The sequence below is a fragment of the Cryptomeria japonica genome, chromosome 10 (genome assembly GCF_030272615.1).
Source record: "Cryptomeria japonica chromosome 10, Sugi_1.0, whole genome shotgun sequence".
Taxonomy (NCBI): Eukaryota; Viridiplantae; Streptophyta; class Pinopsida; order Cupressales; family Cupressaceae; genus Cryptomeria; species Cryptomeria japonica.
The window spans coordinates 919,000,849-919,145,027 of record NC_081414.1 but is presented as its reverse complement, the minus strand read 5'-3'; the positions used below and the strand labels follow the sequence as shown (position 1 = coordinate 919,145,027).

The window sequence follows — 144,179 nt, the reverse complement described above, 5'->3', positions numbered from 1 at the left end:
AATAGTGTAGCTTGTGGAATCAACATGTATCGGTCTATCTTCTTTAATAGCACTAAACATAACTTCATCTCCTTCTGATTCTTCATCTATAACACCTTCATCAACAACATAATAATAGTTATTCTGATGCTTATACTTCTGGTTAGGCTTGTAGGGATTGTCATACTTCTCATGCTTCTCATATCTATCATTCATATCATACTTATCATATTTAGACATTCTCTCTAGGCATCTAGAAGCAAAATGTCGTATCTTATTGCAAGAGAAACATTTCAGATGCAATTTTCCATCATACTTATCAGCTCCCTTAGGCAATCTCTGGGCAATCAATACTTCAAGCTCCTCTATTTCTCTTTCTTTCTCTTCCATCTCTTTTCTCTCTCTTTCATATCTAGATATTCTACATTCTCCAGGATCATACTTTTTCTTTCCAGATATAGATGCTCTAAATGTTGTCTCAGAATTTCCATGTGATTCATCGAAATTGTTCAGTTCAAATGCAGCAATCTTTCCAACCAGCATATATCTTGTCACAATAGTCACACTCTGGATCTCATCAATAGTAGCTACCTTATGTTTGTAAGCAGGAGGCAATGATCTCAGCACCTTAGCAACAATTTCATCTTCTTCAAGGATTCCACCAACACATCTAATACCTAGGACAAGTTCATTCACCTTAACCATAAAGGAATTTATTTTCTCATCTTATCCCATCCTCAACATCTCATACTTCCCTTTCAAACTTTACAACTTATCAACTTTGACTTGTTTATCTCCTTCATACAAGGTCTCAAGTTTCTCTTAGATCTCATGTGCAATCTGAAGTCCCATTACATTAGTCATCTTAGAATCAGTTAGGGTACTCAACAATGCTTCCTTTGCTCTAATGTTATTTTCAGCTTCCTTGATCTCATCAGCAATAATCGGTCCATTTGGAGGAACAGAATAAGCATTCTTAGTAATCTTCTAGTAATCTTCTCCAAGATATCTCAAGTGCACCTCCATCTCGTTCTTCCATATAGCATAGTTACTTCCATCAAATCTCAAACTCTCCTTCTTAAAGATAACACCTCCAGTTTCCATCCCGGATCTCCCCAAGCGGTTAAGCTTCTTCCAAAGGATCTAGCTCTGATACCAATTGTTGGCAACAACAATGAAGGAAAATTAAGAGCGGGGTAGGTGAATCAGTTTTCACCAAAATAAAAAACTTAACCACAATCACAAATCTGATAAACTGTAGTAACAACAAGGATAAGAAAATTAACAACACAACACACAACACCAAGATTTTGACGTGGAAAACCCAGTTAAGAGAAAAACCATGGTGGGAACCTACCCACAGTAAAATGATACTCTGCAATAGTATGTGTAAATATTAATGGGGAATGCACCTGCATTCAAGCTCACTACCTAGAGCTCCTTGCTCAAATATAATAACCCAGAAGGCTACAACCCTCAGGGAAGGTTCACTACCTTACATGGAAGTCTCACTGACTTGCAAAATATTCGTACAACAATCCATAATCAAATGAACTGCAATAATAGCATCTGATAATGCCTGATGACAGTCCCAGTTAAGCACATATGTCTTCTCTGGAACCCACCAAGAATCTTCTCAATCACATCAAAGGATACATTCCTTTGTTCGCACATACATCATTCTCTGATAATGTAGAAACAACCTTGATACACAAATTACGTGACTTTATCACCTATTTATACAGTTTCATCAACCTTGACAACAAGGTTGACTAAACCCTCAACACCTAATTACAAAATTACATTACACGATACAAAGATCGACCAATAGACCAATATAATGATATGCATGACATAACATGGACCTAAATCAAATCTCCAAATACGCAACACCACCGAAAATCTCGCCAAGATCAACCACAACACGCTACACCACCGAGAATACCGCATAAAACAAAGAACATCAATGGATCATGAAAACCACCAAAAACTTACACAACGATCAATACGGATCATCAAAATAAATAGGACATAAATATGAATCACTAGCAAGAATGTTAGTACCATCAGTAATAGTTTACCAACACCACTCATTAAATCTTCATCGAACAACATTTGAACATCAAGAATACTCAAACAGTATCAAGTGTCACAAAGAAAGATAACCTACGAAGTACAAAATCATGAACCATCTTAAATGAAGATACACAAGAGCATCCCAAACAATCTCCCAAAATCACATCTTGAGATCTGATCACACTAGAATATACCAGAGGAAGTACTGAACTCTATAAAGCACTGATCAGAAAAACCAAACTGCAAATCGGATCATATGATATGATCAATTAAGCTTCCTGGATCACGGAAACCAATACAAAAAGATGTATTGACACTAGAAAAACTCCATAAAATGAATCATGATCCCAATAAACCAATCTACAATCACAGGAATATGTTGACATCAATGATAACAACATATCCTAGCAGCGGTGATGTCCAATACTTTTATCTCACCACACATTATAAAATTGGGCCCTTCACCCTAAGTGTGGCCCCTTTTATTTTATCCTTTCAATTTATTCATTCATTAAAATCCCTAATTAAGTCCTATTTCAACCTTCAAGGCCCTATTTCGCATATCTAAACATCTTAAATCACCGCACCAACATGAAAATCACCTTATAATCACGATATCTTGCATCCCTAAAAATTTGGGAAAATTTTGGTCGAACCGATGTGAATTGTGAATCGGTCCCTACATTTTTCCCCCAAATTTTGGAATCATATTTTTGTGATATTATAACGTTTAAATCTAGATTTTTGCAAAAAAATATCAATTCTAGGTTGACCTCTCATCAAAAACAAAGTTAGGATTTCATATATGTAGCCTTTTCTTTCCTCATTTGAGGATCCATTCTATAGAAATTGAAGAGCCTCTTGTGAAGTGAAATTACAAATTATGTGAAGTCTTCAACTAGAAAATCAAATATTCATCAAGTCTACATCACCCATTTCATCATCTGTTGAAGCTTTGAAGATATTAAATAATAATAGGAGATCACCGACTGTTGATTAGCTTGTACCTCTCCCTTAGGGTTTGGTATGGTTTCATGTTATTTTTGTATCTTTATATTAGTTTCACAACACTTTTTTTCATATCTACATCATTTCTTTAGATCCATTATTGCATTTGTGATTTGAAGCATTTACATTTACATCGTGTTGATTTAGGGTTTGTACTCAAAGCATAGGGTAGAACTCTAATTCTTGCATTTTAGCTCATTTAGGATCTTGTAAGCACATAAGATTCTATCACACACACATTTCAATATATTACTAGCTATTTGTGGAGGTGGAAATCACAAAAACAAGGGGTTTGACTAAGGAAAAACCCTATATAGCCACCCAAACACCATTTTCCAAGTTGCAGGTGCAAGTACAAGAATCTGACGAATGCACAATCTTTTGGGAAGACAAAGCGCACAGTGCAGATCTAGATTTTGAAGCAGGTCTCAGTCTTTTGGGACCAAGGCACCTAGCACCCAAGTCCTCTGATTTTTATGGCTTTCTATGACAATTCATCAAATCAAAGTCTCAATTTGAAGTTTTTAGAAGTACAGCTCAGTTCAACAACATGGACGAAGGCGCCCAACACCCTGATCCTGCTCAATCAGGCTCAATATTTAGTGACAGCTGCACATCTGAGTTTTATTTTTAATTTTGTACTTTATACCTTAGTTTCAGTTCTGCATTTTTCTATATTTCAGCTTATATCAGCATTTTTAGTCATCTCCCCAGCTTAGTTGATCACACCATCACATTTTGCACATCTCCTCTCTGTAGCAGCAAAGGAATAGAAACCGCAAAGATATTCCTTGACCTCTCTTGCAAGAAGTGGTCAAAGTGAATCATCTCCTTAGGCTCTTTCATATTCCAATGTGTGAATAAGAATGGGATTAGGTCTTAGTTTGCCTGATTCCATTTTCATCCTACACATCCTTTCCTTCATTTCTTTTATCCTAGAAACCCTTAGGTTTCTCCTTAATTTTTTACATTTTTCAACTTCTCCCATACTGCATTATTCATTGGGGTCTTCAATACTTCATTCACTTCACTTGGTGTGAAGTAAATGTCATTAATACTATGAGATTTTGCCAAGATCAAGGGCACAATGAAAAGTATAAAAGAGAGACAAAAGAATGACAAGAACAAACTGTATTCTCATCAATATGCAAAATGATCAACTAAATTTTTATAGAAATGGCCTCTCGGACGCAATGGTGAGGTCGAAAACGCTCTAAGATGCCTCCAAAAAATGTTGTCCCCCAGATCCAAAAATAGAAGCCTTCCAAGATGTCTCCCAAAACCAATCAAGGAAGCCCCAATAGCTCTGATACCATGTGAGATTTTGCCAAGATCTAGAGGCAATGGAAAGCACAAATAAGAGAGAACAAAATAGATGATAGGAATAAACTGTATTCTATCAAGATGAAAAATATGACCAACTGGATCATTACAAGATGTTCAATGATCTCCCGTACAAACAATGTAGATGAGCCTACTTATATAGACAAGACTATATGGATATGTGAGCACACAAACATGACATGTGGCTCAATAAGAAACAAGGGTAGGTATGAAATAGGAGTGGTAGGTAGGAGAAACAATAAAATATTCCACATGAGGTGGATCACCCATCAAAGGTGGAATTGTCACTCCATAGTAAGTGGATATGATAAAGTAATAACAAGATCAACACCATAAAAGGTGGAAATTCTCCTACACACACTATCCCAATGTGGCACAAACACCCAAGTGTCTCATACCCAAACTACTATGAAATGCATTTCCTAAGTAAACTTAAGTAAAGTGTAATAATATCAAAGATGAATAATTATTTACACCAATAAATACCTTTCAAACTCTCTCAATCATGACTTCCCAATTCAAATAACAAAAATAGCATTAATCATCATCTCTCTCTCTCTCTCACACACATTCTTTTTACAAAAGATGAGATATATACATAGAGTATTATTTATATATAAATATATGTATGTATATATTCAAATATCAAACATTTTCTCTATTGTAATAAGTTGTATATTTAAACACAATATATGCATATATGTTAGCATTTTTCATAATGAAATATCAGGCAATATTGAAAAATCTTATCGATCTTAGAGTATTTTGACTAGAAAATATGCAAGATGAGAAGTCAAATTAACTTATCAAGGAAAATAGCCAAAACTAAAATGATGTTACAATGCAAGGTACAATTTAACCCACTATTTATGGTGAACATCCAAAATAATATATGCAACAAGACATCATTTAATGTGTGTTTGTATATAAGTTTTTGGGGGATATTTAATGCTACTTTATCCCAAGTTAACTAATTATTTGCACTAATTTTAAATATAGTTATTACAAAATTTTAAATAATTTAGAATATGTAATATTATAAAAATCGATATAAATAATTAATGTAAACTAAATATGGAATAATTTAGTAACAAATATAAAAGAATAATTATCTTAGTAAATTAATAGCACAATCAAATTGATAACTTACCTTTAATCAAAAACTAATTGTTTGCAACAGTTTCAAATATAGACTACATTATATATATATATATATATATATATATATATATATATATATATATATATATATATAATTACTATAAACTAAACATGGAACAATTTGGTAATAAATATAAAATAAATAATTAGCTTAGTAAATTGAATAGAAAAATCAAATTAACATCAAGATCAAATATCTTCCAACGGTCCTCCCGCTCTTACTCGTTCAAACTTATATGTTGATGCCTCTGTGTCTGATGTCCCTGCATCTTCTATGGTGGTCCTTGGTAGGTCAAGGGTCGTGGATACTCCTTCCAGTGCAAATACCCTTGATGCAGATCCTCGCATGGCTTCCACTAGCACCATTGTGTCAAATGCAATGACTCTGCATGATTGTTCTCGTTCTAATGCAAATAATCATGCCTGCAAAGTGGCCAATGATGGCTCTGCATTCCCATGTCCTACTTCTCTCTCAGATGTTTTTGCCACTGGGGCTTTGCCCTTGACAATGGGTGAATTGAGTCTCTTTGTGCTTGCCAATAGTGCTCATGTTGTTGAATCTTTGGCTCATGGGGCTACCTCTCAATATGTTAATGTTGCTATTGTTGGTGACCCTAATGTGGGTGCTAATTCCTCACTCATACCTCCTCTCATTGATAAACGAAGCTTTTCTCGTGTGGTCGGGTCTGTTGCCCAACCCTCCAGGGGGTTCACCCGCTTCCCTATGCCAAGTCCTCCCCTATGGTGGTATGTGGATGGGATGTTGTGGATAACATTGGGTTCTACCAACACCTTGCCTTGGTGTGAAAATTCTTTGGATTATAGCCTTCGCTACCAAATCTTTGTCGCTGGGTATGGGTATTTGCATCAACCAAAAATATTTCCTTTTAGTTTTGTTCTTTTTTAGTTCTTTGTGTAGTTTTCTATGTTCTTAATGGTCGGTACCGATAGTTGCTTGTTCTTCATGGTAGATCTTATTTTTTATTTCCAGATGGTTTCATGTGCTTGATTCCAGATTTTCAATTCATTTGGGTTTTTTTCCAATCAGTTATCGCTTTTGGTTGACTATTTATGGGTTCCGAGACAGTTCTTGTGCTTACTGGTTGGTTTTCCTTCTTTACCAACACAATTCTTGGCATGTGGATCCATCTTTGGTCTTGTCCGATGTTCTTTGGTGTGTGGTCAACCTTCCTACTGAACCACATCACTTGGTTGTTATTTTTTGGAAAGATTTATTAAATCTTAGGGCCGACCTAATTACACGTTTCATTTTCCTGCATTGATGAATGTAATCTTATGAGGTTGACCCAGATATGTTCTGGTGGGTATAAATATGATGTTATGTAATCATTTGTAGGATCAGAGGAAGTAGAACTCAGAATAAGGATTGAGATTCTCTTGTTGTGATCTGGTTGATTCTTAGAGTCCTTGTTGGATTGTATCTGGCTTGAAGTCTACATGTAACCAGTTAATTACCAGATGTTCTTTGATGATAATAATGATGATTACCAGATGACAGTCAGAATTTCTAAGGCTTTAATATGATTGGTTTATGTGAACTTGTTATGTTTTCTTGTTGCTTTCATTGTGTCTCTCTTGATGCATAAGTTGATTGACTCTTTTGAGGGCTTTTACCAGTTATGGCTGCATCAAGTGGTATCAGAGTTGGTTATGGACTGGTTGATGGAAGAATCATTTGTGAACATTGAGGCATTCCTTGGGGTGGATAGATCGCTAATTGGAGGCAGGTTGCGCACGTGTTCAATAGATCACCGAGGGGAGGCAATTGAAACCGGTAGTCAGATCGTCAAGTTGAGGCAGTTCATCGGAGTGGAAGAAGAGATGTCGCCAAGGAGGACAAACCCTCTGAGGGTAGAGCAGATGATGGAAGACTTCAAGAATGAAGTAAGGAATGAAATCTGAAATGCTCTGGTTGGCTTGTGAAGAAACCTTGATTCTGAGGATGAATATGAGGAAGTCGATGAAGAGCTTGTGAAAGTTGAAGGACCAGAAGATGAAAGAGAGGAAACATTCCTAAGAGCACTGGCACAAGTGAGAAAAGTTCATAAAGTTGAGGTTTCCAACTTTTTTGGAATGCTGAACCCGAAGGATCTAATCGGTTCGATCAGAGAGTTGGAAGACTAATTTGAATTTGAGGATGTCAAGGACTCATAGAGAATCTGGTTGGCACAGACCAAGTTGAAAGGGCATGTTGCTTTGTGGTGGAAAGAATTGCAGAAAGACAGAGTGGAGAATGGTGAATTGAAGATCACCTGGTGGAGACAGATGGTTGCAAGATTGAAGGCCAAGTTCATACCGGGAGACTATGAATTGGAATTGTTCAAGAAGTTGCAAAACCTAAAATAGAGAAACATGATTGTGAAGGAATATACTGAGGAATTCTACAAGGTGGTGATCAGATCTGGACATAGAGAGATGGATAGAGAAAAGGTTGCAAGGTACATTAATGGACTTTCTTTTAGCATTCAAGATGAGATGAGTATGTTGAAGGTTTCAACTATTGAAAAATATTACCAGTATGCTTTGAAGGTTAAGGAGGAGGTGAGAAGAAGACAACTGAATAAGGGAAAGGAGAAATTCAAGATGAATGATAGTATGAAGAAGCTGGTTGAAGAAAAGAAGTCAAAACCTAAGTGGAGTAAAGAACCAGAACATAAGACATTGAGGAAAGGTAGCAGTGGTACCGATAGAGAATTTCCTCAAAAATGTTTCAAGTATGGAAAAACCGAACATAGATTCTATGAATGTAATAAAGGAATGGCAAGAAGTTGTGTGGCAAGTGAGGAACTGGAAGGCGATGGTACCAGATCTGACTATGCATCAGAGCAAGGATAATTCCTTATATTCAGAAGAAAGGATACTAGATCTACTCAAAGGAATAGTCTTTTTTCGGACTGTATGCAAATCAGGTGGTAAGTGTTGCAAGGTCATTGTAGATACTGATAATTCGGTATCTGAGGAGATGGTTGTGAAGCTTGGGTTGAAGAGGCTTAAGCATCCTTGTCCTTATGAGGTAAGTTGGTTACAAGATGATCAGAAGATATAGATAAAGGAGCAATGTTTGGTGAATTTCAACATTGGGCCTTTTAGAGATGAGGTTTTATGTGATGTTATATCTATGAGTGTTTGTCATGTCTTGTTGGGAAAACCTTGGCAGTATGATAGAGGAGCTATTTATGACTGCAAAAGAAACCTAGTTACTATTGAAAAGGATGGGCAGAAGTTCCCATTGATTTCTTTGAAGGAGAAAGAGAAGGAGGTGAATAATCTGAGTCTTGAGAAAAGTTGCAATGCTGAGAAATAGGTGGCAGAGGTTATACCGGAAGCTTTGATAGAACCAGTTGCAAAAGTCATACCAGAGGTTTTGAAGAAAGATTTGATAGAACCTGTTGTAGAGGTTATATGAGAAGGTGACATGAGTTTGCAAAAGGATCTAACAGATGAGTTTGATGGATAGATGGAACCGGATGACAGAGAGTTGATGGTGACAAACCGAATGAATTCTTGTGGAAGAACCAAATCAGAGTTACAGAAACAAAGACAATGTGCAAATATGAGGCAAATATAGAGAAACAAAGGGAGTCAGAGGTTAGAGAAGTCAATTGAGGCACCAGAGGAACTAAAGAAGAGGTTGGCAGATAAAGAAGATGTTTGGATCAAAAATGAGCATGGGATCTTCATTCTGGATCCTTTTAGATGTCCATGAGTTGCCTCTTATGGAACATCTTTTTCTACTTGGGTTGTCTGATGCGGGAGTATCCCCGGTCGATGAGAAATCTTGCATCAACCAAAAATATTTCCTTTCAATTTTGTTCTTGTTTAGTTCTTTGTGCAGTTTTATGTGTTCTTACTAGTAGTTGCTTCTTCTTGGTGGTAGATCTTATTTTCGGTTTCCAGACAGTTTCATGTGCTTAATTCCATATTTTCAATTTGTTTTGGTTTTTTTTCGATCAGTTATCACTTTTGGTTGACTGTTTCTGGGATCCGAGACAGTTCTTGTGCTTACTAGTTGGTTTTCCTTCTTTACCGGTGTTGGTTAACGAATTAGATTTCTCAAAATTTACAAATAAATACCCCTGTTGCCCAAATAGAAAACCAATGATAACTAGCAGTTGGGTAAATAATTATTGTTCTTACCCTCTGTATTAAGGTACAGCTCCCTATATGATATTCAATGAATTTTGAATAATTTTCTCTCTATGTGATTCACTTTTAACTAGAAAGTAAACAAAAGGCTTCAACATTCATTAGTCAACACAATATGAATGCTTAAGGATGGATAATAAAATTCATAATAAGACGTTTGATCTCAAATGCAAATTAACTCTCAGGATGATTAAGAATGTTTGAATTCTGATTGATACTCACTCATGTCTCACAGGACAAGAGGAATCAGAATATTCAAAAGCTTACAACTAGTTTCATTTACCAAATTGATTCGCAGACTTCAAATGAAAAATCAGAGAAAATAAATTGATACACGAACACATCATCATTCCAACAGAAATTTTATGCATTCAAAACACACAGATTTCTCAAGTTGTATCATATATTTCATTCCATTCAAAGATGGGTACTTCATTGAAATTACAAGTGAAATTAGTCTAGTCCTTCAAGTTTTTCACCAAAAAAAATTATCGCACAAATACATCCTTCCAAATATATATAGCCGTCAAGCTTAATTGTCTTTTTAAATAAAATGCAAATATGAAATTCCAGAAACAACCGCCTATAACTGAAACTTAACTAAATGGCTACAAGCCGTAAATAGAGCCATAACTAAAAGAACAGAAAATGGCCTAAATTGTCTCTGAAGTGTGCGTGGTGCCACGTATATTTCACCACTCCATGTGAGTCATAGAGAAATTATGAACTACTTGGTAATGTGGGAGACCAATGTACAGGATGCGTTGCTTCCAGACTTCTTTATCCATACCCACCTGCGTGACTTTAGCTTTATGCACCTCTAAATGATCCGAACAGACAACCAACATGGATTCAATGCGGGCCACTCTGGTGAAGTCATCGCGGGTAAAGGATTTTGATTCTTTAACAAAATTGATTTTCCTTTTGAAATTCTGCACCATATCTACTACCTATTCAATGGTCTGTCCATCTTCCTTCAGAAGTTGCACATCGATGCACTTCAAGTCTTTCTGCATCATGGCAATGAGTTCTTTCAATTCTTTTAGCAACTTAATGGACTCTTCATGACCTTGTTTTATGATTGAATTTCTCCATTCAATGTTTTCCTTGGCCACATGTAGTACCTTGTCATCTAAATCATTTACTACCTTTTCTGCAAGGAAGTTCATGATGCCATACTTTTGTACATCTCTCATTTGAACCAGTACTGCAGCCCATTTTTTCCTCTCCATTTCCCACGTCAACACCTCTGTTTCCAGCTCTTGGGTCACAGTCACAGCATCCTCGTACGCCTTTACCAGATTAGCAATGCACTATGTTCCTTGCTGAGTTATGAACTCAAGCCACTCTTCAAAGGTTTCTCTCTTCAAAGGTTTCTACCAGGACATGATTTCTCTGAACCTTATCCAATAAATTCTGGTTCACAAGAGATCTAGGATCAAAAATTTTAGGAACCTGTGATAGGGGTTGTGGGCTGGGATGATGAATGGCGTTAATATACTCTGCCATCTGCTTCACAGTCTATTTCAATTCTCATTTGTCTTTCTCATCCTTCCATGTTCTGGACAACATTCATTTAGCAGAGGACTCTAAGTGTTTTGCATCAGCAGCCCTTGAAGCGGCTCCTAAATCAAGCTTTTCAACAACAAAATCCTGCTCTGTTGCATTTTCTGGATCTTTGTCAGAAATAGGCCTAGCCACTTTAGCTACCCAATGCCTTGTATTCTCGTCCACCTCCAGCATAGTTTTTGTTTTTAGCTTTTTGGACTTAGGTGTTTTTCTGAGGCATTTGCTCACCATATCTTCCATGGGTACACTGATAGGGACTACATTGCGTTTCTTACTTATTGATGCTCCTAACCACCTTGAAACATTTGAGGATATCTTAGCTGACGGCGTTTGACATGCAGATGAATCCATGGTCACCAAAGTAGTCACTTGATCGGGGCCTTCCCCAGACTGCTCCTTTTCTTTACCTGCATCTTGAGCTGCAGGAATGTCTGTTTCTAGTTCACCCATCCTCAGTTGCACGTTTTCAGTATCAATAACTATGATGGTTTCTTTTCCTATGATGTCTGCACCTTTCCTTTTACTTCTAGAATGGGTGACCCGAACCGTTGAGGGGCCAAACAGTGGTTCTTTAAGTCTTCTGGTTTGAACCTTTTCACTTCGAGTACCAGTGACACCTGCAATATCAACAACAATGTTAGAAAAATAAATTGGTACAGCAACATGAGATTGCTCAACCGATTTCTCGACTGAGCCAACAGCAAATTTTATTCCAGGCCTACGCTCTCTTAACCATTTCTTCGTTCTCCTTATTACATTAAAGGTTCTTGACTAAATATTTTCTTCTTCTTTCCTATCCCAATCAATTTCAGGAATAGGTTGCACATGAACTCTTTTATTGAACTCTGGGTCCAATACATCTTCATCTTTCGCTTCTTGTAGTCCTACAATGTTCATGGGCAATTTCAAAGTAATAATTTTCTATACATTGAATCTTGACCATAATCTTCTCCAAACTTCAAATTCATCACGGCAATCCTCCCAATAATCTTCCAATTGGGGTATATGTGTGAAGTTCACATCAACATTCAGTTGCTTCATTGCATATTCTTTGTTGTCGAACCCCTACCGAGCAACATATGGCGGCAAATTCATCTTCTTGAGTTCCAATTCTAAGTTCAATGCATCAGAAATAGTTTGGCAACTATAATGTCCAAGTTCAATTGGGAAAATTGCTTCAGATTCACTTTTCATCCCAAATTTCTTATCCACATGAGCTAGTTGTTTGCTAACTTCTAAAAGTACATAGCTGTCGAGAGCATATCTGGGTAATTTCAAAGGTTCATCTTCAAAGCCTCTGATTCGGATATAAGTGAATCTAGGAAATTGAATGAAACAACTCCCATAAGTGGTGACCAACTTCAATGCCTCAGGTGACATCCTATTATTCAAATTTCCCAGCAATTCAAAAGTCAATCTTCCCACAAAGACATCATTCCATCTCAATAAATTTTCAGTGTATCTCTATATTTGCAAATGTGGATAGCACTCATAGACCTTCATTCCATTAACCCAGGGTTCTTGATGCAATCCCGGCCATTCCCTGATACATGCTAAAATATAGAACAAGTATGAAGTCATGTGAAAATTAGTTGTTCCAACAAAGTTACTCAACCCTTCATGCAATCTCTCAGCAATTACTTGCACCCAGTCCAAGTATTTCTCACTAGCTAATAATACCTGAATGTAAAAATACATCCAGTCCTCCCAATAGAAGGCATGTGAATTCCCTTTAAGCTTGTTCAAAAGAACCACAATATCCCTAACTTCTGTGATGAAATGTTCTCTTGTTAAGGGTTTGGGAAACCTAGAACCTCCCTTTTGTATTTTAAGGAGCCAGTTCCTAGCTATGACGTTCCAATAAACACTTCTCTTCTCAGAGAAAAATGCGTATGAGGTTCCTATTGACCAATCTTCATACGGCTCTTTGTGAGGAATTCCAATTGCGGCCATTACAGTTTCTCTGTCAGTTAGCACTAGCATGTCTCCATTATTGGCTCTAATGCACCTATTACCAGCATCATATCTGTTCATACATGCATACACTAATTCTAGGCAAGGAGCAGCAATTGGGAATGCAACGGCCTCAACAAGACCACTATGAACTATCTTTTCCATCATGGAATTAGTTGTCGGGTTCTTGGCCCTCTCTAAAAAGTTATCTAACTCATCCTAAATGAAGGCTGTATCATCTAACTCCGGAAGGGCACTAACCAGACATGATGTTCGACCCAATTTGGGCAGAATCGGTCTCATTTTTGCTTTAAATTGTGTCAATCAAATAGCGTTCAATTCTGAAGCAAAGAATTACACTTTCCAATTTTCAGAACTAAATAGAGCAAGGGAAAATAAGCAATTGAACTCACCTGTCTTCAACATCAAACTGTGAAACCCTCGGAAGAACTGAGCTAAATTACCTTCTGCATCTCCACTCTTCACCAATGACAACAATAATTACCTTACCTGAGATGCCCCATATTTAAAGACGGAAAAAACTGAAATGAACCAACACACACTTCGGCTCAGCTTATTCTCCGTGTGAAACCACTTGTGATTTGATATAATTTTGACATGCTTATTAATTAGAAATCAACTCCACATAGTCGACATGCCTTCTCATGATTCTTTCCATATTTACAATTTGAAAACACAGAAACCAAGGAAAATTCTATTTTGATTGCGCCGCCTTTTTTATGACGCCATCGGGCTGAGTTGAAAACATCACTTTGAACCTTGAACTCATTTTTAAAGAAGTTCATTGGTTCAAAGTTCAATGACAACAAGTCACATTTGCGAACAAGTAGAAAGAGACAAAAGGAACATTCAAAAGCACAGGAATGAACCTTGAACCTTGAACCGTTTGAAAACAAAAGTTCAATGGTTCAAGTTCAAGGCGAACACAAGACAAGCACTGAAAAGACAACCGCAAAACACAAGACAAAAGACCGATTGAACCTTGAACCTTGAACCGTAAAGGTTCAAAGTTCAAGTTCAATGACTATGCTAATGACAAGTTGGAACTTTATGGAACGCATTTCCCTTGAACTCAAATTGTGAACTTTATTAAAGGTTCAACGAATGAGTATGAAGCTTGTTTAATGAATACTTAAGTCCTAGAAAATAATTACCCTCTTTTTTAATAGGCTATAATCGAAAAATTAAAAAAAGGGGCAACAACCGGCACGATTCTTGGCGTGTGGATCCATCTTCAGTCTCATCTGATGTTCTTTGGCATGTGGCCTACCTTCCTATTGAACCACATCACTTTATTGTTATATTCTAGAAAGATTTATTAAATCTTAGGGGTGACCTAATTACACGTTTCATTTTTTTGCATTGATGAATGTAATCTTATGAGGTTGACCTGGATATGTTCTAGTGGCTATAAATATGATGTTATGTAATCATTTGTAGGGGTAGAGGAAGTAGAACTTAGAATAAGGATTGAGATTTGCTTGTTGTGATCCGGTTGATTCTTAGAGTCCCAGTTAGATTGTATCTATCTTGACGCTTGCATGTAACAGGTTAATTACCGAATGTTCTCTTGATGATAATATGATGATTGTCGGAAGATCTAAGGCTTAAATATGATCGGTTTATGTGAACTTGTTATGTTTTCTTGTTGCTTTCATTGTGTCTCTCTTGTTGCATAAACCAGTTGACTCTTTTGAGGGTTTTTACTGGTTATGGTTGCATCATATTCATTCAAACTTTTATGTCAATGCATCTATGTCTGATGTCCCTGCATCTTCTATGGTGGTCATTGGTAGGTCAAGGGTCGTGGATACTCCTTTTGATGCTAATATCATTGATGCAGGTCCTCACATGGATTCCGTTGGCACTGTTGTGTCAAATGCAGTGACTTTGCATGCTCATTATGGTTCTAATGCAAAGACTCATGCATGCAAAGTGGCTAGCTATGGCTCTGCACGCCCATGCCCTACTTCTCTCTCAAACATTTTTTCCATTTGGGCTTTGCCCTTGACAATGGGTGACTTGATTTCCTTTGTGCTTGCCAATAGTGCTCCTATTATTGAATCTTTGGCTCATGGGGCTACCTCTCAATCTATTAATGTTTCTATTTTTGGTGACCCTAATGTGGGTGCTAATGCCTCACTCAGACCTCCTCTCGTTGATAAATGAAGCTTTGCACGTGTGGCTAGATCTATTGCCCAACCCTCCAGGGGGTTCGCCCACTTCCATGTGCCAAGTCCTCCCCCATGGTGGTCTATAGATGGGATGTTGTAGATAATATTGGTTTCTACCAACACCTTGCCTTGGTTTGTAGATTCTTCGGATTCTGGCCTTCACTACCAAATCTCCATCGTTGGGTATGTGATTCTTGGAAGCCTTTGATTTCTCATAGTATTGATCTCTTTCCTTGTGCTAAAGGCTTTTTCATTGCTTCTTTCACATCTTTGAATGATTAGGATTTGATTTTGGACAAGTTGTGGGCTTGGGGACTTTATTCTCTCTGTTAAGACTTGGAAAAATTATTTTAACCCTCTTACTAAGCCACTTAATGTGCGTCCTGTTTGGGTTTGCCTTCTGAATCTTCCCCTTCATTTCTGTGAGCACTCTTGCTACAAAGACATTGGTAACTCTATTGGTTGTTTCTTGAAAGTTGATGATGTTGTTAGATAGTTCAAATAAACAGAAGACAACTGAGAGGGTGGGGTGAATCAATTGTCACATATTACCAAAACATTTAGCAATTAAAACTTTAATACCAGAACCCAAACATTAATACCGGAATGCTTAAACCAAATACCAGAATAGAAGTTAAACCAATTAATCATAAATAATAATCAAATAATAAATACCATCCACATGACACCAAGATTTATACGTGGAAAACCTGGTAAAGGGAAAAACCACAGTGGGAAGCCTACCCACATTTAGACAATACTGTTGCATTAATTATGTGAATTACAATTGAGGGGCCTGCACTTGCAGGAAGGCCAACAACCTAGAGCGCACTGCTCATCACAAAAGGAGTCTCACTGACTACATAGAAATCTAGACTACAATCCGGAAGAATGACTGAACTGCAAAGATACCATCTCCTATGCCTGAGTATAGTTCCAGTTAAGCTCAATACTAAAGGACTAAATCCTCTTACATAAACCCAATTCGATCTCCAATGATTGACCAAATCCTTTGCTTGAATGATATTAAATTATTCATACATTGCACATCCATATCCCATACCCTAACCATATATTCTACAATGAGATCTTACATCATATATATACAAACCCTCGACCATAAACAATCAGGTCAGCCACCAGACAATAAACCAATTACATAATTACAAAACATGTCGGCCTTAGACCAAACAAATAATATTCAACACATAAAACATCCCAGAAACACATCGAGAGGTCCAATCCACACATTACATTAAGTCAGTCCATAACCTAGATAACATCAAGACCCAATATAGGTCCACACGCTAAAGAAATGATCTTCATCTGCCAGGTCTCGAACATGATCACCATAAACATCGTAAATCCATACCAAAATCTACACCAACACCATTTATGCATATCATCAAAGATCTTCATCAAATCTTTGTCGGTGAAACCCTCGCTGAAACCACAAGCCAAGCCTCCAAGCAAACAGGATAGCCTATGATTACCAGACCAAAACCAACTTACTGAATATGAACATGAGTATCATGAATAATACAATTCCATAACCAAACCATACTGGAGCATATCGGATCCAATCCAACCAGAAACCATACATCCTACCGAGACCAGAAGGGTGTCAGTAAAGCATCCCAAACGGCTAGTGTTGACATCAATGACAAAACATCAATGCAACACATAATCAATTCCTTCAAATGGCCAATAGATGACACATCATCAATGGGCCATTCCACATTTTCTCACATCTTAGTCGATATCGGCATCTCTTTGCCTCTTTCGGGGGATGTGGTTCTCATGGTGGGGGATAGGCCTTGGATACAGCCATTAGATTTTGAGGATCTCCTAGTTCGTTGTCAGAAATGCTTCTCTATGAGTCACCTAGCTTCATATTTATCTATTTTGCATCACAAAGGTGTTGCTACTTGGTGGAAAGATACTACTACTAATCACTTGACTATCGATGCTTCTGACTCTGATTCAGTTGGCTCCTCTCAGGATGATGAGGAGCCTCTTATTGTTTAGCCTCTTTTTTTTTTTGGTACTAATGTTGATGCCATTGTTGTGGCTCCTTCTATCCTTGAAGATTCAACTCTTGTTTCCCTTGTTGTGTAGCTCTGCCCTACTCATGTTGATTCTACTCCTAATGTTGTTCCTCTGCAATAGATTGTTGTTGTTTTGTAGTAGCACGCTACTAGCGCTATTGATTGTAACCCTGCGAGGTCCCTCACGAATGATCTCTCACTCAATGATATTAATGACAGTATCGCCTAGACTGTGGTTTGTTACAAGCAAAAGGGGAAGTCATCCTCCCCCCCCCCCAAACTCTTCCTTGTCTCCTTCAGTTGGGTTTGGGTTGTTGGCTCGATAGGGTTTTTTCTTTTCACTTGTTAGTTTACCATGGACGTGTCGTTATGGCTTGTCTTTGTGTTGCTATTCCTAGTTTGCAATCAATGTGATGTTAATGTGTTGCTATTGGCTTCTGATAACTCAATGATGAACCACTAATACCAAACCGGTACTGAGAGGGGGGGGTGAATCAGTACAGACACAAATACAGTCCAAAAACTGGTTTGACAGCAAACACTCACAATGACTGATAAACAGAAATACTGGTAAAACAAAGTGCAACCAATAGCATCCAGAATAACTCAATCAGTCATGAACCGGTCACTTACTAAGCTTTTCACTTAGCTCAATACCACATTATCATAATATTCTCATGCATGAACTAGTACACCTAACCATCAAATCTTCACAACAGTGAGTTCAATATGTTTTATAGACAGGCATAAAACATAGAAACTTCATGTGCATAACAGATAAAACAAAGCATCACAAGACAAAAGCATTTCTCATGACACACATATTTTTCATGTGGAAACCCAATTGGGAAAAACCACGGTGGGGATGAATACCCACAAGCTATTTTTGAACTCTTTAGAAGTCCGCTCTGTTAGGAGCCTTGTCTGGTTAAGAACATTACAATAGGTTCTGGTAGGAAGCGATCCTGTTAGGGATCACCCGGTTAAGGGATACCCGGTTAAGGGTTAAACCTGGTAGGGTCACCTTGTTAGAGGATTTTAAGAACTCAATAGCTGAAAGGATCTCCTAAGCTTCTCGAGCTTCTCAGAACTCATTAGCTTTGAGTTACCCGGTTAAGGGATTTACAGCAAGCCGATTAAGACCACCTGATTTAAGGGATTTTGAATCAAGCCAGTTAAGGCTACCTTGTTAGGGGATTTTGCAACTGTTGAAGTGGTTAGAGATCAACAGGTATTACAATGATCTATTAACAATACTTAATACTAATATAGATCTATTTAGGCTCCTCTTTTTCTTCTGCACATACACTTTGCAGGTATCTCTTTTCTCCTATGGTCTGGCAAGAATCTTGTATCACTTTCATTGGATACACACTCACAACTTTTTTGCCAACAACTTTAGACAGAAACCTAACATCGACCTTATAGGGAACATACAGGTCGGTAGCAAAAACCTTACACCCTAAACCTGTTAGGTTGAGCAATTCAAATGGTTTGATCCTGACCGTTGAAACATACTGCATTGAATGCACCAGTCTTGAGTCGATCTCAAGAAATTCTCCATCATCCATTATCCACTATTTTCATGGCGGCTGATAACCCATCACGCGTTATCACTATTTGACAGACTTCGCACATTCCTGAGGTAGATAGGAATAGTCTTCTTCATGCAAGATCCTTCACGCACACAGAGCTTACATGGCAACACGATCTGTCCTCCATCATACTACTCACTCATCACACAAAGATGACCAATTGAGTCACACAGACTTGAGATACTCCAACCGGAAACCCCAAAGTGGAAGCTGCCTTACCAACCGGTAGTCATATAGTGCTTCCATGTGTCGGTTCCCATAACTGCATGCCGGTTCACTTTGAACAAATGTGTCGCTTCACTTTGCATATACTAGTTCACACATATGTCGATATCTCTTTCTTCACTTATCTCATGTGTCGGTTCATACTATGTCTCATATTGATATCAATGACAACATACAATATCATTATGTCTTCATGCCAGTTTACATAAGGCTCATGTCAGTTCACATAATGCCAACAATCTCCCCCTTTGGCATTGATGGCAATATACAAAAGATATCTTCTCTACTTCACATCTTCTCCCTATTTGTTGTAGATATCTTTTCGCTTCACTTCTTCTCCCCCTTTGACAACAATGCCAAAGTGGAGGTACAATCACCACTGTTTCCTTATGTTGCTTCCCCTAAGGAGTAGCATCCTTAAACACACCAATCAACCAAATATTTGTCTATCCAGTACCTAACTGATGTGGAACAACCACTTTTAGTTCACCTCATGAAGGGGAAATACCCCTAATTCACCTCTTAAATGCACAAATGGTGTCTTTGGGAGAGGCTTGGTGAATATGTCTGCTAACTGCTCCTTACTAGACACATGCTCTAGTGCAATCTCTTTATTCTGAACCTTTTCCCTCAAGAAATGATACTTAAGCTCAAAATGCTTGGTTCTAGAATGTAAAACCGGATTCTTCGATATATTGATAGCACTTGTGTTATCACAGAATATACTTACCAGTTTAGGTATAGGGATCTTTAAGCCTTCCAGTACATGCTTCATCCAGATTGTCTGAGTATAGTTCATGAAAGCTGCAACATACTCCGCTTCCGCTGTAGACTGAGAGATGCAACTTTGCTTTTTACTCATCCATGAGACTAGTCTACCACCGAGAAAGAATGCACCACCGGTGGTGCTCTTTCGGTCATCCACATTACCTGCCCAATCAGCATCTGTGAATACTTTCAGATTGAAATTATTGCTATATGGGTACCACAATCCATAGTCAATTGTCCCCTTCAGATACCTAAGAATTCGCTTGACTGCACTCAAGTGAGATTCTCTTGGACTCTTCTGGAACCTTGCAGTGATGCTAACTGCATGTGCAATATGTGGTCTGCTATGCACTACATAGTGCAACTTACCAATCATTGATCTGTATTCCTTCTCATCAACCAGTGTAGAATCATCTTCCTTTGTTAATTTGCAACCGGTCACCATCGATGTACCAATCGGTTTGCTATCTTCCATGCCAAAAGTCTTCAACACCTCTTTGACATATTTGGACTGAGTGATGAAGATTCCATCTTTCATCTGTTGGATCTGCAGTCCAATGAAGAACTTAATCTCCCCTATGAGTGGCATTTCAAACTCTTTCTTCATCTCATCAACAAACTCATGACTCATCTTGTCATCTCCAGCAAAGATGATTTCATCAACAAAGACTTCACAGATCAGGATCTGATCTTCTTCAGACTTCAAGTAGCTATTAGTATCTTCACTTGTTCTCTCAAATCCAATCTTCACAAGATGGGAATGTAGGCGCTCATACCATGCCCTAGGTGCTTGCTTTAGACCATATAATGCTTTGTGTAGCCTACATACCATGTCACTGTCTTCAGATAGGGTAAACCCATCTGGTTGCTCAATATATACTTCCTCTTCAAGTACACCATTTAGGAATGCAGATTTTACATCCATTTGATACACCTTGAATCTCTTAAAAGCTTCATATGCAAGAAGCATACGAACTCCTTCCAATCTGGCTACAGGAGCAAAGGTTTCCCCATAGTCTTCACCTTCTTCTTGAGTATATCCTTTGCATACCAGTCTGGCTTTATTCCTAATCACTATGCCATCCTCATTCAACTTATTTCTAAACACCCATTTGGTGCCAATGACATTATTATGCTCTGGTCTGGGTACCAAGGACCATGTACCATTTTTCTCTATCTGGTCAAGTTCTTCTTCCATTGCCTTGATCCAGTCTTCATCATTATGAGCCTCTTTGAATGATTTAGGCTCAAATTCAGAGATCATGCATAAGTTTTCTCTGATCTTTCTTCTGTTAAGGATTCCTGCATCCTTATCACCTATGATCTACTTGGGATCATGATTCAACTTGACATACCGAGGAATGGTCTTAATTGGTTCTTCTTGCTTTTCTTCTTCATCCTTATCTTCATCAGTATCAACATTCACTGGTTCAGGAACACTCTTATTGGTGCTCACTTGACTGACAACCGGTTCCTAGAAGGTTGCAACTAATTCATTTACAACTTGCTCACTGCCGATTTTCTCAGTCTTCTCAGAGGATTCATCAACTCTTGCATTGATGCTTTCCATAATTCTCTGAGTCCTATTGTTGTAGAACTTGAAAGCTTTACTCTTGGTGGAATATCCTAGAAATATTCCTTCATCACATTTAGCTCCAAATTTGCCCTGATATTCACTCCTCTTGATGTAACATTTTCTACCAAAGACCTTAAAATAATTTACCACAGGGGTCTTACAGGTCCAATACTCATAAGGAGTTTTATCCTTGCCCTTTTTGATGAGTACCCAGTTCATAGTGTAAACTGCAGTGCTCACCGCTTCTCTCCAAAAGGTGTGAGCAACCTTTCCTTGGATCAACATAGTTCTAGCTGCTACAACCATAGTCCGGTTATTTCTCTCTGCTAGGCCATTCTACTATGGAGTCCGGGGGGTAGATAGTTGTCTCTTGATGCCAAATTCTTTACAGTACTTGTTGAATTCACTGGAAGTGAATTCCCCTCCTTGATCAGTTCTGAGACACTTGATCCTTTTACCACTTTCCTTTTCCACTAATGCTCTGAAAGCTTTAAATTTCCCAAAAGCTTCAAACTTGTCTTTCAATAATGTGACCCACATCATTCTTGAGCAATCATCAGTGAGAATCATGAAGTACCTATCACCCTGCACACTTCTAGTTTTCATAGGACCACATAAATCAATATGCACAAGATCAAGAAAGTTGTCAGCAGTGAAAGTTTTACCTTTAAAAGTTGAGGAAGACATTTTCCCCAATTGACATTCTCTACACAAGGTATTATCCGGTTTGCTCAGCACCGGCAACCCTCTAACTGCCTTGATCTTACTAGCCTTCACAATGTTGTCAAAGTTCACATGGCAGAATCTTCTATGCCATATCCAGCTATCATCAAGCTTAGCCATAAGACATGTACTTATATTAGCATTTAGATGAAATAGGTTACCTTTAGTTTGCATGTCGGTGGCTACCAATTTACCATCTTTACCTTTGATTCTGCAAACTCCATTCTTGAATTGCAGAGCGAGTCCACTGTCATTTAACTGGGCAACACTTAGAAGGTTGTGTCTGAGACCATCAACCCAATACACATTGCCAGCACTACTCTTTCCATTCAAGGAGATGGACCCTCTACCTTTGACCATGCATGGTGCATCACTGCCAAAGCGAACCACACCACCATCATACTCTTCTAATGATAGAAACTTGCTCCGATCACCAGTCATATGGTGAGAGCAGCCACTATCAATGATCCACTCATTGGAATCATCAAATCGGGAGACAAGAGCCTTCTTATCTGTCACATCTTCCTTTACAGCAATGAACACAATGTCTTCATTTTCTTCATCTTCAGATTCCTCATCTATGACACCTTCATCAACTGCCACAAAACAATTTCTCCGGTTCCCTCCTTTGAATTTCTTGAACCTTTCCGGTTTGTCCTTGTTGTCACTATTAGGACAGTTCATAGTAATATGTCCTATCCGGTTGCAGGAGAAACATTTCAAAGGTAGTTTACCTTTGTATTTACCAGTTCCTTTTGGGAATCTCCTGGCCAAAAGAGCTTCAAATTCCATCAAAAACTCTTCATCCTTCATCTCTCTGTTCTGACTAGGTACCCCATTAGTGCTAGCCTCTTTTCCTTTTCTGGATGGTATAGCAGAAGCTTTAAAAGCTGATTCTGACTTTTGAACACTACCATCAAAGCTATTTAGCTCATAGGCTGTCAACTTGACTATGATGGAGTCCAAGGATGCCTTAGACTTGTCTATTGATCTCAGCTCCTGAATAGCAGCAACCCTTATTGCATAGACAGGCAACAGGGATCTCAGGACTTTACAGACCACAGTGGAATCTTCTATTTTGCCACCTGCACTTTTTATTTCTCCAACAACTGTTTTGATTCTTATTCCATACTGCTGAATGGTCTCTCCTTCAACCATTCTCATGTCTTCAAACTTTCCTCTCAAGCTCTCTTCCTTAGCCCATTTTACATGCTCATCACCACCATAGATATTTTCAAGAGCATCCCATACTTCTTTGGGATTTGCCTTGTCCTGAACATCAATAAACTCAATGTCAGATAGACTACTAATGAGGGCTTCCATGACTTGCCCATTTTCTTGTATCTCTCTCTTTTGGTCATCGGTGAGAGTACCGGTAGGAACAACATATACATTTTCAGCATAACTCCAGTGTTGAAGACCCATACTTTTTATGAATATCTTCATCCTGTCTTTCCATATACCAAAGTTTTCCCTGTTAAACTTTGGACCTTCCCTCTTCATCATTTGGCTAGGATCTTTTCCTCAAGCTGTTAAGCCTACAACACAGAGGACATGGTGGGCTTTGATACCAATTTATAACTCAATGATGAACCACTAGTACCAAACTGGTACTGAGAGGGGGGGGTGAATCAGTATAGACACAAATACAGTCCAAAAACCAGTTTGACAGCAAACACTCACAATGACGGATAAACAGAAATACCGGTAAAACAAAGTGCAACCGGTAGCATCCAGAATAACTCAATCAGTCATGAACCGGTCACTTACTAAGCTTTTCACTTAGCTCAATACCACATTATCATAATATTCTCATGCATGAACTAGTAGACCTAACCATCAAGTTTTCAGAACAGTGAGTTCAATATGTTTTATAGACAGGCATAAAACATAGAAACTTCATGTGCATAACAAATAAAACAAAGCATCACAAGACAAAAGCATTTCTCATGACACACATATTTTTCACGTGGAAACCCAACTGGGAAAAACCACGATGGGGATGAATACCCACAAGCTATTTTTGAACTCTTTAGAAGTCCACTCTATTAGGAGCCTTGTCCGGTTAAGAACATTACAATAGGTTCTAGTAGGAACCGATCCTATTAGGGATCACCCGGTTAAGGGATACTCGGTTAAGGGTTAAACCTGGTAGGGTCACCTTATTAGAGGATTTTAAGAACTCAATAGCTGAAAGGATCTCCTAAGCTTCTCTAGCTTCTCAGAACTCATTAGCTTTGAGTTACCCGGTTAAGGGATTTACAGCAAGCCAGTTAAGACCACCCAATTTAAGGGATTTTGAATCAAGCCAGTTAAGGCTACCCTGTTAGGGGATTTTGCAACTGTTGAAGTGGTTAGAGATCAATAGGTATTACAATGATCTGTTAATAGTACTTAATACTAATACAGATCCGTTTAGGCTCCTCTTTTTCTTCTGCACATACACTTTGCAGGTATCTCTTTTCTCCTATGGTCTAGCAAGAATCTTGTATCACTTTCATTGGATACACACTCACAACTTTTTTGCCAACAACTTTAGACAGAAACCTAACATTGACCTTATAGGGAACATACAGGTCGGTAGCAAAAACCTTAAACCCTAAACCTGTTAGGTTGAGAAATTCAAACGGTTTGATCCTGACCGTTGAAACATACTGCATTGAATGCACTAGTCTTGAGTCGATCTCAAGACATTCTCCATCGTCCATTATTCACCATTTTCATGGCGGCTGATAACCCATCACGCATTATCACTATTTGACAGACTTTGCACATTCCCGAGGTAGATAGGAATAGTCTTCTTCATGCAAGATCCTTCACGCACACAGAGCTTACATGGCAACACAATCTGTCCTCCATCATACTACTCACTCATCACACAAAGATCACTAATTGAGTCACATAGACTTGAGATACTCCAACTGGAAACCCCGAAGTGGAAGCTGTCTTATCAACCGGTAGTCATACAGTGCTTCCATGTGTCGGTTCCCATAACTGGATGCCAGTTTACTTTGAACAAATGTGCCGCTTCACTTTGGCATATACCGGTTCACACATATGCCAGTATCTCTTTCTTCACTTATCTCATGTGCTAGTTCACACTATGTCTCATATTGACATCAATGACAACATACAATATCATTATGTCTTCATGCTAGTTTACATAAGGCTCATGCCGGTTCACATAATGCCAATAGCTTTTGGTTGTATATATGCCCTCTGGGTTGTTGTATTTGGGGACAACACCCTTATTTTACTACTTTTAATATCAAAATCATCAAAGATCAAATATATAATATTTTTAATATCTTATGTCATTAATTTGATTTTTAATACTTATTTAAATTAGAGCACTCATAAAGGCCATTTACTTTAGTAATATTTTTGTGGTATTGGCTCTCATACCTATAACACACTCCAAAGTACTTGTGTAAAAAATACTTGCATTGTGTCTACTTGCACCAAATACTTAGCCAAGATAATACTAGATGTATTTTGTACTAAAAATTTTAATTCATGTCAAAGGTAAGAAAAGAATATTGTCATTTCATGTCACAAGGATTTGTTTATAGTGGAAAGAAAAGTTAGTGCATACAAAGATACAAATATAGTTACAACATAAACATGTTCTTTTAGGCCACCAAAGCCAAAGACAAAGCATAAGGTTGACATTGATATGGTTGAAATTGTTCTTCATTCCATTACTCAAAAGATGAAAATATCTTGATATTTAAGGATGAGAATTTAAAGCAGAAATATAGCAAACTCAGAACAAACATTTTAAGGGAATTGAACAAATTTTGTAAAGACCTTATGATCAAATTTTTGAATATTTGTTGAGAAGATTTAAATTAGAATTGACAAAAAATTTGTGAGTCGGTTTATATTTTGAGTTTAGAGAATACCTTGTGTAGTCGTCCCGGTCATCTTTGGAGCAGACCTTGTTGCAATTATGGAGCAATCATTATACCCAAGTTGGAGCAAACAAAATAGCACCCTTGGTGTATCTTTGAAGCACATAATTAGAGCATATTATTGAAGCATGTTTGAAGTAGATTTATGAGCATAATTGTAGTAGAAAAAAATTACTCACCATGGATGGTTAGATAATGATCTTATAAGAAGGAATTCTACAATAGGAAAATATATACACTTAGCTTCAAGAAATCTATAAGGACATCCTTTCCTAATGCATAGAAGTATTCTATAAGTTTATTACAAAATTTTGTTAGACTCAACAAGATAAGAGAGGATATCATAAGGATATGACATTATTTCAAATAGAGATGATGTTAGCAAAATATAATCAAAATCAATAACAAAGAAACATTCACTTACCACATAGATGTTTAACTAGATTTGAAGCCAACATATAGTTCAAAACACACCATTTACTTATACTTGGGGGTATGGGTAAAGTTACCAGAAATATATAAAGAGAGAAGGAATGATAATGGGAAAGCAAACAAGGAAGAAAAAGGGATGGAATAAGAAAAGAACATTGGAAAAAAAATGATGAGAATATTAAAAAAAAAATCTATTTAATAAGATAGGTGGCAGACTACATGTAGATAAGAAAGTACTACCGTTGATGTTGTGTCATTTAAATGTAATATATAATTGGTAGTGTGTGTGATGCTATAAATTGGTTGGACTCATGTATACTGTGTAATATATTTTTATGATTGTTAATAACTTTAATTTAGCATGTGTGTGTGTGTGTGTGTGTGTGTGTGTGTGTGTGAGAGAGAGAGAGAGAGAGAGAGAGAGAGATTTCCTATTATGTAAACTCATGTAACTTAAAAAACATTCACTTTGATTCTCTTCCTATCTCTAACACTAGGGTATAAATGTAGCACTTTGATTATCTAGGTATAAAATATCTAATCAACTCCCTTACTTGTGAACAATTTTGTTAACCTTAAGATCCATGGATTTATAATCCCCACTAATTATAATACATGTTTTCTTATTGTTTGAACAAGATTCCTATAAGCATTATTCTTTCCAACAAAATCAATCCACTAATCATCATGTAATTATTCTTATTAAATACTACCTACAAACCTATGTCATTTATCTTGTTAATCAAAATTAGGTGTAGAAAAACTAAGAATGTGTAAAACACTATGAATGATTTTAATACTTTTTTGTCTTTGAACTTGAAATAGACTCTTTTTTGAGATATAGTCTTATTGTTGAGATGTATCCTAAGAAGACTCCACCTCCATTGCTATTAATCATATTTATTTAACTACTCCTTATTGAGAGTCATATAAAAAGAGACACTCAAGTCTATCAACTATGAATCATGGAATTCATGTGAACATGAAGAGAACAATAATATATACCAATTCTTTACCAAATTTATTTATTTCTATAAAAGAACCATCTTAAAATTACATACGAATGTTTTTAAATTTACAATTTCTTTTATAATGCCTCATTTTATCAGAGCCATAAATTTACCTCTAAATTTCGATGTAGTGTCCTATTACCTCATTTTATTTATCTCTAGGGGATGTCCACTCACAAACAATGCATAAAGACATTGCACTAGATTTTATCTATGAAATCCCTTTTGAGTAAAAATGCCTACACAATATCAATATGAGTTTTGGCACTTAAACTAAAACATTTCATACTCATTCTTTTGTTTGGGACATAGAGAGATAGTATTACTTGTGTGAAAATCATTTTGTAAGGGTTCGGTTATGTTATAATATTTATATTTCATGTTCTTTTTGGATATGTGGGCATAGGAGATAGGGTTTTTCAATTGCAAAGGTTGCATGAAAGGTCTGCAAAATTTTCAAAGTACTAGAGGAAGATTGATAAACCATATTAGCATATTAAGACTTACTATGATGATTTACCTAATCATATGAGGAAACCTTGGGCCCCTGCTAAGGGAATGTCTTGCCTTTTATGATGATTGTACTATTTTCATTTCTAATATTGATAATGCATGTACATTTTGAGAGCATCATTTTGGGGTGTTTATAAACATTATTTAGAAGGCTAATTAGTTGAGTTAACATATCGATATGTGTTATTAATAATTTGTAGATGTTTGAGTATTCATGCTGGATGACAAGGAGGATGTTGTATTACCATGATTTTATACTTGATGAGAAAGATGGCATTATGTTAGACAAGAAGGAGAGGTAGACTAAGTATGACAAGCATGAGACATTTTTTATGAGGCTAAAAGGGCAACATTAAGTACGGCTAATTAAGTTTCAAAGGAATATATGGACAAGATAATACTTTATTGGATTAGCCCAATATTTTGGGGGCCTAATTCTTCTAGTTTGGGGATATGCTTTGAAAATAATTAAGTCACTTAATATCTGGATTAGTAAACTTCTTACTTTTCTCAAGAAAGTTGTCACAACTACAAGACTCTTTTCATCACAAAATAATTAATTTTGAATACATGAAAAATGTATGGAATGGATTCAATCATAGAAGTGATGGTTCTAAACATCATTATGACCTTTTATTTAAGTTGCATAGTTCAACACTAGGAAAAAATATGAAAAATGTCACCTCATATAAGTTAAAAATTTATCATTTATTGCATTGAATGGAGATAATACTATAATTGGTTAGATTGTGAAGCATTACAATCACTAAAATATCATAACAACCTCATAAATTATCCAATTGAATGTAACTTTTATAATTTTGGAAAAAGTGATAATTTCATTTGTGTATGATATTGAGAGTGAAAGACAAAGGGTTTTGGCACTAAAACTAAATCATTTCATATTCATTCTTCTATTTGGAACAATAGAAGAAAAGAGAGATAGTATAATTGTGTGAAAATCATTTTGTTAGGGTTGAATTATGTTACCTAGCCTTTACATTTCAAGTTCTTTGTGGATTTGCAAGTATAAGAAATATTGTTTTTCAATTGCAAGAGTTGAATGATAGGTGTGAAGAAGTTTCAAAGTACCATAAGAACTCTAATGAATCGTATTAGCATTTCAACACTTATTTTGATGATTGTGGTGAGTAAACCTTAGGCCCTCTTTAGTCTGTCTTGTGTTTATCTTGATCATATGTATTTCCTTGCATTTTCTTGCCTATTCTTATGATTCCCAGTTATGTTTCCAATATTGATAATATGAACATACATGTTGATAGTATCATTTTTGGGTGTTTAAATATTTCTTTGGAACGTTAATTAATAGAGAAAACTGTTAGCGAATAGATTTTATCTTTCTTTAAATTGAATTGATTCTAAGCTCTGTTACCCCTTTGAAAGATAAAAGTTCAACTAAATAGTTGGGCAAGTGTGACATACATCACTTCCCTCTAAATTTTAGATAGGTACAGCTCCCTCCATTAGTTATTCAGGGAATAATCTAACTAAATAAACTGATATGCTTTTAACCTGAAAGCATGTAAGGCAGCCTACTCCATTCTTTGATGAGAAGCCAGGTAATATGTTAAATATTTAAGGATAACTTTGTAAAAAATGCTTCAGCACGGATCATTAGAAGAAATTAAAGCAAAGTTTAATAACACTGATTTCTCACTTCTTAAAAATGAACAAGAGAAGCGAAGTCCCTTTTCAGCTAAATATCTTGTTAAACAACACAGAAAGAAGCGCCAGATTGATAACAACATCTACCATCAGAAAGATAATCACAGGCATTTTGATTAGATTAATATTTGTAAAGAAATACCACTTCACGGATTCAAACTCAAAGATTTTCCACCTCAAAATGTGTATGATATATATATATATATATATATATATATATATATATATATATATATATATATATATATATATATATATATATATATATATATATATATATATATATATTTCATGCAACAAAGACATAACAATACACGCATAAATTATTTCCAAGTTCTAATTCTAAAAAACTTGATCACTTCCTTCCGGCCAAAAACAAAAACAAAAACTTCTTTTTAAAAAAATCTACCTATATCATTCTAACCCTTTCTCTATCTATCCTAATCTAATTTATAGTAGTCTTTAAAGAACAGAGGGGGTCTCCCGCAAAACTCGACCTCCTCTGATGCAGTTATAGAAACCAACACAGTATTTAGGGGACAGATGTCCTGAAGTCATTGCAAGATTATGAAAAGCATAAAAAATAAAAACAAAGCATTAGCATCATGCTATGCCTCTCCTCCATCGTCATCCTCTCCTCCACTTTTCTGGGCATCGTGGGCAGTTCCAAGCTCCTGAATTATAGACTGACTCAGATTTTTCATGGCATTGATCTTTGCTTTTGTGACTTCCTTGTCCCACCTGTGTTTCACCATTTTCTCGGCATGCTTAGGTCACTGATCATTTCCAATGAACATCATGGACTCTATTCGGGTGATTTGTGTTATATCTTCGGGAGTAAAGATGCCCTTGGCCTTAACTTTCTCCATGTGCAACCTAAATGCCTTTACAACGTCCAGTGTGTTCAGCCCACAAAGTCCCAATTGCCAATCATGGTCTGGGTTAACCACTCTATTATCATTGACCAAGCTACACTAAAGTTCTTGAAGCTCATAAATAGAGGCCCTGGCATCAGAAATCATAGACTTGAATGTAATTACCCGCCATGCTATAGTTTTCTTTAATAAGAAAAGTTGGCACTTATGAGTTACCAATTTGATTGAATTTTCTGCTAAAAAATTTGTACCTTCGTATTCCTCTATCTTGGAGAGCATGGGTAATACATTTTCCCATTTATGCTCTTCTTTTTCCCATGGCACAATTTGATTCTGAATCTCCGTAGTGAGGTTTTGCATCTCATCGCATAGCTTCCTGGAGCTTGTAATATATTTTTCACCATCTCTAATCACTCCTTCAATCCATTTCTCTATGGCCCCTATGATGCTCTTGGCTCGCTGAACTTGATTCATCAGTTTCTTGTTCTCTGGTGAAGTGGGGTCAAAATTTTCTGAAGCATGCGATATGGGATGTGCTCCAAAACAGCCTATGCTATCAATGAACTAAGCTAGAATCTTGATATGTCATTTCAGTTCTCTTTTCTCCTGTCCATCTTTTTCTGACCTGGTGAGCATCTTCTTAGCCGATACTTGGAAAAGGTGATTATCAGAATCCCTGCTCATGTTCCCAAGATCCACTTTGGTGACCTCAAAATCCTCTGCATTTACTTCCTTATTCTCATCTTTGGGCTTATAGGAAGCAATTTCGGTAGCCCACCTCCCAGTCTTTTCATCAGCATCCAATCTAGTAGTTGTTTTGAACTTCTTCTGTTTGGGACCCTTTTCCATGTATTTAACCACCATATCTTGAATTGGGATGGACACTGGGGGTGTCATGGCTACAGTGATTGCATGATAATCAATGGTGTTGACAATGTCACTGTTAAGGTCCTCAACCTCAAAAATATGAGTATCAAGGATTTTATCTTTTACCTCTATGTCTTTGACCTAGTCCATTTTCATCTGTGCAACACTCTGTGATCTTGTATATTGAGGAGCAAGAAAGTTCAAGGGAGGATTAGGCTCGTGCTTGGTGTGAGGTGACTTCTTATTTTTACCTGCATGAACAGGCACAAAAGTGGGTTTAGAAAAATGTTTTGGAGAACGTAGAGAAACCACATTATCTCGTGGGATCAACCTTGACGCCTGATTTCATTGCTCTTTTCCCATTAACCCAATCTGCGATTCTTTGCAAGACTCTCTTTGTTCTAAGTTGTATATCATCCTCTTCTTCCACATCCCAATTAATGCAGGATGTTTCGGGTTTAGTTTGATCTAGATATCCAGGTTCAAAAAGCTCTAGATAATCCTCTTCGATCCCACTTATATCAAGTTTCACTTGCAGTGAAACTACCTGTTCCAGAACCATTCTCATATTTTCTCTTTTGAACACTTCAAGCTCATCACCGCAATCTTCCCAAAAGTCCTCCAAGTGTGGGATTGGAAGATGCGGTATCAAACCAAGACTCTGTGAGAAACCTTTGTTATCAAAACCCTTCCTCTCATGATATAGTGGAAACTTGGAATTCTTCAAATCAACTCCTATGCTCAACACATTTGACATTGAACTGCAAGATAAAGTGCCCAATTGAATAGGAAAATGATCCTCCCATTTATCTCTGGGTTGAGATTTCTTAATTATGGTAGACAACTGCCTACAGATCTCAGCAAGGACAAAACAATCTAAACAAAAACAAGGAAGTCTGAAAGGCTCTTCTTCAAAACCACCTACCCTTATATAACAGAAACGAGAAAACTGAATAAAGAAACTACCATATCTTTTCAATAATGCCTGGGCATCTTCAAACATCCTCTTAGTTTTCATGATCTTTAACTCATAGCACAAATCTCCCAGGAAAGCATTATGTACTATCCTAAAATCTTGCAATGCATTATCTTTTTTCAACATGGGGTAAAGGTCATACACAAAAATATCTCCCTCAACAAGCTGCCTAGGTATCCCCATTATTTTATTGACACATGCCAAGCAATATATCAAATATGAGGACATAAAGAAATTTTTCTTAAACTTCTTCGCCATGCTCAATTGTTCCCTCATGGAATCGGCAATAAGCTTTGCCTAGTCAAGATACTTCTTTCCTTCCAACACCAGTTGCACATAACAGTAAATCCAATCATCAAAGTTGTAAGCCTCAGCTGAACCTCTAACTCGGTGTAATAGTAACATAACATCATAGATGTGGGGAAGCATTTGATTCTTGTTGGGATACTTAGGTAACCTGGAGCCACCCCTTTGAGGAACTTTCAACCAATGTTTCGCTATATTATTTAGGTGTCCAGTTTTATCTGCATTGAACTCAGTGACTGATTGGGCGGGAGAAAAATTTGAGAACTTATAATTAGGCAACTTGAAAATAGAGGAAATGACTTCCCTATTAATCACGAGGAGGGTTTCACCATTATCTCTCTTGATAGTTTCATAAATAGGATCATACCTCGCAGTGCACTCCTTAAATAATTTTGGGCAAGGGATAGCAAGAGGAAAGGTTGTCGCTTGTATGAGACCACTACTTAGAATTTCTAAACCAAATGAACCATCAATTCCTTTAAACACCCTTTCCCTCAAAACTTCCAAATTTTCTCCTTTCAGGTTTGTATCACTGACAATGGGTTTTGTGCAAGTAAGACTGAAAATATTTCCGAAAAGGTGCAGAGTGGACTTCATAATTCATAAATAACAACCCTTATCTCCCCCAGCAAATTTTATTACGAGAGAGAAAAACAGCTAAAAATCACTAGGAGAAGATAAGAATCAAAACTCACCTTCACAGTTGAAACCAATCGAATGATTACCAGCAGACAAACCTTCTATCAAACACTCCGCAGCAATGAAGAACAAGTTTCAGAAATTAATCACTTCATACCTTATAGCAAATAAAGTGATAAAAGCTCATTCAGTGCATTAATTTTGGCCATCAACTCAAATGTGTCGAGCATTGGGATTTGACATCACACACGTGCATTGAATGCATGGTGGCATTTTTGGAGTAACCGCCAATTCCCAAAAATGATTACTTGCCTTCAAAAATTGACCAGTTGACGTCACCTGAGATATGGTTCAATCTTCATCCTACTTAGCAATAAATACACCATCATGTCATTTAGTCCATGGGACCCACTCAATTTGAACATGCACGAACAATTTGAACTAACTTCATGAAGGTTCAAGTAGTTCAAAACGTACGTTGTGCCTAGGAAGTTTTACTTTGAAAAGATAAACTTTGTTAACTATTGTTGGCCTTTTGAACTTTACCAAACATGTTGAACATCACTAAAATGTTTGAACTAGGTTCAAATGGTTCACGATCTGGAGAAAGAGGATATAAAACATCATACGTGACCATGAAATAGAACTGCTGCAAAACACTTGAGTGAACGTTAGCATGAAAACTTTTTAGACAACTTAGAACCTTCGGTACCTAAATGAACATTATGAACTCTTTTCAAAATGGTTCAAGGGGTTCATGAGGTTCATACAGACCATTGAAACTTAACGCTATGGATTAAGAGACAATTTACAAGTGAATTAAGGATTGAACCAAGGAATTTCTAAGAAGATAAAGACTCAAATAAAATTTTGGTAAGGTGACTTCCTCTTGTTATGAGGGATGAATGACAGGATAACATTGGCTCTAACTAGGGATTGTATTTTGTGAAAAATGCAAACAATTCTTAATCTCTGGTTTCGCACAACAAAAATAGAAAGGGGACAAAAAGAACGCATACCCAAAAGACACGAAACAAACAACTAACCTACTATGTACAGGAACTCTTGATCATAGATTTCATGTTTATAGAGCTTGAGGTCCTGCCCATTATAGGTATAGGGCATAATTGTTCCATCAGAATAATTCAATCTGAATGCATTTGGTCCCACTACTTCGTGGATCTTGAACGGACCTTTCCACAATGAATCAAATTTTCCATGGGCGCCCTTTGGTTCTCTTCTCTTGTCCCACAATAGTACTTCATCTCCTTTTAGGAAACCTCTTGGTCGAGCTCTCATACCAAAGATTTTCTTCACCATGTTCCGATGCTCAGTAATTCTATCCACTAACATCTCTCTTTCCTCTTCCAACTTCATCAAATACATGACTCTCTTCTCCAAAGCATTTTGGAAGAAGGAGTCCTCAATTACAATTTGAAGTCTCGCCACTACCAATTCCAGAGGTAAAGAAACCTTCATGCCAATCCCATACACCAGTTCATAAGGTGCCATTCCAATTGCTCTTTTAGGAGTAATTCTATCCGCCCATAAGGCTTCATATACCTTTTTATGCTAGTTCCGAGCATTATCATCAACTAACTTCTTCATGATGGCTACCACGTTCTTGTTGCTTGATTCTGCTAACCCATTACCTTGCGGAAAGTAATCAGAGGAATGTGAAAGAGAAATTTGATGCTCATAACAGAACATAGTCAATTATTCTGAAGAGAAATATGATGCATTATCTGCAACAATCTTCTGAGGGACCCCAAAACGGACAAAAATGCAATCTTTGAGAAAATTACATACTACTTCTGAGTTCGCCTTCTTAGTGGGGACAACCTCCACCCACTTAGTAAAATAGTTTGTTGTTGTCAGAATATACCTATGACCAGCACTGGAATGAGTATTTATTGGACCAATGAAATCAATACCCCATTGTTTGAAGGGTTCATCCACTATCACGGGCCTTAAAGGTAGAGCAGCTAAATGTGGTTTTCCATAAAAGAGTTGACATTTTTCACATCCCTTAACATAACTATATGCATCACGAAACATACCAAGCCAATAAAAACAATTTCTTAAAATCTTAAAAGCGGTTACTAAGGATGAGAAATGTCCACCGCAGGCTTCATCATGATAAACTTCCAGAAGCTTTTATTGTTGAGGCTTATCTACACACCTCAAATAGGTACCATCCAAGCCTTTTTTGTACAAAATATCTTTCCAAATAACATACTTAGTTGCTTTCAATTTGAGATTCCTTTGTTCTTTAGTTGACAAATGACTCGGGCAACTACCATAGGTCAAATAATAAGCTACAACAAAAAACCATGTATCTTGCAACCCAATGAAAAGAGTTAATGGTAGCTCTTTTTTTGTCTCCATCTTATTTTCTGCTATTAATTTGCATAAGCCTTGTCCTTTAACCGTCTTTTTAGGACGAATATCCAGATCATATTCCTAAATTTTGGTTACCCATGTCACTCTTTTATTGAGTCCAACTTCCTGCTGAGTCAGAATACTTTTTACTGCAGAATCTAGAACAAACACCATAGAGTGGGAATGCAGAATATAATACATGAATTGTTTAACTTCTTTAACCACGGCAAAGGCTTGTTTCTCTGAGAGTGAATACTTAAGTTCATGTTTCTTAAGAGGGACACTCATGAATGCTATAGGTGCTTCAGTCTCAGATTCATCTACCTGTAACAATATTCCTAACATTGTATGTTCTGAGACATAACAGTATATGACAAAATTATTTTTAAAATATGGGTTGATGAGGGTTGGCGCATTGGCAACTGAGTTCTTGATCTTTTCAAAGGCTTATTTGTCCTCATCAGTCCATTTAAAAGGATACTTCTCACTCAACAAGTTGATGATGTGCTTAGTAGTTTCTGCAAATTTGGGTACAAACCTTCTCAAGAAGTTTACTTGGCCAAAAAATGACCTTACTCTAGTCTGATTTGAAGGCAAGTTGAGGTGTTGGATTGCATTGACTCTTTCTGGATAAATCTTGACACCTTCTTTTGAAACAATGTGCCCCAATAATTTTCCCTCAGTTACACAGAAAACTAACTTTTTTGGATTCAAGGAGATACCATGTTCTCGACAACGTTGTAGAACTGCCCTCAGATCTTTGAGATGATTTTTCCTATCTTTAAAAAACACGGTCAAGTCATCTAGGTAAACAACAATAATTATGTCATGGAAATCCCTAAAAGAAGAATCCATGGCCCTTTGAAAAGTCACTCTGGCATCAATCAAACCAAAAGGCATACGATTATATGCAAACGTTCCCCAAGGAGTGATGAATGTTGTCTTGTGGTGTTCATTTTTTGCAACACCAATTTGATTGTAACCAGAAAAAACATCTAACATTGACATCATTTCCGATCTAGCTACTGTCTGTAGAATATGGTCCATATTGGGTAAAGCATAGTTATCCTTAAGACTTGTCTGGTTCAAATTGCGAAAATCTACACAAATCTGAATTTCCCCATTTTTCTTCCTCACAGGTACTATGTTAGCCACCCAAGTAGAGTGATGAATTGGATATATAATTCTAGCTTTTAGCATTTTATCTACCTCCTTGAAAATTGCGTCTGCCACCATGGGATTGAAATTTCTTAGTTTTTGTCTAAAAGGAGAAACACCAAGCTTCAATGGAATTTGCTGTTGAAACTAACCATTCCTAAATTCCTTCAAATCATCATAAGACCAAGCGAACACATCAATGTACTCTTGCAGTAACTCATTGAGCATTCGTTTCTCCTCAGGAGAACAACATTTGTTGATTGTTACCATTTTGGGGTTAGACTCATCACCCAAATTGATCTTTTCACAACCCACCTTACATCATTACGGGTGAAAAACCTCTCTAGATTCACCAAACCTTTTGGGATTTTGTTTCCCTTAAGCTGAATGAAACTCTTATCAGAATCAATACCAGGATCTGGGCAAAATTCTTTACATATATCTTCAGAACCCTCAAAATATGATTGGACAAAGGAATGGGTACACTCCATGAATTCTTTAATCTGAGCATCTATATCAAATACTTGCTAATGATTCACATTATCTAGGACACTAGGCCTATAAACCATTTCAACCCTATAAGAATCGTTCTTAAAGTCTGGGTGTGGTAACAAGAGAGAAGCAGAAACGGCCAATGAATCTACCCTAGTGTTCTGCTCTCTTGGTATGGCCTCAATTGAGAAAGCATCAAAAAACTCTATCTCATCCCAAACTATGTATCTATAATGTTTTAGTCTATCATTTTTAACAGAATAAACACTTCTTACCTGTTTAACAATCAGCTCCGCATCACCTTTCACCCTAAGAAATTTTATGCCATTATATTTAGCTGCATTCAACCCTAAAAGTAATGCATCATATTCCACAGTGTTATTTGTATTCTTGAAATCTAATTTAAAGGAAAAAGGGAAAACATTACCATTAGGGGAAAGCAGAACTACGCCTGCTCCTGAACCAGAGTTGGCACAACTTCCATCAAATTCCATTTTCCACAATTTGTCTTGTTTATCAACTGCTTCTTCTAATTCTTCTTTATCAGGTGCAAGAATGAGATATTTCCCAAATTCACACTCTTAGAATAGAATCTGAGCTTTGGGATTATCGGAAGGAAAGATTGTATATTTGTTTTTCGGCTCAGGTTCAAGTTTGATCTTCTATTTTTCTAGAGGAATGATAGCTTCTAACCAATCCATCTTGATTTCACCTCCAAGATCTTTGCAGAAATTCCTACTTAAAAGCATCCCATAACTTGTAGGAATGTCAGCAACCAAAATAGTCAATTTCACCCTTTTATCAGGACATGTTGCAGGCACTGCTTGAACATCTTTTACCTACCCAATGAGAGGGACCTTCTTTCCATCCATCGAGTAACATCTCCCAAATGTTTTAGTAAGTGTTAAACCTAAAGCTCTGGCAACAGATGATGGCATTATGTTATCTGATGCCCCTGAATCTATAATACAATTGCTGAGCTTTTGACCGTTCAGGAGGAGAGAGATATAAAAAGGTTTGGGCTTCAGAACTTCAGTGTCAAGCTTATCTTTAGCATTGTGAAAGGCGCAAGGATTAATCGAATCAGTGGGATGGCAAGAAGCAGATGTAGATTTTTCAACAACAAACAAATCATTATCAACCCCACACTTATGCACTGAGGACTCTGAGGTAAGATCTCCTTTTACATATTTGACCAACTTGTCTAATTCCCTCGGGTTCAGTTTCAAATATTCGACGGTGGAAAGTTGAACAGTTGAAGCTTTGCAAAATTCAATTATGTCAAAGGGAGGAGAAAGAGAAGAATTATTTTTACTTTCAATATTACTTTGTAAAATCTTAACTTCAGAAGTCTTTGCATGAAAGGAAGAATCATTCCCTGTAGGATCCTTACCCTTGAAACTAGTTCCAGTAGAGTTTGCAAAAGGAGCGGGTTGGGGGGTTCGTTGATTCCTTGTAAGGATTTCACATGCAGGGTCTTCAAGAGTTACCAAAATATTTCCACCTCTTTCTGAATCTGATTCATATTCAAGGTAAAAGGATCCAAAGTCGCTAGGTACTTCTTGAATCATCTCTGCTCCAACGAATTCTCTGAGTTCATCCTTAGAACTTCCCATTTGGACATGCCTTATCATATCAGACAAGAATTCCCATCATGAACTAAGGTAAGGTGAAAAGAGCACATAGCACCTTTATCAGGAGGAGCCTCTATTTACAATCTTTGCAGGGCAGCGGGAAGTTGCAAAGTCCACCCATAATTATACTGGTGTGGTTGGTTTCTACTTGTATCTTGATATGGTTGTGGGTAAGAACCTCCAGTTTTCAGAATTTGCCTTTTCAAGGCAATCATATCGTTGACTAATCTTTGGACAACTGGATCAGTCGAAGAAGTGGAAGCTTGAGATTGACCTTGAGAAATTTGCACGTCTTTTCTCCACTTCCCTATTGTTATTAGATCATCTTCAAGCTCTATAGCCTGGTTTTGTGCAATATCAAGATCAGCTGGCCTATTCCTTCGGAGATGGAAACTAACATTAGGAGGCATAGAGTTGATGAAGAAACATTGTTGGTTATCAGCAGTTGGTCTTTTAGCTTGGGGAATTTTATGAATAATCTTATTATATCTAGCTACATAATCTCTCATTGGCTCATGGCTCTCTTTCTTCATTTGTGTGAGCTGAGCCAAAAGTGAGTTCTCATCATCAGCACTCTTGAAACGTTTCTGAAAAGCAGTTTTCATTGTTTGCCAATCAGTTACTGATCCTGTCTGCAGATGACTAAACCAATCTGCTGCTCCCTTGGTAAGAGTTTGAGTGAAAATCCTGACAGCCACATCCTCATGTTGCACTGCCAGTATCCTAGTACCTACATTAAAGGAATTCAAATTTTCTTCAATCGAGATTTTCCCATCTCCATTGAACTTAGGTAAAACATCTCTAGCCCCTTTTGAAAAAGAATTATGAGCACCGAGAGCAAGAGGCCCAACTGTGGCACCCCATGGTTGGGCCATGATGAAAATAGGGTAAATAGTTACAAGAGGAGGAGCTTGAATTCCAGAAAGCATTAATGCTTGCCAGTGGCTAGAAGAGAGGTACTTTGGGACTAGTTTTAGTAGGGGAAGAAGGTTTGATTTTAACGTTCCTCTTGGGAGTGAAATTTGTGGAAAAAGATAACCCCTGCAATTCTTCAAAACAATTATCAACAACTCCCTCTCTCCTTTGTGATCTGGTATAAGGACGAGAATCCAGTGCTATTCATTGTAGGGTCTCTAAATGACTCTTTCAACCACAGCAACGTTCTTGGGTTATGTGAATTTCTCTCAACCATTCACCTTTTTTTAAAACAAAGCAATCTTGTTGATACTGTTGGTTATGAGTTTCAGTTCTAACACATATGTAACATTCTGATCTATTGAATGTTGATGTTTCCCCAGCAGAGTCGCCAAAAATCTGTTAGCGAACAGATTTTGTCTTTCTTTAAATTAAATTAATTCTAAGCTCTGTTACCCATTTGAAAGACAAAAGTTCAACTAAACAGTTGGGTAAGTGTCACATACATCACTTCCCTCTAAATTTTAGATAGGTCTAGCTCCCTCCATTAGTTATTTAGGGAAAAATCTAACTAAATAAACTGATATGCTTTTAACCTGAAAGCACGTAAGGCAGCCTACTTCATTCTTTGATGAGAAGCCAGGTAATATGTTAAATATTTCAGGATAACTTTGTACAAAATGCTTCACCACGGATCATCAGAAGAAATTAAAGAAAAGTTTAATAACATTGATTTCTCACTTCTTAAAAATGAACAAGAGAAGCGAAGTCCCTTTTCAGCTAAATATCTTGTTAAACAACACAGAAAGAAGAGCCAGATTGATAACAACATCTACCATCAGAAAGATAATCACAAACATTTTGATTAGATTAATATTTGCAAAGAAATACCACGTCACGGATTCAAACTCAAAGATTTTCCACCTCAAAATGCATATGATCTTTATATATATATTTCATGCAACAAAGACATAACAATACACGCATAAATTCTTTCCAAGTTCCAATTCTGAAAAACTTGATCACTTCCTTTCGGCCAAAAACAAAAACAAAAAATTCTAAAAAAAATCTAACTTTATCATTCTAACCCTTTCTCTATCTATCCTAATCTAATTTATAGTACTCCTTAAAGAATAGAGGAGGTCTCCCGCAAAACTCGACCTTCTCTGATGCAGTTATAGAAACCAACAGAGTATTTAGGGGACAGATGTCCCGAAGTCATTGCAAGATTATGAAAGGAAAAATAAATAAAAACAAAGCATTAGCATCATGCTATGCCTCTCCTCCATCGTCATCCTATCCTCCACTTTTCTAGGCATCATGGGTGGTTGCAAGCTCCTGAATTATAGACTGACTCAGATTTTTCATGGCATTGATCTTTGCTTTTGCGACTTCCTTGTCCCACCTGTGTTTCACCATTTTCTTGGCATGCTTAGGTAACTGATCGTTACCAATGAACATCATGGACTCTATTCGAGCGATTTGTGTTATATCTTCAGGAGTAAAGTTGCCCTTGGCCTTAACTTTCTCCATGTGCAGCCAAAATGCCTTTACCGCGTCCTGTGTGTTCAGCCCACAAAGTCCCAGTTGCCAATCATGGTCTGGGTTAACCACTTTATTATCATTGACCAAGCTACACTAAAGTTCTTGAAGCTCATAAATAGAGGCCTTGGCATCAAAAATCATAGACTTGAATGTAATTACCCGCCATGCTATAGTTTTCTTTAATACAAAAAGTTGGCACTCATCAATTACCAATTTGATTGAATTTTCTGCTAAAAACCTTGTAGCTCTGTATTCCTCTATCTTGGTGAGCATGGGTAATACATTTTCCCATTTATGCTCTTCTTTTTCCCATGGCACAATCTAATTCTGAATCTCTACAGTGAGGTTTTGCATCTCATCGCATAGCTTCCTGGAGCTTGTAATATATCTTTCACCATCTCTAATCACTCTTTCAATCCATTTCTCTACGGCCCCTGCGATGCTCTTGGCTCGTGGAACTTGATTCATCAGTTTCTTGTTCTCTGGTGAAGTGGGGTCAAAATTTTCTGAAGCATGCGATATGGGAAGTGCTCCAAAATAGCTTATGCTACCAATGAACTGAGCTAGAATCTTGATATGTCGTTTCAGTTCTCTTTTCTCTTGTCCATCTTTTATTCTGATCTAGTGAGCATCTTCTTAGTTGATACTTGGAAAAGGTGATTATCAGAATCCCTGCTCATGTTCCTGAGATTCACTTTGGTGACCTCAAAATCCTCTGCATTTACTTCCTTATTCTCATCTTTGGGCTTATAGGAAGCAATTTTGGCAACCCACCTCCCAGCTTTTCATCAGCATCCAATCTGGCAGTTGTTTTGAACTTCTTCTGTTTGGCACCATTTTCCATGTATTTAACCACCATGTCTTGAATTGGGATGGACACTGGGATGAAACTCCGTTTCTTGCTTACTGAAGTGGTTAGCCATTTAGGAGTTGCACTTGAACTAGCTTTTCCTTTGGTTACTTTCGATGGGGGTGTCATGGCTACAATGATTGCATCAAAATCGATGGTGTTGACAATGTCACTATCAAGGTCCTCAACCTCAAAAATCTGAGTATCAAGGATTTTATCTTTTACCTTTGTGTCTTTGACCTGGTCCATTTTCCTTTGTGCAACACTCAGTGATCTTGTATATCGAGGGGCAAGAAACTTCAAAGCAGGATTAGGCTCGTGCTTGGTGTGAGGTGACTTCTTATTTTTACCTGCATGAATAGGCACATAAGTGGGGTTAGAAAAACATTTTGGGGAATGTAGAGAAACCACATTATCTCTTGCAGGATCAATCTTGACGCCTAATTTCATTTCTCTTTTCCTATTAACCCAATTTGTGGTTCTTTCCAAGACTCTCTTTGTTCTAAGTTGTATATCATCCTCTTCTTCCGCATCCCAATTAATGTAGGATGTTTCAGATTTAGCTTGGTCTAGATATCCAGGTTCAAAAAGCTCTAGATAATCCTCTTTGATCCCACTTATATCAAGTTTCACTTGCAGTGAAACTACTTATTCCAAAACCATTCTCATATTTTCTCTTTTGAACACTTCAAGCTCATCACCGCAATCTTCCCAAAAGTCCTCCAAGTGTGTGATTGGAAGATACAGCATCAAACAAAGACTCTGTGAGAAACCTTTATTATCAAAACCCTTCCTTTCATGATACAGTGGAAAATTGAAATTCTTCAAGTTAGCTCCTATGCTCAACGCATCTGACATTGAACTGTAAGATAAAATGCCCAATTGAATAGGAAAATGATCCTCCCATTTATCTTTGGGTTGAGCTTTCTTAATTACAATAAACAACTGCCTACAGATCTTAGCAAGGACAAAACAATCTAGACAAAAATGAGGAAGTCTAAAAGGCTCTTCTTCAAAACCACCTACCCTTATATAACAGAAACGAGAAAACTAAACAAAGAAACTACCATATCTTTTCACTAATGTCTGGGCATCTTCAAACATCCTCTTAGTTTTCATGTTTTTTAACTCATAGCACAAATCTCCCAGGAAAGCATTATGTACTCTCCTAAAATCTTGCAATAAATTATCTTTTTGCAACATGGGGTAAAAGTCATACACAGAAACATCTCCCTTAGCAAGCTGCCTAGGTATCCCCATTATTTCTTTAACACATGCCAGGCAATATATCAAATACGAGGACATAAATAAATTTTGCTTGAACTTCTTCACCATACTCAGTTGTTCCCTCATGGAGTCAGAAATAAGCTCTGCCCAGTCAAGATATTGCTTCCCTTCCAACACCAGTTGCACATAACAGTAAATCCAATCATCGAAGTTGTAGGCCTCAGCTGAACCTCTAACTCGGTGTAACAGTAACATAACATCATGGATGTGGGGAAGCATGTGATTCTTGTTGGGATGCTTAGGTAACCTGGAGCCACCCCTTTGAGGAACTTTCAACCAATGCTTCGCTATATTATTCCGGTGTCCAGTTTTATCTGCATTGAACTTAGTGACTAATTGGGCGGGAGAAAAATTTGAGAACTTATAATCAGGCAACTTGAAAACAGAGGAAATGACTTCCCTGTTAATCGCAAGGAGGGTTTCACCATTATCTCTCTTGATAGTTTCAGAAATGGGATCATACCTCGCAATGCACTCCCTAACTAATTATGGGCAAGGGATAGCAGGAGGAAAGGTTGTCGCTTCTACGAGACCACTACTTAGAATTTCTAAACCAAATGAACCGTCAATTCCTTTAAACACCCTTTCCTTCAAAACTTCCAAATTTTCTCCTTTCAGGTCTGTATCACTGACAATGGGTTCTGTGCAAGCAAGATTGAAAATATTTCCGAAAAGGTGCAGAGTGGACTTCATAATTCATAAATAACAACCCTTATCTCCCCCAACAAATTTTATTAAGAGAGAGAAAAACAACTAAAAATCACTTGGAGAAGATAGGAATCAAAACTCACCTTCACAGTTGAAAACAATCGAACGATTACCAACAGACAAACCTTCTATCAAACACTCCGCAGCAATGAAGAACAAGTTTCAGAAATTAATCACTTCATACCTTATAGCAAATAAAGTGATCAAAGATCATTTAGTGCATTAATTTTGGTTGTCAACTCAAATGTGCCGAGCATTGGGATTTGACATCACACGCGTGCATTGAATGCATGGTGGCATTTTTGGAGTAACCGCCAATTCCCAAAAATGATTACTTGCCTTCAAAAATCGGCCAGTTGACGTCACCCGAGATATGGTTCAATCTTCATCCTACTTAGCAATAAATACACCATCATGTCATTTAGTCCATGGGACCCACCCAATTTGAACATGCACAAACAATTTGAACTGACTTCATGAGGGTTCAAGTAGTTCAAAACGTACGTTGTGCCCAGGAAGTTTTACTTTGAAAAGATCAACTTTGTTAACTGTTGTTGGCCTGTTGAACTTTACCGAACATGTTGAACATCACTGAAATGTTTGAACTAGGTTCAAATGGTTCATGATCTGGAGAAAGAGGATATAAAACATCATATGCGACCATAAAATAGAACTACTGCAAAACACTTGAGTGAACGTTAGCATGAAAACTTTTTAGACAACTTAGAACCTACGATACCTAAATGAACATTATGAACTCTTTTCAAAATGGTTCAAGGGGTTCATGAGGTTCAAACAGACCATTGAAACTTAATGCTACGGATTAAGAGACAATTTACAAGTGAATTAAGGATTGAACCAAGGAATTTCTAAAAAGATAAAGACTCAAATAAAATTTTGGTAAGGCTGCTTCCTCTTGTTATGAGGGATGAATGACAGGATAACAAAAACGTATCTATATTTGTTGTTGCTCAGCACAAGATGACATAACCTCTATGTTTAATACATCATAATTTACTAGGGTGGATGTCTTTCACTACTACCTTATTATTTGATTTGCATAACAAAAATTTTACATCAATGAGGAGAATGTATAAAAAACATGATTTCATAAAACTAAGTGTTGACATTTCATTGCTAGATTATCATACTCATTTTTTATATTATTACATAGACTACATACAAAACTTCATTTGCTAAAACCATATCTCATATTGAATTAATAAAATAAAAAAATTAACAATCTTGTTTTTATTAACTAAAATTTGCTAAAAGATCTCTTAAGAAAAGATTTAAAATTCTAATTAACAATTTTACAATTAATATTACACCCAACTACTCAAATACATTACCAGAACATCCATTAGCAGTGGGTATCTGAGCAAATGGGTATCCAAATATAGCATTAAAAGTTTCTCTAACAATTTAGAGTTAAGACTGATTGTGAAATTACAGTATAGCAGTGAAATATATATCTTCTGCAACTCCTACAGATAACTGGATAAATTAAAGAAAGCAGTGGCCCCCACCATGGAAGGTCTGTGAAAAATCACAAACTGGAAACCTTAAAAAAAGATTTTTTTTTTTGGTTTGAATTGTGCTGCTGCATATGAAGAATATTTTATATTTCCAATGGGTCAGAGATTATAGTTTAGGATTTATTTTTTACTAAATGGTAGCAGTAAGCACAGGGAATTTAAGATTTTTAATATTACTTAAGTTTGAAAATATGATAAAATTGATTAAATTCCAAAATCTTTCTAAAAAACTTCCCTCACTTTTGGGGATCTTCAAAGTTTATACCTCATCTTGCAATTTGCAATCAAGGTCAAAATCATATACATTTATAATGTAGTTTTTTATGTATTGATTAGTGTGTAAAATGGTATATTGTTTAAAATAAGTTATAAATGATAGTATTATAATTTCATTTCATATTTTTAAGTTTCTAGAGTATTCTATTATATCCACTATCCAACACTTGGTTAAGATTTGTGAATGTAATATTGAATGCTAAATTTTTAATTTAAAATTTAAATTTAGATTCATATTGTTCTTTCCCACTAATCATTATGAGCTAAGTAAAGCAAAGTTTATTTCAAATCACACACTAGAGTGATGTATTTAAGGATTAGAAAGAGTTTGTTGTCATCACGAAAGATCTAAATTGAGGAGCATAGAGAATCCTAAGTGCATTATCAACTTGCACGATCATCTTAGGTATATTGCATTCTTTTAGGATATCTTTGACTATTGTTTAAAGTCATTGAACTTGTTCATTTAGGAGATTAACTAAGGAGAACATGGCTCTCACTTAGCAAGATCCCATTTGATGTCTAAAAACACCACCGCTTTACATACATGAGCATGGTGAATTGAAGTGCATCAAACTTAATTGTTGATTCCCTACTAGCTCATTTCCTCCAAATTCAATTATGTGCACTAGATTATTTCTACTCTCACAAAGATTAGTGCAATAGACATGACTCTAAACCAAAACAAAACACAAATGATTTATAAAGTTTAAGGTGTTTGTCTAGAGTACCATTACATAATTTTATTTGTAGGAATCCTTGTCTCTAAAGAATGCACACCAATAGGTTCTCATAAAGTGCAACCAATGGAAGGGGATGCAACACATTTTTGTTGTACATTACAATTGTAAAAATGAAGATTTTATGAATCTCTTCATTGCAAGAATGGAAAAATGTTGCATTGAATTGTGCATGAATCTATCTAAATAGTGGTAGCAAACATCATAGTTCATCTAACCATCTTGCATCCTCTGCTCGAAAAAATAGCATGCATGCTTGATTCATTGAATTAACTTATAGAAAGTAAGTTTTACACCAAACCAATGATATACAATTCACCATTGATCACCTTCATTGTTCATCAATGAATCAAATCAAGACTCTTTGATAAAGAACAATTTTCAAATAAATATCATCTCCAAGGTGCACCTACCCACCATTATATTTCATATTCTGTAAACTAATCCCTATGTGAGGTCATGAAAAAGGTGTCACCATAATCTTGAGAGGACTTCTCATACTCATCATTAAAATTTCTCTTTTTTTCTTTTTCCCTTTTCCCTTTCTCCTTCCCCCTCCCCTTCCCCTTCTCCTTCTCCTTCTCCTTCTCCTTCTCCTTCTCCTTCTCCCTTTCCTTTTCCTTTTTCTTTTTCTTCCTTAAATTTATTCTAAAATCATTAGTCTTGTCAAACTTCCAACTTTTTTTCCTTTTAACTTACCAACAGATTTAGATATCCCACGAGATTTAAATCAAGGCTTGTTTTACTTATTGTCCTTCCTCTTGCCTTTTTCTTTTTATCTATCATGAATAGCTAAGGCCTCCTTAGCAAATTCGGAAGCCTTTATTTGTATCTCATCAAAAACCATTCAAAAATGTGATGCCCAAATATCTAGTGAGAAAACTCACACCCAAATCCCAAGATGAGTTCACAAGCTAAATATGGCATATTCCTTCCACCTATCATAAATGTGTCATAATTAACTCACCAACTCTAGCATTTCCTTTTGGCTTCAATATCTCCACTCAAAGATGCCTTATGATGTTTCATAACTTGGTCAACAAGTATAACTCTCTTACATCTATTTTTTACATTATGTATGTTTTTTTACATTTTCAATGTAGGAGGCCTAAGTTTCAAAAGCCATAATTTATTATCTAAAAGACAATTAGGACCACTATTTTTAAATTGTAGAGCTCAAAACATCTAGGCCTAACTTTTAGAGGCCATAATTTATTATCCAAAAGACAATTAGGACCACTACTTTTAAATTGTAGAGCGAAAAAAATCTATGCAACAAGCATTTAGAAACATAATCAAACAACCCAAAACACTATTTTTTCCAAAGATAAATTTTATAAACCTAAAAATTGAGGTTTTATGTTTTATAGTCCAAAACTTCTATGCTTAACATTAGGAGCAAGATTCAAACACCTTTCCTAATATAAGGAAGCCAATGCTACAAACAATAACACCAAAACTATTTTTGACAAGTGTTCATTACCATTTATGCTAACAATGACAAGGATCATTCTATTAGTAAACCTTGAGAAAGGGAAGTTCAGGTTGAAGAAAAATAATATTGATTGTGTTATTATAAATACAATTCAATAAAGTAGCTACATTGTTAAGCTTTGTGGATAGGAATTGGAATTTTCTACAAGGCTTGTTGAAACATGTCATGATAAGAGAAAAGTCATATAGATATTTTGGCCTATGCAGCTTGTAATTGTTGAATGAGGTGTATTATTTTCTGCTTATGATAGAAAGATGAGGAACTAGAGCTAGAATAGGATTTGATGGAGGGGAGGAAATAGGAGACAAGGTTAACCTATTTGTGTCTCCGTGTTATATGTATGTTCTACCAAATGGAAGTTAGTAAGCAAAAGCACGTTACATGATATAGAATGAGCTACATGAATATAGAAATTAGACCAAGGGTACTAGAGAATACCCTAAATAGTGATTATAGGATGAAAAAGAAGAGGTCAATCAAGCAATCCATATACAATATTTTTTGCTGTTTGAACTTCATTTTCAAAACTAGACATAAATATATTGTTAACATCATTAAAAAGGGAAGAATGCGAAGATGTAGTACTAGAAATAATTTTATAGTATTTTTGTCATTTAAAAGCAGCAAGAGTGAAATGCTCTAAGCCTTTATCTAGCATGTTCAAGTCATCCTTAGAAGAGACACTATTTAAAGTATTGAATGTTAAGTGAAGAAAGCCGAAATTTTCAAAAAAATGTGAATGTTGCAAGTTCATCAAAATGTGTATGTGATTTATGTTGTTAGGGTTCAAATATTTCAACCTACTTAACCACTGCTCAATGAGCAATACTAGTTTTTTGAGAAAATACCTATTATTGATCTATAATAGAAGGAAACAATTGCTAGCTAGTGATATTGAAATTTAAAGAAATGGGAATACTTAAAAAACAAAAATAGCAAAAAAGCAAGAAACAAGGAGCCTCTTGACCAAGCAAAGAGCTCATTGTCCAAAATATTAGCACAATGCAGTGCCAACCTTTCTTTTGTGTGCAATCATCTAGAATAAATTGTAACATGAAAGTATGTCTTCAAAACATGTAGATAAGAAATATACCAAAATACACAAACCTTGTGCAAGATGATCCTCAATAAATTGTAGCTTAAAATTATGTGGTGACTGCGTAGGACCTTCCAAAGAAAGCCCCTACTTTGTTCTTTCAACTTCCACATACAATTCAAATATAAGAATGGAATTAATGTGCTTAGCTTGCGTGTGTTTAGGTCTAAGAATAACATTGTTTGAAACAAAAATATAAGTATTAAATCCTTGGTCTACAAAGAGTAACACTTTAATGTGTCTATTGATCATACAAGTGATGCTAACCCCAAAGAGAATTATCAAGAGAAATGTAGAAGATGAAAATGATAAAGAAAAAACAGCAATACTATTGAAACAAGAATAAGAACTTGTTTAAACAATATTACCAATCAGATGGAGGGAGTGAGAACTTGGAGACATGTATAGTAATTCAACAGTCTCTGTTAATGTTAAGAGAGTCGACCCTTGGAGAAGGGCTCCATCGGAGGGTATAAAGGGAGATTATATTCCCCTTCCTTTGCAATATATTCAATTCATCTATCAGCAGTAATATAACCGTCTACAAGCAGATCGAACCTACACAAAAGCAAATCTGCATCTCCCTTCAGCAGTTCAAATTATATAAGTAGATCGTGTTCTTCAGTATTCTTCAGCACATCGAGTTATCAACAAGCAGATTGCAATTACATATACACAGCAGATCGAACCTATCATCTACAGTTCGTTGTTGAAGATCGGACTGTGCAATCTATTATTGATTTTGCTTCAAGAAGTGAAAGCAAATATATTGTAAAGGCATCTTGTGCATTAATAAATATAATAAAGAACTTTGTTGCTAGGTTTTTTACCTTCAAGAGGAAGGTTTCCCCAACGTATATTATGTGCAATTGTGTTTGAATTACTGACTACCTAATCTGATCATAAAAATTAACATGGTATCAAAGCCATGATGAAGTAGATCACGATCAGATTTTGTATAGCAGCAAAGTTTTTCTTTCATCTGTCACCTTCAAGAAGCAATATCAAAACATCAAAAATGGTGTTCGGGTTGAAGGTTGAAGATAGGCTTGAAGGTACATCAAACTTCACCTCGTGGAAGTTTAGAGTGCTTATTGCACTTGAAGAAAATGGTCTTCTTCAGCTTGTGGAGGAGAAAGACTTAACTGATCTAGGAGATCAAGAGCAGAAACTTCAATTCAAGAAGAATGTTGTCAAAGCAAAGAAGATATTGATTGACTCCATGAAGGATCACTTAGTGACCATCATTTCCAAGATGTCAAATGCAAGAGACATGTTGACAACTTTGGAAGGGATGTATGAGATCAACAACACAAGTAGGGCACTTACATTGAGGCAAAAACTTCATCAAGTCAAGATGGCGAAGGGAGAATCAGTCATATCCTTCTTCATGAAGATTTCAAAATTGAGAGATCAGCTAAGCGCCATTGGAGATGAGGTTGTGGACAAGGATCTTGTCATGCTAGCATTGAATGACCTTCCTCATTCTTGGGAGCCATTTATTCAAGGTATAAGTGGGAGATCAAAATTCCCTAAGTTCGATCATCTTTGTGTTGATTGCATCCAAGAAGATTCAAGCTTGGCTGCAAGGGGAAGTGTCAAAATTTCTCAAAATGAAGAAACTCATGTTCTTGCGACCCATTCTACCAAGAAAGGAAGAAATTTGAAGAAGGGAAACTTCAAAAGGAGTAGAGATCAAAGATCGGATTCTGCTCCTGATTCAAAGAAGAAGAAAAAGAAATATCTCTCTTGCATTCAGTGCTTTAGGTGTGACAAGTTTGGTCTCTATGCATGGGATTGTTTTACAAGGCCTAAGCAACAAATGGTGAATGTTAATGAAGTCTCAACTCAAAAGGAAGCAGAAGACAAATCCAATGGATTCCTATTCATATATGTCTTATCAATTAATGTTCCCACAGATAGGGATTCTTGGCTAATTGACAGTGGAGCTTATCGATACATCACATGACATCAATATCATCTTTTAGACCTGGTGGAAAGGGGTTATAATCTCCAAGTGATCATTGGAGATGATGCATGCTATTTAGTGAAAGGATTTGGTGCTACATCACTCAACCTAGAATTTGGAATCTCTCTTCATCTAAGTGATGTTTTATTCATGTGGGGAATCAAGAGAAATCTTGTGTCTATTTCAACCTTGGAGGATAAGGGTTATCAAATTGCATTTTCAGAAGGAAGAGTTCTTGCATGGCCAAAGAACTCTAGCATCGAGACTGCTCGTGTGATCGAGAATCGACATGAGAGTTTATATAAACTCTCCACTCATCCAGTTCAATCTCTTCTACATGATTCTTCCAGTTCATGCGAACTATGGCATAGAAGACTTGGGCATCTAAATTTCAAGGCTCTTACATCATTGGAGAAGATGGTTAAAGGTATTCCTAAACTTAGTCATGTACATGATGGTACTTGTAAAGGTTGTGCTATGGGTAAAAATATTAAAAGTCCATTTCATAGCAGTGAGAGTAGGTCAAAAGAAATCTTAGAACTTGTATGTTTTGATTTATGTGGTCGAATGTCAATTCCATCCTTAAGTGGATTTTTGTATTATGTGAATTTCATAGATGACTACTCTAGGAAGACTTGGATTTATTTCTTAAGGTCTAAAGAGTCTGATGAAGTCCTAGGTAGATTTAAAGAGTTTAAGGCTCAAGTAGAAAATTTATCTGGAAAGAAAATTAAAGTTTTAAGGTTCAATAATGGAGGTGAATACACCTATAGTAACTTTCGTGATTTTTGTATTGGGGCAGGGATCAAGGGGGAGTTTTGTGTCCCTTACAACCCACAAAAAAATAAGGTTGCAGATAAAAAGAATAGATCCATTGTTGAAGCTACAAAATCCAAGATCCATGATCAAGACCTTCAAACCTTTCTTTGGGCATAAGCTTCTAGAACAGTAGTGTACATTCAAAACAGATGTCCTAACCAAATATCGCAAAATATGACTCCAGAAGAAGCCTTTTCAGGGATTAATCTTGATGTCAATCACTTGAGGATCTTTGGTTGTCCAGTGTATGTTCATATACCCAAAAACAAAAGAACCAAGTTGGAACCTTCTGGCAAGAGAGGAATATTTGTGGGCTACAATGAAACCTCTACAACCTATTGAATTTACATTCCTGGTCAGAAGCAAATAGAAGTAAGCAGAGATGTTACATTTGAGGAATACTTTGCAATCAGAAAGTATAAGGGTTCATGCATGGAGATAGATGATGAAAATCATGAAGACATGGTCATTGATCATACTTCTGAGATTCAGATGGAGTCCATTGAACCTATAGAAGATGATGATCCAATTGAATCTTTGGATTCTACTGATGGGCCTAAAGATATTGTTGTGAATCAAAAGAGACCTCTTTGGGCAAGCAACACTATGCAAGAGGCAGAAAAGTTTGTGGCTCCTAGAGGAACATTCATAGAAAGTAAAAGACCACAGAGATTCTCTAGCTATGTTGCATTGATGTGTAATCTTATTGAGACTGAACCTTCCAATGTTGAGGAAGCCTCAAAACAACAAGTATGGAAAGTGTTAGGCCCAATATGGAAAGCTAATGTACTAAGAGGGGAGGGGTGAATCAGTACTCCAAAACTTTTCTTTAATAATAACCTTACTGTTATGCATAAACAGAATAGTGCAGTAACATAAAATAAAGTTAAAACAAATAGATAACAATCATACATGATTCACTCCATAACACATATATTTTGGTTACGCAAAAACTCTTGGTTAGAGAGAAAAACTGCAGTGAGGATGGCACCCACAACTTCACTACTGCAATAATAAAGAATGCTCGGTTAGAGCTACATTTAGCTATTTCTGATAGCTTACCCTATTAGGAGTAACAAGATCTATTAGATCTACCTTGCTAAAGGATTTTACAACATTTATTCTGAATGCTGCACCTGGTTAGAGGCTTTACAATTTATAGACTTGGTTAGAGTCTTTTACCCTGTTAAAGGTTTCTCTTTCAACTTCACAGTATTACAATAAAATCATTACAAACATCTGCAACTTTACATCTGAAATGTTATAGCAGATTCTATGTGCTCGGGATAAGATTACCTTGCTTATAGCATACCTTGGTAACCCATATAGTAACTCGATAAACCCTTTTGTTTACTCTGTTCTTCGACTGTTCTCTGAAAACCTTCTCGGTGACCTATGTGCCTCTGTAACAGTCTTCCTTTATACATATATGCACACCTTGCTCTTAATTCATACTGTTTAAATAGATCTCTTAAAATGGTGATCCAATTCATTGCTTCGATCTTACAAACAAGATTCCTTGAATGAATAACTAAACAAAATATTTCATTGGTTGGATTGACCTCGCAATCATACACAATCTTCTAGTGCAATTTCCAATGTAATAACGGTTAGATGTGCCTCGATCTTGTAACACGTTTTCATATGCATGTCCAGGTTCAATGTATCTGGTAACACGTTTCACTCGGTGAATATCAACTCGGTGTGTTAACTTTACTGCTCGGTAGTCTCAAAAAGATACTCGGTAGACAGCTTCGGTGTATATTGTGTTCTGTGATTGCTTTCTTCTGTAACCGACTAGACTGTACATATCGACTTCTCTATTTATACCGACTACATGATTCAGTAGTGCTAACCGACTAGAATATATAGTATGACTTTGAATATAAAAACTAATGGCAACTTGATAAGTAGTAACAATCTCCCCTTTTGACATTAGTTCAGATGTTTGACAAAAACTACTTTCAAAGTCATAACTCAAAAATCTATATACTTTGCAAAATGACTACACTTGACAATATATACAATAGTCAATGAAATAGTATATGCAGATATACTCCCCTTATCATTATTTTGTATATTACTTGGATTTTGCATGCTCGGTTCTATTATGTGCTTGAGTGCTCTACTAGCTTTGCATGCTCTGCTCGGTATACTCCCATGTATACAATACTCAAAACTGTATTACCAGAACTATATCACTCTCCAAATATAGTATATTACTCCCCTTATGTAGTATCCTTATGTAGTATTACTCCCCTTTTTTGACAAACATCAAAAACTTAATTTCCATCTGAGGGCAGTAACTGATCAAAAATAGATTTATACTTGTTCCGGGCGTCGGTGAGTGCGACTGAGAGTGCATCCTTTACACTTTCCATTAAAGAATTTTGTGCTTGAATATCAGCCAATAGTGATATTAAGCCATCAAGAGTGCTTCCCTCTTGTGTAGTAGATAGGCATGTAGCTTGGTTAATGTGCTCTTGAACTGATGAGAGATGAGGAAGGAATAATGTCTGGAGGGTCATTATATCCATCCTGATCTTATGCTCTTCATTTCTGAGTTCTAACTATTGAACCATGAGCTGTTGAAGCTTGGTATAAAAATTCTGAACTGAATTAGGCTCGGTGGTCAACTTAGTTGAGAGATCGGTGATCTCTTTCTCAATTGCATCAGTTTTATTCTTGATATCTTTAATGAATAAGGAAAATGTACAAAGTTTCTGAAATAAATAAAGAATATGCTTGAGTTGAGGGGACAACTCAGCAATGAATTTGACAAGCTTTACTTTTCCTATAGCGAGAGCTTTTTGTACCTCTTCTATCATCTTTGCAGTAAGCTCTTTATCTTTTAGCTTGCTCATGTACTCAGATGCATCAACTCCAGATGTTTCTATTTGAGTAAGGAGTTCATCCAGTTGAATGTGGATGGCTGCATCGGTTGACATTGTTGTTGAAGGTAGCATATCTATTAGTAGTGTCTTCACCTTCTATAGTACTTTATTCTTCTTTTGAATGGCCAATTGTTTTTCTTGTTCGGCCTTTGCTTTTCATAGTTCACCGAGATCAATAAGTGCTTGCCCTTTTAATTTTGAGATATCCACATTGGGCAACACTATCGGTTTAGTTAAATCAACTTTGAAATTATGCTTTCTCACCTTCTTCTCTTTACCTTTGATTGGTTGTACTAAGACAAGTGCTTGTGAGGCTTGCTGACCCTCAATAGGTTGCTCGGTAGATGCAACACTTTGGTCGGTTCCTGTAGCCGTTGTGGTGTCCTTGGGTGTCTCGGTACTAGGGGTCTCAGCTATAACATTTTCAATGCTTGACGGTGCTTGAGACGTCTGATCTTTAGTCGTATCTTCTGCTGCTTCAGACTTGTGACCATTGGTGCCTTGTTCTGTATCCTTAGGAGCTTTGGTAGAGACAGGTGGCTTGACCGGCGGATAAGGCTGAACTTGTTCTAGGACAGATTCACTAGATACAATTTTTGCATAGGTAGTGCCTTCTATCATTTCCTGCTCCGATGCTTCTGCATCCATGATATCTTCATCAATTTGAATAGTGTCAGCTGGGTCTTGCTTGGTAGCATCAGGACCTTGCTCGGTGACATCAGGATCGTGCTCGATGACATCAACAATTTCAATTTGAGATTGTTCACCGACATCCTTTATTTTGAAGATATCCTACCATTTGGCTTTTGTCTCATTTTTGACATCAATGTATAGCCCATTCATCAATTTTAAGGCTCTCTGTATGACAAGAAATTTAGAATTGTATGTTGTCAAATGTTCTTTAATTTCTGCTACAGACATATCAGGAAATAGATGGACTGGACTTATTTCTCTAATTTGTTTCTCTGAGCCCATTGCATATTTCCATCTGTTATCAATATGTAAGTATAATTCACTTGGAAGTGACTTTACTAGTTCTAATGGAGCTAGCCGAAACTTTAGAAGTGTGCAAATGACAGCTTCTTCAATTTGTTGCTTCTCATCATTATTCCTAGTCTCATACTTGACATATCTAAATCCTGCAAATCCACCATATTCTTTAAGATTGGCACAAAAGTTTTCAACACTATGAATATTTACCTTCTTGCTTTTTACAATCTGAAATTTGTTTGCATCATCGGATTCTGTATCACTAGACTCTTTTGCCAAAATGAGTCTCCAAGAAGATTTCTTGTAGGTCTTGGTTACCTTGGGAACAGTAACACTCTTTTGTTTCTTACTCGGTGATGCAGCCAATGCTCTAGTGTTGGGTCTCTTTGTTGGTGGAGTCGGTAGGGCCTTTGAAATGTCTTGTTTCTTTCTTTTCAAAACTTTACCCTTAGGCAACTCGGTACTTAATGTTATTGCTGCCTCTTGAGCTTCTGATTCCTCTTCGGTAATGGCAAGAGTGCCTTTGACAGGTGTAGAGGAGGATTCTTCTCCGAATTTCTCAAATAAAACCTTTATCATCTTTGTAGCCTTTCTTGTAGATTTAGGTACTACAATGCTTATTTTCACCTTTTCTTTAACTTCTTCATAAGTTCCATATCTCAGTTCAGTAGCATGCCTTGGCAATGAAAGATAGGCATCAATTTGTTGTTGTGTAATATCATAGTCAATCTCACAACCCATTGGTGGCAAAGATTGATTCCTTGGTTTAACAGCATTCATATAAAAATAATCGGTGTCTACCTCAAAACATATATCATCCTTATATTTCTCTACCAGCTATGGTGGTATCCAGTACCTGTTGTGCATCTTCTCTTGAAATTTGTTGAAATAGTCATCCATGATATCATTAAAATTATCTCCCAATTTCTTGATAAAATCATTGATTTGATGGGTGATAGGTTGGAGTAGCTCCCAAACTACTTTACCAACTGAGGGAAAGAACTTCTCAAAGTAGAAAAACATGCGTACAAGAAGTGAACCAAACTTCAATGTATTTGCCGAGTTGTTCTTCTTCGGCTTCCTTATTGTGTTCAGGTTCTCAAACAAGTTCTTCAGTAGCACTTCACATAAGTCTACTTTCATTCCCTTTTTCACTATTTTATAGGCTAAGTCAACTGTGGCACATGGTACACTATTTTCCCTTGTTGATTGGAAGAAACAGTAACCAATTACTCTAATTGCAAACTTAAGTTCTGCATCAGTGACATTGTTCAATTTCAGTCCTCGGTAATCAAATTCTACTCCAATTGGACTGATTAACTCCTTATGTGATATCATTTTTTGTGCTCGTGCATGATCATAGATAGGATACCCGGTGATCACATGAATGATTTCCTTAGTGATTTTGAATGGTTGCTCCTCTAGCCACATAAAATCATCATGAACTCTGCTTAAAACAAACTTAACCCACTGGGGTTTGAACACACGGGGATAGGCTAGGGCTTCAATTAATCCCTTGATTTTGATATGCTCGTACTTGCTATCCTTTTTGCCATCGGTACAAAGTTCATCATATGTGTCACTAATCTCAACATGACCGAGTTCTTCAACACAGCATTTTGTGAAGAATCTAACATCTTCGACTAACAAGACTCGATCAGGGATGAGTGAAAATGCAGTTTTGTCATCCGGTTCAGAGGCGACTTTAGGAGTCAAAGAGTACTTCAGCGAGGGCTTCTCCACATTATTGACAACTATGAGATCTTGGATCTTGGGCGCCATTGTAGATTTTAGGTAAAAACTTAGCAAACTATCCTTAGTGTTTGACGGTTTACAAACGACTGATGCTTCACACTTGGTAGATAATAGCAATTTGACAAGATAGGAAACCAGCTTAACAGTGTGATGAGATTTGACGTAAATACCTTGAAATTCGCTCTGAATGAAGTTTGATCGCCTTGATTTGCTCTACTCTGCTCTCTTGAAAACTTTGGTGAATGAAAATGATTTTCAAAAATACCTTTAAGTACACAAAATACTTAATCGGGCTCCGTGCAAGTTAGGTCAAAACGTTAAATGCACTCGGTTTACCTTTAGCCAATTTACTCCTTTTTTTCATTTTAACCGAGTAACCAAATTTCCTTCATTTACTGACTTGACAGGCTTCCTGTATACACCGATTTGACAGGTTTCCTGTAAAGTACTTTTGATAGAATTTCAAACTTACTAATGCATCTTAACTATGCAGATTTTGAAGTTTGTACATAATAAAATGGGAACTGTTATGATTTAACCTTTAGAGAATGCATTCCCTTCATACTTTTTCTGATTAATTTGGAATAGGTGCACCTAACTCGGTAGGTAAGGTTCTTTCTTCATCTAACATGATTTCCTTCTTTTTCCAAATCATCTTAAATTTTTCTTTTATCTCTTCAGTGTCTCTTCTAGGTTGATCTCTACAATCTCCAGCTAAATGTCCAGCTTTGTGACAATGAAAACATGCCATACTAGGATTTCTCCATGATCTTTGGTTGTTCATTCTAAACCTTATAAAACAGTTGGCACTAATATGTCCATATCTTCCACAACATTCACACCATATCCTTGTATTGTAATCCCATGGTACTGCTACATATTGTCGGTAAGGATCTGTGTGAGTTCGGCAACCTCTAGTGTTTGCTCGGTGTGCAGACCACATGTGATTCTTTTGCTTAAACCAGCATTTCTCGATACTATGTCCATATCTATTGCAGTTTTTACAAAACCCTTTGAATTTTGCCTTCTGATAGTTGTTAACAGACTTTGTCCTACATTGATTAGATGTGTGACCATATTTATTGCGATTGTAACAATATCCATTGGACTTAGTGATATTCGGTTGCTTACCTTTTCTAATCTAGCATATGTTGGCAGTATGACCTTGATTTCCACAGTAGTAGCAAATAGGCTTCTTCTTTTTGATGTTATTCCTATTTCCAGCTTGCTTTGATGATTCTCCTCTCTCGGTAGAATGAATTCCTTTCTTGGTTGATTCTTTTCCTTTGTAACCGAGTCCTGCATCTTTGTTGGGTCTTCTTGTATTCTGTTGTTCATCCAACATCTTTGATGCATCATAACTCTTCTTCAATGTTTCTTTGGATTTCTTCTTTGTTTCAAGTTCATTAGTCAACCTTCATATTTCAAGTTTTAATGTTTGATTTTCATCATTCTTTAGAATTACTTCATGATGTGCATAACCTAGTTGATCTATCATATTTTGTTGAATCCCAGTTAACCTTATGATTTCATGATTATTATCAGATACTAAGACTTCAAGTTGTTGTTTATCTCTTTGTAGATCTCTTGCTTTATCCTCTGCAGTCCTCAATGCATCTAGATTTTCAGTCATATGTGTACTGAAATGTTCATGTTCTCTTTTCATTGCTTTTAGTTGATCAGCCAATGCTTTGTTCTTTTCTTTCAATACTCCAATCATTTCTTCAATCTCTTGAGATATACTATTCTCAGATGATGTCTCAATTTGTTCCACTAACTCTTGAGAATCCTGCAACTCATCAGATAATCTTCTTCTTACTTTCAGAGATTTTTGCATTTGCCTTTGCATGTCTGCAATCACTTGATTTGCATGATCCAGCTCTTCTTGTAGATACATAATCCTCCGAGATTGTTTATAGCCTTCCATTGATAAGATCTTTCTCTTTAGGTAGTTAAAACCTTTTCCAAGATTCAAGCTCTGATACCAATTGTTAGGCCCAATATGGAAAGCTAATGTACAAAGAGGGGAGGGGTTAATCAGTACTCCAAAACTTTTCTTTAATAATAACCTTCCTGTTATGCATAAACAGAATAGTGCAGTAACATAAAATAAAGTTAAAACAAACAAATAACAATCATACATGATTTGCTCCATAACACATTTATTTTGGTTACGCAGAAACTCTTGGTTAGAGAGAAAAACTGTTGTGGGGATGGCACCCACAACTTCACTACTACAATAATAAAGAATGCTCGGTTAGAGCTACATTTAGCTATTTCTGATAGCTTACCCTGTTAGGAGTAACAAGATCTATTAGATCTACCTTGCTAAAGGATTTTACAGTATTTATTTTGAATGTTGCACCTGGTTAGAGGCTTTACAATTTATAGACTTGGTTAGAGTCTTTTACCCTGCAAAAGGTTTTTCTTTCAACTTCACAATATTATAATAAAATCATTACAAACATCTGCAACTTTACATCTGAAATGTTATAGCAGATTCTATGTGCTCAGGATAAGATTACCTTGCTTATAGCATACCTCGGTAACCCATATAGTAACTCGGTAAACCCTTCTGTTTACTCTGTTCTTCGATTGTTCTCTGAAAACCTTCTCGGTGACCTCTGTGTCTCTGTAACAGTCTTCCTTTATACATATATGCACACCTTGCTCTTAATTCATGTTGTTTAAATAGATCTCTTAAAATGATGATCCAATTCATTGCTTCGATCTTACAAACAAGATTCCTCGAATGAATAGCTAAACAAAATATTTCATTGGTTGGATTGACCTCGCAATCATACACAATCTTCTAGTGCAATTTCCAATGTAATAACGGTTAGACGTGCCTCGATCTTGTAACATGTTTTCATATGCATGTCCAGGTTCAATGTATCTGGTAACACGTTTCACTCAGTGAATATCAACTCGGTGTGTTAACTTTACTGCTCGGTAGTCTCAAAAAGATACTTGGTAGACAGCTTCGGTGTATACTATGTTCTGTGACTACTTTCTTATGTAACCAACTAGACTGTACATACCGACTTCTCTGTTTATACCGACTGCATGATTCGGTAGTGCTAACCGCCTAGAATATATAGTATGACTTTGAATATAAAAAATAATGGCAACTTGATAAGTAGTAACAGAAAGATGTTATGGATGAAGAGTATCAATCCATCATTAAGAATGACGTTTGGGATATTGTTCCTAGACCTGAGGGGAAGTCAGTTGTATCTTCCAAGTGGCTATACAAGATTAAGAATGTAGCTGATGGAAGCATTGAAAAGTACAAGGCTAGATTTGTGGCTCATGGTTTCTCTCAAAAAGAAAGAATAGACTATGAAGAAACATTTTCTCCTATTGCTCATTATGCTTCAATCAGGACCATCATTACCATTGGAGCAACTAAGGGATTTAAGCTACATCAAATGGATGTGAAGACAACTTTTCTCAATGGTGTGATTGAGGAAGAGGTCTACATTGAGCAACTGGAGGATTTCGTGATTCAAGGGAAAGAGTCCCATGTATGCAATTTGAAAAAATATTTATATGATCCTAAGCAGGCTCCTCGTGCATGGTATGAAAGAATTGACAAATACTTGGTGGGTTTGGGGTTCTGCAAGAATGATGCTAATCTAAATCTTTACTTCAAGGTATTCAATGGTGAACTTCTAATCTTGGTGCTATATGTTGATGACTTATTTGTTACTAGGGAAGATCATCTCATCCTTAGATGCAAGAAGGAGTTGACTTCAGAATTTGAGATGAAGGTCTTAGGACTCATGCATTTCTTTCTAGGTTTGGAAGTATGGCAGAGGCCTAATGAGATTATCCTGAGTCAAGGAAAATACGCCATTGACATCTTGAAGAAATCTAGAATGTTAGATTGCAAGTCTATGTCTACACTGATGGAAACTAACTTGAAGAAATTGAGGGAATTTGCAGCTAGTTCAGATCTTGTGGATCCTACTATCTACATGCAGTTGATTGGATACTTGATGTATCTAGTTAAGACTAGACCAGATATTTGCTATACAGTGAGTGCACTTAGTCAGTTCATGTGTGAACCAAGGAAGATACATCTAGTTGCAGCCAAACATATCTTGAGATACTTGGATGGCACGGTTGGGTGTGGCTTGAAATATTCTTATAGTGTGAACCTGAATATAGAAGGTTGTTTTGATTCTGATTGGGCAGAGAGTGTAATTGATCGGAAGAGCACCTCTGCTTGTTGCTTCAGTTTGGGATCCGCTATGATTTCCACTGCAACAAGAGAATTTCTTCTACCTCCTCCTTTATACTTTCTAAACCTCTCTAGTTTATCCTTATTGTCATTGTTAGGACAGTTAACAGCTATATGTCCTATCTTATTGCAGGAAAAACATTTTAAAGGAAGCTTACCTCTATATTTTTCAGTGCCTTTTGGAAGTCTCTCGGCAAGAAGAGCTTCAAACTCCATCAGAATCTCTTCATCATCCATATCTCTGCATTGTCAGGATTCATAACTGGTACTTACTTCTTTACCTTTTATGGTTGGTGCAGCAAATGCTCTAAAGGTTGACTCAATCTTCTAAACACTGCCATCATAGCTATTCAACTCATATGCAGTCAACTTTGCAATGACAGAGTGTAAGGATACCTTGGTTTTGTTGATAGACCTTAGCTCCTGGATAGCAGCAACTCTGTTTGGATAGACCGATAACAATGATCTCAAAACTTTACTAACAATGGTGGCATCATCAATTGTTCCACCAATGTTCTTGATATCTCCAACCATAGTCTTGATCCTTATGCCATATTGTTGAATGGTCTCTCCTTCAACCATCCTCGTGTCTTCAAATTTTCCTCTAAGGCTTTCGTCCTTAGATTTCTTGACATAGATATTTTGGCCTATGCAGCTTGTAATTGTTGAACGAGGTGTATTATTTTGTGCTTATGAGAGAAAGATGAGGAACTAGAGCTAGAATATGATTTGATGGAAGGAAGGAAATAGGAATAGAGACAAGGTTAACCTATTTGTGTCTTCATGTTACATGTATGTTCTACCAAATGGAAGTTAGTAAGAAAAAGCATATTAAATGATATATAATGAGATACATGAATATAGAAATTAGACCAAGGGTACTAGAGAATACCCTAAATAGTGATTATAGGATGAAAAAGAAGAGGTCAATCAAGCACTCCACATACAAAAAATTTTGGTGTTTGAACTATATTTTCAAAACTAGATATAAATATATTGTTAATGATGAATAATGATGAACAACAAATACCCTAATCGCTACTAAGGGGGGGGGTTAATCAGTACATACAAAAACTTCTCAACAACTTATCAAGTTAAAACAATGCTAACCGGTTGTCTTCATCACTGAACTTAACCATGGCAATACCGGTTAAACATAGTAAGACTTCAGACAGCAAAACCAATAAAACTGAATACTTCAAATAACATTCAACACTTGATAACTACTTCACCAATATACTTATGCATGTGTTGTATCAGTAATACCACAACCATTAGCTTTGCATGCATATTCACCTAAACAAAGACTACTCAATCATCACATGAAAAATGCACAACTCATGACACAAATTTTTCACGTGGAAACCCAAATGGGAAAAACCACGGTGGGGATGAATACCCACAAGCTTGTTTTTAAACTCTTTTGAAGCTCTCTCTGTTAGGAGCCTAGTCCGGTTAAAGACTTTACAATAAGGTTCTGTTAGGAACCGATCCTTTTAAAGATCACCTGGTTAAGCGATGGCTATATACCCTGTTAAAGGCTGAAACCTTGTTAAAGGTTACCTTGCTAGAGGATTTGAAGAACTCAATGATCTTGAGTCACCTAGTTAGAGGATTTACAATAAGCCTATTAAAGCTACCCAGCAAAGGGATTTTCCTACTGTTGAAATGGTTAGAAGACAACAGGTAAAGCTCTGATCTGATAACAGCACTATATGCTAAGGCAGATCCTTTTCAGCTCCTCTACTCTACAATCACACTTTGCAATTTTCCACTCACTGGTCTGGCAAGTAGCTCATCACTCGGATACAAAACACAAAATTTGCCAACACAAACAATAACAAACATCATCAGGCTTATAGATAACAATTAGGTCAGTAGCATAAACCCTAAACATTTTAGGTTTACAATTACAAGCGGTCCAATCCTGACCGTTCAATCACTTTGCATGGAATAAAACAATCTCAAACAGATCACAAGTCATTTTGCATCGTCCATTCTTCACCATATATGGAAATCAATAACCCACCATGCTCTCTTCACATACCGCTAAGAAGAATGTTCATTCCCGAGGTAGACATTTAATGCAATCGATCTTCACATGCAAGATCCTCAAGGAAATCTTTCACGTGCACAAAACTGACGTGGCATCTCGATCTCATCCTTATCTCTTAGCTAACTCATCATAGAATGTCACTAGTTGCATCACACAAGCTAGTTGCATCACACAAGCTAGATTGCCAAACCGGAAACCCTGGAGCTGAGACTACCAACCAGTAGTCACACTTAGTGAAACCCCGACACCGGTCCACTTCATCTCTTCATACCGGTTCTCCTACTTGAACATCAATAACAACTTCTTCCAATATTCATATCAGTTAACCTGCACTTATTGACATCAATGACAACATACATTATCATCCTATCATCATATGCCAACAATCTCCCCCTTTGGTATTGATGGCAATACTCAGTGTAGTATTGCAATTATAAACATCCTAGACCAGTGCAAGTATAACATATATCTTCATCATCAGATATCTTCTCCCATATCATACATAAGATATCTTCTCCCCCATACATCAGATATATTCTCCCCCTTTGACAGCAATGCCAAAGTGGAGGCACAAGCTTCCATTCTCCACTATGTTGCTCCCACTATGGAGTAGCATCCAACAACACATCAATCCAAAAATATTTGACATTGTAGTACCTGAGTGATGTGGAGCACAAAACTTTAATTTACTTCATGAAGGGGCAGTACCCCTAATTCAGCTCTCAAATAGGTAAATGTGGTCTTCGGTAAGGGCTTAGTGAATATGTTTGCTAGCTACTCCTTACTGGAAACATGTTCTAATACAACCTCTCTGTTTTGAACCTTTTCTATCATGAAATGATACTTGAGCTCAATGTGCTTTGTCCTAGCATGCAATACCGGATTTTTGGAAATATTTATTACACTTGTGTTGTCACAAAATATACTCACCGTTTCAGATATAGGTACTTTGAAACCATCCAATACATGTTTCATTCAAATTGCTTGAGTGCAGTTCATAAATGTTGCCACATACTTTGCTTCAGCTGTAGACTGGGAAATACAGCTATGCTTCTTACCCGTCCATGAGACTAGTCTTCCACCAAGCAAGATTGCCCCACCATTTGTGCTCTTCCAGTCCTCCACATTACCTTCCCAATCTGCATTGGTAAATACTTTGAGATTAAAATCACCATTGTATGGATACCACAATCCATAATCAAATGTCCCTTTCAGGTATCTAAGAATCCTCTTGACTGCTACCAAGTGGGATTCTCTTGGACTTTTCTGATAACGAGCCACAATAATCACTACATGAGCAATATCTGGTCTATTGTGTACCACATAGTGCATCTTACCGATCATTGACCGGTACTCCTTCTCATTCACCAATGTTGAATCATCTTCCTTAGTCAATTTGCATCTGGTCACCATCAGTGTACCAATTGGGCAGAGAATGTTACTGATCGGAAGAGCACATCTGCTTGTTGCTTTAGTTTGGGATCCGCTATGATTTCCTGGTGTAGCAGGCAGAAGTCTTCAATGGCACTGAGCATTGTAGAGGCAGAATACATTGTAGCATGTGTGGCAACTCGCGAAGCAGTGTGGCTTTAGAAGCTCCTTGCGGGATTGTTTGGACAATCATTGGAGCCTACTATTATTCATTGTTATAACCAAAGTAGTGTGAAGCTATCAGTTAATCTAGTGTTCCATGACAGAACAAAACACGTTGAGATCTAGTACCACTACATCAGAGATATGGTACAAAGCAATGTTGCTCAATTGAGATACATTTGTACTAAGGAATAGATGGCTGACATTCTCACCAAGCCCCTTGCCAAAGTGAAGTTTGTGCATTTTCGAGACAAGCTTGGAGTTGTGGAGAATGAAGCCATTGCTGAGAGGGAGTCTCAGCATCAGTGATTTCTTGAGATGTATTATATTTCATTCTTCTATGTGAGAGAAGTTTGAGGTGCAAGCCCTTTCTTAATGCATTCTTCTCTATGAGAGAAGTTTGAGGTGAAATCTCTTGTTCCACCCTTTGGGAGTAGCCATGGTGGATGTCATATGAAAGACTCCATGACTTAGCACTTGTGTTTATTCACCCTCTAGGACTAGCCATGGTGAACGTCATGATGCGATGATGACATCACATTGAATGATTCCATGATGAGAACTTTTGTTCATTTGCATTTCCATTCATGATGGACCCACCCTCTGGGAGCAGCCATGGTGGATGTCACTATGTGACTTAGATATCGAGAAGGATTCCCCCCTAGCTAAGAGGAAGTGTTATTGTTAATAGCTAAGGTCGAGCTCCTTTAGAACTGACACAAATAACTTGATTGTCTAATTGGCCTATCGGCCTTAGACAATTACATATACTGATTTAATAGAGGCAATTAAAATTGTTTAAGAAAATACGATATGCTTGTGTAATGCAAATAATACAATTAATATAATCATCACTAATTGAGCCAACTTGAATGTTAGTCATCCTTAGTGAATGTATTTGACGCACAATGAGAAGACGTGTTCTTTCTTGAAGAGAGTCAACCCTTGGAGAAGGGCTCCATCGGCAGGTAAAAAGGGAGAATATATCTCCCTTTGCAATATATGCAATTCATCTATTAGCAATAATATAACCGTCTACAAGCATATCGAACATACATACAAGCGAATATACATCTCCCTTCAGCAATTCAAATTATATAAGCAGATCGTATTCTTCAGTATTCTTCAACACATCGAATCATCGGCCAGCAAATTGCAATTACATATACACAGTAGATCGAACCTATCATCTATAGTTTGTGGTTGAAGATCGGACTGTGCAATCTATTATTGATTTTGCTTCAAGAAGTGAAGTAAATATATTGCAAAGGCATCTTGTGCATTAATAAATATAATAAAGAACTTTGTTGTTGGGTTTTTCACCTTCAAGAGGAAGGTTTTCTTAGGGTATATTCTATGCAATTGTGTTTGAATGATTGACTACCTAATCTGATCATAAAACTTAACAGTCTCTAGCCTTGTACCAACTTCTACAATAGAGTTGTGATTAGCAATGTGCAACGTTATAGAGACAAGTTGTGTATGTCTAGCATATTTTCTAACATATAGTTTTCATGCAAAGAAAGGAAGGAAAGGAGTCAAATTTGAGTATAAACCCATTTAATTGGATGTAAAGGCATTACAACGACAATATATAAGCAACTCAAAAAGGAAGACCAATACATAATGTTTATGGCAAAAATAGAAACAACAATATTGAAAGACTAAATGAATTCAACCACAAAACCCTAGCCCAACAACAACAAAGATCCACCATAACATATGAAGATTACCTAAGACAATGCAAATCAAATGAAATCACAAAGATTATACCATCACATGTCCAATAGGGTTTGGATCTCCATTCTTCCTATCTCATTAATATTGCTTGATATATTTGCTCTCAGATTTTATGTGTGCACAAGAGCTCAACAAAGAAAGGAAATGTGGTGGCAAGTAGGCTTGATCGCATATGAAAGTTCGAATGTTAGAATGCCTGAAGGATCGATTAGTAGGAGGATTGATAATGAAGGAAGCATCTCCTTATATAGAAGACACTATAAGAAATGGAGGGATAAGATTGAGACGTGTAAAAGATAGATGGTCAGCTAGGATTAGAGGGTAGGTAGAAGAAATAAGAAAATAATGAGGGTAGGTAGTGTAGGAATTAAGAGATGAATGACATGTGTCATGGGTAGAAAAGGATAATGAATTAATTAAATAAATAGATATTTATTTAATTAATAGAAGAAGTGGGATCAATTAAATAAATAAAAATATTTATTTAATTTAGGAAAAGGACAATTTAAATAAATAAAAATATTTATTTAAATGAGAAATAAGGCTAGAAAAGGATAAATGAATTAATTAAATAAATAAATATTTATTCAATTAATAGAAGAATTAGGCTTAAATAATTTTAAGTGTCTACATTTTGCCCCTCTTTGAGAGAATGCAGCTTGTCGCGTTGTTTCAAAGAAGATAAAATGAACCGATACAAAGTTGCCCCAAGATGGGAATGATATACCCCCTCGAGAGATTGGATAAAAATGTCTGAAAAGATCGCAGACAATCTCTCGATAAGAAAGAAAGGTTAGAAAGGACTGACAACATAGAGTGATAGAGTCACGGGATAAAGACGACTGGCTCGGGAAATGAGGGCTAGGGTAGTCTATAAGCTAGACTACGAGGGAAAATGTCCTCATTGTCATCCACACATCTAAGAGATCAGAGTGCAGAGTGGGCAGAGAGCAGTCAGTAGCGATGGCATTGATTCACAAATTTGATCGCGTTCACCGATATCAGAGGCCAGCTGATGCAGAAGAGCCAGTGAGTACCTCAAAACCTCCTTGTACCTTGCTGCATTAATTGTTGTCATAAAAGCATGATAAGTAGGGCAATAAATGTGTGTTAGTTAGGTTGCAAAAAATGTCAAGCAGGGTAAAAGAAATGCTAAGGTGCGTCTGCGTTGCTGCCAAGCGCATTTGGGTAGGATAGGCGTGTCTACGTAGAATGTAACCACGTCTATGATTGCAAAAGCGTCTGTCAGATGCGAGCGCGTTTGCGAAGTGCAAGCACGACTATGTAGGGTAGGCGCATCTGTGTGTTTCACAAGCATCTGTGAAATGCAGAAATGTTTGTGAAGTATGCAAGCATGTTTGTGTCATGAATACATATTTATGTCTTCAAGGTCGAATCGGCAGTTATGTGATAAACATACGTTGTCGATTCAATAAGTTGCTGAGAGGATACACTCAAGCAAGTCCTCTAGGGAAGACTAGGATGGTAGATAGGGCTAAGATTGACAATTCTGTGATAGAACATGCACTGTCAATCAGGAAACTACTCAAGAAGATACACTCAAACAGAGGTCCTAGGATAAGATAGAGCGAGGCACTTTGTGATGAACAAGGAGTACCATAGAAATTGACAATTTTGTGATAGAACATACGTTGTCAATTGGATTAGGCTGAAATTGACAATTATGTGATAGAACATACGTTGTCAATTGGATTAGGCTCGAATTGACAATTTTGTGATAGAACATACGTTGTCAATTGGATAATCTACACAAGAGGATACACTCAAGGAGGTTCCCTAAAAGATAGGATAAAAGCAGCACTTTGTGATGAACAGCGAATGCTACTAGGATAGAGTGTCATATGAGAAATATAAGCACTAGGATAAAAAGAAGCACTTTGTGATGAACAGGGAGTACCACTAGGATTGACACAGTTGATTTGCTTAACTACAGGAGGACTTACCTATGATGGAGTCACGGGAGAGATTCCCTACGACCAGAGCTGACATTTAAGGATAGAGCAGTAGTTGAGGCTATGAGATTGCGATATATTATGTATGTGCCTGAGTTTTGGGTGAACATGAGTTTACTGACTACATTAGCTGAGAGATGGCACTCAGAGCAATGCACTTTTTATTTGTTGATGGGTGAGATGGCAGTCACCTTGGAGGATGTATATAGGATACTGAGGATATCGATCGTTGGGGAGTTAGTTCCTTACGATCGAGAGGGAGACAAGGATGCACTAAGACGAGTGTTTCAGGATCCAGGACTGGAGATGAGTGCAGGACATGTGGCTTGGGATACCATGACAGCGACAAGATTGTGCTTCTTGTGCTATTATCATCATTGAGTTTTATTATGGCAAATAGGTTCTGACAATCGAGGTATATGTTTGACCCAAAAAGTCATTGTACCTGTTTGCATGGAGATCAGATAGTTGCAAACAAGGAATGCCCCAATTCATACTAGACTCACAATGTCCTCATATCCTTGGACAAATCATAGCATTACTAAGAGACAATCCATAGACAACAAAGAAAAATAGGTGACAATACCCCATCCTCACCTTTCTAGTCAAAAACATCCTGGAGATAGAATCTCTAGTCAAAGACATCCCGGAAAAGCTAAAAGGCATGTCACATAAAGATAAAATCAAAATAAAACCAAGACTCGACACCAACATTCACTGTAGTCCTCAAGTTTAGTGTCTCTTGTCACTTGTATAATCCCTTTTTGATTGTGGTCACAATGTTTTCGTTCACAAAAAGATAGATAGCACTAAACCATAATGTTGTCTGAGTCTGCTGGAAGATTTGATTTGTTGAAGCTCATTGTTGCTTGTGTCTCATCTGAAACTGACTGAATCCATGAAACTGATACTTTATTGCGGAGAAGATGAAACTTTACTGTGGATCTGTGATGCAAGTGTTGATTTATTGTGAATTATGTGCAGATAGATTGGAGAAAACTGGAAGAAACTGTAGTCATCGGAATGTGTGATGCTCTTAGTTCCACACCCATCACTAGACGCAGGATTTGCCTTAGCCACATATAGGAGCTGATTTATTATGGATGGAAAGGGGGGAAAAGGAAGGATCATTATGAATGGCTAACCAATCTTAGGTAGATCAATAACAAGCCATGATGGGAATGGGTAAGTTTATTATGGATGGATAGGATGTGAGTGTGTGCAAAGTGAAAGAATGAGATTGATTCCTGAAGGAGGGAGGAGTAATTTCTCTACACATGGTGTCAGTAACCCGGTTTTTACCATGGTCCTTACCCAGGGCGCCATCGAAGTGGTTTTCACTATTGGAAATAGATGTGTGCAACAAGTGGATGAGGAATGAAGGCTTATGATTGCAAAAAGAAGTGAAAGTATCATGACATGATGGAGACTTAGGATCAACAAGTATTCTTTTTGGCTTGAAATTGTAGAACTTTTGCCCCCAGTTATTTTGATATTAGGGGAGATCAACTCTTGTTCTTTTTTCTTTATAGGAGTTTTATCCTTGACTTTGATTTTTGCAGAGTCCAGTAGCTTTTGATTTTGATTTGGAGTAAAGGACTTCTCTTTATTTTTGACTATTAGATTTTTCCTTTCAAAGCTTGATTTTTGATCCCCAATGAGTAAGAGATTTTGTAATTCTTGTTGATCCAAGTCTAGGAGAGGAGTGGAAATGGAATAAGTGGATGAAATGGTAAGGCTATATGAGTTCTCAAGAGGGTTGGAGATATGCTCAAGAGATTATTTGCTAGAACCACTCTTAGGACTATTGATATCAAGAGTTCCTTGCACCACTAGAGGAGATTTGCATTCAGACTTAGTAACCACAATACTAGGTGGTTCACACCCAATTCCTTGAAAATTGTTTATAGATTGTTCTTGTCGACCGAATACCTTAGGAGATGATGGGAGTTGACCAACATGAAAGATATACTCACCACATCCCATGTTTTTAACATTGAATTTTTCTTTGATCTTTGTTTGCTTTGATGTAGAAGATTTCAATGATTCGGGATCAACATATGTTGAAGATGGAACAACCTCTCGATTGACTGGGATTGTTATTTTTGATCTAGGTCGCAAATTGTTGCAATATATGAATGGGTTTGGATCCGCTTTGACGGTCACTTCAACTCCATTGTGTGGAAACTTTATACATCGATTATATGTTGAAGGAACAACTCTCATTTCATGAATCCATAGACGTCCCAAGAGTATATTGTATGTGAGATCTAAATCAAGGACTTGACAAACCACATCCTTCGTAACTGGCCCAACTCTGAGAGGTAAAGTGATTGTGCCCTTAGATGAGCGTTCTTCGTCATCATATGCCTTAATGGTGATTCCATGTGTAGAATTCACAACTTTTTTAGAATATCCCAATTGCTTAGGAGTATTCAATGTACATATATTGAGACTAGCTCCTCCATCTATCAGGACTCATTTGATTCGATGTTTGTGTAGGAAGGCTTCAATGTGTAAAGGTGCATTATGTGGTTGTCTTACGGATGCGTCATCAACTTTGGTGAATGTAGGAGAATGTGGAACGGAAATATATCCCACCACGGCTTGAAACTGGTCCACATTCAGATCAATGAGTATAGAGGTTTCTCTCAATACTTTGTCAAGTATAGCTTTATGCGAACGAGAGATACGCAACAGTTATAGGATTGAGATAAGCGCGGGTGTCTTCCCTAACTGTTCTACTAGGTTGTACACTCAGGTTTGACTGATGAAGAAGCGATGGTATTAGCTGGAGCACCTTGCAAGGTGACTTTACCTTTTCGAGTTGTGACATTACATTCAGAGATAGATTCAGAAGAAGTTACAATGCCTTTTAGGACAACTTTGGCTCTTTGAGTAGAACATAGTTGTCCATCAAAATGTGATTAACAGTTGAATCATAGTTATAGGATGCTTTGATATAGTTGGCTTGCTCATCTGTGGCTTTGGCTTTTCCCTTGTCATGTTTAGGGAATGGTTTCTTAAACATCTCATGTTCTTGATTAGATGAATGCCCTTTGATCTCAATGTCACCTCTATCAATAAGATCATGTATGATGTTCTTCAAGTGATGACAATTTCCTGTTTTATGTCCCTTTCTTTTGTGATACTCACGGTACTCATCATCATTCCACCAATTTGGTTTGACTTTTGGCTCATATGGAGGATTGTTTGGAATTGTTATTATCTTGTTTGCCACTAGCTTCTTGAAAGCTGATTCAAGTGGTTCTCCCAATGGGGTGCATTTCCTTCGTGGTTTTGAAGTTGTTTGAGTAATCACTTGGTTATTTGTAGAACTTGATCTAGAAAGAATGATTTTGGGTCTCACTCTATTAGCATCAACGACACCATCATTTACTGTGTTCGTGTTCTTGTTCCAAAATCTTGGCTTGTCTTTTCCCTTAATGTCCTCTTTGTTTTCTTTGAATATCTTAATTACTCCTTGTTCAATTAAGACCTTCTTTTTTGCTAAGCCTTTCTCAATGACATCCTTGAAGGTGGACAAACAAGTTTTTCTTAAGTCATAACCAATTTCTTTATTGACATTATGTGTAAACATCTCTACCATTTGTTTTTATGGAATTTCACAAGAGCATCTACTGGCTAAATTCCTCCATCTTTGTAGGAATGATGAAAATGACTCCCCATCCTTTTACTTGGTGTTGCACAAAGTGGTAACTAATATATCAGACTCTATGTTATATGAGAAATGGTGTATGAAATCTTCTGCTAGATCACCCCATGACTTAATTCCAGGTGAAAGTTGGGAGAACCATTCCATAGCTTGATCACCTAAGCTTTGTGGGAACAATCTTATCAAGTATGTTTCTTCTGCAGCTACCTCAATGCAAGTTGTGAAAAATTGTCTTATATGTGCCTTAGGGTCTCCTTTTCCTCTGTATTTATTAAACTTTGGTGTCACAAAGTGTGTAGGAAATGGAGGCATTGGAACACTTTTATCAAATGGATAGGGACATATATCTCTCATTGTGTAAGATGGCTTTGGTGTGTTTATGTCCTCCATTTTCTTTTGTAAGTCTTTTCTTTGCTGTTCCAAATTGTTCTTAGGTGGAGACCGACTTCTTGGACCATATCTCATGCTTAAGCCACTAGGTGGAGGAAGAGGATACTGCATATATGGATGGTATTGATCATAAATATGTTCATAAGGAGGAGGTATATAATGATACTATGTATGAGAACCACCTAGTATAGAGTCATAATGAGGAATGGAATATCTGCTTTGTCCATGCATATCATATTCTATAGGCATGTCATAAGTTTGTTCTTGTGTAGTGCCCCCAAATTTGACACGGGGTTTTCTTGTATCCAAATTTTGAGCATGCCTCTAGATATCCAATTGTTTTGGAGGTTGGTCCTTAGCATTGGTATGCAATTGAGTGTATTTATCTGCGCATAAGACTTCCATAATGGTCTGCGTAGACGGAGTTGTTCATGAGATGCTCTTTCATGAGTATCATAAGCTTGACCATGTGTATTTGGGACCTCAAATTTTTTAAACAAGGATGATGGTAACTCAGGCACAAAACGTGGTCCTCTACTACCTCCACTATTAGGTCTCATTTGATCCATATTGACTTGACTTTCTTGCATAGGTTGATTTTCCACTATTTGAGACATGTCAAAATCATGAGGTATCTTGGCTCCACTTTGTGCCATCACTTGTAGGAAATATTGTCTATCTCTTCTCATGATTTCTTCAACCAGACTATTAAAATGGGGATCCATAATAGAGTCTTCCACTTCTGTTGAATGTAAGGAAAAGTTGTCCATATCGTCATTGTGTGTATCATTGTTGTTTGTATTATCCATGTGCTCAACATTTTGATTGTTTTTGTAAGGGTCCATGTCGGGTCATGTGATATTATCATAATTGAAGAATATATCATTGTCATACTCATAAGCACTCATGTTTGCAGACTCTTGAGCCTCTTTAGCTTCTCTCCTAGAAGCTTGCAACGGGTTTCAACCATGAACTAGGTCTTGACCAAGATGTGTGAAACTAGAAGAAAATGGAAATAGTTTGGAAGACCAAGAGTTGGATGGAATGTAAATGAATATAGATGTACTTGCAATGTCCAAAGTGTAAGACCAAGTATGTATGTAGTAGAGTAGGTGTGGCTTCCAAAGAGATGATAGTTTATCTTGATGAGGTAAGTTGACCTTGACTCTAAGTAAGACCAAATAAAACCCAAAGGTGATAGACCTTGATGAGGGACCACTTAGCAAAATGTTGTTGTATGTAGTGTGTTGACGAAGTAAGATGAGGACAAGCAAGTGACCTTTTGACTCAAGTTTAGACAAATATGAATGTAATGCAAGATGTAAAGCAATGATGGACTTTGTGAGACCCAGAAATAGGTTGAATGCTAGATGAAAACCCAGAGAGATAACCTAGGAAGCTCAATAAGTCTGAAACTGACTGTTCTTATTTGTTGGACTGTAAGTTTTTTTTTCAATTCTAAACACAGACGTGCTTGTATACTTCACAGACACAGTTTCCGGACACAGATGTGTTTGAACACTGCACAGACGCGTTTCTGAGATATTGTGAATGTAGTTTTTCTTTTGATGACACAGACGTGTTTCTGTCCTACACAGACATAGTTAAATGACACACACGTTTTTTAACACTACACAGATGCGTTTCCAAAATCTGAGTGCTATTTTTCCAATGTGTAAAATTGTTGTGACCAAATCTGGATTTTTGACTATTTTTCTGTGACAAGAGGACACAATGTTGATGAGGACTCAATGTTTGCAAGTGTTTGGACTCAAAATGACTCAAAAGAAAGTGTGTTGTTTGATATAAAAATGTTTTGCATACACTTGAACACACAAAAGACACAATGTTTTGATATTTGATCTTGAATGTTTGAATGTTCAAAAGAAGATAAGCACAATTCTTATGGTTGGTCAGGACAATAGTTGTTGATCCCACATGGGGTTTCCCCCGAAGCTACGCTATTCAGAGTGGATACTTAGATGCTTGACCCCTTTGGCTCCACCCTCGACACTCACTTCTCTGGGGCAGCCAAGCATCAATTTCCACAAAAACTCCCCATAGCAAACTTTGTATCTCTACTAAGAACTGTATGTATGTGGGCCGCTCCAAAGGTCCGACCTCCTACCCCAACAATTAGAAAGATTTTGGCTTTTTAAAACAAAAAGGTGCTAGTAAGGGCATCTGCTCGTTTGGCCATACATGTGGCACTTTCAGCTCTGTAAATACAGAAGGCTCCTAGCCAGTAGGGGTTATGCCCTACTACTGATCAGATAAATTTGATCAAATGGGTTTATGGGGAGACAGTGTCGATATAAACTAATCAGCACACGTTACCCATGGCTTTCACCATGGATACAATTATTTATAGTGGTTCGGAAGAGGTGGGTTTTCCTCGCTACCATTTGGGTCGTTCTCTCCTCACTAGTAGTCCTAATGAGCATACGGGGAGACAGACCCTCTAAAAATAAACACAAAAAAGCCTATTGCCCAAGACACAAAAGACACTGATTCAATTTTAGTGTACCAATTGAAGTGTTTGTTAATCTATGAAAAGGCACACAATGAAGATCAAAAGAAAACCCTTGCCAAAATTCTGCAACAAAGATTTGTTAGTAGTTTTGTAATAATACCCCTCCTGCAAGCACACAAGTTAAGTAAATTTTAGATCCAAAAGACACTGTGAAATAGGGGCCTTCGACAGGACGTTTTTTTTATAGATTCAAAGATCTGATTTTTCATGAGTTATTTTGCATCATAAAAAATATACCACCTGTAAAATTTCAAAACATTTCCAGAAATGTAAGAAAATCCAAAAAAGTTTCTAATTTGCTCCAAAAATTATTTTTTTATGAAAAATCATAGAAAATACAAAATTGATCCAAAAAATCTGAATTTTTTACTAGAAACTCCTGATAGCATTCCAAACCTGCATACAAAAATTCCTACAAAAATTTCACGTCGTTTGTGAGATATGAGCAAAATAATGCAAAACCCTAACGTTTAAAGATCCGATATTTTAAGAGTTATTTTGCATCAAAATTAAAATCACAAAGAATCGATCATGTGTATAATTCTGAGAGCTTTCCAAAAATGTAACAAACTCTGAAAAAATCGCTAATTTGCTCTCAAAATTAATTTTTTATGAAAATGCATAAAAAATTATTTTTTTATGAATTCAAATATGATCCAAAAAATCTGATTTTTTAACTGAGAATTTATGATACTATTCTTGACTTGCAACAAAAATTAGATGGAAAAATTCAAAGCAGTTTGTGAGATGTGATCAAAATAATGAAAAACCTTAATTTTTAAAAATCTGATTTTTTAGGAAATATTTTGCATCCAAATTAAAATCACAAAGAACAGATCATGTGTATAAATTGGAGAGATTTCCAAAAAAATAAGAAAACCTGAAAAATTCGTTCATTTATCTCAAAGTTATTTTTTATGAAAATTCATTCAAAATTCATAGAAAATACAAATATGCTCCGAAAATTCTAAATTTTGGATTGAGATCTCTTGATATTGTCTTCAACTTGCCAACAAACTTTGGTGCAAAATTTTCAAGACGCTTGTGAAATAGGATCAAATCTCTCCAAGATCTTAATTTTGTGTCCAAAACCCTAGCTACACAAAGTTATTCTCCAAATTGTTTGACAAAACAGCAATTTAGGTTAGAAAAATCTACAAAAAACATAGATCTAACAAAAATCCATGTCCCACAAAACCCTAGCCCAACAACAACAAAGATCCACCGTAACATATGAAGATTACCTAAGACAATGCAAATCAAATGAAATCACAAAGATTATACCATCACATGTCCAATAGGGTTTGGATCTCCATTCTTCCTATCTTCATTAATCTTGTTTGATATATTTGCTCTCAGATTTTATGTGTGCACAAGAGCTCAACAAAGAACGGAAATGTGGTTTCAAGTAGGCTTGATCGCATATTAAAGTTCGAATGGTAGAATGTCTGAAGGATCGATTAGTAGGGGGATTGATGATGAAGGAAGTATCTCCTTATATAGAAGACACTATAAGAAATGAAGGGATAAGATTGAGAGGTGTAAAAGATAGATGGTCGACTAGGATTAGAGGGTAGGTAGAGGAAATAAGAAAATAATGAGAGGGTAGGTAGTGTAGGAATTAAGAGATGAATGACATGTGTCATGGGTAGAAAAGGATAATGAATTAATTAAATAAATAGATATTTATTTAATTAATAAAAGAAGTGGGATCATTTAATATTTATTTAATTTAGAAAAATGACAATTTAAATAAATAAAAATATTTATTTAAATGAGAAATAAGGCTAGAAAAGGATAAATGAATTAATTATATAAATAAAGATTTGTTCAATTAATAGAAGAATTAGGCTTAAATAATTAGATAGGACAATTTTAAGTGTCTACACATAATATTTAAACATTCATTATACACTGGTGTATTGTGCAAATGTCCACACATCACACTAGGGTGCTAATAAAAGCTCAAATTTAGGATAGCAACTTAAAAGGCATAGAGAAGCGTCAAAATCCATGTGATGCTCCCAAAATTTAGATAGTTGTTCAAGGGTAGAAAGAAGTATCCAAATGTGATGTAGAATATAAGCAATTTGGGGAGGAAAAAGGTCAAGGAAAAGGGCTCAATGCACCCTAAAACATGTTAGAAGAGTGGACACTGATGTGAGTGTGAAACGATGTATGACAAGTGCAAAGCATGCAACTTCTATGTTTACAACAAGAGGGTGAGACATAACCTACGAGCAAAACATAGAAAGAAACCACAACTGATCTTGCCAATTGTTTCTCTATGACAACCCAATATTGTATTTGTAAAACTACAAAAAAACTTTGCTCCTACAACTTTGATTAATGAAATGTTTATATTTTGGACTACGTCATGCAAAAATATAAAAACAAAATGGTGAAGTTGCTTTAAAAAGGTCAAACTATCATACTGTAAATAAAATAATCAAGGAATGATTTGCGTGAATTAAGTATAGTGTGCATGCAAAGAAAAAGACCTCGGAAAAAAAGTTTTGATTACAAAAAAAGAACAAGATTGCCTTGAAAAATCGAAAAATTTCTTGCATGCATAAAAAAATTATGCATGCAAAGCAAGATTGAAAAGAGGAGTGTTGATTATAAAAAGAAAACAAGCATGCCTTTAAAAATCAAGGAATAACTTAAATGCATTAAGAAACACGGATGCAAAACAAAAGGTTATGAGGGGATCAAAAACAGTGATCTGAGTTGAGTGGCATGCAATTCAAAAATTAAAATGCTTACTTACATCCATACATTGACAATAGATTGTTTGTGTTTGTCAATTGTCATGTATTCAGTAATGTTAATATTCCTCATGTAAATTGCAAATGTATTTTATTATAAGCAGCCTTAACATAACCAAAGACTATCAACATTACAAAAATCGCAGACAAGGGTGTAGACCCTTAAAAACATAGCCCAAAGGCGGTAAAAGAAACAAAAGCAGGGGTAAGAACCCCAATGGAACCAAGGTCACCCGAGGAACCAATGTCAAACCTGCAACATCCCAAAACCCAGCTCAAAGATGGGGAAAATCATCCGAGCCAAGGCAAAATTGGGGGAGGGGAGAAGATTTTCCCTTTCGCCTACGACGAACCACGGTCCAGGCAATGCTTTCATTAAGACCATCAAAGTAAGGATTGGGCGGAGAGGGCCCTGCAAAGTTACAGTCAGCATCGGCAACAGACTGCTGCAATAGAATGGCAGCAGGCTGCTGTAGCAAAACATCACCATGAGTTGATTTGTCAGGAGTGGATCCATGGTGTAGAACAAGGGTAGCAATCATAAGGCCAGAGGAGGCCAAGTCAGTAACACCGAGGGGTTCAACAGGGGCTTCAACAGCAGTAAGAGGCACAGCCTCATCCCAAGAGGAGTCGTCATCCCCCTTAGAGGAGTCATCAGTATCTACAGCATTGACCATCAAATGACCAACAGTAGCATCCTTCCACCAAATAGCAGACCCTTCGTGTCAAGAGAGAACAATTCGAAGCCAAGCGACTTGTAAAAAAGCACCTTCGACAGAGAAAGGGAAGGCCCTCATTGTCCAATGATTGAGTCCAAAGCTTGTCCCCAACCATAAGAACTACATCCCCAGAGAGAGCCTTGGAAATGTCAATGTCAATTAAAATACGGGCAAAAGTAGAATGGCCCATAGAGGACGTTGCATCACCAACCTTCAAGAATTGACCAATAAAGTTACCAATGGCCTCATAACGAAAGTGCTCCCAAAAATGAAGACGAAGATTAGGTAGGTGAACCCAAACCGGACGCACATTGAATAGTTCGGTAAGGGAGTGAAAAGAAGTTGTCCAAGGTTTGGTAGAGAAAAAGTGACCTCCCCAAACCCACAACTTGCCCAACACTAAATCGTGTTCAAGGGAAGAAGCAAAAGCAACAATGAAAAAGCCTTTAGCACAAGGGAAAAGCTCAATGCTACAAGCAACCAAAGGTTTCCAAGAAACACTCACCCAATGATGGAGATTCAAGAGAGAAGACCACAAACTCATAAATTTGCATACCAATAATATGCGTTGGTAGTAATCAATATTCTTAGCAACTTCCAGACCACAGACCACCACAGGAGAGGTCTTGGCACAAGGAAAAGGGCAGATCAGGATGAGCAACAGCAGATCTAGCCACGCAAGCAAAGCTACGCCCACCTGCAAAAGGTCTCAAAACTTTAGGACCCGCAACATTGGCAGCATCAGCTCTACCAAACAAAGCAGCTCCAGAACCCACGACAAGCTCCTCAACAAAATGAGAGGGGGCACGCAAGCCATCCAAAGAACTCCATCTCCAACAGACGGTAGGGTAAAAGTGGCAACAGTAGCACCAAACACATCCCCTGGGAAAGTTGTCGCCACACCCCCAGGAAGAACAGTCGCAGCATTGTTGACGGGCACAGAGGCGGCACCGTGGCCAGCAGCAAGAAGGGAGCTGTTGCAAACGGATGTGGGGGAGGCAATTTTCAAATTTGCTCATCGAGGAGGAGAAGCAGGAGAAGCGTCGGTCATCGTGAAACTTCTAAATTTGATGCAATGCTTGAAGACGTTTTTACCCTTTCAAATTATTAAATTGCGAATATGTTTTATGGTAATGTCAAATTTCTTTTTTATTATATAATTTCAACCATCATCAAAATATAAATATAACGAGTATAAATTGATAACACACACCATTCGTCAATTGTACACATTAAAAACCATCCTTAACATTTTCTGATGCTCATTTTATTACATTATTAACATATTACACAAAAGTGATATTTTAGTCCTTATATTGACTTGCACACGAGCTTACATTTTCATGTGTGCTTCATTCATACAGAAGTTCTGGGCTTAGACACCTTTGTAGTGATGTCCCACCCTACATTTTTAACAGCTTCTTCCACGAGTGATTTTCCACTTTCAATAGATCACTATTTCAATATTGCTCTGGTCACTTGTCTTTCCCTGATTGCCCCAAGATGAGGAGCAAGGAGAATCAAATTCTTTCTGCTTGATAAAAAATTAAATGGGTTTAAAACTTGAAATGGCAAAATTAACTAGAAAAAGGGTTCTCGCAAAAGTTGTTATCTGAAAGCTTCCAGCCCCAAATCACACTTGTTCCCACTCTTCCAATACAAATTTTCTTTCTATATTATTCTTTGGTCGTCTATATGTTTGTAAGTAACAATTTTGAAAACCTTCATAGTGATGTTCCACATCACATTTGTCCCAGATTCTTTCACAACTGATTTGTCACTCTTTCCATATTGCTCTTGGCCATATAATCTCCCCAAATTTCATATTGAAAGTGTTGCCCTTTGTGTTTCATTCATGGGCATAAAAACTTAAAAATACAAAATTCACTACAATACTGAATTCTTTAAATTTGTTAAGCTGAAAACTTTGCAGCTGCACCTGGCACTGTTTCCATGTTGCTCTTTGGTCATATATCTTCCCTAATTGTCCCTGGAGGAGCAAGGTAATTAAGAGTGTTCTTGATATTTAACTTTGTTAACATAAAACTTAAAACAGAAAACTGAGAGTGTTCTTGTAAACTCATTAGTGGAAAAGTTGCAGCTCCTCTCTAAAATGCCATACCCTATCAACTCTGAGAGCCTCCTGCAAAAAATTGAGATATAAACAATTTTGCAGTTTCCAGAATTGAATTGAGATTAACATATGACAGATTAAACCATTTGAGATAGCTAACTCCAGGATCCAATACTAGCCACAGGTCAAGATGCTGGGTGAGATCTTGCATTTTCTCAGAAAGAAACAAGTTCTAACAAATAGCAATACCAATTCCAGCCACATACTCAAGGGTAACACAAAGGAAACGAAATATAATATCAATTTGTGGTTAATACAAGAATGTGCAATAGCTTTCATTTCAGAATGGATTTTTTCAACACAAAATGAGGAAAATCTTGTTTCACAATCATTCAGAATCCCTTCCAAATAAACAATGCTATTTACAAGAACTTTCTTTACAGTTCTCACAAAAAATCAAGCCTGATACATGTTTTTCAATTTGCAACTGAGCACTCCATTACAATCGAATCGTGAATATGTTACATGTATAAACATCTTGTCAATTCTAATCCAAACCTTGAAGTATTTCTAAAGGGAGAATGTTTGAATCAATCTCACATGATTTTTACATTAGTGTAAACTTCTGTATAGTAGCAGATGCAATTGACGAACTCTGGTCTTCAAATAATTTCTTCACCAATAGAATTTCAGTTAAACCAGAGTTGCATTTATAGCCATCACCGAAAAAACAAGCAACAACCGTAGTCAAAAATATCAATTTTTGAGTGTATCATACATTGATTACAATTGTTGCCCTTCTCCTAGAACAGGCAGAAGACTATCCTTGGAAAATTGGTAGAAAATTCAGAGATGACTGAATGTTCAAACTTGCCCGCAACATTATGTTTCCAACGTTCATAAAGGTACATATTTACACATCGTAGACAGGCATACGCTCAACAATAGAAACCCTGCAAATGGGGCACCTTTTACACTTCTCTGAACACATGCTGGAAAGAAAACAGAAACAATAGTGTTGCATGTCAAATATCTCCTGTATCTGTTCTAAGAAAATCATCAAAATGTATCGGAGCTCAAACCAACCTGCACAGAATGCGATGCCTACAAGGAAGTAACACAACTGCAATATCTCCTTCAAAACATATTCTACATAGAACCTTTTCCTGAAACAGACCAAAAGGATTAAGGCATTTAGATTCAGCAGAGTCTCAACAGTATTAACAATATATCTAAAACTCAAATGCCAATTGCCCTTTATTTGCATTATTTCCTAGCATTTATGGCTTTGGCTATTTCTCTCTAGTCTCTACTATTAACATCACCAGCAGTTTTACAGTCATGTCTTGTGGACTTTCTCTACCTTGTCATCATGTGATGTAATAGAAACTTCTAATTGCAAGCAATATAAACCATCTAGTGTATCCAACTAGTTGAGGAATTTGTTCCACTATTGAACTGTAAATAGACAAAGTGAAGAGCATTTGCCAGTTAGTAATTTATATTATAGCTTCTTTAAAAGCACAAAACCCTCAAGCTTCACATGAACAAATTTCAACTACAAGCTTCTAATTTTTTCCTTCAACTCATGGAATCGATGCCAACTGGTACCAAATAGTGCTCTCGGCAACCTGCTGACGAACACAAAAATGACGATACTGATCTAAATTTGATCAGACAATCATTCAATCTGATTTGGTTGAGAGACAACAATCCTATGAGTGAATTTTGGAACAGAGCAAAATCAAAATAGGGGAAAACAAGGAAGATTTATCTGATGGTGACATATACGATTGGAATCAAAACAGCATTACAATTTCACTTGTTGAAAATATCAGGATTGAACAATTCCAGCAGACCATTTCGGCCAGAGACAAGATCATCCCATGTACAACAACATAGCAAAGTGGAAACCCATCTAGAGAATTGAATCCGTTATCCTTATCTCTTCATTTGGGAGATGTTCCGGTTTTGTTTTCAACTCTTGTGCTCACCCTTTGGTATCACTACACTCATTGGGGTATGCACTGGTACATTTATGGAGGGATAGAGAGAGAGAGAGGGGGGGGATAGGCAATGTCAGAAATCAGACCTAGCTGGAAATTAATGTTTGACCATAATAGATTGAGTCTGCAAGTGCCACTAATAGAAATAAAGATGCCACCAGATTTTCTATTAGAAGTCTTTGTAACTGCTGAATAAATAGCCATGGAATCGCTCCTGCCTCAATTAAGCATAGAACTTATCAATAACCAGGCTAAATTACTTGTGCCATCTTTTTCATGATATGTTACCAGTTCATGAATGGCTTCTCTAGTATAGCTAAAACAGTTCCCAGGTTCAATATGGCTGGGTTCAGCTGTCAAAAGGTAAATTGGTAGGACCACTTGGTTCTCACATTGGAGACCAAGGTTCAATTCTCCTCAAGGATATCTTACTGCCAGTGAGCATGCTAGAATGATACTCCTGCTTCAATGGTAGCATGTAGTAGGCATGCAGGAAGAGTAGGAGGTACAAGGAGTAACTGCCCTATAAGAGTAGCTAGAAAGACAAAGCTATAATGTCCCCATTTTGAAATAGGATATAATAATAAATAATAATAGACATAATATAATATAATTAATATGTAATTAAGTTAATGAAGAGTTGTGACTCTCTCAAACATGAGATATAAGAGGGAGAAGAGATCATTTGATAAGTGATAAGAGGAGGGAAGATATGAATCAAGTGAATCAAGTGAATCAATGAATATTAAAGTCAAGGAATGAGATTCTTTATATGTTCTAAATGATTATTAAAGTCAGCCATGGTAGAGGAAATGAGGGATTACAAGAGGGGTACAGCGATGGGGTACTCTTCTAGGTATGCCACCTCATGGTGGTGACCAAATGGTCCCACGAGGCCAACGGGGTACAAGGGGCACTGCATTTGGGATTTAGAAGGGATGAGCTTCCAGGGTACCCTATTGTGAATACTCCTCATCCCTTCATCATGGCGAATTAATACACCAAGAAGTCCAATCATAGAAAGTGCGAAATGGATGGCAAGATGAAGGGGAACACTACCTCATATGGATGGCATGGGCCACATGAGGCCAAGAGGAATGGATCTCTAAGACACCTATCAAGTCACCTTATCCTAGCTTCCCTATGGTTGAATTTCCCCAGTAAGTTAGAGGTAACATATTATTAAATTTATGTCCCTAACCCTAGTAGGAAAGTTACTTGGAATTGTAATTTTAGGGCAAAAACTAGGGCATTTACAAAAAGGAACATTACAAAAAGCATTCAAACTATTGAGGAGACAAAAGGGATGCCTTATAGAAGAAGAAATAAGGCATGAAGTAGGTAAGGCATTCAAGTTGTAGGAGTGCATTTAGGAGATATGCAAGTTCAGCAGTATCCCCATTGGGAAAGCATCAAATAAAAGTCGTAACCTTGCTAGTTGTAAAGGGAGGGACCTATTACCAAACCCCACTAAACAACTTATATACTGTGTTCCTGGTCCGCAAGCTCTAGCCCCGCTATTCGGGTCCAGTCCAGCCCAAATATGGATCTGGGTCCAATCTGCAATTGGGGCCACCCAAGGTCCCACCAAATGCCTAGAGGTCCATTTGTACCTGCAGTGAGTTTGGAGGGTATCCGCTCCCAAGCGGCAAATTTGGCCTTTTTGTTTGTTTTTATAACTTAAAATATGGCACAAAAGTGAAATCCCCCCGCAACAAATCCCCCCTCACCCCACCCTCCTCCCCCACAAAGTGTAGCATAGAAGACATCTAAAATACAAACAACGGTCCCTTTGATCTATAGGTTGTTCTTCAGGTACAAACAAAAATGGATGGCCTTCTGTACTTTCAACTTTCAAGAATGGAAGGTGATGGAGAGGCCTTTGATCCTTTCTTAGTCTTTAGCAAAGGATGAGTACCTGTAGCTAGTGTCTTTCTGTTGGCCACCACAGCAACCCTTTCCTCTTATCCCACCAAATGTAGAGAATCAACAATCTCTGGCATAGAGGATAAATCACTCCGGATAATACAGTCCACACTATGACAATAACTTGCATTAATAGTTTTGTTTGTACATGTGGAGGATGATCGAACATGGATGTTAAGAGACGGTTTAAGAGGAATGCCCTACTTCTAGGATTGTCGAGGCAGGCCCTTTCATCCCAAGCCATTCTCCCATGAACATAAGATCTTGAATTGGTTATTTTGTAGTGATTGTTGCAAGTGACCAAACTGGTAACTGTGTCCTCTTCACCTACCAAATGCAGAGAATCAACTTATCTCTGGCATAGAGGGCCAACCACCCCCCCAAATTTAGAGCCAATGCATTCTATGACAATTGTCCTGCATTAGCATTTTTCTTTCTATTTACGAAAGATCATCAACCATGGATATTAAGAGTGTTTGGAAGGAGTACCCTGCATCTAATTCTATCCAACCATGCCCTTTCATCCTAGGCCATTCTCCCAAGATCATCATGTCATGTCCCCATCTTTCACATCACACCACTAATATTTCACGTGATTCTACAATTTTGTGAAGTCTCTAAAAGAGACAAAATTGCAGAACTAACATGTCTGTTTTAAGTAAGAAGACCACTTTCACAAAAGAAGAATTGGATCAAGAATGTATCAGAGATCCGAACCATCATTGGCATGAACATCCTATCCAAGATATTACAGGCAATAGTAAACGAGGATGCATGATAAACAGATCAATCATCTCATCATAATAGCTCGATTGTCTATGATAGAGAATAATATACACCGTTCAAAATATCAAACAATAGACAATATGCAGATCGAACTTGTTTATAAGAGAATCGACTAAGCATCGATTAATATTAATGATAAGACAGCGACATAAGCAATAGCTATTGAGATAGAGGATGATCAATAGAGCCTCCTTGGCTAAGGATAATCGATGTTATTGACAGCAATAAGATTTAGCAAACAGCAACTTGTATGAGGCAAAGCAATAGCAAGGAAGATGATGTTAGCAAGACAATAAGAATCATTAAACGACAATATAGTTAAACAGAGACTAAGCGGATGGCATCCCTTAACCAATCATATCGATTTAACTAATTAATGATTAGTAGCAACATAAGAATAATCGATATTGATTATAATAATCTATATCATTACCGATGGAATTAATATTAATGAAGAGGCACGATATTATATCCTGATTAAGTTATGAGGAGGCATCAGTGATTACAACTGTGGATTATAGTGAAAGAATGCAAAGTCTAATCGATGACCAAAATAATAATGAAGGAAACGATTAATAGTTGTTATGAAGAATGGCAAGTTGAAGGGACATGGGACATGTCTCTACTAAGTGACTTATCATTTCAGAATGCAGATATAATAAGACATTCCCATCATTCATTCAAGGCATCAAAGATTGTTTGTTTATTACTTGTGTCCATATCTGGATCTACTCCAGTTGAGCATCTGCCTTTGGAACATTCAAGTTGCACAGATTAGAGGTAACAATTAGGCACAGCGCCATTATTTGCATACTTGAAAGGAACGATCAGACAAAGCAATTAATTATCATCACTATAGGTGACAAAGAGAAGACCGACAGCTTAAGTATACAGTCATATTAGAAACGGCAGAAAGGTATTTCATAGTATACAGTCATTGCATAATACCTACCATAATATCAAACATAGCAAAGATATTACATCATATCAATTTGATAAGGATCATATATATTACAAATTCTGAACACCATATCCATTACACCAAATAAAAGTCGCAGAATATATATATATATTGTTTCAGATGTCAATTACATCAGGATATATTCATATAGCAGATTATGACTTATAATTCTTACTATAAGTGGTATTTACTATTATCTATTTCAAGGTTGGTGTTAATTACTTAGAAACTAGTCATCTGTGATTAAAGTGTTAGTTAATTGTCCCCACTTTCCAAGTAATTAAATAGGAGACATTACACATCAAATCCTGCATTGGTTGTTTGGTGGTAATTGATGATAATGTAGGCCCTTGCTCCGAACTCTTGGTCTCCTTTTGTTGCCCTTGTCTTGGACTCCTTGGATCAACCGGTTGTTGCCTATCTCCTTAGTAGAGCTTTTTTGCAAAATTATCTGTATATAGCTACCTTTTTAAGAAGATTTGGAGTTATTTCTAAGGCTATTGCTATTGTAAATGTCCTACTATCAAGCCCTATTGACCTTTTATGCCCATCTTTCCATATAATCTCTAGGAGTTCTTTCTAACCTTCTAACATGACCTTATTTTTCATGACACAATCATTAACCTCAGCTTTAAAAGCAAAGTTATTGTATTGTAATGTCCCCTTTTTTGAAATGGGATTTATTATTTAGTAATAAATAATAATATTATAATAATAAATTAAAATATAAATAAAATCATGAAAAAAATAAAATATAATGCAATTATAAAATATTAAATTAAAAGTTAATTAAGTTTAATGAATGGTCAAAGGGCATGAATTAAAGGTATAAAAGGAATGAATCAATCCATCAATCTTCGACGGGAAAGAAGGAAGCAATCAATCAATTTGGAGAAAAAATTGATTATTCTCAAAAGCAGCAATGAAGGGTGCTGACTCATGGCTTGTGAAGGGTGGGTGACTCCTTCAAGAAATGGATATAAAAGGCAAATCATTTCATTGAGAGAATCATTGAATAAATCATCAATTCATAAAAGAAACAAGCATTCAATCAACCAATTAGTAATAGAACATAATTTCACTTTGCAAGTAAATTATGTTTTCAAGAGTAGTGATGGTGTGAGATATATGGAGATCATTATTTGACTCTTCCACAAGGAGGATATATATATATATATGGAGATCATTCCAAGCAAACATCAATATATTGTCACTCATCAGTCCATCAAACAAATGGATCAAATCAACAAATCATTCAAGCATTCACTAATCAACCCATCAAACAATCAAACAATTTATCAAATCAGCAAATCAATTCAAGCATCAATCATCCAAGAAACCCAATCAACTCAGAAATTCATATTTTTGAGTATCCATTCATTCAGCAATAAATATAAAGCAGAAATTCATTGGAGTATAATCCATTAAAGAATCAAATCAGCAATAGTCTAGCAAATACATCAAGTTATCAGCTTTGAATTCTAGGTAGTATCTTGCAAATAAAAGGACAAAATCCCTTCCAGTTCCATGAGAATTGGAAGGACAAAAACCCTTTCATGCTCTTACCAAGTTTGGATGAAAACCCAAATCTTAGTTGACGAGGATGAAAATTTACCAAGGTGGGCTAAGAGTTGGAAGGATGAAAACCCTTTCATGCTCTTTGGCAAGCTAAGGACGAAAACCCTTGGTATTGTCACTCTTGTTAGGGATGAAAACCTCTAATTCAGCAGATTTGCAAGTATTTCCAGAGAATTAGTGATATGATTGACTATGAGTATTGTGTTATGATTTATTGATCTGAAAATTATCATGTTCTTAATCTTTGATAAAAACCATTATCATATTTGAATAATAGTATTGTTTTAAGGCAAAAATGGGGAATATCCCAAAAAGAGTGATTACGGTATTCAATTAACTACTCTTTCTTACTTTGAAATGCATTCTGATCTTATAAGGTGAAAAGATTTAAAATGACAGTTGCACATTGAGGAAATTAGTGAAACATAATAAGAAAATGTTGATTGCAACAATAATCATGTGCAATAAACTTGTTTGGTTCATTCTGTTTTCACAAAAGGTTGGGATACTTCATGATATAATTAATGCCATATCAGAAAGCATATTTTTGTGATTTTCCAAAAAAGGAAATATTTTTACCTTCGTATGAATACCTCCCATTTTTTACCTACAAGGAATTCCTATGATACTTGAAAAACCCCTAATTAAATTAGATCTCAATATAAATTTTGTGTTATTTAGAATTTCCCTAGTCTTTCAATATAACACTTATCCAGGAGCATCTAGGACATTGATCATCTTACAGTAGTTGAATACCTCTTCACTAATTAACTTTGGCATTGCTTCAAGAAAAGCCAAAGGTGACCAAAATGCAAAACCAGAATTTATCCTATCTAATGCCTGCCACATCACCCTGATAAGGTAAGCCTAGTTCAGTAGTATCTGCTGAAAATATGGGACATGTAATATGAACCATCAGAGAGCTACATGTTGCATTCCATCTAACTACCAAGTTGACCCTTCATCTTTCTCACTTGTATATTAATGTACACGAGCTATTATTTGAGATAGGGGGCATTATGTTGCAGCTTTAGTTGATATGTTCAACATTTTGTTGATCATACAGAACTTGCATAATATTGTCTTGCAGTTCAGTTATAAGAAGGTATCGCTTTATCTCAACAATCTGATTCATGTGCTCCATCACTAATATATCACTTCTACATAAAAGATGAGATTTTGTTTAAGTATGTACCATATTCTCCCTCTCTGTCACCACTGGCGCCCAGACCACCTGATGACTTTGGGTTCAAATAGCTCGAGGAAATTCAGGTGAATCAATTGCCCCAGTAACCTTTCTTGCCTCAAAGTATATTTAAACTAATTAGTGAAGGCTAATTTCATGACAGTTATATCAGGTCGGAGGAAAAATCACAAGAGCATTTGAATCATAGGTTCAAAATAGTTAACAGTCAGTTTCTTAGCATTGTAGATCTTCTGCAGCTCATTGGGAGATTGAAAAAAATGAAAATTTCAGTATGAAGAAATTAAAGTGTTGCTTGACTGGCTCTACAGGAAGGCTGATGCATCAGTAAAGGAAGTTCCACCCATAGATTTCTCAGGAATATCTCAGAAAACCAAAAGAGAAAGATATTTTCGATTTCTCTGGATAAGATTCTAGGAATCCAAAACATGCAGAAAAATTTTATTAAAAAAAAAAGGAGAAATTATTGATGTTTTGTAAATTTGAAGGCATCCTAATTGCATTGAGTGAGAGTGAAAGTAAAGGAGAGGTGCACCATCAATTTTGAATTATGGATTTATCTTGTTAAGCTAGAAATCATTGTTTATAGTGCACACTGCAGTGTCGTTGTGGAGATTGATTGCTGATGATAGCAAACTCGAAAGCTTTACCTATCTTTGTCCAACACCTATTATGCTTCAAGCTTTACCTATCTTTGTCCAACACCTATTATGTTTCAAGCTTTACCTATCTTTGTCCAACACCTATTATGCTTCAAGCTTTACTCCTGCTTAATAATGAGATTCTTATGGCTATTATCTGTTTTCTTTTAGTTTCCACTGTTTTTATTGCTTAATGTATTTTTTGAACTCTCGGTGCTTATTGTATGGGAATGCCTGCACTGTCTCTAAGTGGGATATACCTTTCTCTGGTTTTTCACTTTTTGTTAAGTTTTAGCACAGGATTATCTCACAAAGATTAGCATACCAATAAGTATGGAGGCCACTTTTGCATACAGAACTTTACAATACGAAAAACTAAATCTTGGATTAAAAATTTCTGACATTTTCCTAAAATGAATAGAAATTCAGATTTTTCCTAATAGAAAACAATAAAAATATAACAAATCAGCTAATAAAATTAGTGAATCCGATGCATTCTTTTAGTAAATAAGTTAGCCTTGTGTAAAAATCTTGACATTTTCCTAAAAAAGATGTTGCAAAATAAGAAGGAAAAAAAAAAAAGTATTGTACATTTTGTAGCCTGTCATACTCTTGCTGACTGTACTTTGTGATTTCTGCTTGCTCTCCTAAAGCAGCTTGCAGTCTCCAAACCTACAATATTAATTACAAATATGTAAATATGGAACCAATAGCGAAACAAATAAAAGAGGAAAGCAGACTTGAAATTAAAATAAACTAGACACAAAACCAAGCTTATACTCTAACTAAGCTTTCCACACCAACACATAGATATAACATTTAAAAGCAGAGATACACACTAAGACATTTTCAATGAAAAACAAAGTAAACACAGGATCGGTCTTGAATTTTTAAAATAGAAGAGCAGAGTCAGAGCAAAAGAACAAACAAGTTGAACAAATGGAGAAAGCAAGCAGTAATTATAAGGTATCAAAAGAAGAAGAAAAAAATCCATACCTCTTCAGCAAGCTCTTTCTTAGCCATCTTCTTCACCACTTCAGGAGGAAAACCACTAAATGTATTATAGCTGCCAATATAAGAATGGGTACTCAACAAATGTCTGTTATGAAAATTTAAAGAATCAAGCACAGAACCAATGAATGAGCAAAGAAAATAAAACTGAAAATGAGTTACTTGGAAAACCTCCATTATTATTAGGGGTCTTATCACCTATAAGATTACATTATTAATATTAATCAGAATGAAATTCATAATCAGGTAGCCACAGACATTGACATTCTTTCTGTAAGATTTATCAGCAAAAGTCTAAACATTCACTCAGATCATGCATGTTGTATAATCACCCTTATTTGTCCAAGGGGGATAACAGATCAGATTTGCAGGTTCGCAAAATAATTGAGTCCATCATCAGTTATTCTACATCGGAAACTGGTGATACAAAGATTAACCTCTTACACATCAAAGATTATATTGACAGGCTCTAGACTCTATTGTCCAATGGAAATGCCTGAAGGTAATCATGTTATAGTTCACATTTCATGCCAAAGTCCATGGTCTTCTATAATCAAAAATGTCGTTTGATTTCCAGTATCATATTTTTATGTGGTTGAAGGAGCAGGTTGTCTGACATTTCAAAGGCTAGATACTCTTTTTTATGTCATGCGGGTCCCTAAGTTATATTTGCCTTTAGCTAATCAATTGTCTATTTCATTCTAGTTGTAAATTAGTTGACTCGCTCTGCAAATATTAAATTAACAGAGGGCCCATTATACCCCTTTATAACATGGACACTTTGTATACTCTGCATGGCCTTGTAATCTGTCACAAGCTGAGCAATGGGATGTATTAGCTAACATCCTAGATTCTCTGCTGGACACAAATCAGCTTATTTCAGCTTTGCTAGAGACTTTGAAGTATGAGGAAACAGTAGATTCTACAGAATGGACTGAAGGAATTAACACAAAATAGACAGCCAAAAAACGAGTCTTGTGGTCATATGATGCTTAAATCTCAGAAGTGAAAAGGTAAGGTCTAAGGCATGTGGAGATATTGTGTTACCTGCAATGCATGTGTTAGATTGTTTATACAAGTTAACAATGTTGATGTGAACAAGGTATATTACCTAATCTTTTTTGTGTCTCAAGTCATATGATTATGACACTTGTCATAATTCTATATTATCCTATGTCTCACCCTTACCTATATATAAAAGGGTTCTCTTGTATATCATTCATCTTATACACATTGTACCATTATTGGCATACGACATTTACTTTGCTTCTCTTATGTAGAGGATTTTATGGTGTTTTAGAGTGTTTTTGCTCCTATGAGTCTTTTTGTTGACTTCAATATGGTATCAAAGCTTTGAATTTGCAAGCCCCTTCTCTTTTCTGAGTTTATGCAAAGATTTCTAAAACAGAGCGTCCTAGTCCAAATCTAACATCACATTGAGTCCAAAATACCCAAATTTGTTTTTATCGTTTGTAAACTCAATCAGGCTTGGCTAGTCTTGGAGGGCAACTTTTTGGGGGCCCCTACCCCAATCATATCAAGCATACAGTTGTCAAAATATTTCTAATTTTCTAGGTGTCATACTTTGTCAATGGCATACTGTAATTTTTCTACACCATCCCTACATCATTAACATATTCTCAAGCCTACTACTCCTCTATGCATTGGTTGGCATCATCTAGTACCATAAGGGTACTTTTGCGTTTCTTAAGGTTTTTCTATAAATATTTATTTTGTAGGCATATGTAGTCCAAAGATACGTACCTCACATACTGACTAGCAAAGTGCCTATTGGCACAGATCCCTACCACCCACCTCTTTTGTTGGCCCACTATGCACAAGGTCATACTCTAACCCTTTGCAAGTTGCAATTTACATGTAGAAGGCAAGGATCCACAAATATCAACACCTATCTAGTTAGCAGGGTGATCAATTTTGTCAGCCTAAGTGTTCTCAAAGCCCACAATCACAATGGAGGCCCACCTTCTAGTCGTGTTCAAGGTTAAAAGCCTTAAGATCTACAAGCTACTCCACTCCACAAGCTCTCCACCTCATCACCAATATGTATGCATCCAACCAGCGCTGCACCACCAAATCTGCTCCACTGCACCCTATGGGCACAACTCCACCCAGATCTTCAACTCTAAGTGCTTAGCTACCTAGAATAGTATCCATGATGCTCTTTTTTGTCCTTGGAGAACAAAATTTTTTTACGAGCCATAACTTTCACCCAAGTTGGTATTTTTCAGCATTCTTATAGGCATGAGAAAGCTCTTTCCGAGCAAGTGGTGAAAATTATTTTTCTAGATTATACTCTAGGTGACTATGTTTTCAATTCCAAACTATTTTTACCCTATTATTTTGCAGCACAAATTTTGCTCACAAAGTCAAATTTTGGCCCAAAAATGAAGTTTTAATTTATCAAGCAATTGCAAGGAATCTATTTGTAACCTCCAATTTTCTATTTGGCAAGCATTTTTCTAACAATTGTAAAAATCACAATGTTACCAATGTTTGATTTATACTTGTCCATTATATAAATTGCACTTCAGTGCCCATTATTTTTTATTTAAGGGATTGCAATTACAACATTAATACATTTTTGGGGAGCGTAAGGCATGATTTAAGTGCTAATTATATTTTTGCACTCTTAATGTTTGTTGCTTATCATGGTAGAACCTAAGATTTTTGAGCTCCTCACTCGCACAATTATCACTTAATTACTACAATCTAAGGGACTTTGGTGAAATGGGTGCAACAAAAACTAAATTCACTAAGAGTTTTAAAACTTCACATATAGAAACAAGTTAGAGAAAGCCATGGGCTTAATAGGATTGCATGTATTAGATGATTTGTTGATTCACAATGTAGAGCTAAGTCACCAGGTTCGAATTTGAATTCGAAGTTCAACAGCTTTGAAATTCAAATGAAGTTTGACAAGGAAAAAATTCGAAATGTATAAAATTCGAATTAAATTCGCCTTATGTAATTTTTTTTATTTTTAATAAATATATGTAATATATCTTTTTAAATTGCCTAAATAGTTTAACATTGATAAATAGATTTGAAATCATTACAAAACGATGACACATTTATAAAATATAAACCAGAGGAAACATATGCTTTCACGATTGCAGACTGGAACTGATGCGTTCGCGCGACCTAAATGCAACTTGCGACCTCAATGCAACTCGCAACTACAGAAAAAACAACTGCAAATCGAGCAACTAATGTGTGCTGCTATGTTTGTCGTCGTGTTTATTAAAAAAATACAATGGAACCCTAAAATACGCAAGGAAAAAAAACTTTTCTGCAAACACGTCATCCCTTATTTTCCGTATGAATTTGATGCGAATTTTGAACTTCAAGGAAGAAATTCAGCCGAACCTGCTGACTTAGATGTAGAGTGCACTACACCTAAACAAGTTTGGGACAAGTTTGACGATTTGTTTGGCACCATTAATGAGTTTTGTGTTTTGCAATTAGGGGCAGATTTGACATCACTCTCTCCAAATGATTTTCCTTCTTTTGAGGACTTTTTTGTTAAGTTAAAGTTGTTATTGTCATAGTTGAAAGCTTGTGAAAAAGAGAAAACAAATAAAGAATGTATATTCTTGAATCTGTCTAACTTTAAGTGCCCATTTCAAGCGTTGTCATCTAGCTTCTATTCCACCATGGATGTCTTAAGGACTGATTTTAAGATGCCAACCTTTGAGTTGTTTAGTAAGCATCTTACTATGGAACAAGCCAAGCTTGTTCAGTTGCATGCACTTCCTAGTTCTAAGAGTGCATTGATGGCTCAATCATCCAAGGGCAATAGTAAGAGGAAGCCTAAGACAAAATCTACTTCAAGTGATGAGCCTCCCTCCAAACTGAAGCAAAAGAACACTCAAAAGTCCACACCTCCCTCCAAATGTTTGCACAAGTTAAAGGCTTTGGAGGAAACTGTTGCAGGAGCTGCACAACAACGTAGGATTTCTATCTCCAATTCCTCTTCCACAAGTGAAGGGCAAGCCCTTTCTACACAAGCTTTGCAAGATTCATCTTCTCATGATTAAATAATTGATTCCAGTGCTTCTCACCATATGACACATTCACGTGATCTACTTTTTTCACTTTTGGGCAGCAATACTTCTCAAATTAAAGCAAGAGACTTCACAAATTATTGTTTTGGGATTAGGTACAATACAGTTCGCTAATGGGTTCATTAATGATGTTCTCTTGGTTCCAAAGATCTCTACTAATCTACTTCCCATCTATTAGTTTTGTCACTATGTGAGGGAAAGACTATTGAGTTCACACAAGTAGTCATTTTGAGAGCTACAAAGCTGTGAGATTGGTGTTTCTATAGAGAGTGTTGATCATGGATCTCATTCGTATAGGTTTGATGGTTTTGAGTCTTCTCCAAGTTCATCCCTCATTGCACATGCCAATTCTTTGAGCAAGATTTGGAATGAATAGTTTGGTCATCTGAATTATAGGTTGAGCACAAAAGACATGGTGATTAGTCTTCCCAAGATTTCAAGCACCAAGGGAGTTTGTCAACGTTGTGCACTTGGCAAGCTTCATTAAGGCTCATTTACTAAGGGTAATGCCTCTCATGCCTAGGCACCCCTAAACTTATGACATTTCCAACTCCATCATTTTCAAGGGCAAAGTATGTGCTCACCTTGATTGATGACTTCTCACAATGCACATGGGTGCACTTTCTAAAGTAAAAGAACGAGTTTATAACTACTTTCAAGACCTTCAAAGCATTGTTTCTATTTGGCAAATACACACAAATAAGTTGGGGGTGTAACATTAACACACAATTCCTTACACTCCATAGTAGAATGGTGTGGCCAAGAGGAAAAACAAGAGATGGCCAATTACATGATTCAATTCAAGTCCATACCACTCAACCTTTCAGGCTAGAGCAATCAATTGTGCCAACTACATTTAGAACCGTACACCCCACAAGGCAATGTGGAATGTAGTTCTCAAGGAGACTTGGTCCCATGTCAAGTTTGATGTTTATTTCTTCTAAGTATTTGGTAGTGAGCCTTGGGAATTGGATTTGGATGGTTGATGTTAGGCCATGGAAAAGAATTGTCAACCTTTGATCTCCATTAGCTATTGTGAGAAAGTAAAGAATTTGAGTTTTTTGATCCTATTACTCAAGAGGAGTTACCTAGTTGTTTAATGCCAATGTTGTCATTGCTTGCACTTACTGCTATAACAAGTTATTTCATCCGGCTATCACAAGTAGTAGATCCTTTGCCCAGCATTTGCTCATAGAAAAAACTTGTGGGGTTGTATCTCTAGACTAATAGAAGATGCTAGCAGATGTAAGATCTCCAAAAAATGATTTTGTTTCTTAAACTTCAAATAAAATAATTTAGTTAAAATAAAGAAGTGACAATTAAGTGACCTAAAAATGAGAGCAGGAAATTTGGATCATATTCTGGGTGCAAGCTTCAGAATAACATTAAATTGTTTCTAATCCTTTCTCCCTCGTTTCCTTTCCCCAACCTTATCTTCATCATTGTGGGAATTTAGCAGTTTACAAGTTCTATTAAATAGGCGTTTAAAAGTAAATGTAATAGGTGCAAGTTTCCACAATATTACGTATTAAATAACAAGCTGTTCTTGAATAACAAACTTTCCCGGTTAATCCATATGTCCTGATTCACTATTTTAGGATAATTGGTCTTACTATAAATAATAAGTGCTATTTTTAGAAAGGGGACATTTTTTGTCCCCCCTCCCGAAGATTGCTTGTCCTCGAGCAATGAAAATTTGGATGGTTGAGAATCTCTGACCTTTCCCATGTGGAAAATTGCGAAGGATACATGTAAGTTATGCATACTGCATACATCACAATGAAAGCTAGAGATACTTACCCTCAAAAAAGGGTAGACATTTTTGGGATTGATACTTATCACAGCGATGAAGACATGTACAGGAAACATCTCAATGTATGTCTCTCGGTAGAAAAACAGCAAAATACATAAAAAAATGAAATGCACTGCCCCAACCAGGCTTCTCACTCATTCAATGAATGAGATGGAAATTTGGAGAGCATGCAAGAAATGCTTGCACTATTTTGATGGAAAGGGAGAGCAAGAAACAGACGCAAGATTGGGTAGCATAGACTTACCATGATGACTATCAAAAAAGACAGCTAAAAGTAACAGCCTCATTTTCATCTATAATTCAATGTTAATGACAGTTCAGATAATGTGCAGGAAACATCTCAATGTATGTCTCTTGCTAGAAAAAACAAAATAAACTAAAAAATGAAATGGCCTATGCATTTACAGGTCAGCTGACCCCAACCAAGCCATTTATTACTCATTCAAAAAAAAATGAGATGAAAAGTTGGAAAGTGTGCAAGACACATCTGTATGATTTCGATGAAAAGGAGAGCAGGTCAAAGACAAATGCAAGTTTAAAAAGCATAGATCTACAATGATGACTATCAAATAATAGTGAGCAACTAAGAGTAACAAACTCGTTTTCATCTATGATTTGATGTTAATAACAGTTAAGATGTATTTGCACGCATCCCTTGATTACAAAAATGTCTTCCAAATGTTTGTCCGCAAACTCATACCCACACCCCCTAGTGATTATGATGCATTGCTACGGACAAAACTTACATGTATATATTCATGACATGAGGGAACAGGCTGCATGTGTACTTCAACAAGGGATGTGCATACACCTTTTACAACACACCTTGAAGCAAATTTATCCAAATCACAAGTTGTAAACTCGACATAAAAAACCAGTTGAAGTCTTTATCCCCTATGCAAGAGTGCAAGGATGCTTAACATCAAGAAAAAATGTCACAAGCAATCTAGATATCTCCTATGTCAAAGAAGTTGTTCAAAGCCTGATGAGCAACCAAAGAACTTTACCTCCAAAATGAAAAAATGAAGATTCAACTCCATAGTTCTACTAGCATTAAAGGCATGTTCACAGAAACAAAAAAAACTCACCCTGAACCTTGGGCATGCAAAAGCCGAGCTTGCTCCTCTCTACTACCTTCATCGATACACCACCAGCCCAAAAGCCTGCAGCCATGACTGAAACGTGAAAATCCCAACACACTGATGATTGAACTAAATCTTTCAATCAATGTCAAGTACTTGCATCAGTGAGTGTGTGAGCATGTGTATAGAAATGACAGCTCTTTAGAAATTGCTTTGTACCTGGATCCGTGATGTAGAAATCCAAAAGTGTCACGGAATTTTGTGAAAATCCTAAAAGCCAATGCTGTATTGTTCCCACTGCGTAGCAAAAGTACAATTTTTTCTACAAAGCGTGACAAAGAAAATAGGACAGCCACACCTTGGACAAGGAAAAGCGGAATGAAGATTACTTGGGCAGGAATATGCTGAGCAGCCTTGGGTGTACCCTGAAGCAAAATAATTTAAAGGGTCAGGGACCTTCAAAAAGATTGGCTTGCAGTTGGCTTGCAAAATATCCTTATTGGAATCATGGGAAAATTAACGAAGATAAAGATAAACCCAACCACCAATGCTGTTAGAAAACAATGGATGTCCTAAATAAATTTGATCATTCATCATTTAGAATACAGAACTTGTTAAATCTAACCTCTAAACGCATGCAGAGAAGTATCTGGAAAGCGACTACAGGAACTTTCATAATGTGCCCTCCAATGTTCTGCAACCCACAAATGCCATCCTGATATTGGTTTTCACTAGAAGAAGCTTGCCTATTTATAGAGGATGTGCTTGCTCCTCCAGACTGATGCTCTCTATGGATGCAAGGATTGGACCACTTTGTACACACAAGAAAAGCAAAGCATTCTGCAATTCTATAGTCCAGAAACAAACCCAAGTAAAACACAAACCAACAACTGAAAATCAGATTAACATGTCCAAGGCTTTTACCCCAGCAAAGGAATAGATGGTGGAATGAGAGCATACCCATAGTTTATGAATAAATCCCACCATCCCAAGGAACCTACATCACCTGCATTGAATTGAAAATATCACCATAATAATCAACACCAATACTACAAATGAAGAGAAAGTTAATGCTTGATCAAAACACATGAGACAACAAATAGTTTATAACTAAATGCCACACTTTCAAGTAAGTTGCCTCAATTTCACTGGAATACAGATAAAATGACCGCAAAAGGTGCCACAGAAATCATGCCTGTACTTCAATATGCAGAAGGTAAAAGAAAAGGAAACTATAAGGCAATTTAGGATACAAAGATAGACTAGGGCATCTTTGTTCGTTTTATAGAGAGTAAATATACAGCTGTTTTTTAAATTTGAAGTTTAAACTTTATTGGAGATTGGAATTGCAGAAATTTTACTGAGGATTTTAAAACCTAATTTTATCAACCCTAATTTGTAAGAGGAACCATATTAAAATGCCAAAGAACTAGTGCTGCATGCTCTGGGCTTTTGATACAAACCATCTTCTTCTTACCTTGCATATACATTGAAAAGAGAAATTATTCTTGTATGGCTACGGCATTCTATGAAAAGCTAGTCAAACACTAGAGTAACATGATGATTAAGATAATCATGGATTCCCAAAATAGGTTATGAGTATGGCAATCAACAAACCTTCCATAGAGGATGATAACATTATTGTTGTTCCTGATATGGGAGTCCCAATTTCCACAATATCCACATCCAAATAATAACTTATTAAAAGTATTTTTTAACAACAAAAGAAACATTCCAATAAATCCTTTTAAAGTTCAAAACCCATATGGAAATAATTTCACCAAACTTAAAAAATGGGAAATGCAATCCTTAGGACTTATTAAGTTATAACTTATTACATTCATTTGTACCTAATACGATCAAGAAATATCAACCATTAAACCCAATTATCATGCATGCAATAACACAAATCAATGAATTTTGATCTGGGACTAATAAAAGAATATAACCAAATCAATTGCCTCTAGAGACACCAATGCAAAAAATCCAGCTTGATAGGTATAAGTTATGAAGAAATAAATTCTAAGTTAACTTCTCCCTCATGAGAGGGTATCATTCATATCCCCACTCATCTTTGATTCAAAGAATAAAAAATCAAAACGACTTCTTCTAATGGTGTTTTATTGGAGATATACAATGTGTAGGAGTTAACGATGATCTCCCAACACCCCAGGAACAACTACTAGACCAAAATATATTCCACAAGAGAGAAAATGGCAAGAATGTGAATAGGGCCCACTAATGAACTTGTTGGGTAAAATAGCTTATTCACACCAACAACCCCCTTAAGTGCAACTTAAGAAGTAGTAGATTATTATGCAAATGACACAAAGATGAAGATGACTAAGGGTCGCGAAAACTAGGCCATGTTAGGTACCCATGTACAATGCAATCTCTCACAAACAAAGAAAAGGAGAAAACCCATTGAGACAAAACTCCTCTCCAAAGGAGAGAAAAGATACATAGCTATACAAGTGATGATGCATTGAGGACTATATGATACCCCCAAGGACTACATACATCACAAAAATAGAATCAATGATACCCCCATAAGAGGGAAAAAGAGTAGAGTCTTGTACAAAGCCCTATGGCTGCTCCATATAGATCTCCTCATGAAGATCACCATGAAAGAAGACGCTCTTTACATCAATCTAATAAACTGACCATCCTTGTGAAGTTGCAAGTGAAAGTACAAGACAAATAAAATCCATCTTGGCAATAGGAGTAAAGGTCTTGGAATAATCAATGCCCTCAACCTGTAAAAACTCGTTACAAACAAAATAAACCTTATACTTACCAATAGAACCATATGTAGCATATTTGGTATGATACACACACTTGCACCACACCAACTTTCTTCCCTTAGGAAGAGGAACAAGATCCCCAAGTATCATTCTTCATCTAAAGAATACTCATCTGCCATAGCCCTATCCTACTTAGGAATACCTACCGCATAAGGATCATCTGAAATGAAAAGAGAAACCCCAAAAAGATATGAACGAGTACGATGGTAATATGAAGGATAACCTACCTAATCTCCAACTACATCAACAATACTACAAGCCCACTTGGGAAGTAGAGGTGGAGGTGGTGGGCGCTGAACTGGATCAATATCCTCATCCTAAAAAGAGACTCCTCAAGAGATGGAGAAGGAAGTGATAGAGAAGTTGGTGATGAAGAGTCCATGAGAGGATAGCGCTCATCAAACTAGACATCTCAGGAAACAATACCTCTCTAGAAACAAGATCAAACAAACCTATACATCTTAACATCCTCACAATAGCCAGCAAAGATGAGTGGTTGGTTTTTCCTCTCTGTGGATGTAATGTCCCCTACCTGATCTATTTAAATATACTAAAATTGATAGATTTTCTTCAATAAGTTATTAACAAGTGCTTGTCTATTTTCCTCAATAGATGATTAATTTCATTATTCATAGTTCTTAATATAGATATCAAACCCTGCTACTACTTCAATTTTAAGGGAGAAGGGTTTATGTATGTTACCAAAGCGCTTAGAGACCAAATACAATAGGTTCCCTCAAAATTTACAAATCCAAGCCCTTACCTATCTTGAGTCTATACCCTCAAGGCTTATGGGTCACTGATCCCCACCCTATCTTGGGAATTAACCTATTGCTTGGATTTAGACTGCCCCTCTTTGGAACATCTCATTCCCATCTTCTTAAATACTAACAGGAATAACATGATTTAGACTATAAGTATACTAATTTCTTATGTATTATGAATATATATGAAATTAAGTATGATTGTCATACATATTGCAGTCCATATTAATGTTACTATTAGTTCTGCATAAGAACATTATCAGGCTTCATATATTAAGCATACTTATTAAACACATCCCCATGCATACCACCAAGAACAAGGGTGTTACTGCCTATAGCTCAATAAAAACAGTTCTGATCTGATCTGCTTGATGGTGCTCTTACTGGATGCTTTTATTCCTTTCTTTTATATATCTCAATGTGAGGGAGAGGTCACACCTCTTCATCATGCACGCCCTTTGGCAAGAGACACACCTTTTCACCATTAGCACCTTTTGAAAGAGTGCAACTCTTCATTATTTCTGCCCTTTGAAAGGGACACAACCTTTCATAATCAGATCTGCACTTCTTATTTAAATCAGATGTGCACTTCTGATTTCCAAATTATCCCTCTCAAATGAGGTTCTCTTCCCCCTTTTATATCTCATTGTTGAGGGAGTCACAACTTTTCCTTCCATGTCTTTTGACCATTCATTAACTTAATTAAATTTAATTAATTATCTTTAATTATATATTTTTTAATATTTTAATTTATTTTTTTGTTTTTATTCATGTATTGTAATTTTATTATTATTATTAAATTATATTTCAAAGTAGGGACATTACAGAGGATTTCTGTTGAGCATCTAGAATAAACACCCAAGCTTCACTCCCAAAAACTCTGAATGAAGATAGATCAGGCTTGACATAGGAGCAAGCCTCCTTAGGAGTCAAATGTCGCAATGCCTTATGAGGTATTCAATTTTGGATGTAATTAGCACAATTCGCTGCCTCAACCCAAAAAGGAGCATCCGTATCTTGAGACTGAATCATGCAATTAGCAATCTCCCATAGTGTTTTATTCTTTCTCTCGGCAACATCATTCCATTGAGGGGTATAAGTAATTGTAAGTTGATGCAATATGCCATGCTCAATGCAAAAGTCCTAAAATGCCTAATTAACATACTCCCTCGCATTATTTGTGTGTATCCTCCTGATAGAAATACCAAACTGATTCTCCACAAATGTCTCATACATTTGGAAGGAATCAAAGACATCACTCTTGTACTTAGGAAAGTACACCCATGTAAACCTGGAGAAGTCACCAATGAATGCGAGTACATACTTGGCCCCTAAAAAAGACAAAGTCAGAAAGGGCATGAGGTCACTATGAACCAACTCTAAGGGTGCCTTAGCATGTGTGGCTCTACCTGAAGGAAAAGAATCCTAGTGATGCTTACCAAGCGCACAACCTCGCAAACACCATCTGTGCGAGAAATCTTAGGCAGGCCATCAACCTCTACAAGTGAGCAATTTGGTTATCTAGGTTTTCTAGGTAATAGTTATGAAGGGTAAGGCATTCAACGGAAAATGAACCACCATACGTCTGGTATGTTATGAGGATCTGACATATACAATTTGACCCCTCCACAACAACATTGTGCTTTGTTTGCATACCCTTTTGAGTTGCAAGTACTCTCTTATACACATTCAGATGTTTGTTCTCCTTCATGCACTATTGGGTGACACACAGCTTCAGTGGACTTATCAAGTCTCTCCCTTGTCAGCATTATGTGGGGGTTTCAACTATTGGTGCCAATGCTTCCTTGGTTTTGCTTTGGAGTGAGCTATGTATATAGTATATGTTCCTATGTACTAGTTGAATGCAATGGTTGTATTTGGATGAGATGGAACACTTACCATATGGACACTTTTGCATTCCAATTCCTCGATTGATCAATGTTCTTTAGACTATTGGCACTTGTATGTTTTACTTATGGTTTACTCTTGCATGGTTGAGTAGTGTCATTGAGGCCACTCATACAAACTCTTGACCACCTATATCTTTGACTTATAGATGTTTTACCTTTGTTTGCAATTTGATCATAGTTCAAGTAGTGTCATTGAAGGCACTCATGCAGATTGTTGACTTCTTGATCCTAATCATCATTTTGGTTTCAAAGGAGGTTCTTCATTTCAACACTATAGCAGTCTCTTTTTTCGACAGTTATCTGCAACTTCTTCGTGGTTTAGAGAAGGTTCCTCATGTTCCTATTCTTGGAACATTTTTTTCGAGGCTTCTTAGTCCTTCAATCTTTTTTTTTTCTCTTTTGGAGAGGAGTTTTCAACCACTAGGTTTTTCTCCTTTTCTCCAGTTGTGAGAGATTTTTTTTGTTTGTACATGGGTACCTCATCAAGCCTTTTGTTATCGAGACCCATCCTTTGCATTTTATCCATTTTCATTTAGAGTTTTCAACTACTCCCTAAGTTGTACTTAGGGGAACTGTTGGAGTACTTAGGTCTTCCTATTCTCTATTACACTTAAGCTAAACTTAGGAGTGTTTTCCCTATCCTTAGGTTTTTCTTTATTTAGCTTTAGGTTTCCTTTATAAATATTCTTTTTTAACATTGTCAATTCAGTTATTGCATAATCATTATGATTCATCTTTTTGGATCAATTGTTCTTTTGGCCTCCATAGTTTTGCTATCTCTCTTTGTGTGTGACAGGTGTCTGATTCCAAGTGATCTTTGGGAGCTAAAGGGTTGAGTGATCAACTCCAACAAGATGCAATGTTTGCTAAATACAAATCCAAATCAAGAAGACAATTAAATACTTATTGTAACGAATCACTAGAAGTTCTCAATGAATCACCAACAAAAGATGGATGTGTGATCTCAATTGAAGAGGTGGGAGCTGCAACAAAAGTCTTTAGACAATCAAGATGCTCGAGTTTTGCATCGTATTCAAACTCCTCTATGGTATCATCACCAAAGGGTAGATTGTCAACATGATCAAGCGGAATGAGGCAATCTGATGCAAGATCATCTAGGAAAGGAGAATTATGTGGAACTACTAAATCTTGGTCCAAACTATGTGTGGTTTCTTTGAAGATGCTTGCACTAAAACTTGTACCAATCAATCCTACAATATGATCATTCTTATTAGCCCAAACTGATTTCTTCCATGTTGTCTCTGGATCAAGGATGAGTCCATAAAGATGAGGCAAAAGGTTGAGCCACCTACAATGTGTCAGGATGCCTTTTTGCCAAGACTCATAATTATCCTTAGTCGATGATTACAGAAGGATGAGTTGCATAATCCATGATTACAACAATGATACACTCCTCAAACGATAAAATCATACATCAATACATGAAATGTGGCTGAAATGAAGTGATGATATCAAAGAGAAATCTTCCCAAGAGCCAAAATGCCCAAGTAATCCTCCAAGATGCAAATATAGCAAAAGCTAAATAAAAGATACCTAGAGAAAAACTTGGAAAAAAGTACATGGATGGCTAGATAGAGCTCCTCAATACCTTTCCAATACCTTAGGAGTTGCAAAAAATCAAAGATTGTGGCAAAAAGTGACGAGTTCAAGAGCCAAAAAAAAGATCCGACTTCAACCAACAATTATTGTCATCAAACAACAAAATTCGAAAAAATAACCTGCACCACTAGAAAATTTGTAGAACCAACTTTTGGCAATATCTTGTATTTTGAAAAACAAACTCCATTAGCCCAAGATATTCTAAAACAAAAAAAGGCTTATGTAGGGCCTATAGGGACCAAATAGGCACTTGGGCACTAAAAATCAGATGTCCATATGACCGTGTCAAGCATTGGCAGTTTTTAAAAAAGTGTAGCCCCTTGGGTAAGGTGGGGTGACAAGATAACAGGTAGGTTGGGGCCCACACTACAAGACTTAAGGCCCTATCTACTAAACCGATGGTGCCCAATGTGACCGAATGTGAATGCCAAAAGGACTCAATGCGTAAACCATAAACCAAACCAAGCACCACAAAAAAATTAAAAACAATCATTTTTTTATTAAAAAAAAGATTTAAAAATAACAATCACACAACCAATGTCATTTGACCAAGTACAAATGCACTAGGACAAAGTACGATGATGCAAGCAAAGGACATTGTAATGCAAGAGGTCACAAAAAATCACAATAGCAATCGACAAAATATGCCAAAATTTCACGAAGAATGTTCAACACACAACAAGGCTTTTTCCACCAACAAAGGTTTGTATAGTACGACTAGGTATGGATACGTACAGTTGTACTAATTTTGTCGAATAGGGCAAAAAAAACCTCAAATGTCCTGAGACCAAATCTCCAAATTTGATAAGAAATCTTTAAGTTTTTGGGCCTTTCAAACGCGATGGCAAGGTTTGTTTTGGCCCAAATTGCTCCGAAAATTCAGCTACCTCCTAGATCAAACAACTTTCACCCTACTTCGAAACCTTGCAAATCTAGCCCAACATAATGAAGTTTGACAAAAAGAAAGCCAAACCTGACTTTCTCTTAACAGCCTAGATTCAACCATGAGGTCTTTGAAACTCCAAAATGTACCCAACGAATTCTTCAAGCTCAATAATGTCCCTCTAATCTAGGAAGGAATTTGCAACACTAGAGCTCTAATACCATGTGGAGTTAATGGTGAACTCAAAACACCACAGGAACAATTGCTAGACCAAAATATCTTCTAAAAGAGAGAAAATGGCAAGAATGGCTTGGTTGATTATAATTGCTTGAATGATTGATTGAATATGAAATTACAATGAGATACATTACAAATAAAAATAAGGTTGAGACATAAGATTAGACAAGATTGTGACAAGTGTCTTAATTAGTGTTAGGTCTCCTTATTGTCAAAATATGGTTGATGCCATTACTATGTGTAGCGGGGGGGTTCAAAGCTCCTAGTGAAGATGACATAAAGGGCTCAATTTTGACACAAAAAATGGCTGACGTAAAAGCCACAATAGAGGAGCAGCGGTTGATGAGGAAGAGGGGTTGCATCATCTTGACTGATGGTTGCATTGATTGAATAAGGCAGGCATTGCTGAATTTTCTTGTTTCTTCCTCAGGTGATTGTACTTACTAAAATGCATTGATTTAGTGATTAATATTTTTAATTTATGCTTTTATTGAATCATTGATTTTGTTTCTTTTTAGGTGGCACCATATTTCATCAAGTCAATTGATGCTTTTGGACATGCCAAAAATGTCACATTCCTTTGTGAAGCTTTCAAGGAATTCCTCACTGAGGTGGGTGAGGAGAATGTGGTGCAAGTGGTGACTAATAATGCAGCAAATTATTTTGTTGCAGCTAGACTATTGATGGAGAGTAACCCATCATTATTTTGGACTCCATGTGCTACCCATTGCCTTGACCTCATATTGGAGGATTTTGGCAAGCTTCCATGGATCAAAACATGTGTGCAGTCAGCCAAAAGCGTTTGTAAATTTGTATACAATCTCACACATGGGTACTCAGCCTAATTAGGCAATTCCCGAAGCAAAAGGGCATCGCTTGTCCTGGCATAACCCAGTTTGCAACAAATTTCACCACATTACAATCCTTGCTTCAGTCAAATGAAGCTTTGAGGTGCATGTTTGTTAGTGAGGAGTGGACTTCCTCATCCTATGCTAGGACCACTGCAAGAGTTGATGTGGCAAATTGCATGTTTGATGAGCCAAGCTTTTGGGTACCTATTGCAGAGATTGTAAAGGTAAATGAAAATCTAATTCTACATTATGTTTACTCTTTATTCATATTTTTCTTTTATTTGCTTATTTTTATTTACACTTTATGTTTTACAATAATTGCAGTTCACTAAAACTTTAAGAGTTCTTCTATGAGTTTGTCATTTTGGGAGAAGCCCACAATGGGCTACATAGATGAGCCCACAATGGGCTACATAGATGAGGGCATGGATAGGACCAAGGAGGCCATTAGATCCATCTATGTGGGAATTGAAGCTAAGTATTGTCCAATTTGAGAGATCGTTGATAAGCGATGGCATCTCTAGCTTCAAAAGCCCCTACATGCAGCTGCTTATAACCTCAATCCAACATTCCAATACCGCACTTATTTCAAGGCAAATGAAGAGGTTCTGAATGGGCTCTACACAATGTTTGAGTGGATGTTGCCTACTGTTACAACATAGATAGTCCACGAGATCAAGACCTTTAGGATTGCATAAGGAGAGCTCTTTTCCCGTGACATGCACAAAGATAATCAAACAACATTGCGGCCAAGTAAAATATATTAAGGGCATAATTTAAGTTTAAAATGTAATAAACTTTTTCTTTTTCTTTTTCTCATCATGAATAGATGGTGGGAAATGTTTGGAGCTAAGGTGCCAAATCTTCAAAGGTTCCAATTCGAATATTGATCCAACCATGCAATGTTGTTGGTTGTGAGCACAATTGGAAAATGTTTGAGCACATACAGTCCAAGAAGCGCAATAGACTGTTTGTGGATAGGTTGAGTGATCTAGTTTGTGTTCATTACAGCCTTCATCTTTGCCACAAGCGGCCTTTAGGCACTAACTCCGCCCCCATCATCCTAGAGGTTGATCCACAATCTGAGTGGCTCACTGAGGCTAAGGGTCCTTTCTTTAGTGATGATGACCTCGATTTGTGTAAACTACCAATTATAAAGTTGATCTCCCACAGAAAGGTATTCATAGGTCTCAGATGATGTAAGAGGAAGTTATACTTGTTGACCAACTTATGAGACATCACAAGACATCTTTGAATGGAAATGGAGTATCCAAGTTGGTGAGTGGATTATGGCAAAATCCTGGTAGGTGAGAAAGATGTGCTATTTTTAGTTTGTGGACTCATCTTGGAATTTGGGAATTGGATTTTTCACCAAGGACTAGGGCAACACATTTTTGGGATGTTTTAACTCGTGGTTTCCTAATTACCATTTGATAGTTTGATGCATCGTTTCTCCTTTTTATTAGGTGTTGAGATGATAGTTATGATAGTGAGTAGTTGTACGTATTGTTTTGTTAAAAAATTACTCCTAATCTCTTGTTGGTGATACTATAAAAGCTTAGACTTTGCAAGTGTGTTGGAACCATTGATTATTAAATAATACATTGATTCGCTTTGAAGTGTATGAACGTTTTCCTCTATCGTCACAAAGAAGGTAATTTTGACTAAACACACATATCATTAGCAAATTGCAGGTAATACTGTTCTTGTATGCTGAGTTGGACTGCCGAAGTCTGAATCTGATATCTTCTACCTCGATGCTTCCTTTTTGTATCTTGGGTGTGATCTTCTTATACCCCTTCATCAGGCTGGAGGGCTGTGTCCTTCTAATGTTATGACCCGTTGGAGAGAGGAGTGCCTCTTCATGAACCGGGTGTCTCTTCCAACTTACATGCCCCTCTTATTATTATTTTCTAATTAATCCTTTATTAAAGAAAATCACTGTTGTTCTAGAGGAGACCGCCATTATTAGGAGGGTCGATCAAGTAATAAATATCATTACCTTCATTCTGTAATACCCGACTGTTGTCAACAAGCAATTGCAGCAGCTCTTCACGATACATGAAATTGTGAAGTCTTACTTCCATGAGACAATTTCATATTGCAATTTGTGGCTTTGTTTAACGTTTTGATCAGGTCATTACACTTGGAACCATATAAGGAACACAGCAATGAATGAAATTTGACACCTAGTATGACTCTTCAGTAGCAGGAGATATCCTTCCTGTTTGCCTAATGATTCCAGCAATTAATTAGTCGTGATTGCCCCAATATGCTTGACCAGTACCGCTTGAATTTAAACATTCTTAAAATGACCTTTTCTCCAACTCTCCATGTTGATAAAAACCATATGATAGAACACTTTCCTATTGAAATAGTAGAAAACAGAGTCTTCTAAGTTGACCATACCATATCATATTATGTCATGTCCTTGTTAACAAGAATCTTTGTGAAGTTTTGCAGTGCCATTGCAATATTAGCTTCATTATAAAGAAATCAAATGTAAATAAAAGTAGAGTGATTTAGAAGCAACGTATCAATTAATAATTTCACATGCAAACTTTAATTTGAAAATACTGTGCTTAAAAAGTTACAGAAAAAATGACAAAAGGTAAACAAAAGACATTTCATAGTCATAGAGATCATTGATATATGTTTACAGGAGGAAAAAAAAGAGTATGAAATTCACATCAATCTTTACATTAACATATTATTTTAACTAACAATCATAATCGCATATTTAAACTACCAATTACAAAGTTGAACTCACAAACACTGAACCATGCCAATGTATAGATTTCTAACGTCCAATTCAAAAGTCTGAATCTTGGCCAATTTTGGCTTTAAATACCATAATGAAGAAATGCAATCTCTCAAATTTCACTCAACTTTTATGTCAAATTACATACATATGTATATAAGATTCATAAAAAAGAACCATGTCATAAATTGAAATTGCATCCGTAAGATGTAGTTACTGGTACTTCATAACAATAATCTCTTAAGCAATCTTGAAAATTCATCGTCCATGGGAGCATGAATAAGGTTGGATGTTCATCTGAAACTGTAGGAAATCAGATTCATATATTACAAAACCTTTAATCTTGTAAGAACATGACACAAGAAATAACTGAGGATCTACACAAAAAAATGAAGATCACTCTGAGTCCTTCATCATATTTTGAGTCAAAAAATCTTATTTTCTTTTTCTAAATTTATTTTCAGTCCAAGGAATTGAGATCAAGTGGTTAAAGTGTTGGGATCTTATTGTAGAGACCCCAGTTTAAATCCTAAAGGGACATCTAGGGTGGAATTCTAAGGGGTGACTCTTGGACTTCCATTGTTTGGCTTCTTGTAGTAACTTCTATGTTGTCTCTCTTAAGGAGCTAAGTATCATATTGCTCATAAAGAGCTAAGCATTAGTATCAGTTGGCTCAGATGGTCATTTGAGCTATATTTGTAGACCATCAGAAATAAAAGAACTAAACTATTTTCCTTCGGCAGAATACAAACAACAAATAAGCTATTACAAAGTAGGATTTTCCTAATGAGAAGCCCAGTCTCTTAAATGCATATACGCCACACTTCAGTATCAATGACAATCCTCACTAACTAAATTATTCAGACATACAACATATAAAACTTGAAGAAAATAATCAACATTAATTGAAGTCAGTCACAAAATGAGAGAAAGTATACCTACCACTTAGCTTCAGAAGGGTAAACATTGTAGCTGCAATGAAAAACACCATTGAAACAGCCACCCAAAAATGCTGCAAATAAATTCCAATATATGAAAATATCAATATCTCAACCGAGGGAGAAATGTAGAAGTAAAAGAGAACCACAAGTACAGTTTCTCCTCAATATCTGAGAAGAATAAAGCATATGTTGTTATGATTTTAGAAAATGAAGCCCAAGTTTTCCAACTTTGATGAAAGAAAATGAACTGTGACTAATCAGAATCTAATAAAGTGGTGTTTCCCACCTGAACTAGCATGTCAAGAGTGTAAATCACTAGAAATGTGACATTCAACAAGAATACAAGTGGCAAAATTAAACATTTGCAAAAACCCTATTATGTATTTCCAGATCCATTTAGTCAACATTCTCCTAAGCCACAAGTTTTTTTAATTTAATTCCCAGCAATAATCATGTATCAAAGAAAAATTAGAAAATTTCTTCTATGAATTATCTAATTTATATGAAATATTTACAAAAAAAATAGAGGTTTGTTGCAACTTTCCATGTAAATAGAATAAAGGTACAGTCCAATAACATAACTACACCACAATTTTTGACTCTAGTCATTTGGAAAGAACTAGAGAATATTTTCAAGGAGAATTTAAGCTCATTTGGATAGATAGATTATTAACTTATATAGTTGAAAATTCCTTATCTCCATGGGTTTCGCTGAAACTGTTACAGCAAATTGTTGCAAAGTACTTCACATTGGCAGGAACTTTAGTCAAAATAACATAAATCTTGTCAATAAGCTTCAAAAAAATTAATAACAGACTTAGATTTCTTGTTGTGATAAGATAAACTATATGGAAAGCCACTACAACAGGTGAAGAAGAATAAACAATATATATCCAGGCAAAAGGTACCTTTTCCCCCTTACAAGTATGGATGCCACACTGGAATTCAGATAACATAGATGAGGATGCAAGTTCATTGCTAACCCAGTTACACCACTTCCCCCACCATGAGAGACTTAGATTTGCCCCCTCAAAACTCTAGTGAAAAATGCATGCTAGTACACATGCTAGTTTCAGCATGTAGCATACCTTGACTTCTATGTAATTCAAATGTTCACTATAGAAAAAGGGTTTTGAACATGTATTCCCAACAAATTTTGTTGTTTTTTCCTTTCCAAATCAAAATTCTTGCCTCTTAAAATATTTGGCAACTACCCCAGAAAAGTTAACATCATCTATTTTGTGCATAGAAAATTTTAAATATGATTGAATTTTTTCTTTGGGATATGAAAGAAGATTTGTTACCCCTAAAATCTCAAAACAAAACAAAACAAACTGTATCACTTCAGACTACTGTTGAGGTCAACTGGAAAGATAAATTTCCAGTTATATTAAAATATATATAGATAGATAGATAGATAGATTTTTCAATATATATATATATAGATAGATAGATAGATAGATAAATTTTTCAATATATATATATATATATAGAGAGAGAGAGAGAGAGAGAGAGAGTCAAATTCAACAAGTTTAACAGCAACCTTATGCTTATACCACTATTAGAACACAATAACAGCAATGACAACAGTATAACAGTAGAGATGAAGAGGAGATACACAAATTTAATTATGACAGCAGTATGACAACAGCAATAAAATTTAATCATGAAAGCTGTATACCAGTAGTGTTTCAGCAGTATATCAGCAGTTTAATCATTAAAATATATATAAAGCAGTATATTGTTTAAATTTAAAAATTTAAAAATTTAAATTTAAATTTAGAACTTTAACTTGAGTCTCAAACTTCAAAATACAATTACACCTCATCTAGGCTATCAATATCAAAAGACTCAAAGTTTGTGTCACTCTCTCACTGAAGTAATGGTTAATTCAATGAAAATCTCAACCAATCCCGTTGCACATCCTCCTCATCAATCTTAACATCTTCAGGATCAATGTCGCAATGTGTTGTTGGAGTCTGTCAATCTTGAAGTCTCAAGGCACTATGAACTACAACTAGCTTTTTCCCCAGTTTTGAGTTGAGCTTGGTCCTCTTGATTGAAAGTATGAAGCCATTGGTGAACCAATTCCCCTTTGCAACTGAGGAACTAGCAATCTGTGAGAGTAGACATATAGCAAGTTGTTTCAACTCTAATGTGTCCTTCCCATAAAATTTCCATAATCCACTAGGGCATTTTTGTACAATGGTGGCTCTATCTATCCTAGCCTCTAGTTTGTTGAATGTAGGATCCTACAAATCAGAAAATTGAAGCCACTGCTCTTTCAGTATGGTTGCCTCCTCACTACCATACATCTTACGAAGGGCCTTCCTAAACTGCTCCATCACCTCGTCATCTTCAAAAGAAAGAATTCGGCCAGCTCTAAGTGCATAGGACTTGGAATTCAGAGCATAGGCAGCCATATGAAGAAGGGTGTTCATTGTGTTCCACCTCTTTGTGACAATCGGCCTGCTATATTCCTCCTAGAATTGTAATATAAGATCCTTGTCATGAATTGCTTGCTTCATTTGATCAAGCATGCTATCAAAAGTCTCTTCAATCTCTCCAAGGCTAGGAGAGTTTGTATCCACATACCTAATTACCCCCACAATAGGTGATATGATAGAGCAAATATATCTACAAGCAACATTTAAAAATTATGACATTAACACTATTGTTACCCCTTGCTTTTGCACTCATTAATTTTTCATTGTTACCCCTTGTTTTTGCACTCATTAATTTTTCATTGTTACCCCTTGTTTTTGCACTCATTAATTTTTCTTACATTGGTATATTTGTGTCGAGATAATGTGTTTCATTCAGCATAATTAATTCTATTAAGTTATCATCTTTCTGCTTTAAGTTTGTCTCGGCCAATGCCTCTTTATGCCTAAGTGTTCGCGTCTTTGAACCTTTTGTTTGAACCTGGAGTTTAGTTCAAGAGTTCAACGGTTCATTGAGTATTTGTGTGTATCATGCCTTAGTTGCGGCAAGTCTAACTTGTCCAGAAAAGTCTGTGCGGAGAATGAACTTGAACCTTTGAACCTTCGTTGGTTCAAGAGTTCAAGGTTCCAAGGTTCAACGCGTAGCAGAATGTAAAGGCAAAGTGATTAATGAAGCATATTGTGGGTTAAGTCTGTAATTTTGAACCTTCTGATTGAACCCCGCAGTTCAAAGGTTCAACGGATCATTTACTTGTCCAAATTTCGTGGGAAATGGAGTTTTTCAGCTGAAAGTTATGAATTTTATTTCTGCATTGAACCTCTAAACCAACATAAAAAGGTTCAACGGTTTAATCGGTTCAGTGGTTCAACGGTTCAATCTAACAGTCCAATTCTACACATGTTAGTCCAAAAATGCAGCCAAAAAAAAAGTTGCAAATATTCAAAATCTAAAGACAACCCACCTAATATTTTGGCCTTAAAAGATCCCAGATTTAATTTTATGACCATACGAGCTTACATGATGTATTATTTTAATATTTTCTCAATGCAGCAATATGGTTGGCAAGGTCAATTTACAAAGGAAGTACTCTGATTTGGCAAGCTGTTCAAAAATGGTTAAAAACCCATCTGTAATTTTAAATATCATAATTCATAACTGCTCACAAATTTTCATGGCTCCAGGATACCTGGTTAATCCGTGGTGAATTTAATAAAAAGTGGCTGTAGGAAAAATTAAAACTTTCTTAGTCATTTATGTGCAGCAATTTAAAACATTTTAATAATGTTTTAAATCAGCTTGAAAGCAGCAATTTCACAAGAAGGTGAAATGTTAAAAAGAAATATTTTATAATTCATAATCTTTTCCCAGAATCAGTTATGTTAATTGAAAATCTCATCAAAAAAGAAAAGAGGATATATATGTAATGAAAACAAAGAGTTGGGGATTCTTTTTCTGCTGTAAAAAAAGAAGGCAACATAGTTTTCTGGACTACACAGTTTTATTTTACAAAGGTATTGAGTCTGTGAGCCCACATTTTGGTATTGATGAAATAAAAAAGATTTTGCTGATCTATACATCTGTCAATATTTTCTTTTGATTACCATGAGCTTTGTTTCTCTTGTAATTACCTTTCATTGTCTTTTCTGTTAAATCAAACTATGTATATGCATTTGATTCTGAAACTTTGATTTCAGAAATAATTTGTATATTGGAAAGAAATCTGTTGTTAGCTCTTTGCCTAGGGATTATGATCCCCCTTGTCCTTTGAGGCATGAGTGAGACTTGATCAAAGTCCATGGCATTTTGATTCTATTGGAAAGGGTATTTTCATGGGTGTGGGTAATTAAACTATGTTTTACTTATCTTCACTCACTTCATTTTAAATCATTTTTTCACATCTACTTTCATGGTTATGGGTAGAGATGTTAGTTTGCCTTTATTGTTTTCTGGCTAAAAGCATATTCATAAAACATACATTTTATCCAACGCAGGGAACTGTACCTTCATATCAAAATTCAGAGAGCACTTGCAATTTCCATTACAAGTGACTCAACTATTGGTTCTTTTTTTACTTTCAATTTGAACATTTTGGAGTCATTTTTGAAAGGTATTTAAAAAGCACAAATCTATTAACCAACAACTATAAATAATGTAAATTAAGATTAAAAATGAACACAGAGTGAAAACTCAAACATATTAATTTAAACTATTAAATAAATTTCTCTTACCTAATATTGGACCTTCTTCCCTTCTTTTTTCTTTGATTGAGCCCACTTTTTGCATTCTCAACAAACCACCATGGATTGTAGAGCATCCTAGACCTTTGACATCCTCTCCAACAAAATAAAATAGCTAGCATATCTAATCTCAACTAGTTTGAGGAGTTCTTTCAATAAGATCTGCAAGTTAAGTATGATGGTTGTACATAGAAACATTTGTATGTCTCTAGCTTTGGCCATTGCAATCTTCACAATCTATTTTGCCGATGCCTTTCAAAGCATGTACACAACATGGAGTCCAAAAAAATGTTTGGAAGCACTCTCAACCATCAAACCAGCTAAACTTACAAACAAAAACTGAATCTATTATAAAATGCACAATATAGAAAGACCCACCCTCCTCTATGGCCTCGTTCAAAAAGACATACTTGTAATCACCATCCTTACATTTCCTAGAGCAATCAATAGCTCTAAGAAAGTATGCATCAACTAAACATGTAACAATAGCATTAATGAGTGGCCGATAATGAACATCAACCCACCCATCCATGACAATGGAACAACCAATCCCAATACATGTTTGTCTCATCTCCTCCATCAATATGTTCACCTTTCAGTACGTAATCTATGTTCTCCAAAGGGAGGGTCTAACTATCATTTGCATATCTCAACATACCTTTGAAATGAGGAGACTTTGCCAAATGAAATGGGATGGCATGGACATAAAAAAATTTGACCACTGAATCATTGGCTTGCTCACATTTTTGCAAATTCATTAACCTTACCATTGTATTTTTCTAATTTGTAGTAGAAGTGACCTTCTTCTCTCTATCACAACTTTCTCCAACTGATACATTGAAATAGTCATCAATAGATTGCAACGTTTTGGATGAATGTTTCTTACTCTTAATGGTGCTAGTAAAAATTTTCCTCTCTACCCACAACCAATCTTGCCAATGTTATATCTTTACAAAGTTTAACCCCATGTCCACTATCACCCAATAAATGGTGTGCAACTCTACTACACCTTTCATGATAAAATATGACATAACCAATGATTGCTACCCCCTACATTTTACCCTTATTAATGGTAGATACGAGGCAAATTGAAGCAAGGATTTTTTGGAATTCAATGTGCCATTTGCAAAATTTTGAAGAAAGGGTGAAGGTCATGCAAAACAATCTTGCCGAGTTCCAATAGAACTTGTGTTTGGATTTTCAGAATGAGAAGAAAGGTTTATTCAATTTACTTTAACTTCGTCACAGCTCTCATTCTCATCGTCATCACTGCTATAAGAGCTCAATTTGTGGTGTTTTTGTGTACAACAAATTTAAACCAAAACATTTTAAATTAATCACGAACACTCTCTAACAAGCTTAAAAATAAATAGAAGTCAAAACAACATACCTTGAAGCAATGGCTCCAACTGAACTAATTGATGTCTTCTTTGAACCTTTCAAGTGTATGCTTCTAGCTTGTTTATAATCATTAATAAACTATCTTGAGGCCACCAAGACCACTGCTACATATATTCTTTCTTGACTGTTTCTAAGAGAGTGTTCTAGCAATACTTGTGTATCTTGGGATATCATCAATAAGAAAGATGGACTCTAGCATCAAAAATACTCATGAAATTTATCACATTGCAAGCAATCCAGATGAACAGCAGAAAACCACACATTCCACTATACATGCTAAGTAAGTTGTCTTCCTCCATTTTGTACCCTGAAGTTAATATACAGCATGAATGCTACTTTACGTTGTTATTTTATGTACCCTAGCTTGTTACGAGTTGGATTAATTTGGTCATGTTGACTTGGTGGTCAGCACCTCCTTGGGTACTCGTGACATGGCTTAACGGCCTCCCGTGAGTCAAGTTAAATCTGGTGTTTGTATCAAACGTTGATAATGTGAGCTTTTGGGGCAACGGCAAACGATTCCAACAATTAGTATCAGAGCCTTGGATCACGGGTTCGAGTCTCCCTTCAGTGGGTGTTGAAGCCTCAGTTGGTGCTGAGGGGGAGATGTCATTGATGTCAAGTCTAGCCAGGTGTTCTTTGCTGATCGACTGCAATTTCAGGTTGTTTCGGGTGGTTTATTTGGGCTATTTATGTTTGTTGCTTAACACATGGCAAGTCCTTTGTAGCTCACATATTCAACTTGTTTTATGTTGCTCAGAAGCATGTTTGTTGTGTATTTGCTCAGAAGTTTGTTTGCCGCCAGTTGTGTTGTCTTGTGTTAGCTACTCGCTTGGCATTTTTGAAGAGGCTGAAATGTAAAGGTGCCAAGTTTCATGATGGTATGTGGCGGTTGTCTTGATTCTACTCAAGCTGACTCAGGTTGTGCGACAGGGGGTTCTTATTTTTGGCTGGGTAGTGTGTTTTTAGTCAGCTCTGCGACTTTTTTTGTGTAAGGCATTTTCCTTCAGAACTTGGATTCTCTTATTTTTTAGCTGTGTTGTCAGACCTTAGTCTGGTATCTGAAACGTTTTTTTTGGAGAATTCAAAAATCATTAATCTTGTAAAAAAAACCAGTGTTCCTCAGGGACGCGTCCCCCCCCTTTTTGGGCGTGCCCCCCCGTCAGAGACGTCTCGGGGACAGGGGACGGGGACGTGACATCCCCCGCCGTCCCGCCACCGCCACCCAAACGCCACCGGGACATGGAGACGTTCCCGCGTCTCTGCATCTCCCAAGGAGACGTGGAGACGTATGGGCGTCTCCGTGGGAGATGCCCAGGCGTCTCCCGCATTCCCACGTGAATGAGGAGCGAAAAAGGCACTTTTTTAAAAACATGTGCCTTTTGGGGGGGTTAAGGGGTAACCCTAATTGGACGTGGGCCCCACCCTACCCCCCAAAACAACACAAAAGCATGTTTATTTTGGATTTCACTCTCATTTTGGAAAACTGATTTTTTTTCCAGCAACCTGAAGAGGAGGAAATACTTGAAGAAGATTGATTGAAGGGGTGAGAAAAGTGATTGCAAGCGTGATAGGAGCTAGAAGAAGCAAGAAGAAGAGCAAGAAGAAGATTCTTCTACATTTTGGAGAGATTTTTCAAGCACAAGGTTGGGTTTTTCAACTTCTTGTTTTTTTTTTTGTTTTTTTTCTGATTTTCATTGTTCTATGTCATTTTTGGTTTGTTTTTTTCCCTATTCATCTCAAGACTCAAAATAAGATTTGATGTTGAATCTTGAGGGCAAAATGATGAATCATTTTGCCCTCAAGATTCAACATCAAATCTCATTTTGAGATGAATAGGAAAAAAATTTAAAAATATATTGTTAAACTAGGCTGATTTTATTTTTATTTTTATTTTGTGAAATGCAATGTCAATTTCACAATGAGCTCCCAAGGCATGAGTGAAGATGACATGGAAATCCATTCTCATAGTGAGAATGATTCAGAATATGAACCTGAAAATGAGGGGGGTGACCATGGGGCTGATCCTGGAGCCCAATCTAGTTCTATGGCGAGTGCACCAGTTAGTACAGGTTGCCCTTCAGAGTTGTTGGCACCATATGCTAGGGGTCATTTTGATCCTAAGTCTCCTCTAAAACAGTTTGCTTCACAAATATCAATAGAAGGCACATCACATTCAAGTGGGGGAACAAGGAAGTGGAAGTGCAATATTTGTGACAAAGAATGGTTCGGTAGCATTAGTAGGGTGAATGCACACTTTCTATTTTGGAGAGGAAAAGGCATGAAACATTGTAAGTTTTTGGAGGAACCCAAAAATATACAGTACAGAATTGAGTTTAACAGGCTTTGGTGGGTTCCAGAGGACACAAATAATTTCAATGCCTACTACTTTGTCTGCTAGGGCATCACTTCACGACAACCACAATATAGAAAAAGGCATGAAACATTGTAAGTTTTTGGAGGAACCCAAAAATATACAATACAGAATTGAGTTTAACAGGCTTTGGTGGGTTCCAGATGACACAAATAATTTCAATGCCTACTACTTTGTCTGCTAGGGCATCAATTCACGACAACCACAATGTGCCACATACTTCTCATACTTCACATGCGGGAGGAATGATGTTTGGATCTCCATCCACTTCCACTTCTACTGCCGCCAGGGCTGGGAAACGTAGGTTGCAAACACCACAGAGCAACCCCATTGCTGATATGTTTAATGTGCAGCTGAGAGATGAGATAGATGAATCCATTGGCAAGTTCTTCTTTGCCAATGGCATTCCATTTCATGTTACACGGTCTCCTTATTATAGGGAGATGATGGCTATGGTGGCCAAGGGAGGACCATCTTATGTGCCACCAGGGGAGACGAAAATGAGGACCTCGATCTTGGATAAATGCTATTCCAAGATCAATATTTTGATGGAGAAGATGAAGGCATGTTGGGTGGCATCAAGGTGCAGCATAGTTATAGATGGGTGGACAAACATTAGCCATCGTCCACTCATCAACATCATGGTCACATGTGCAGAGGGCCCATACTTCCTTAGAGCAGTTGATTGTACAGGGCATCATAAAGATGCTGATTTCCAGTTTCAGGTCCTCAGGGAGGCTATTGAGGAGGTTGGGCCACAAAATGTGGTCCAAGTAGTGATAGATGCAGCCTATGTGTGTTGAGCAGCAGGGAGACTCATTGAGGCAGCCTATAGACACATTTGGTGGACCCCATGTTGTGTGCATGCCATGAACAATGCACTCAAGGACATGGGGAAGATTGATTGGATTAGAGGAGTGGTCACCGATGCGAGAGATGTGCAGATGTTTATCTGCAACCACCACACTTCACATGCACTCTTCAGGACCTTAGCGAAGAAGGAGTTCTTGAAACCAATTGACACTAGATATGCATCCTATTTCATTCTCTTGGAGAGAATGATTGAGTTGCAAGAGGCATTGCAACTCATGGTTATGACTAATGAGTGGAATAGGTGGGTTGAGGCCAAGACAGAGCAGGGGAGAAGGGTAAAGGAGATAGTGAAGAGTGATGTGTTTTGGACTGATGCGAAATACATTGTCTCCATCATTTCTCCAGTATTCCAAGTGATCAGATATGGGGATGGGGATGCACCTAACCTTGGAGAGGTGTATGAGTGCATTGACTCTATGCTTGACCAGATGAGGGTTGTTGTGTGAGTGAAGGACCCCTCTCTAGCATTCTACAATGAGCAAATCCGGCCTATCATTCAAAGTAGATGCGACAAGTTGAACACTCCTTTGCATATGGCTGCCTTTGCCTTGAATCCTAAGTGGTACAAGGCTAGACCAGGTAGAATGACATCGATTCAGGATGATGAGGTGAAGGCGGGTTTCTTTAGGTGCATAGAGAAGATGTTTGATTCCAGAGATGCCGGCACAATGCGCACTGAGTGGGGAAGATTTGCCACTCTTAGAGGTTTTTCAAATGCGGCAAAGATGGATGTAGACACTATGGCACAGGAGGACCCACTTTTGTGGTGGAATTGTCATGGCCTAAAATCTTTGACCACCACTCTAGCCATTTATCTGCTATCCCAGGTTTCCAGTTCTTCAGCTGCTGAGAGGAACTAGTCTACATATAGCTTCATCCACTCTCTTAAGAGGAACAAACTTACCTCTAAGAGAGCAGAGAAGCTTGTGGCTGTACACAGTGCTTTCGTCTCATAGACCGCAAGACACTCGTGTACAAGGAGAGTCCAGTAGCACGATGGGATGTAGAGCCAGAGGAGCCTTCACAGATTGATGAGGATGATCCTACCACTTCAGATGCAGGTCTAGTTGGTGTGAGCTTGAGGGACCTTGATCTTCAGGAGTCCAGCAGTTCCAGTGAGGAGGAGTTCGCAGATGATTAGAGGCCTCCATTAGCTACATTTTGAGTTTTGTCATTTTGTCTTTGACTCTAATCTCTTTTGTAATGCTATTGCTACACGTATTTGTATTTGGCTACTCAATGTAATGATGAATCATGTAATCATCTTTATTATTATAGACTTTGCAATGGCATCAGATATTCGTATTTTCGTTTTCCTTTTTCGATATTCATATGATAGAAATGAGAAATCTCCAATTTGACAATTTCATTTGTCAAATTTTATTTAGCATTTAGCAATTAGTATCACTAATCTAAGTAATCTTGGTATTTCCTATAGTTTCATTTGAAATCTAATTCGTATACTGTTATACATCTTTTCAAAACTAGTTTTTCAAGTACTATATGTATATATATGAGCACCACCACCCCGCCACCCCCCCCCCCCCCCACCGCCGCCGTCCCCCCACCATCCCCAAATTTAGGCCCTTGGTCTCCCCGTCCCGGAAACGCGTCCCCCCCCGTCCCCAACGCCCGTGGAACACTGAAAAATACACGTCTTTGGTATTGGGTATGCATGTTAACAAGGTAGTGAGTTGTCATTATTAAAATAAATACCCTTCTGGATTATCCAATGTGTGCGTTGATTTTTTGTATGAAGGTGGTGTTTTTCCAGTGGGGTATTATTAGTTGCTATGCCTAAGGTTTTTAGTAGCTTCTTCATGTGCTGTAGAAAATATACAATGTTTACACAAAATCATAAACATGGAGAAATACTGTTCCAGGATGAAAACGCCTGAGGAATATACTTTTGACGTTGAATTTAAAAGTTCAAGATTGTGAACACTTAGCATTTGGTAATGCCTGTGTTGTCATTAAGATGAATGGATTGATAAGATGAATTAGCATTTGGACCACAGAGAGTTTTCTTTTTAAAATATATGTATATACAGCTGGGCTATAAAATTTAAGCATCTGAGCAGTAATGAAAAGGTTGGGTATCTGTAGACTCAAGAGTATGTTGAAGACTTACTGAGTTTGTTTGGTTGTGTGACTGGAGAGATGATAAGCTTTTTGTGAGTTGCTGGGTTGTGCGATAAATTATATACGAGTCTTTTCGTTGTGCTGTTGAAAGGGTACTCAGTGCAGATATAAGTTAAGAGGAAAATCTTTTCAGTCAATTTATCAATTGTTGTGTGCAGACAAAACTTCAGCAGCACTTGATTTCCATTCAGTGAATTCAGAGAACTTTGGCTTTGATAAAAGTGAGCTGTAATTTGATATCTGTCAGAATGATAATGTGAGGGTTTTACTTATCACTGAGTAAAACAGAGAGCTTGTATGTTTATCTAATCATCCAAACTTGTACATTGTAAGATTGAGACGGTGCTCATAAAACCTGAGATATTTGCTTTGAGTTGGTGCTCATCAAGGAGTTGGTGCTCCTGTTTGTAACTGGGTCGGTGCCCACTTTGATTATAATAATCTTTGTAATACATGGTTTTTTACCCGAAAGGGTTTTCCACGAGAAATTCTGTGTCCATGTGCATTGGCTGTCTTTTGAATGTTTTATTTTAATCAGTTTTGTCTGTCAATACTGATTCACCCCCTCCCCCTCTCAGCATTGACTCTGTGTTTTCAGGTCAGACTTTATTTATTATAACCCTAACAAAATCGAGGGTCAACAATTCAAGGAGTAACTGATCAATTGATAGTAGTCTTACCATATGAATAAGAACATATGCAAAAGACAAAAGGTTTCAAAGGGGCATGAAGGGGCCCTGCTATTTACGAGCTAAAATATTTTAAATATAGAAACCTGTTAAACAACAAGAGATGTCAACATTGAGGCACCTATATGTTTAGTTTGTGTATTATATAGGTGCCTCAATGTTCATTTCTCTCAAGATTTAACAGATTTTTGTATTTTAGTTATTTCATCATTTGTGACCATAGTTTGAGGACTCTGCGAGTACTCTCCAGAACTCTCCCAAGTCCTATCTCTGGCCAAGTCCACTCTCCACTGACCCCATGGCAAGTCTTCAAGAGTTCTGGAGAGTTCTCGTCCGAGTCTTGCCCCAGGACTCTCTGAGTCCCAGACTCGGGCTCCCAAGTTCTGGGCAGTGTGGCTAGGAAGATTTTTTTTAAAAAACATTAAGTAAAATTTTCTTCACCTTTTTTTGTCCAATATTGTCTAAAACAAGTCTGAACAGCAAAATAGGAAAGGAAGGAGAAAAGAACAGGAACATTTGAGATCCAAAAAGACAATGTTGAAGAAACAATTCATCATCTTTTTTATACTTTAGCACCTTCTAGCTCGAGGCATGACAAATTGAGTTACATTAGGAGGGAAAAGAGGAAGATGTAGATTGTACCTGGTTGTTTTTCTCATTTTGACATATCATTATATGTAAACATTTATAAATTTATGATACTGTTATACTTAACACATTTGAAAGTTTGAACTATGAGTATGAATCATGAAATTTCAAATATTGAGTGATTGAAGATCATATGACGTGTAATGTTTGAATTGTGACAAATTGATAGTCAAATTAGGCTTATATGTTCTCTAAATGCATTAATTTCTTTTGTTTTTTTGTTAAACCATGGTTTGTTTCTTTGCCAAGTCCCAAGTCTCAGTTTTCAAACTTTGTTTGTGACAACACTTTTAATATGGTTTAAAGGCCCAATGATTTGTTGGTATGATATTGACAAAATTAGATATATTAACCATTAAACACAAACCTAGTGACATTTCCCAAATACACGGATAAATCGCGCACTTGAATAAATATTTCATTCTCAGCCAAAGGTTCTCGTGTATTAATTTAGATAATTTGATATATTAAGCTTAAAAAAAACATCAAAACTATAATTCCCTCTGATATTCATTTTCTTCTAATATTCATTTAACGCAATATTTGTATAGCAAAGAGATAGTAACACAAAATCAGTAGAAAATGAATATACATATATGATAAGTTTGGAATATAACATTAATTGTGATATTCATACTCATTTAAAGACTACGTCTTCCAAAGATTGAAATCCGTTCTTCCTCATTTCTTTTGACCACTTTTTTTTCAGTCTCCTACTTCTCAATACAAGCAAATGCGAAAGGAGGTGAGATTAATAGTCCATGTAATAACTTGACACATGATAGAACATAGGTCAAAATCTTGTCTTTCTATAAGTTCCATACCAATCATGAAATTGTTGAAGTATCAATGCCCTGTAATTTGTGGATTGTCAATCACCCTGCCAATCACAAAGGCAATTCATGTGTGCATCTGCTTTCCATGGGAGTGGTTGGGCTTGTAGTTGTAGTTGTGTAAACAAAAGGAACATTCATGCAATTATTGAATTCAACAACAAAGGCATATTAATTCGGAGAATTTGATATATTAAGCTTAAAATATATCATCAAAACTATAAATATTTTTCATATTCATTTAATGTAATATTCATATGGTAAAGAGCTAGTAAGAAAAAAAAAAGTAGAAAATGGATATGCATATATTATATATTTGGAATATACTTATATTCATCCTCATTTATAGATATCATCCTCCAAAGTTTTAAAATTGTAACCCTTCCCAACCCTCAACACTCTCAAATGAGCATCATCAGATCTTGTGTTGGTCCCTTCACAATGATCAGCAATGGCAGTAATGATTACATCATTTCTAGTCCAGATAGTGATATTTGATGATCTCCAGTTTTCCTCTATGGCTGCTCTTTGAGGTTCTTGTTCCCCTTCCTTGGCTATTTATACCTATTTCCTAACCACTTGTTCTTGTGGTCCCTTGTTGTTATGTATTTTTTAATTTTTGTTCTTCCCCTTGGCAGGACCTTTCTTGGTTTCTCTTCCTAGAACTTTATACTGTATACTATTGTCTCTTGACCCCCATTGACTTACTTTTGGTCATCTGTGGACATTAATACAATTTCCTTCTTCCTTCACTTTCTCAAACCAGTCGTGTGAAAGGAGATGAGATTAATGGTCCATGTAATAACTTGACATATGACACAACAACAAAGGTCAAGTCTTGTCTTTCTGTAAGTCCCATATCAATTGTGCCATTGTTAAGTGTCAAGACCTGTAATTTGTGAATCGTCAATCCCTCCTGTCAATCACAAAGGCTACTCAAATGTGCAAACACTTTCTATAGGAGTAGTTGGAATTGAAGTTGTTGTTAAGACTATATCCAATTCTTTGTCTGATGTACCTGAGACCAAGTGCAAGACCTCATTGAAGTTAGTGAACAAGATGCTAGGATGTTTCTTGGAAATAAATGCAAATATAAATAAAATAGAAAACAAGTTCGAGGGGATGACCACCAATAATGAGATAATAATACTATGAATTCAATACTAAAAATTATGGTGCATTGGAAGAGTCTTTATCTTTCTTATTTATAGGCATAACCATGCAGGGACACACCACTTCATCCTAATTACGTAGGCATATGCCACAAGTCCTTATCCTTATTACACTTAGGAATATAGATTATTAAGATCATAACAGACACCAAAGGGCACCGCGCGCAGAACATATACCAATAAAAAAAGTTAATTTAAATCCAATTTTAAAAAGCTAAAATAAAAATATTAAGTAAATACTACTCTATAATTAATTATAATTAAAAAAAATTATTTACAAGCTCTTAAGGCTGTGGGGATGTCATCCTTGCATGGCCTTTTATAAAACATGGGTAGCTAAAGGTAATGATTTTTCCTCTAATATATATAAAACCAACTCTACTTTTAATTAATCTAACCCTAACCTAAGCCTGCTGAGCTTTAATACTAAGTTGCTCAATCAGAATTTAGTAAGGGTAAGAAAAAATATGGCAGAAAAATTTTAGGGCTGGGTACATTCTGAGCACATCCATACAAAGAACATATTAAAATCATAATTAAAACATATTTGCAGCCCAAAAACAGATATTAAGTTCAGAATACCACATATCATGCATATGCTAAACAAAACTAGTATAAATATAGTCCACTAATTCAATATCAAATTGTCAATCTCAAATGTCATGAGATATTCATTGTTCAATAGGAAAATAATACAATCACTAATTGGTATCATATTTAATGCAGTCCATATTGAATGCTTGAACAATATTAAAGTAGGAAGTAGGACTATTTAAAGTAATATTAATTATTGAAGTAAAAAGGTCCCTCAACATGGGAACCTGAAAGGGCTCCTTTCTTGGCATTATGAGACTGATTTGACAGTTCACCTGAAAAAGAAAGCTTTAATGATTATTCCAGGTATTACCCTTGATGTATGATGGCAGCAAACCATCACAAATACAGCCATAATGCCATCAGATTTAACACTAGCAGGCTTCCAGCCTTCTCCACCTCATGCCATGCCACTAGTGTTGTCTAGGTTTCCAAGAAACATTGCCTATGTAATAATGTCAAGTAGTCAGGCCCAACATTATAAGAAATGAATCCAGGTTCAAGTCTGAACAAATTTGAAGATATTCTTCAATCCTTGACTCTATGGCAAATAAAAATATGGGAATATTTTTCCTCCAGAAAAAAAAAAAAAAAAAATTAATAACAATCCTCTAAAATTACTCTGCAAAGCATTCAGACAATCATAGCATACATCTTTAACCTGCAATCATTTCTTTAAGAGCTCTTTTAACATAAAAATGGCTTTATAGGTGCTTTCAGGTGCACTGAAAAAGGTAACTACCTAATACCAAGCAAGACCAGGCTTGTGTACTTGCTTCATTACCTATGCATACACATTTCAGTCGAATCAGAAATCAAATACAAACAAAAAAAACGGCTAAGTCAAGGACAACAAAAGATGTCTGTATAAAATTTGTTTGCCAGAACAAAACCATGTGTACAACAATGCTCACCGAGGTACACAGCTACAATCCCAGTTATTACATGTCAACAAAGCTTGAGCAGGCAGATGCATTACTCAGTAAAACCAGAAAAAGGAGCATTCACAAAGCCTTCAAAAACACTTGACATCATCAACACATCTCAGTCAACAGTTGGTGGGTTACAAACCTTTTGGGACCTTTGGGACAGACAAACTGTGCTTCTTCCTTCCTGAAAGATTACACTCACCTTAAAAAATTCTGCACAGTAGGAATATACTCTTTTGAGCTTTGGCATAAGCCTCTGACCCACAGTCACAATAAAATTTCAAGAGATCATCAAAGCTCAATTTTCTTCCGACTGGGCAGGTTGTTTCTGTTCAGAAGTCACACGCCTTCCTTGAACACACTCACTTTACAGCATATGGTGAGAGTGCCCTGGTGACCGAAGCTTGGAATTGTAACTGGAACCACCAGGGTACATGCAGGCACAATTCCAAACAAATATGGCTGAAAATATCGTGCCCTGTCCACATCCACAGGTAAATCGGTTCCAATTCAAATTCCATAGCGTATTGTACCTAGAATCATCTAGGTTTTTCGCACAATTTGATAACTTAGTTTTAATAAAGAGGAAAGCTTTTTTTTTTTTTGAAGGTTGAAAGGTATATTTAACCAAAATTAGCAAAACCTTTTAATTGAAGTTAAACAAAAAAACGAAAGAAGCTGCAAAAGAGTTAAAAAGTGAAAGCTTATATTTACAGTTTGATTGCACGTGAAAGAAAATAATAGTAAGGAGGGCATGGTGAGCATGCCTACATACAATGTTGCACCCACTCGCACTGGATTCTCCTTCACCAAACATTGGCCAATGATTAACAAACAAATCATCAGCCTGAGAATTAGCTTTTTATCTTTTTTTTTAAATTATGCAGAAATAGCAAGAATGCACAGGCCTCTCTTTACTACGTGAGAGATAAAGGCTGTCTACCAGCTCATTCTTTGAAAAAACAGCAATTGATCCCCATTTTCTTACAGGGCTCTCTTTACTATGCAAGAGATAAGTTGTACATGTCATATCATGTTCTACATAATGCATTTTCCTCCAGAAAAAAACTTGAACCGTACAATAAATTTATTTTTAATTAATGAGACATTCCTATTCGTGAATTGGTCCCATAGGCTTCTTATTGTATGTTAAAACATGCCCTAAATCAATTAAATAGACCATGTGTTTCAAAATTTGCATTATTAATGTTGTTCCCACTGATTGAAATTGTTTCTTATATCTTTACGTGCATGGAATTCTGAACTATCTCCACTCACAGTACTTGTAACTCAATAGTGATCGCATATTTTTGTACTTACTGGAAGTGTCTCCCAAATGGCCTCATCAGTCATGCTTTCTTCATCACTAGGCATCAAAGCTCTACACATCCTGCATAGCCAACCAGAACAATTAAATTTTTATGTAAGGATGAATAGCAAAATGAAATGTTAGTAAAGTGATAACTGTTATTCAATAGAAACCAAAGCAGTAACATTGAGTACATCCTTGAATATATCACCCTGCAACCAGAAACCTTATCTTGATATTACAGCAGAGAATTATGACAAAATTTGTATAAACGATAGCAAAATAGCACCTACACCATTGTCAAGTTTGAAAGATAAAAATAAGAGCAGTGGTCAACAGCTCCAAGTGCACAAGATATTAATAATTAAATCATAAAAATACAGGTATCTAATGTCAGATCTTTTTCCAGGGTATATTCAGATCTCTGTTTAGAAGCTTCCAGAGAGAGATTTCATTCAGAGTATGGTAACAAATGGCCACAAGAACCAAGATGAATTGAATTTTAAACATTCTGATTAATGCTATTTGCCTCAGTAAATCCACGTAGAGAAGCAACTGTGCAACCCATTAAATGGGAAATAAAGAGAGAATATGATTCTTGTTAGATTAATGTTTATTGATCCCATTTGATAAAATAAAAATGGAATCGATGTCTAAGTACCTATAGGACCCATCTACTCATGATTACTTACATTTGTTTCCTAACTTCATTTTCTCTGGTGCATAATTGCCTGCTTTATATGATAACTCAAGATTTATTATTATTTTCCTTTTATTCAAATACTAAAAATACAAATTCTGTAAATATGGAACTGGAGAATAATAGTACCTGAAATTGTCAATAAGGATAATGGCTTCAAATATTAGCAATGGAAGAAAGACAATCTTCAAATTCACTATATGTATTCCATACACTGCATGAGATAAACGGTCTGCCTTTAAGTCAAGCTACGCAATTCCACAATTCCAGTTATTCAGAAGCACTATTTGAACTGAAACTTTATATGTAACAATATAAACCTCAACATGCAGTTTGCACACTAGAAACCTGGCTATGAGTTGATAATTAATATAAACTGTCATTTACTTTTCCCAGACCAAAAACAGGTAAGAAATTTAAAGGAGTTCGGCAGGCCTACCATAATGGCTGTCAAGATATGTGCAAAGAAGCAATTCAAAAGCAATGAGAAGCGGTGAGGCCGCAACAGCATGACAAGGTGCCCACTGTCCAATTCAAAGAAGTTCAAATTTTAACATATAATTAACAACTGACAAGATCTAAACAAATCATTTCAATGTTCATCTTCAAATCAAAACTTTTACATTTTAGCATGTAACTGAAATTTTCTAAGTAAACAATTTCAATGCATTCTTATAATACCTTGATATACCTTGGCCCTGTTCATGGGGTAACCAATAATCAGAGCGTTCAAATAAAGCTACTGGAAATCTCTCCCGAATGGGTTTCTTAAGATGAATTTTGATGATACCTCAAGACTTAATCTGGGGCCGGCTGGTTTTTAAAGGCTCTTCAGGCTGATTTGTCAAATGAACAATGATGCGGAGTATGAAGCGGTGGTTCAGGTCTCTATGGTTTCAGCCCTGGGTTGTAAGAAGCTGATTGTGGATGATGATTCATCTATTGCAATTCAATGTTTGAGTAAGATGGCTTGCCAGAATTGGAAGATATGGGATTTTTTTGGAAAAAGAAGACATCATTCACAACATTTTTTAGGATAGTTACTTCACTCATTGCTTTAGAGAATGTAATCAGGTTGATAATTTTTTGGTCAATGCTGGTATGGAGCAATCACCTTTCTCAGTGCTTGTCAGTGATCATTCAAAGTCATGGTTTGGCCCAGAAAAGAATGCTTTTGATATGTGTGGACCCAAAACTAAATCCTCGTTTCATATGGTGTACATTAGCATTTGTTATTGCCTTGGTCCATGCTTATTTAGATTTTGGAGCTCACCCCTCATCATTTTGAAGTTACATGGGATTGGGTGACATTACATACTCTAGTTGGCAATGTCTTCAGCTAGTGGGTGACCACACGTTGGGAGTGTTTGTTCCATGACTTATGGATGTGCCATTTGGTTTGTTTCTTACCCTTTTTCTAGCCTGTTGGTGTGGTAGTGTTTGAGTGTGTTTTGGTCTGCAAAGTTGTATTAGTTAGGTGTTGCATTATTGAGTACTTTCGTTGGGCTTCAAATGGCAAGCAAATGCCACTCCATAAAGCCCCATGAGTTATGCATTTGGTTGCACCTCATTTTCTCTCCAAAATGGGGGAGGCAATGTCATCACCAAAGGGGAGGAAGTGGGTGCTCCACTTTCTGCTTATATCACCACCAGCTAAAGAAGAGGGCAAATTAAAGGAATTTGTAAGTAAAGGACTGCGCTGTGGCTCCCAGTGGTTTCGATGCATTTGCATCTATATGGAATCATTGAATCCTCATCAATAAATTGTTAGCAGTAAACAAGGAAGTAAAAGATTTGACAGCTTTCTGTATGGACCTCTGAATGGTGGTAAAGCATTTACTGATTTCCCACCATCATGGGACACTGGAAGTCACAAGTATTTTCACTTTGCCTCATCTTGCTGATGGTGCTCTGAAACAGGCAGTCAAGCACAAGGAAATTAACCATGGGCTAAAGCTTGAAACTTTGTCAAATTGTGGAGGCAACAAGGTTGTTGAGTTGAAGTCAGTAGTGGTGATGGTTATAGTGACTTGAAGTCGGTAGTGGTGACAGTGAGGTGTTGCGCAGAGGCTTCTAGCAGGAGCATTGGCACTGGCAGTTCAGTGCATGGAGCAGGTGGAGCAAGTGTTACCCTGGCTCCCTAGCGCAGGTTTTGATTTATTGTAGTTCTTTCTTTTGTTGACTAAGTTCTTTGAGCTTTCATGTTTTGTCAGCCAAGTTCTTAGAGTTTTTCTGTTTTCGCTTTTGTATGGTCAGTCAGCTCAATCATTTAGATTTTGTATGCAGTGTCTGTGGGCAAGAACCCCAATTGAATGCTCTCTAATATTATCAACCAAAATAATAGTTTGGCATACTATTAGCAGTAGCACTGTAAAGATTCAACCCCATGCTTTATTCAACATTCAAAAGCATACAGCTCAGACTCACAATTATTTCCTCTAAAATGTATGAAAAATAGAGAAGCATTAGAATTACATGTCGATCATGAGGAGGTGATGGCGCTGGAAGAGAAAAACGTCCTCGAGCAACAACAATATGAAATAGCCAGATAGGCAGGAATATAAACCTGCAAATGTACAAGGAACATCAGTGAGACTGGAGCTAGTACAAACATTATTTTTTCCATGCATAATCTCGCTCACATTACAATTTTGAATTTGAAGCATGCATAATCACACACATATGACAAAATTAATTTGCTTGGTATTTGCTGCAATTGTCTACCCTCAGGCTGATGCATATTCCCTTTGTGTATTGTCTCACTGAAACTTCCAAAAATTATTCAACGTGCATCTAAATATTATGAGCATGTCAAATAATAAATATAATTGAGGAAATCGCTTCTTATACAGGAAATAATTTTGTTTGAAAGAATGCAGTGGAAATGGAAACTAAAAAATGTTGAATTTAGTGATCAGATTTACAAGAATGAACAAAAAAATGATAATGCACAGTAAAAGGAAACAACACACACAACTAGAAGTGTACACAACACAAGTCTACCCTGGGAAAACCTCCCTCTTGGAGGAAAAACCCAGCATTAAGTGTCCCTGATTTGATTGATATAAATCCAGTAACAATTACAGCATTATCCTGCCTTAGGGCATAAATATAAAGACTTAGCTGATAAGGAATGGTGAACTTGTTGTCTGAATCAGAACTCAGCAGGTATATGATGATGCTCCAGTCTGAACCAGATTTGCAATCCCTTCACTAATAGTTGCAGGCCTTCTAAGATATTTGCCGACCTTTAATGGTGATGCATTGACCTTCCAAGATGATTCGCTGACCTTCAGAGGTGGTTCGCTTGCCTTCAATGAAGATTCACTAACCTCCAGAATGAGTGGGTAGATCTTGCATTATTTAGGAGCAGAGACAGCTGCATAGACTTTGCCTTAATCTTCGACTGGAAATTCGCATTACTTGCAGAACTAACTTCACATTATTGATGATAAAACGGAGTGATAAATGCATACAAATGAATCTCTATTTATATGTGGTGTGGAGACCAATTCAAGTCGGCTTTACCTTAAGTTTTGGTGCCAAGACTTAATTACAATTATAAGGCTTACACGTTACCTTATGTCTTGCCCTATTTTGGCGTCCTAATAATGATTAAGTTATATTGCAAGGGGAGCGCACCTATTTAGGGCCACAGGTTACATGAAGGGGTGTGTCCCTACGTTTGGTGAGCTTAATGCATTTGGGCCCCGCCCTGTAAGGATTCGAATGTTGCCTTAAGGCAATCCAAATCCATTTGTTTTCCTAACCTAGTTACAAAATCAACACTCCCTCTTAACTAGGGAGGAAAATAAATACATAACCAAATTCACATGGACAAACCCATGGCATGAACATTTAAAAGGTTTAGGATTAGGGCCCAGCCCTAATAGTACAATCAATATACAATTCGTGATTTGATCACACAATTACATTACAATGAACCTTTACATGATCTTCTCTAGCAATGCCTGTAGAGGATGAAGCCAATGCTTCATAACTTTATACTTTCCTGGGGACCCGCATGTAACGCCATGATCTTTCATCATGCACATCCGCAGAGGATGACAAAGACCTTTTCATATGCACACCTGCAATAATTAATACTCAAAGAGATATATAACCATACAACATAAATCATGCACAAGCGCAGAGGATACATAAGCTTCTTCACAGAGAAGAACAACCTGTCACCTTGCACACCGCAGAGGGTGAACTCACCTTACACTCCGCAGAGGGTGAGAGAAACCTGCCACCTTGCACTCCACAGAGGGTGGTCTCACCTTGCACTCCGCAGAGGGTGGACTCACCTTGCACTCTGCAGAGGTTAAGCGAGAACTACCACCTTGCACTCCGCAGAGGGTGAGAGAAACCTGCCACCTTGCACTCCACAGAGGGTGAGAGAAACCTGCCACCTTGCACTCCACAGAGGGTGAGAGAAACCTGCCACCTTGCACTCCACAGAGGGTGGACTCACCTTGCACTCTGCAGAGGGTAAGCGAGAACTACCACCTTGCACTCTACAGAGGGTGAGAGAAACCTGCCACCTTGCACTCCGCAGAGGGTGGACTCACCTTGCACTCTGCAGAGGGTGAGCGAGAACTACCACCTTGCACTCCGTAGAGGGTGGATGATACACCCAGTGTATCATGGTTAGTATCATCATAAAATAAACATTTTGCAATAATCAAGTAATACATTTAGACATATCCATTTCATTATCTGAAACACAATGATTAGAACTCAGCAAAATAAAAAAATATCAAGAAAGCATGAGGCTCCCTCTAAAACTCTATCTAACTGATAAATTCAAAATAAGGTTTTTGACCAAACCCAAATCTAACAAAATTAACAATTGTATCTTTAATGAAGGAGAAGGTTTGAAAGCTTATGTAGTCCTTCAAATTTTAGACTGATGGCAAGAGCTGAAGTGGACCTTCTTACAGTAAGCTTGTAGACCTGAAAAATTTTCCCTCTAGAGTAGCTGAAAGGATTAGATTCCAACACATTATTACTGAAATAAACAATAAGATCAGAAAATCAACAAACCAATAGATCAAAGGAGGAAATCATCTTCATGATTCTAAAGATTTGATACTTCATTTATGTTTGCATCTTCTTGCTCGCCTTGGGTTTGACAGTCCCTTGCAAAATGACCAAGCTTGTTGCATTGGAAGCATCGGATGTGGAACAAATCTCTTGGTCTCTTTTTTGAGTGAGAAGTAGAAGAGTTGAAGTCTCTATTTCTCTTGAAATCATTCTTCTTCTTCCAATGGCTACCCTCCTCCTTAGTAAATAGAACATGTTGTTCATTATAAGGGTTCTTAATTTTTCCCTTTGCAGCCAACCGGGATTCTTCTTGAATGCAATCTCCCATTAACTGATCAAATTTAGGGAGTTCAACTCTAGCACTGATTCCTTGAACAAATGGTTCCCAAGAGGGAGGAAGGCCATTTAAGGCTGTCATAGATAAGTCGTTGTCTTCAACATTCTTCCCAAGGGTGGCAAGCTGATCTCTTAGCTCAGAGATTCTCATGAAGTAATCAGCAATTGGTTCTTCTGCCTCTAATTTGATGCTAGAAAGCTGATTCCTTAGGGCAAGTATGAAGCTGGTATTGTTGACTTCATACATCTTCTCCAATGTGATGAACATTTCCCTAGCTGTTTTCTTCATGGAGATAGATGACAACAAGCGATTTTTGACTGAGTCTATTATAGTCCTTTGAGCTTGGAAGTCCTTCTTCTTCCACTCTACTTTCTCAGTTTCGCCCTCAGGTTCCTTAGCATTCTTGCCAACATATTCAGCAAGATCATTCAATGCCATCATTACCCTGACCTTCCATGAAGCATAGTTTGTAGGACCTTCCAGTCTATCTTCAGCCCTGATGTACGAAGACATGAAGACTAAACCTTCGAACAATAGGTTAGACAGACAAGTACAAATCTGACCACAACCTTTACAACTTCTATGAACCTAGAGCTCTGATACCATGTTGAATTTAGTGATCAGATTTACAAGAATGAACAAAAAAATGATAATGCACAGTAACAGGAAACAACACACGCAACTAGAAGTGTACACAACACAAGTCTACCTTGGGAAAACCTCCCTCTTGGAGGAAAAACCCAGCATTAAGTGTCCCTGATTTGATTGATGTGAATCCAGTAACAATTACAGCATTATCCTGCCTTAGGGCATAAATATAAAGACTTAGATGATAAGGAATGGTGAACTTGTTGTCTGAATCAGAACTCGGCAGGTATATGATGATGCTCCAGTCTGAACCAGATTTGCAATCCCTTCACTAATAGTTGCAGGCCTTCTAAGATATTCGCTGACCTTTAATGGTGATGCATTGACCTTCCAAGATGGTTCGCTGACCTTCAAAGGTGGTTCGCTTGCCTTCTATGAAGATTCGCTAACCTCCAGAATGAGTGAGCAGATCTTGCATTATTTAGGAGCAGAGACAGCAGCATAGACTTTGCCTTAATCTTCAACTGGAAATTCGCATTACTTGCAGAACTAAGTTCACATTATTAATGATAAAACTGAGTGATAAATGCATACAAATGAATCTCTATTTATATGTGGCGTGGAGACCAATTCAAGTCGGCTTTACCTTAAGTTTTGGTGCCAAGACTTAATTACAATTATAAGGCTTACACGTTACCTAATGTCTTGCCCTATTTTGGCGTCCTAATAATGATTAAGTTATATTGCAAGGGGAGCACACCTATTTAGGGCCACACATTACATGAAGGGGTGTGTCCCTACGTTTGGTGAGCTTAATGCATTTGGGCCCAGCCCTATAAGGATTCGGATGTTGCCTCAAGGCAATCCGAATCCATTTGTTTTCCTAACCTAGTTACAAAATCAACAAAAAACACTCCACACTATAAACACTACCTGAGAATTAATTGCCTTTGGAAGAAAGTAAGCTGTCTATTGGATGGAGGGCTCAAATATTGGCTTTTCTTTCATCACCCAAAACTATACATATCATCATACATACACACATACATACATACATACATAGCACCAATGACCCTCAACACTCCCAAATGAGTATAATCAAATCTTCTATCGGTCCCCTCAAAATGATTGTTGATAGCACCAATGACCTCACCATTTCTAGTCTAGACAATGATACTTGATGATCTCCAATTTTTGTCAATGTTTGCTCTTTAGAGTTCTCGTTCCCCCTCTTCTTGGCTATCTGTACTAGTTTCTTGACCACTTATGTGGGTGGTACCTTTTTGTTTCATATTGATTTGCTTTTGTTCTTCCCCTTTTGGGGGCCTTTGGTACTTTGGGACATTAATATAATTTCTTTTTTTCTTGTTTACTTACAAATAATTTCAAAACACATTATAAATTTGAAGCACACCAATGAACTCCAAATACCCCAATGCTCAACTTTTTAATTTCGATTGTGAACTAGAGAGATGCAGCGATCAATTGTAACTCTGATATTTAGGCATCATGGTGTGAAAGGTCTCCAAATAACACAAAAACTCAGAAGGTTGACTTCCAGGTTGCCTAGGGCACACTTGTAAAACACACTCAGGTATGGCCTAGAAAATCAAAATATAGATGAAAGGTCACGATAAATAGTAAATAAAATCTTTACTGATTTTCCAACATGAATTACTAGCTTGAAGTTGGCATCATCTCTCAACCATCCAAGCATAGTGCAGCTTACCAAAATTATGCACTATCTTCCTGTTTTCAAGCAAAGTAAGGTCAGTTCCAACAACCGGTTACAATTTGATTGTGCACAGAATAGACGGTGGAATATACAGAATAGATGGTGGAATATAACTCAATACTCTATGGGAGACCCAATTCCCTGATTTAATTCAAGTTAATAGAAATCTCCAAAAGTGGTTGTCATGTGGGTAATATTCTGGGGGTTAGGAAGGAGTAATTGCAAAAAAGGTGACCTGAGTTCAAATGGCACCAGGCTCGCTCCATTGATTATGAAACCAGGTCCAAATTGCACCGAAATTACCCCAAGGCAATTCAAAGCAAAAGAAACCCTAAAAATGTGGCCCTTTACATAGTGGTCCCCTGTATGAGAAATTCTGAAGTTCCCTCAGCAGATACTACTATCTAAATTTTGGAATCTTTGTATATTTAACTCTATATTTTGGGCCCTGCTACATGCTTTCACAACCATACATGTCAAATCATCTGATAATCATTTTATTAAAAATTTATTAAAAAAAAAAATTGTACCAAAAACAGAATGACATTTAACAAAAGTTAAAAAAGCTTTCCTAAAGTATATCTGAAGCTCCTGCAAAGTTCCAACTGCCTTCTCCAGCGTCTTCCAAAATCTGCAGTTTCTAAAATTTTCATATTTCATGGGGCAATTTTCATATTTCATGGGGCTGTAGCAATGAGCGAAGAAGCAATAGAAATGAAGAAAACCCAGGTTCAAATATGACCGGGCTTGCTCCACTGATGATGCAGCTAGTTCCAAATTGCACTAGAAATATCAGAGAATTTAAAGCAACACACACCTTCACGATGCAGCAAAGTTCCTTCAGCAAATACTGCTGTGAAAATTTTGGACTTGTTTGAATTTAACTCCATAACATTTTGACCATTCTAAATTATAAGAAAGACATTTTCAGGAAAACTGGCTCCCATTTGACAAAAGCTTTCCTAGAAGATTTCTACAGCACCAGTAAAACTCCAGCACCCTCTAAAATCATCCTTCCTAAACTGTAGTCACTCAAAGTTTCCAGGAGGAGATTCCAAATGCAGCCTCCGAAATTTTTGTATTTCATGAATCTGTAGCAATGGGATAAGTAGTCCACCACTCTCACCAGCGAATAAGATCTCCCACAGAAAGGTATTCCAAGCTTCAAGTGTGGGATACCAAAAGAAAATTAACAAATATTTCCACAAATGCTCATAAACATGCTAAAGAAGTGTAAAAAAGGGCACCCTCAATTAAGCATGAAACCCCTGGATACATGAAATACAACAAATACGAACAAAAACAATAAAATGACTTGACATTTAAGTTGAAATGCTCAAAACTGCCACTTATTCTAAACTCCTGACATCTAGTCGAAGAAGAATGCTGCTACTAAAGTTTTTTTTTGCTTCTGGGAAACATTACTTAAATAAGTATTCCATTGTCTTCCTACTTATTTTAACTTCACATCACTTTTTAGTTTTTCCAGATTAACTAACATGCAATTACTTGCGATAATAGATATTGACTAGTTCTCAAAATACCTACGAACATTTTTTTTATGAATGGGTGAGGGCCCCTTAATATACAGTGTACACACCCATGCAAAGAGTAAATGAAAGCAAACACATCCTAAAGTTGCTTCCCTATACAAAATCTGGCACGCTAATAAGATCAAAGAAAAATTGGCAACAATTCCATAAACTCGGCTCTAATTCTCTTTTGAGAACTGTTTGAGAACTGTCTAGTTCACTTTGAAAAAGAGCCGACTTTTGCCAAACCTTTTCTGAGGAACCTGTTTAAAATATTTTGTCCTCATAAACATACAGTGCTATGTGATCATAGCTAGGGAAATTTTGAGCTGCTTCTATAGGTTAACGTAGTTATTTTAGGTCATGGGTATGCGAGATACCAGTTTTGTGTATGAGACCTTATTTGTAGAAGCCAGATAGGGGATCGATTTTTAGTCTACTTTATGTATTGTTCAACGAGATGTAAATATGCTATTCCCCCTCTAGCTTTGAACGTATGCCTCCAATATGGTGCGCACACTCTCTTACCATCAGGCCAACGCAAGAGTAAGCATAGTCTTAAAGCCAATAAACTTATCCTATCCACCTATAGATTTGAACATGTATTCTTACACCGAACACGCGCTCCCTTGCCATCAGACCCCCACGGGAGTAGGCATGGTCTTAAAGCCAAATTGCTTTCAGAGTCCAAAGGACTATCGTGTAATGACAATGAGGCATTGAAAAGGGTGTGACCCAGGCTCAAAACTCCCTCGTTGCAATAACGACCTCATTACTCGAGTGCATATGTGGCGAGGTTGTCGAGTAGTAGTCACAAGATTATATTCAAGGTTTAGTGGGGGATTAGAGCTCTCAATTATTCGGTCCAAGCTTTTCCCTCGCACAAGATTTCCCAAGCTAAAATGAATACAGCTAGCTATAAGCTGCAATGAAACCATTCAAGAAAGACACTTCATTCTAAATAACTATAAGATCTGAACAATTCGAACAGGCCAATATTGAAAACTTTTTTTACAATTTAAGGCAATGGAACTAAACACGTAAAGCGGTATCAATTTTTGTCTGGAACCCAGGCCAAAATAACCCTCGTTGCAATAAGGACCTCACAACTCGAGTGAATGTGTGGCGAGGTTACGGAGTAGTAGTCACAAGGTTATAGTCAAGGTTTAGAAAGCATAAGAGCTCTCAATTATTCGGCCCAAGCTTTTCCCTCGCACAAGATTTACCAAGAAAAAATGAATTCAGCTATTATCTGCAATGAAACCATTCAAAAAAGACTCTTCTTTCTAAATAATTATAAGATCTGAACAATACGAACCAGCCAAAGGTGAAAACTTTTTTAAAATTTACGGCAATCGAACAAACTTGCAAAGCGGCATCATTTTTTTTGTCTGTAAACAAGTATTTTGTCATTTCCTCCACACTCGATTATTTTCCATGAAGCAGCTGGGAGCCAAACCTAGGACCTTCAAATAGCAGCTCTTAGCAACAGACGCCTCTCTGTCCCGGGTGTCGATTGCTCTTCCAACAATATTATATATCTACACCATGAAATCTTCTGTGAGATAAATTGAAGGGTTAAAGAAAACAACTGACCACCAGGAGCGCTTGAGGTGCTTGTCCAGCTTCAATGTCAGCAGAATTGTGAAGCACAGCAACAAACCGTGCGCAGCCACAGCTTGCGCCGATTTCAGCACTCTCGACCACGTCATGCTTTTCACAGGTACCATGTTCGAACCCGCTCCACTCCCAAATCACGGCTCTATCTCATCTCAAAACCCACCTAAAATTCCTTAAATTCCCGTGAAAATTCATGCCTGGAGACAGAAATTAATGCACCTTCTTGTTCCGACAAAAAGATGCTCGCTGCTCGCTGCTCTCGTATCTAACTCTCCGCCACTACCCCCTAGTCCTAGGCCTACATTTGCAGATAATCCATCGTCGTATTCTTCCTTCTTTATGAGCTCGATGAAATCACGCCAAATGCCCGCTTTGTCCAATCACAGCATCGGCTTTACCGCCATTATCGCCGCTAATTTAAGAAGGGCGGCAGCGCCGTTACCGTTGAGGTGAGGTGAGGTGAATTTGGTAACCTCACGCCAGCCCGCGGTTTCGCGGAAAACCCTGGTGCGGATCCTACGGTTCATGCGTGATTTCCCGCACTCGCAGTCAAAGAAGTTAGCTTGAATATTACAATCCATTATTATAATTCAACATCTTCATCTAGAAGACTGCTCCCGGTTTGAGCTGTGGAAATAACGAACATATTTTATTTTTTTTTTAAATCTTTAAAAAAATTAATTATTTACAAAGAATTTTTAGTTATGGATGTAGGAGCACCAATGGGAGGCGAAATCTTTTCGGATAAGAGTCGATCTATTTTAAATTTTTTTAAAGAGTTTTATATATTTTTAGGTTATTAAAACATGGTGTGTAGAATATATTTTTATATTATAAAAATATGTATAAATAATAGAATGTGTAGACATTTAAAAACATCTAATAAAAGAATTTATTAGTACTTGTTTTAGTGTTATAGAAGTGGATTTCTGGTAATAAAAAAATTATTTTTTATATATAATATTGTAAATAAAGTAAATATTTTAAATAAGTATATAAATTTTAATAAATTTTTAATTTTGTAATATCGAGTTAAAATGTAACATAATCCTATTAATCTATATTCTCTACCCTAATTTAATGAGAACATTAATTGTAATCATGTATCTAACATCTAACCTAATTCTAATCCTAATCTTAAATGAACTCTAATCCTAATCCTAACCTTAATCCTAATTAAACTTTAATAATTTTAATCATAATTGTGTTATAAAAAATTAGTGTAACCATTACTAAAGCTTAGCCCTAAATCAAAGTATAGTTAAACTCTAACTCTAATTAAAGCTTAACTATAAATTTAATTGAATCCTAACCCTAACCCTAATTCTAATAGCAACTCTAATTGTTATCATAAATAAATAAGCATTTTTTTAGTTTAAAAAAAAATAAATTGAAGAGCAAGTTTTTTTGTAATGTTATCTGTAATATTTAATGTTGATTTTATTCTCATTCCTCTGTTTAGTTAAATCTAATTTAATTAAATAAATTATTCAATTTATTTATTTAAATTCACTTAAGCCTTTTATATCATTTAATTGAATAAATCATTTTATTTAATTAAATCCCTTATCTCTACTTTTAATTAAATTTACATGTAATTAAATAGTTCACCCAAAAAAATAAATCTAATTTATTTAAATTCCCCACTTACAACCAAATTAAAATAAAGCAATTTATTTTAATTAAATCCTATTATTCCTCACCCACTTGCCTCCTAACCCTCTTCCTAAATTCTTCTAGAATCCCTCTAATCCTGATCAATTAACCTAAACCCATCAATTATTCCCTTTCCCTAAATTTGAGGAGGTCACTTCTCAAATTTGGAATAAAGTCTTCCAAAAGCATTAAAGCCTTTATGCCTTCAACAAGCTAACTTGTTGAATACCCCCAAATTTGGAAGGACTCTTACAAATTTATCCCCAAAGTCTTTCAAACCATTAATGGTTAACTAACCCTTAGTGGCATGGTTAGAGACTTTTTGCTTAACTCAACCCTCATCTAGCCTAGGGGTCTCATCAAGCATTCATTGCTTTGACCATGGTTATCCATTTAACCCTTGCACAAGAGTTTATCCTTTGGGTAAAAACTTTATCCATTGGATAACCCTAACCTAACCTTAACTCTTACCTCCTAGGGTAACCATGAGGTCTTCTCAAGCATTTAATATTTCTTACCTCTCCTCTCAAGCAGTCTTATGTTGACAATTGTCACCATTTCATTGGTGAGAATTGTAAACATGGATTGATAACTTTCAATCCTGGCCCTTGATAAGATCATTCAATCTTAACCATCCATTGTCATGTTTCTTCTATAAATAGAGCTCTCATTCCTCCATTCCTATCATTCAAGTCTTTAGCATCATACTTATACTCAAATTTATCAAGCATTTAGCCTCTCCTTGCAATAAGAATAAATCTAATAAACATTTTAGAGCATTTCTATTATCTTAGATTAAATCATATAACTAGTATATCATGTTAGGATAGTATTTTTACTAACCTTGTCATCTTATCATCTAGTTTAGTTCATTTATTAAAATCATGCATAAATAGGATGCATTCATACTAAATTTGATCTAAAACATCCCTCATTCTTGCATTCGTCATCCCTAAGTCACTTTGCTCAGTGATCTGAGAGCAAAGGCATTGGCTTGAGGGACCTTGTGAGATAGAGAATCATGGAACACTCCTTGGGAAGTTGAGTTATTACTCATGGCTCTATAACTTGCACCAATAGTCCCATGGGTGTGTGGGCAAGTCTTTGAATATTTTCACGATTTAAGTTTCATTGAACCGCTTTTCCCGCATACATTATCATATTAAATAGATGTGCGATTTTTTTCATTTCATTTTAGTTTCATCATTGTTAGTGTAAATCATGAATATGAGTCATGAATAGTGAGGATAAGTTTCAAAGTGGAAAGCAACATTCACATATCTACCTTGTTGCAAAAATCACCCAAAGCAATATGTCATCCTCATAAACTGGCATACCTATAATTTAAAAAATCTAATTAAATACACCGAGAGATGCATTTTAAAAAGAGTGATGGACCACTTAAGTGCAATGTACTTAAAAAAGGTGTCATGTACTTGAGCCTTTCAAAAAAAACTAAGGGAAGAAAGCTTCCAAAATAGGTGAGAGAGAAAATGATAAACTATGGACGCAACCTAATCATCAATGGTTAGAAAA

The 144,179-nt window shown here is 36.6% G+C and overlaps 1 protein-coding gene across 8 annotated transcripts; it reads right to left on the bottom strand.

Annotated features, from left to right (window-relative positions):
- Positions 1-81,151: 81,151 nt before the first annotated feature.
- On the bottom strand, positions 81,152-141,570 carry LOC131036200 (uncharacterized). 8 transcript variants are annotated; one of them, XM_057968038.2, is made up of 14 exons: positions 140,686-140,945; positions 132,602-132,692; positions 130,566-130,650; positions 130,256-130,358; positions 129,438-129,507; positions 111,782-111,851; positions 99,970-100,015; positions 99,635-99,857; positions 99,229-99,434; positions 99,016-99,090; positions 92,015-92,117; positions 91,610-91,690; positions 83,003-83,082; positions 81,152-81,985 (listed from the first exon to the last, which is right to left on the bottom strand). In XM_057968038.2, the coding sequence occupies exons 1-14, from the start codon at positions 140,778-140,780 to the stop codon at positions 81,850-81,852; spliced, it is 1,464 nt and encodes a 487-aa protein (XP_057824021.2). In that variant the 5' UTR covers positions 140,781-140,945; the 3' UTR covers positions 81,152-81,849. The 8 variants fall into 8 exon arrangements, with proteins under 8 accessions (XP_057824021.2, XP_057824018.2, XP_057824019.2 ...); XM_057968035.2 differs by lacking the exon at positions 140,686-140,945 and adding an exon at positions 140,964-141,570 and having other exon boundaries at positions 81,160-81,985; XM_057968036.2 differs by lacking the exon at positions 140,686-140,945 and adding an exon at positions 140,964-141,566 and having other exon boundaries at positions 81,162-81,985; positions 130,256-130,340.
- Positions 141,571-144,179: the final 2,609 nt, after the last annotated feature.

Excerpts from the sequence above, each read along its gene's own strand:
- LOC131036200 (XM_057968035.2), bottom strand. The coding sequence starts at position 141,097 with ATGGTACCTGTGAAAAGCATGACGTGGTCGAGAGTGCTGAAATCGGCG. Across the intron at positions 100,016-111,781 it reads TACCCTTCTGAAGCTAAGTG|GTGATGTAGGTTCCTTGGGA; the intron begins GTAGGTATACTT and ends AATTCAATGCAG. Across the intron at positions 92,118-99,015 it reads TTGCATGCCCAAGGTTCAGG|ACATTTGTTGAGTACCCATT; the intron begins GTGAGTTTTTTT and ends TTTTCATAACAG.